The sequence below is a fragment of the Gadus chalcogrammus genome, chromosome 16 (genome assembly GCF_026213295.1).
Source record: "Gadus chalcogrammus isolate NIFS_2021 chromosome 16, NIFS_Gcha_1.0, whole genome shotgun sequence".
NCBI lineage: Eukaryota > Metazoa > Chordata > Actinopteri > Gadiformes > Gadidae > Gadus > Gadus chalcogrammus.
Genome location: NC_079427.1, coordinates 53,252 through 191,349, shown reverse-complemented (window position 1 = coordinate 191,349; position 138,098 = coordinate 53,252). Strand labels below are relative to the sequence as shown.

Below are 138,098 nucleotides of genomic sequence, written 5' to 3'. Positions count from 1 at the left end.
CCGTCGACGATTTTCGTGGACAATGGACAACAACACAGAGAACACAGTTCGCACTTTGCTGAGTCTGTTGCTTATTTGGATATATGTTTACCGTTTAATGGGAAAGCAGGCTCGTCGCCTTTATTATGTCCGTGGTCGTCGCATGGACTATACGTCATCCAGCTCAGGTTGCGTAGCCGTGCATGTGTGCGACTGCGCGTGTCGGCTCATTAGCATCTGTACCGTAGCGGCCCGTACCGTAGCAGCACACTTCTCCCAAGTGGCCAAATTGGCCTGGCCTGGCCAGACTGGCCACACTCACACTGGCAGATTTGAGCACGGCTGGCCTTTCATTTCGTATCACAGTGAAACTATTTTATTTTGTGTAAAGCAGAAGGTTTTTTGCTGTGCAAAACTGTTGTTAAATAAAGTATATTATTAAGAATTTGTTGGTATTTATTTGAGATACATTATGGTTTTTATTAATCGAGCAACAGAAATAGATAACCATCCAATTAGTCATTAGATTAGTCGACTAATCGATGAAATAATCGCCCGATTAATCGTTTAATAAATAATCGTTTACCCCCAGCCCTACGATACAAGCATTGTATAACAATCCTACGGCCAGAATTAAAGTCAACGGATATCTGTCTAACAGTTTTACCCTCGAAAGAGGCACCAGACAGGGCTGTGCATGGTCACCTTTACTTTTCGCTCTATATTTAGAACCACTGGCTCAACATATTAGACAAAACAAAGATATAAGGGGAATTTCTATTAAAGAGACAGAGTATAAATTGGCCTGTTATGCGGATGATATTTTGTGTTTTTTGGGGCAGCCGACAAACACTTTACCTAAATTGATGGAATCATTTGAAAAATATGGTAAATTGCCGGGATACAAGGTTAACATAAGTAAGACCCAATTACTTTCATATAATTACAGCCCACCTGAAGATATTAAGAAGAAATACCCATTGATATGGCAAACAAAATCCATCAGATATTTGGGGATTAAAGGGGTAGTTCGGAATTTTGGACATAGGGCCTGATTCCGAAGTGAGCATTGGTATTCTATATCACTGGAGACAGTTTACAACACATTTCATTCAGTCTTTCTAGTTGCAGAGTTCGCTCGTGCTAGGCTAGCGCAATGCTAGCCTGCTATTAAAAACAGTCTTACCCACTCCACAGTACACCCGAGGTAAATCAATTATAACGCCAGACTATAGATTGAAATGTCTGTGTTGATAGAATAATGTTAGAAATAAAACTAACCTTGCATCGCATGAATCATCGAGGGACTACTTTCTCAGCAGAAGCGGAATTCTACTATGCGCTGGTTAGGTTTGTAACCGAATCACGACAGAAGAACGTAAACAGAGAAGCGTGGGACAGAAGCGCAATTGAACGACTAGGCAACATGATGGTTCAGTGTGCTTTTAGAAATTGTAGAAATAAACGGTACAGATGGGCACCACAAAGTTTCCACCAATTTCCAGTGCGAGATCCAGAAAGGATTTAACTGTGGCTTGTTGCTGTTGGCTTTGACATCAAAACACCGGCTCGTACATGTAGCCTACGGTTCGTTGGATACAACAAATTCCTCATAAGCGTCTTCAAAAGCAGATGCATCTCTAACTCCTCCAAACGTGGCCATATCTTGTTAATTGAATACGCTTGTAGAATTCCTTCGTTCACTTTACTCTGCGTTTGTAGCAATGACAGCGGCAGGTAACCTAGGTATCATTCCGCCGCTGCCGTAGCCTACGTACAGGAATATAAACACTGCTGCTGAGACCCCGCAATTCCCTCAAAATGCAATGCAATGCAAGGTTGGTTTTATTTCTAACATTATTCTATAAACAGACATTTAGATGTATAGTCTGTTGTTATAATTGATTTACCTCGGGTGTACTGTGGAGTGGGTAAGACTGTTTTCAATAGCAGGCTAGCATTGCCCGTTGACGTGCGCTAGCCTAGCACGAGCGAACTCTGCAACTAGAAGGACTGAATGAAATGTCTTGTAAACTGTCTCCAGTGATATAGAATACCAATGCTCACTTCGGAATCAGGCCCTATGTCCAAAATTCCGAACTACCCCTTTAACATACCCATAGATCTTACAAAATTATTAGAACGTAATTACCTACCAGTACAGAAAAAAATTAAGGAAGATATAGCAAGATGGAACCTAATCCCTTTCTTTGGCCTATCTTCAAGAATTTAATCTATTAAAATGAGTATATTACCTCGATTATTGTACCTTTTTCAGACCCTACCAATTGAGATCAATAAAAGCCAATTCAATGAGTGGGAAAAAATGCTGTCAAGATATATATGGCAAAGCAAAAGACCAAGGGTCCGTCTCAAAACTCTACAACTGACAAAAGACAAAGGGGGATGGGGTCTGCCCTCTCTCAGAGACTATTACCTGGCAACACAGATAAGAACTATAATATATTGGTGCAACCCAAAATATAATGCTCAATGGAAATCTATTGAAGAGAAAATGTGTTCCACCCCAATACAAGCAATTATAGCAGACAATAATCTACAAAATTACATTAACAGTATTGAGAATCCATGGGTGAAATGTACACTAAAAATGTGGAAAATTATCATAAAATAATATAAATTAGAAGGAGATATTATGTTTCTTAAATGGTGTGCATATGACTCAGACTTCATTCCTAACCAATTAGACAGTAGATTTAAGGACTGGACTGTGAAACAAGATTACATCACATGAAACACTAAGATTTACATTTGATAAGACCCTGCAGAATAGCAAAATGGCAAGACAATACACGGAACAGAATGTGAAACCAGATTACATCACACAAAACACTAAGATTTACATTTTAGACAACCCTGCAGAATAACAGGGTGGCAAGATCATACACGTAATAGTATACAAACCCTAAGTTCATAAAGAAAAACGTGACATGTAGATTTTCCAACACAGTGGCGCATGTGGTTTCTGAAACTGCAAGATAGCACCAGGGAACGTTTGCGCCAGAACACGGCTCCTCCTTTTGCCGAGCCGCCCCTTGGGGCGAAAGATCATTCCCTAATTTACCGACGCGTGGTGCAGGAGGGAAAAGAACGCTCTGCGCCAGTTGCAAACTAGCAACGACACAAGCGCCAGTGAATTGCGCCCGATGCAAGATAGGGCCCTATAAGTTAAGGCGTTAAAAATCTATCAGTTCTCTGAGTACTCAATTATCATTATTTTTTTATAATCCTGAATCCATGATCGTTTTCGTTGTTTACATCTTACCGATGCTAAATTGTTGCGTTGACATTTCCAGGTAAGCACAACATTTCTCTTCTACAGCTCTACTCGGGTAAAAGTGTGTGAATTTACCATATATAGCATAGATATACCATATATATACTATACATATATTTATGGATATCACAGTGATTAACACTGCCAGCAATGGCAGACGTTCTCATCCAAAGTGACTGTTGCGCAATAAGCACAAAGGGATATTAAGCGCCCATTAGACGTTTGTTTCTAAAGAGATGAGACGGATCCCTCTCCCCTCCTTTCACTCCTCTCTTCTCTCCCCTCATCTGGGATTGTAGCAGAGAAGCTCAAATCTCAGTAGTGCTGCTGCTGAAAGCATGTAGGGGAAACACTCTTCACTATGATTGTTACTGTCAGACAAATCTGAGAAATGTGTAGAAATAACAAAATAGTCACGAACATTCTCATATGTAACTTGCAGTAGTTATCACAACCGACTTCTCTGACCAGAAGAAACAAATCCACTAAATATCATGGAAGTTGATAATTTAACAAGAAATATTGACCTGTTTCCGATGATGTCACCATCCATTAACTGATTCCATCTTCTTTTTTTTTCATTTAGGATCTGCTGATGTTGATTGTCAAAAAAAAAAAAAGTCTCACCTGAAGAAGAAGTTCAGTTTCGTGTTGGAGGGAATCGCCAAAGCAGGACAGCGGACAGATCAGAATGACTTCTACACTGAACTCTTCATCACAGAGGGAGGCAGTGGAGAGGTCAACATGGAACATGAGGTCAGACTGATTGAAACAGCGTCCATGAAACCATTCAAGGAGGAAACACAAATCTGATGTGAGGACATCTTCAAATTCTTACGTGGACAAGGTATACCAAACCAGACGATAATGACAACTGGAGTGGCTGGCATTGGTAAACCATGTTAACATGCAAGTTCACTCTGGACTGGGCTGAAGGCAAAGCCAACCAAGACATACACTTCACATTTCTCTTCACTTTCAGAGAGCTGAATTTACTTAAAGGGAAAGAGTTTAGCTTGGTGGAACTGCTTCATCACTTCTTTATTGAGACCAAAGAAGCAGGAATCTGCAGATTCCACCAGTTCCAAGTTGTCTTCATCTTGGATGGTCTGGATGAGTGTCGACTTCCTCTGGACTTCCAGAAAAACAAGATCTGGACTGATGTCACAAAGTCCACCTCAGTGGACGTGCTGCTGACAAACCTCATCAGGGGCAACCTGCTTCCCTCCGCTCTCATCTGGATTACCACACGCCCTGCGGCAGCCAATCAGATCCCTGCTGAGTGTGTTGACATGGTGACAGAGGTGAGTACTTAAAAAAAACAACTTCACAATCATCTGCCACATCAAAAATTCACGAAGCCTCCACATCATGTGTCACATCCCAGTCTTCTGTTGGATCACTGCTACAGTTCTGGAGGACCTCTTCAAGCCATCCCCGATAAGAAAAGAGACGCCCAAGACAGTGACTCAGATGTACATCCACTTCCTGAGGGTGCAGTCCATACAGGTTCAGAGAGCAGGGAGATCATTGTTTCCCTGGGAAAACTGGCTTTTAACCAGTTTGAAAAAGGCAACCTGATTTTCTACGAGACAGACCTGGCTGAGTGTTAAATCAATATCATAGAAGCCTCAGTGTACTCAGGAGTGTTCACCCAGATCTTTAAAGAGTGTGGGCTGAACCAGGACAAGGTGTTCTGCTTTGTCCATCTGAGCATCCAGGAATTTCTGGCTGCCATTTATGTCTTTCTATCCTTCATCGACACTGGGGTCATTCTGCTCTCAAAATAACAACCAACCTCCTCTGAAGATAAACTCCTCCTCTACAAGAGTGCTGTGGACAAGGCCTTACAGAATGAGAACGGCCACCTGGACTTGTTCCTCCGCTTCCTCCTGGGCCTCTCTCTGGAGACCAATCAGATTGTCCTTGGAGGTCTGCTGGGACGGACAAACTGTAGCTCACAGACCAATAAGGAAACAGTGTCTTACATCAAGAAGAAGATAAATGGACATCTCTCTCCAGAGAGAAGCATCAATCTGTTCCACTGTCTGAATGAGCTGAACGACGGTTCTCTAGTGGAGGAGATCCAACGGTTCCTGACATCAGGAAGTCTCTCCACAGGATCGCTCTCTCCTGCTCAGTGGTCAGCTCTGGTCTTCATCTTACTGTCATCAGAAGAGGAGCTGGACGTGTTTGACCTGAAGAAATACAAAGCTACAAAGGAGGGTCTTCTGAAGCTGCTGCCAGTGTTCAAAGCCTCCAAAACATATCTGTATGTCCACTAATAATTAACACAATACACAAAATACAATATATCTAATAGAAGAATGTCAAAGTTAAATAAAATACAAAACATCTCTGTAGATGTACTTATACAAATGTTTACAATAGTAAATATAGATAATGCTACCATAGAAGTAATATTAATGTACAAGGCCTCAGATGGGAGTTTGCCCATGGACTCTCTATTAGCTTCGCAAGGAGAAGTCCAATGCATGGCAAGGACTTCTTATACAGTGACAGACGGGTGTCTCAGACACTCAGGTTGCTGAGAGCAGCTCTGCTCCCCGATAATTCTATAGTATTGGTTAATCAGATGGTCGTAAATAATAGAATGAACTCGTCACGTGTGTATCAGAGGGATACTTAGGGTGCACTCACACTAGGCCGTCTGGCCGTGGCCGTTTTCACACCTAACCGTGCTAAAATCTGCCAGTGTAAGTGTGGCCAGTCTGGCCAAGCTGGGAGATCCACTCCCAGCTTGGCCCCCCCCCCTTCTGGTTCTAGTGGTGGAGTACCGAGGGCCCGAGTCCCTCCCCTTCTGGTTCTAGTGCTAGTGGTGGAATGCTGAACGCTGGCTACAGAGGACCTCAGGCCTCAGAAAAGAGGGACAAACTATCTGATCCCGTTTGAATTGTGCCGTGACTTGAATGAATGACTGAATTTGAAATACAAATGTTCCAGTCAAGAAAGTCACTGTTTTCAAACAGTTACGTAGCATTCAGCTTCATGTGAAACAGCTCAATGAACCGCAACGTTGGCACATTTCATCTTTGTTTCAGAACGAGGGGAAAGTGTTAAGAGAGGTGACACAGGCGTCACAGAACTTATTTTCTTTAACCCGAACCCTCTTACCCTTTAACCTGAACCCTTTCACACTTTTCAGTTAGCTAATTAAGTTCAGTGACCGTTCTGTGAGTCTCGGTCTTCTGTACTTTCCTTAATTGCTGTTCGAGTGGGGACTCAAACCCGGGTATATAGAGTGTAAGCCCAACACTCTTACCACTGAACCAAGGTAATGAATGGAGACTTTTTTGAAGTTATAATTGACTATACAATTCACATGTGAAAGTTAGGTTTAGACTCATTGAAGTCAGTGACTACGTTTAATAGCGTCACTCTTCCGGGTGGCGGTGTGAGTGGGGAATTAAAGGGTCTACAGCAGGCATCTCCAAACGGCGGAGTCACTGACTGAATGAACCAAAACATATTCAACTGCTACTAGACCGGCTATAACCCCCTCAAACGTGGATAGCGAAAGCAGCTATAGTGCAAGTGCATTTCCGCACCGAGCATTGAGTCAAGTGAACGAGTTAAAATGCAGATAGAGGTTGATTTGGTAATTGGTCCCAATGAGACGAATCACGAGGATCCAGCCTGACCTCATCTCAACCTGTCCAGCACCAGCTCCATAAATAGTACAGAGGGCCAGGAAGAGCCCGATAAGAGGGCCCGGAAGAGCCCCATCAGAGGGCCAGGAACAGCCTGATCAGAGGGCCAGGAACCAACAAGAACCCTCCAGAGTTGAGGATGGACCAGTCCGCCGACAGCACTCCTCTCCGGGACCATTTATTCGTTGAGCAGATGTATTGTAATTTATGAAACGTTTGGAGGAATCTCGGAATGGTATCAGAGGGCCAGGAACAGCCTGATCAGGGAGGCACGCAGGCAATACTGACTGGACACTTGTCCAAACCTCTCAGGTCTATGGCAGCACAGCCGTTACCAATTCCATAATGAAAATGCTACACTTGGTTTAGAACTACTTTTAAATAGCAAAACAAGGCAATAATTCAAAGTATAAAAGGTAAAGTTGTCAACTTAACAGATTGAATTGGAGCATGTGAATGCCATTTAACTTAACGGACAAACACCCACTAACAATTGAAAGAATTTAGCAGACCCAGAGAAGAGTTGCGACACTCGTTGAACTTTCTAGCGGGATGGTCACGTAAACCCGTGTTCAACAATACGCCGCACTGTTATGTAGGCAACCGAACGCAGCGATTGCGATGTTTAGGGTAAAGATAAATTAAAACACATACCCAAGAACTTGTTTGACTCATTGCATACATGTTAATGTCAGTTTTACATTAACATATCAATTGCACTGCACAAATAAAGATACGTAGATTCATCATAAATTTGAAAAGGTAGAGTTAGCTATTTAAGCAATAACCTCAGAAGTTACTCGAAGGCCAGCAGTGGAAATGAATCATGTCCAAAGCTGTAGAAGGGATTTTTGGAACTAAGCAGCAAAAAAAAAAATTCAGGAAGCAGTAGTCTTCCATTTTCAGTTAAATAAATAGTGACCCAAATACCATAACTGACAAATGAGTACATGCTACTAAACTAAACGTTAGTAAAGGGAACAATTAAATACACATTGACATTACAACAAGACACTGGCAAGAGTAGGTTTTCTGTTGTAAATAAAATTTATTAAAGTTTACAACAAAAAGGAGGAAATACAAGTGCAGGTTTAAAACAAGACAACTTTAAAATGTACACTAAAAGAGGAACGGGTCAGGGCAACAAGAGAGAAGGGTTAGGGGCCAACAGTAACCCTAACAGAGGGAAGGGTTAGGGCCCAACAGAGGGAAGGGTTAGGAGCCTAACCATAACTCTACAAGTGGAAACGGTCAGAGAACTTTGGAGACTGTGGCACGGTGAGCGCAGTGTCGCACTTCCTCACCTCCACCGGTTTGTATTTCCTGACAGGCTGAGCCTTGTGCACCTGGACAGCAGAGGGGGAGGAGTTAGGAACACAACAGAACACTTCAAAGCCTTTTGTCCCGTTGCAATATACAGTCCAGTGCCCAGGCCGAGCGGTAGTATGAAGGTGCAGACATTCTGGTTATTTACAAGATAAACCAGAAAATAAATTAAAAACAAGCATCAAGTAAACTATTGAGGGTCACATGCCCAAGACCAAGTGGCCAAACACACAGGGGTCCAGAGCATCCACTACAAGCCCCAACACGAATCACAAGCAGCCCGAGTCTGCCCGCCTCCTCATGCTCCTCTTTACCTGCTCGTGGCGCATCCTGGCCACCTCCTCCACCTCGCGCACCTCCTCCAGCCGCCGCTGCTCCTCCTCCATGCGGGCTCGGAGCGCCTCCTTCTCCGCGGCCGCGCGCTCAAACTCCTGCCGCTCCACGGCGCGGCGCTCCGTAGACAGCTGGAAGGCCTCTGGAACTGCGGAATGGTTAGTGTCGTCTACAGGGAGAGGAGGAAGGGGGTGAGGTACAGGTGGTGGGGGGGGGACACTGCCTGTTTGAGCTAGGGTAGTTAAACAATGGTTCTGATGCATCGAAGAACGGCCCGTTAGGCTGAAGTGAGGGTGCATTAGTGATGCCTCCTGGTAGTGCCTCCTGGTAGTGCCACAGCATCCCGCCACTCTGCCCACTTACCCGCAGCACAGCGGTTCTCCTTCTTGGGCTGGAAGGGTTCCTTGTGGATCACCGTGTTGGGCCGGGCCTTGAAGGTGGTGGCCTCCACCTGGCGCTTCTGCTCCTCCTTCACCTGAAGAACAAGAACCCTCCAGAGTTAAGGCTGGACCAGTCCACCGACAGCACTCCTCTCCGGGACCATTTATTCGTTGAGCAGATGTATTGTAATTTATGAAACGTTTGGAGGAATCTCGGAATGGTATCATTGCGGTACTTGTAAATCCCACTGAGCTGTGCTCGCTATACCTCCAGCCTGAGGGTGCACTGGCTGAAATGTTTGTACATTAACTGACTTTTATATTTTTGTATTGTACTTGTGCTATTTATGGACTTGAGTCTGAAATAAAGTTTTCCTATCATATTGACAGGCCACCCACCATTTTGTCCCAGCGGTCGGTCTTCACCCCGCCCCTCTCGTCCACCCTCAGCCTGAAGGGCTCGGGCTTGGTGGAGAGCAGAACCTTCCTCTCAGGGAGGTTCACCTCGTGGAAGTCAGGCAGGGGCTGCGCCTTGAACTTTGGTACCTGGAGGATCCAGGAGTAAAAAATACATTCAACCAAAGATGAAGAGTCAAAATGGTATGCAATCTTATGTTTGTATTGGTGCACGAAAAGCATGTGTAAATGAAGCTTTGACCACTCATTAACCAATTTATTATTCAATTAACACAGATGACCATCTCCCCAGGTGACGATAATGGTGTGCAGTATGAACATAGTGCTTCCACTTCAAAGGCGTCACCAGGAGCCCCCTCTCGTTAAAGTAGCAGACTGCCGGGGGAGTCCTACCTCCTCGTTTCTCAACATCTCCAACTTCTTCTCCTTCAGCACCCTGCTCTCCTGCTCCCGCACGTCGAAGGAGAAGGGACACGACCCCACCTGGCTCTTCTCAGGCAGCCGCGGCTGGAAGGGGAGGCCGAAGTGGGGCGCAGGGTGGGCTCTGAGCGGTGACGGGGGCTTCACCTGGAGGGGGAGCAGAGCGGGAGGCGGACAGATCCTTCATCAACAGACGGCAGTGGAGCAGAGATATTCAAACATCTCAGCCAAAACAACGCCGACATAAAGCCGATGACGATGAAGTGTACCTCCTCTGCTTTAGGTTCCAAGCGGACCCTCTTCTTCAGGGCGAAGGCGGGGGACTCTGGGACTGTGGGGTGGGCCACCTTCTTATCTGGGACTCCCTGCGGAGGAACAAAGGGATTTCAAAGATTGTCTACAACTAAAATGTTTGGATTTGTGATATTTACACCCCATCCGTTTGGGAGCTGAAACGTGGCCTCGACGCCATTTTGACTGTGGGCTCATGATGCTCCAAGGTCCTAGCGGCAGCAGGTTCAGAGCATGGTGCGGCAACAGCCTGGTTGCATCTTGTTCAGCACGATACTGGTCATTCACGATGACTTTATGCTTTTCCTTCTCCTATTGTGCCTTACATTTATTTTTGGGTATGTAAATAGTTGGCAAATATACAATACCACAAAGCGCTCACAAGAGGGAGTCAATTAATACCGCAAATCCATTACCTCGGCAGCTCGGCAAATCCGAGCTGCCTAGAATGGGCTTGTTGTGAGTACCTCCGGTACGAGGTTACGCGAGGTTGTACTTTAGCTGGGAGTCAATGGGAGAGCGTCAGATGAGAAGGACAGTTTGATTTTGCTTCTCTCAGCGAGTAAAGTCTTGGTTAACAATAATATTTTTTATTTATAACGCAATGTCAAGCTAATTATCTCAAAGTGCTAACAAATAATCTCAAAGTTAGAAGTCGTTTTTGTTGTGAAGGGACATTCTCCCTTGCATGCTTTTCCAAAGGCAGAGCCCTCACATAGCCATCTAACTCTAACTGCCTCAGCAACTGGGTGCGTCACATAGGGAATGCAATACTCAAAGGTAGAACAAATAATGTGCTAAACAACCCTTTATTTTTAATTTGTTTCATCTGGTAGAATTGATTTAGAAATAAAGAGTAAAAAGGGCCCCAATAGGACCCCTTTAAGTCACTCACCACCACCTCCGCCAGGAGGCGTGTGGGCAGCGGCCGGGGGTGGAACACGACGGGCCTCTCCTCTTCCTCGGGCTGGCGGCCCGCCTGCCGCTGCTGCAGTCGCTGCTCCACCTGCAGCTCGAAGCCCTGGGTCCGCGTGGGCTCCTTGGCCGCCGGCTTCTTGGGGTTCAGCGCGCCCTCCAGGATCTTCCTGTTCAGCTCCAGGGCCTTGAACTGGAACCTGGAGGAGCAGATGGAATTCTGCCTTTAGATCTTCCCCTGTGGTGCCGTAGTCCCGACCTGAACGCCCTAGAGGCACCGAGGAGTGACAGGCTGATGTTACTGGGGCATGGGTCAGCGGGGTCCAGGGCCGAGCCAACCCCGGGGGGGGGGGGGGTGGACCCTCAGCCCAGCAACAGTCCGGTGCGCTCACTACGCCAGACTAGAGTGCAGCAGTCACCGCTCTGCCCTTCCTGCACATCAAGCCGGCGTTTCCTGCCCCTCAAAGGCGTCGCCCCAGGGGAGGAGTACAAAAACTACCAATTGCTACTTAGAAAGAGCGGATGGATTTTTGCTCCGACGTACTTCTGCATCCTCTCGACCTCTTCGTCCTCCAGCTCGGTGTGGCTCTTCATCAGGGTGGGCCTGCTGCGCTGGCGGGTCATCAGCTGGGGGGTGTGGGGCTGGGTGATCTTCAGATGCTCCCCCTTCACTTGGGACGGCCCTGGGAGGCAGCAGACACAACAAAACCATGAGCTCCACTACCAGGAAAAACCGGCGTTTTTATCCAAGCCAACACGACGTAGAGTGGGGCTGAGGTCAAAGCGTACAACGACTGTTGTATTCAATACATTAAAACAAATGGCAGCCGGCCAGGGCACAGAAGGGCTATAGCAATGGGACCAGGGGGAGGAGCTTGTTCATGAGCGGTAGTCCAGTGCGAGTGCTGACCTCACAACACGCCATGACTCAACAATAAACCCCATCACCAGGTGCATCACATTGGCTACGTCTTAAAGTAAACGGGATCATCCACCCACGACTCCAGCACGCCACGCGTAGTGTTGATCCACCCACCTCTCCCTTGCATCTGGCGGCTGCGCAGGTGGTAGCGGTCGGGGGTGCGTCTCTGGAAGGCGGCGATCTGCTCGGCGATGGGGACGTAGGGCTGGGTGGTGGCGTCCTCCGCCCGGCGCTTGCTACCCACGGAGAGGTTGAAGGGCCTGGGCACCGTGGCTCCCTTCGGCCCCTTGGACTGCAAAACGGAATACAAGTCCCGTCATCACAACAGCTCATAGTGGGGGGCAGCGGGACCTCCCAAGGTCCCACAGGCTGCCAGATTGAAGACCATGAGTGGACAAGGGCAGATATTATTTTGCCAATGACGAGACCGTAAAACTTGCTCCTCATTTTCCAATCTAAATCCAAGATCAAGTTTGCTTCGAAGAGTCGAAGGGGCGCTTTGACTACCATCTAAATATTGTGGATTGTGGAAAATGATAGAAAACCTAAATATCCAACTTTCTATCGTTAACAATGGCGTTTAGGCCCTAGCACAAGAAAGCCCAGGGCTCTTACCGGAGAGGACGGGTGTTTTCGGAGCTGGGCCTGGAAGTTGCCTTGGTCGCTAGCGGTGCTGGAGCTGGGCCTGACACGCGAGTCAGTCGAGAAGTGGAACTCCTTGGGAATGGTGGTGGACAGAACCAGCCTCTTTGGTAGGTGATCTGAAGGAGTTGGGGGGGGGGGGGGGGTCATTTCAAGCCTAACTATATTACAACAAGATGTAGTAGCCCACTCCAAATGAGGTTCAATATATTGAACTAAGAGCAAGGATATTTAGACTAGTGATTTTGAAATCATAATATAATGACACTTTTTGCCATCTCGCCCAGCCCTTGCTTCTGCCATCAAATGACACCAATAAAGCCCAAGTTCCTCCCGAGGGTCGATCAGACGCCACATGGGCCGAGGGATCCCTCTCATCCCAGACCAGAGGTTCCAGCCCCAGGGACGCCTACCTCCAGCGAGCGCTGCCTTGTAGCTGGCCTCATTGTGGCGCCGGTGCGCTGCCACCTCACTCTGCAGAGTCTTGATGCGCTCCAGCTCGAGGGCCTCGGTGCTGTTGGGCCTTCAGGGGAACACAGAGCAGAGGTCAGAGCTAGGGGTGTGCACTGGTACACGGGTACCCGGTTAGTAAATCATAACCCTTTAGGAAAATCAGTAAACGAAAACCGTAAAAAAATAATAATCACCGTGCCATTGTTTCAATGGGGATCGCGACGGTCTATACTTTCAACATAAAGTTCACATATTTATAATTCGAAATTCAGCCCAGCCTTTATACCACGGATACTATAGGGTCTATAGCATATAACCGCGTTTTCTGATTACAGTTTAATGAAACAGTAAGCTGACAACATCCTAATTAACACCACATCTGCAAATGAACCACACGGAGATAACCATGGCAACCGGTCAAACAAATAATCCCCCTATAGCTCGACTGCGGTCCACTTTAAAAAGAAAAAAAATCATTAATTAATAATAAACCGGTTAGCCGTGTACACGAAAAAAGACGTTGTGTAACCCTTTACAATTTTTTGCAAGCCCACTGCAAACCTAACCCCTCTGGCGGTCAAGGAACATCGCATTTACACCATTTCAGCAGACATTCTGTGTCTCTTGACTACACCGTTGTGGTGCGTTTAGTGACTGGTTTAAGTAGCTTCAGCCCGAGTCAAGTCGGATGATGAGGCAGCACACCTGTGTGGCGCATTGGGCACGCACACGTCCAGATGACTGATCTTCCTGTTCCATGTCACAACTCGCTGATGACCCGGGTCTCAGCAGAGGAGCCCCGCAAAGACAGTTAGGTGGGGGTCTGCTACCACAACACTTATAGGGACGGATAAGTTAGGTCCCACCGAGCCCCATCCTGTGAGCCCGAACCAACAGGGGCAGCCACACCCAAACATGGCACGCGTTCAACCCTGAAGGGGACATCCTGGGAGTCACATTGAAGAAGGCTGACTCACAGTGGGCTGCTGGTGGCTGCAGTCGGCCGCCGACAGCTTCTACGGAGGCTACCGCTCAGCCTAGGAGCCGGGCGGCCCGCGGAGCTCCTGGAGGAGGAAGCACAACAGAGCTGAATGCAATTGGAAATGGAACTTTAACAATGAATATCTAGCTATTGGAGTGTAACAATCTCTTTCAAATATAAATGTGTTGAATTATTATCACCACCATTCCCATAGTTTGGGTTGTACACCCAGTGCACACAGACAACCAACACAGTAAACAGACCAAAGTGTGCTTCCCAAAAGGTGCAGAGGGACGAAGGTTTTATGCAGGTGGACATCAGTCCTTAGGGATGCAGAGATTGGTCTTTCACCAGAGAATAGTCACAAGTGGTACAGTCCAATACCCCCGTAGGAATTTGATACAAATAAAACCGTTGTCATGACCGTTACATGAACCGGAACATGATGTTCGGTATAATAAAAAGAGTCTCAGTGCATCCTCGTCGTGTCAAAAGAATAAGACTTGCCTTCTTCGTAGAGTCTGCTGCCTTACAAACTCAGTGGACAACATGCTGCAAATGGTGGTTAACAGAGGCAAACGGGAATCAGGATTGCAAGTTCAAGTTGTTCAAATCTCTAAGCATACACAAGTACTACTAAACGGCAATCGTTGGTACAATACTGCAAGTCTTGGTTGCACCAAGATGCCCGCACGTGTAAACCTAATGGCAATAAAGAGTATTCTGATTGAAAGATGACCCTACCCTGGTAGAAGTCATGCATCTTTCTGAGATGTATTTTAAAGCTACCCACCTTTTTTGTTTTTTCACAGGGGGAACGACCACAGCGCTGGTGGACTCCACTGGAGCGCTGCTGGTTTCAGCTGGAGCGCTGGCCTCTTTCCTCTTAGACACCCTTCATGGGGAGAGGAGAGAACCACTCACTGGACATCCGCATGTTTAAGATAACAGATTTTACTGTAGTTAGTAGGGTAGAATAATGTTTGTGTGGCCCAGTGGAGCACGGCATTCTATACGGGTAGATGCGTAGTCTCGCAGGCTAAAATAATCAGCCTGATTCATTGTCAAGATCCGAAGCTCACCTCCATGATGGTGTTGCGTTGTCAATAGTGTTGTGAAGTGTGGATGAAATGTGAACAAATCCTGACCACTTTGGCCACAAGAATGTACGGAAAATGGTTTTGATCAACGACGTCTACCAGATTGAAGCCATTTACATCTCTGCTGGCTAACCTGTTACTTTATACAACCAGAACCGCAACAAACCTGCGTGGCTGAGCAGACGGATTGGTCCGGGTCCGTGCGGCGGGCCCACGGGCTGCGTTCCGATTGGGAGCTTGTCTCGGACCCCAGGAAGTGATTATGTTAGACGGAGGTGCGACGTCGGCGCTGGGTTCTAGACCAGGAATGCATCCAGACATTGGTTGGGTTAACCCTAACCATGACCTTTATCGTCATGCAACGACATTGGGCGTGACTTAGCGACAGGTGAATTGTCCCTCCCGATGCCGGAACTTGGGTAACGGCTGATTGGGATATACCTTTATTAAATTGAAAAGCTATGTCCTACCAACCCTCTATGGAATTTATAGGATTGCCATCAAATACATATAGCATGCAACTACTAATAGCACTAGGTCTAATTGCAGGGTCCTCAAGATGACAGGAATGTACAGAGAAGGAATACTCATACATCTACAATCACAACTTGGTTGGGGATCACAACGTACCTGGGTCGACTTCCGCTTCCACATAGGGGCAGACGATGGCTTTAGGAAGGTTTCCTTTACTGGCTCCACCGAAGTGCTGGCCGCTGCTGAGCGGAGTGGCCAGCTGAGCCTCAGACCCACTGGCCCGTTGTTCTGAGACAGAAATGAGGATTGATAAGCTTAAGATAAGATGGTTTCACCTTCAAATGACAGTCAAATATTCAAATTCAGCTGTGAATTAACAAACACAGTACACAATACTTTGCTCAAACAAAGGGTGGGAGACTCAAAAACAATTAAAAAAAAGCGACCAAAGGAATGTCTGAAATGTAGGTAGTGGGTCGGAGACATGGGAGACAGGAGGCGATGGACGCCTTTTGACACAAGAATTGGTTAGAACAGCTTATGCATCACAGTTAATAAATAAAATATAAATACAAACGACCCAAAGTAACGTTTGGCAGCGGGTTAAAGTTGCACGAAACAAGACTTGAAACACACGCCACAAAACACACCGATAAACCCTTCTCTGCGCGGCCTCCGCTGCTTCGAAGACACTAAAGTGATTAAAGTGGACTCACCGAACCAGTGGCTGCTTTGAAGACCACTCAAGTTAAATAAGTGAATACATTGGACTCACCGAACCAGTGGTCGGAGGTGTCCGCTCCGTCAAGATCCTTGAAGTCCACGACGTGCGACGGGGCGTCGTATTCCCAGCTGTGGTCCTGCTCCATGTTCCGTTTTAACCGTCCTATATGAAAACGACGCTGATTGAGTTGGAGACATGCTTTGGACATGTTTAACACACCTTTACAATACAACTCTTTGTAGCCAACTGATGCTATTCGATTTCTGTATTAGCTTTAGATGAGGCAATATCATGGACCTGGTCTAAACTAGGAATTTTAGAAAGCACTACTGAAATTAACCCCCAACGATAACATTTTGAATCAAAAACAACGTTTAAACCATACCTAAAACGACTAATCCAGCGAATGTTGGGTACCGAGGCAGTACAAGTCTTGTCTCAAAATGAGGACATTAACGTTTACGTTCAAATTACCCCCTTTTTAAACCGCCCAATCAGTAACGTCTCACCCGTGTTGCTCTCACTTCTATTGGCTGGTTTGAGGCGCAGCGACAGGAAGTATAATGTCACGTGACAGTGAAACGTGAAGACGAGGAGGACGTGACGTCGTCCTCGGATATTTCTTGCTGTAGATCATAAACATTAATAAGATAAGATAAGATAAGATAGTCCTTTATTAATCCCCCTTGGGAGAAATTCACAGGTGACCAGCAGTACAGTGGGAAAAGAGAAGTGCGAAAAAACAGTATATATACAATACATTTACTAATTGAAAATAAATTATAGTACAAAACTATTTTAATACGATTAAGATAAAACAAACATACTATATACATGTAACTCTCCGTTTGTAGGTGACCTGTGTGTTAAGTAAATAAATAAGTACGATGAAATATGAGGTATAATATAAAAAAGTATAAATATAAATATAAATGTGCCAAATGTGTAGGGACCCTGAAGTAATCGAAAAATTACTTCAGTGGACGTTTAGTTGATAAATAAATTAATGTGCTTATGATTAGTTGATACCTTCCCATTTCATGTTATATTTTCCCACAATTTCAACATAATATGGAAGCCAATTACTGCCAGTCAAAGACAAAAGGTAGATGAAAACAGCCTCGATAAAAGAAATTATATTTATTCATCCTACAAATTATCTAATATTGACACGTTAAAACGTCCAAATGTTATGTAAAAAGAAAAAAGTTGTGGGAAGAATGTTAAATATCTGATTACAGAGGTAGGCCAATCCACCGAAAAATAAATGTTGTGTGGGTGATCTAGGAAATTATTTAAAATAGTGTTGGTTCCTACTTAATCATACAGAGGTTCACTCATAATCATGAGTGCTTGTACATATCCTTAAACTTTTTCTAAATAAAAAAGAGTTCAGGGCAGGCCACAATGTGGGGAACATCTGGCTCCAGCTGTGATCTCTTTGGAGCACCACACCACGAGCCTTTTACTATTAAAACGTCCATCATTTAAACTTACCTCCTTTTCACAGTTTCAGCAGGAAACTAATGCAAAGATCCATGTATATATTTAAATATTGCATTGATAATAAAACATAAGAAATTTAGTATGTTACGGATCCAGGTCGGCAAAAAACAGAATTGGTACAACGTGAATTATTTTGTATTCGTTTTCAAGCTAATATATTTGCACTTTTTTGGGCCCTGTTTTATTTTATTTTCGTCGACTAGATGTTGGTTGTTGCATATTTAAGAAACTGCCACGTTTGGCTCATTAATGTCATTTCAACAATCGACACCTGTGCATGTTATGCTAAATAGCCCCCATTGACGCTGTGACAACGTGTAAAAACAAATATATGTGCAACGAGACAAATACATATTATTCTTGCGTGGCCTACAATATAAGTACACCATGTAGATAACGGTATTAATTGACTGCATACTCTAGAAACACAGATGAAAGAAACAATAAAGAAACAGACGATACTGAACCGTTAGCGCAATGAGCCTTTTGGCAGTACCAAGTAGAGGCACTAGAGGGCCCCAATGTGCGTTTCTGTACTGCTCAGTACGCAGTGGCGTTTCTACATTGAATTACACCACGGGCGGGACCCCCTCCGAGCGCCCCCGGGGGGGGAGGCACAAACAGCCATGTTTTATCATAACAATATGAGTGCAAGAGAAACGTCAATTTTTCAATTGCAAGTAATTTGAGGTGTGACTGACTTTATCCCACTAATCCCATTAAAGTATTGCTCTATACCAGGCGCATGCCGTCCATATGGGCAGGTGGGGCTGCGAACTCATTGCAAAAGCATGATCCCAAAAAGATAGTTTGTAAATCTTTGCTCCGAGTCTATTTTCAATAATGTGATTGTCACATTAACTATCTATAGTTCTGCAGGCTTTACGAATATTTTTGGTCGCAATGGCGGAGCCAAAGGGGTGGTCGGGGTGGCACTGGACACCCCTGAAATCTGATTCAAATGGCAAAACATTCGCTACCGGCGGCGCCTTATTCAAACCGGCGAGGAAGAGAGAATATTTCCCCCAGCTCACGAGTCATGCGAGAGACTGACTGCGGCGATTGGCGAAAGCACCATATTGAAGTAAGTTTTAAGGTTTAGCATCGGGTTTGGGTTTCCTTAACAACTTTTACGAAAGTTGTATCGCTGTGTAGATGCATATTGGCAAATTGGCTCCATAACAGACAGTTAATCAAATAAGAGAGATTGGTTCTCAATTTAAGTAAGTAAGTTACAGTGTTTAGTGTGTTTAGCTAATGTGGGGTAACTAGTACAGATGTCAGTGTAGGACAATTGGCCTGTCTCGGGCAGGGTTCGAGTTAGGATTCCACCTCTGTGGGGGTGTCTTAAAGTTGTTGACGGGGGGGGGGGTGGGGGGAGAGAAGACCTTGCCGGCCTTGCGCTCAGTTGTTGACGACGACGACGACGGGGGGGGGGGGAGACCATACCGGCCTTGCGCTGAGTTGTTGACGGGGGGGGGGTGGGGGAATATAGAACGTAAATATGGGCTATTATGACACAACGCTCTGTTCACTTGCATGGGCCCTTCACAACAACACCACCGTACTTGGTTGCTAAGCGAGGTCAACGTCAAAACGGTCAAAGACACCTTGTGAAGTTATTTTTTCATTTGGCAAGTAGCCGCTCATTATTGTTGATTGTTGACGGGGAGACGTGGCCAATAAGTTATTTTTTATTTATTTTTTCGGGCGCATTTTATATTTTGCGCTCCCCCTCTAGATGGCGCTCTAGGCGGCCGCCTGACCCGCCTGTAGGGAAGGCCGCCCCTGACTGTAATGCACATTGTTCAAACTTGGTTCTTGTCGATGCTGTACAATCAGTGCCTGAGGCAGTTCACTTTTTTGCTCTCCTGCAGAAGCTTTATAACTTTGTATCTGGCTCGTACGTTCATCCAAGTGGCTTGCAGTTCAGAAAGAGCTGTATCCACAGCAGCAGCCCAGGGAACTACAGAGACTTACGGATGTAAGGTGGGCATGCAGATATATGGCATGCCGTAATCTGAGGGACAGGCTTCCAGCAGTTCTGAGACTGCGACAGGATATCGCACTTGGAACAGGGGCGATAGATCAGGGGAGGCAAAGGGCCTTCTTCCTCAGATAGATTTACACTGCATAGGGCTTTTGGTTACCTTTTGTAAGGTGCTTGGTGATGCCAAATGTCTTTCGGACATGCTCCAATCCAGCTCTTTTGACCTAGCAAGGGCTGTGGATCTAGTAGGTGCCCTTACAGACACATAACAGGAATACAGAAGTGAGGGTTCCTTTGGAGAACTATGGGAAGAGGTTGAAGAGATTGTAGGGCAATGCAAAATAAGTTTACAAACAATGTGTAAAAGACAGTCTAAAACAAGCTCAAGATTTCCTGTAATGTGTCTTCATGACTCATTAATGATGAGCACTGTAGGACAGAGAAATGGTGACCAAAGTGATTGTGAGAGCTTCCAAAGAGCTATCTTTTATCAGGTGCTTGACTGTCTCACAGCAGAGCTGCAGAGGCATTTTTCCAATAAGAATTGTGAGATAATGCAAGGGGTCCAGTCTCTCAACCCAAAGAGTACAACATTCTTGAATGAGGAGCCTCTAGCCTTTGCTCAGACCTTTGAGTCCCATTTAGAGGACCTCAAACATGAGGTTAATCAAACCAAGCGGCTTCTTGTTAGTAGAGAGAAAAGTGGAATGGACCTACGGTCTACTCTCCTTGACTTGTTGTGTTTCTGGAACCTTATAAAGAAGTCTTCCATGAGCTATTTCGACTTTGTACGATTTCTGTTGTTACACCAGTCAGCAGTGCTTCTTGCGAGAGAAGCTTCTCAGCTTCAAAACTGATTAAAACCCACCTTAGGGCAACAATTTAGAGTTCAGATTCTCTGCCCGAGCCCGAACCCGACCCGACCCGGGCCGATATTTCCAACCACTATCCTCGGGCCGGGTCGGGCCGGGCCTTTGATTGAACTTTTGTGTTTTTTTTTTAATCATTGCTTTATTGGCCTAATCTGAGGAAAAGTCTTTGCCGTAAAAAGAAATATTATAAGCCTATATATATTTAGCAGAGTTGACCTAAGTATCAAATGTGTACAATGTTACACAAAGTAAAAAATAAATAAAAAACAGCACACACGTGTCTCCTCCTCCACTCGCACGCATCACAACGGGCTGTGCTGTGCAGCTAAAGTGCAACATGGAGCGTCGAGATGTTAAGGATAAAATAAAAACAGGGGAATTAACTTAGAGAAAGCCTGGAGGAAAGTCTGAGGCATGGAACCATTTCGAACAAGTCGTGGACAGTGACCTCATATGTGTCGCTTTGTCGAGTGTATTAAGTGCAGCATGCTGCTAGCCTATGACTGCAAAAAAACGGGGACGTCGTCGCTGAACAGACACATAAAGCAGGCTTGCATTGCCAGAAAGGAGGATAGTCAGCCTTCAATGTCCTCTTTTGTTACTTCACCAAGTATACGCATGAGGGCGAGGCAAGCCCTCACAATCTCTCTTATCAGCCGTACAGAAGGATTTCCTGTCTAGATCATCTGATAAATACGGTCCTTCGCCATGGTCTACAAACAGACGCACTTGCCGACAGCGCGCATGATAGGTGAGACTATATCGGCTGCCAAAGGACTAGTCAGATAGTTAAAACAATCTGGGCTGTTTGCGGAATTGTCAAAGACGGTGCTACAGATGGGGGAGACACGATTTAGCACAGTTTATCTCACGCTCAAGTCAGTGCAAGACATATACCCAGAGCTACGGGAGAAGCTGGAGACCCGTGGTGAGATTGCGCACATCGAGAATATTGATCCTGATGCATTGAGCTTTCTGGTCACCTTTTTGGAGCCATTCTATAATGCCCAGAGAGAGTTGGAGGCGACAAATATGCAACCACAAACCTGGTCAGCCTCTGGTTTGAGAATCTGAAGAGACATTGCCAGCCCTCTCCCACGACTCTCCTCAGCAAGCCTTTGTGCGCCAGAGACATGCCGAGTATTTAGTGCAAAAAATCCAGGTGAACATGACGCACAAGGTTGCTCTTTTCCTCTGGCCCAACTTCAATAAACTGAGGATGATGTCCCCTGTAGATATATCTGAAGTACATGCCCACGTTCGCACCCTACTCTTGTCTGTGGAGGAAGATGCTGCAGCGGCTGGCAATACTGGCTTTGAACCACCATCAGCGAGGCCCAGGAGAGAGCCAGACTTTGCAGAGTGGGAGAACCAGGATGATAACGAACCAGCTGCCGTCGTGGATGAAGTGGCCATGTACATTTCACAGAGGCATGCCATGGATGACGACAGGGAGCTACTGAAATGGTGGAAAGTCAATGGATTGGTGTACCCAAAACTAGCCAGGCTGGCAAGATCCGTCCTCTGCATTCCAGCAAGCAGCAGCGAGCGGGTGTGCAGCGCAGCTGGCCGAATGATAGAGCGGAGGAGGTCCGCTCTGAAACCAGCAACTGTGGACGCAATCTTGTTCTTGCATGACAACATGTCGAACGTTGTAAGTAGGCTATTGCTTTGTGATTAATATGCTATTAGTGTAGCCTGCTACTAAATCCAAGGATAAAGAACAATGCGACAAACAAAGAGAAACAATGTGGGACGTACAATGTAGGACACAAGCTTAGTCATTTAACAGTATTGAGATGTACTTTGTGACATACGAATATATATATCTCCCTGTCACAAGGAAGGGACGATTCTGTCGACCAATCAACTAACGGCGTGTGTAGCTTGAAATTGCCGGCATCCTTTCAGGCGTCTCAGGCCCCGTCCACACGAAGCCGATTTCATGGCGAAACCGCAAAGGTCTTGTACGGTTCGGCCTTCCGTCCACACGAAGCCGGCGAATCCGCTGACCGAAACCGCAAACTTCTGAAACCACCCTCAGAGGTGGTTTCAAATCTACCCGGTTTCGTTTTGGATTCGTGTGGACGCCTGAAACCGACTGAAACCGTAAACCATGACGTCATCGCCCCACCCCTTGACCCTCTAGCCAATGACTGTTAAGCCCGCGGAGTCTCAGAACTCACAACAACAAGGATTTCTGTAGCAGAAGCAGCGCCCCTTATGGGCCTGGAATGTGTACTACAGCGTTTCTACAGATCTACCCGGTTTCGCTTGACTCCGTCTTAACGGAGATACTGCGAAACCGGATAGATCGAAACCGTAACGGTTTTGCCTGTTTCGGCTTCGTGTGGACGGGGCCTCAGTAGCCCAACGGAGGAGTACTGCAAGACAAGTATGGCTCAATATGGCTCTTTCCGGATCACGCCCCCCTTTGGTGGTGGAAACGCGAACCGTGCCACACCTTTGCATACTGAACCGACCTGTACCCTCTGGTGGGAAATAACCTGGGCTACACCGCACCTTCACTACTGAGCTGAGGCGTGCTGATCTCCCGGCCCGTGTCGTGTTCTCCCTGCAAAACAGGTCTGTGAGAGGCGGTCTGTGGAACGTTACAACAAACTACCAGAGGGGTTTCTGGGACAGCGAGGGCTAGATGTTCCTTAATTCAACCATCAACAGAGGAAAGAAGAAACCAAATAAGTTGCAATGAAGTCAATATCTTCATGTTACTCATAAATGTATTTTATTATGAAAAAGAAGCACCAAGTCAATGATACATATTATGCATGCCGTGCTATAAATCTTAGCAATAGACAATTATGTCAAAATCACTCCTGTTCACAACAGGTATATCCCCTTCATAAAGGGCATCGCCTTTTCACGCTTTTCACCCCTACTCCATTAATATGAAATTCAACCCTATATAAAAGGTTAACCTTCTTAGATTGGCTTTCAGCCCTTTATAAATGATGCAACCCTTTTTCTTTATTATCCACTTCGTCATAAAGGGTTTACCCTTTCATAATGGAACTCACTCCTTCATAAAGGGTTTACCCCTTCATAAAGGAAATCACCCTTTCATAAAGGGTTTAACCCTTTATAAAAGGTGCCAGACTTTCATAATGCTATTCCCGCCTTCGTAAAGGGTTCAACATTTAGTAAAGTTTTCACCCTTCATAATGTGGTTCTCGGGGTGACCTGGGAACCCTCCATGTGATGAAAGACCCGGCACGGTAGAGCTGCCCACCTTCGGTCTCTTTTTCCTGCTGCATTCCTTTAGCCCCTAACTGAGTTAGCAGCCTGTATCAGCCGGGTCACGGTTTACATTCAACGAACATCAGACTACATGTGTCAACATGTCTTCAAGCACATGCATACAAGGCAAATCATGTATAGGAAGCACAAATCCAAAACAAAACGTTTCTGAAACTAGTTTTGAAGAAACTACAATTCATTGGATTACTTTGTAGAAAATAGTTTGGCACACAATAGTTTAATAGTTTATAGTTTCATGTGATGTAAACAAATGGGGAACTCAACGGAAAATCCCTACTATTCACTGTGATCAAATCCTGTGATATTGACCATTTTAACAATGAAGGGATGGATTAGACCTTTGTATGTCACCAATACTGATCCACACCAGTAAACACAGTGTGTTGTTAGTTGACATCAAAAGTATGATGATACCTTCAATGAGCTAATTAGTTTATCTAGAGGAGCTGTTTACTCTCACCTGAGCCATTTCTGAACACAGAATGATTTAATAAGCATTTTAACACTGTATAACCTTTAATGGTCAGAGTTTCACAAGTTGTTTATTATGCTCTGCCTAATCACGGTGCAAAACAAGTAGAGATGTAGGTTTAAAGTAATTTACTGTTTGATACAGTTTTATACGTCACATATTGGCACTAAAGTTGACCTGTGGATTTGAAGGCTTTCGCTGTTTGGCCTAACATTTAATTTAACATGATAAAATCGTATCGACATTCAAAATAGACATATGCTGTTTTCAAGCGATGTTATATTATATAACAAAAACTCATAAAAACCATGATGATTTTCTTTTCATTGTTGATATAAAAAAAATGAAGGACCAATAAGCCCCCAATTAAAGTTATATAAACTTAAAATAAAGTATACTAGTTCTCCTTTGGTAACAGTCATAATAATGACCAAATGCGAAATGCAATTTGAACTTAAATTCTTCTTGAGCATATTCCTCCCTGCAATCGTTTGAATTGTTTTTTAACCGAATCCAACTCCTCTGCATTGGAGACAGCGTCCAACGTTAACTGTCTGTGCTTCCCTCTGTCCTAACTCTAGCCTAGGGAGCCAGTTTACTTTGGTTTGTCTTTAGCAGGCAGCGTGGCCGTGATTCCTTAGTACAATGTAGAGGTAGTAACTCATCTTATCCGCAGCGCGCCCCACACCAGGGGGAGCCTCCTGGACTCCCTAACCCTGGCTTCAGCGGCGACAACTAAATGAATCAGGAAAAAACAAGTGGCTGGGGGGGGGGGGGGGGGGGGGGAATTGTCTTACCAAAATATAACAACAAATCTAAACTCCAGCGCGGTGGGGCTAGCCTTCAAACGGCAGCAGATTGCATCTAGGTGGAGGGCGACGGGCGACGTGCGCTGTCCTGCTATTGGCTGGTAGTGTCGGGCCACTCCCCGCGGGGAGGGGCCGCTTAATGGCCGCCGGCGCTCCGCTTCTCCCCAGACATCCAGTCGATCCCGATGAACGTCAGACTCATGACCATGAAGACGAAGCCCAGCGCAGTGAAGCACGCAGCCTGAGGGAGGCGGACAAAGAGGTTGGGGTTAGCCTAACCCAAACCTACAGACCCTACTAACCCTAACCTACAGACCCTAACCCTAACCTACAGACCCTACTAACCCTAACCTACAGACCCTAACCCAAACCTACAGACCCTACTAACCCTAACCTACAGACCCTAACCCTAACCTACAGACCCTACTAACCCTAACCTACAGACCCTAACCCAAACCTACAGACCCTACTAACCCTAACCTACAGACCCTAACCCTAACCTACAGACCCTAACCCTAACCTACAGACCCTACTAACCCTAACCTACAGACCCTAACCCAAACCTACAGACCCTACTAACCCTAACCTACAGACCCTACTAACCCTAACCTACAGACCCTAACCCTAACCTACAGACCCTACTAACCCTAACCTACAGACCCTAACCCTAACCTACAGACCCTACTAACCCTAACCTACAGACCCTAACCCTAACCTACAGACCCTACTAACCCTAACCTACAGACCCTAACCCTAACCTACAGACCCTACTAACCCTAACCTACAGACCCTACTAACCCTAACCTACAGACCCTAACCCTAACCCACAGACCCTAACCCAAACCTACAGACCCTAACCCTAACCTACAGACCCTAACCCTAACCTACAGACCCTACTAACCCTAACCTACAGACCCTAACCCAAACCTACAGACCCTACTAACCCTAACCTACAGACCCTAACCCAAACCTACAGACCCTACTAACCCTAACCTACAGACCCTAACCCTAACCCACAGACCCTAACCCAAACCTACAGACCCTAACCCTAACCTACAGACCCTAACCCTAACCTACAGACCCTACTAACCCTAACCTACAGACCCTAACCCTAACCTACAGACCCTACTAACCCTAACCTACAGACCCTAACCCTAACCCACAGACCCTACTAACCCTAACCTACAGACCCTAACCCTAACCTACAGACCCTAACCCAAACCTACAGACCCTACTAACCCTAACCTACAGACCCTACTAACCCTAACCCACAGACCCTAACCCAAACCTACAGACCCTAACCCTAACCCACAGACCCTAACCCAAACCTACAGACCCTAACCCAAACCTACAGACCCTACTAACCCTAACCTACAGACCCTAACCCTAACCTACAGACCCTACTAACCCTAACCTACAGACCCTAACCCTAACCTACAGACCCTACTAACCCTAACCTAGAGAACCTACAGACCCTAACCCTAACCTACAGACCCTAACCTAGAGAACCTACAGACCCTAACCTACAGACCCTCACCCTAACCTACAGACCCTAACCTACAGACCCTACAGACCCTAACCTAGAGAACCTACAGACCCTAACCCTAACCTACAGACCCTAACCTAGAGAACCTACAGACCCTAACCTACAGACCCTACTAACCCTAACCTAGAGAACCTACAGACCCTAACCCGCAGACGTTAGGGTTAGCCTCACCCTAACCTACAGTCCCTACAGACCCTAACTCTAATCCTACAGATCTTAGGGTTAGCCATCCCTAACCCTACAGATGTTAGGGTTAGGGTCAAAATTCAGAGTAACCAAAGGAATCCAGAAACGGATCCAAGGTATTTCGACCCATCACGACAAGGTGTTGAGTGAGACATTACAATCCTTGATTGCAATGTTTGGCGCCAGTATTTTATTTCACCAAAATCTCAGAAAACTCTTTCATTTCAGGAAAGTGTTGGGATCAAAGTGTGGGGGGGGGGCTCATTAGATGTACCTGGATCTTTGGTCTGGACGACATGGGCTCCTGCTCTATGGGCACGATGCGAATGTAGAAGAGCCCTGGGAGGATGAAGATCAGACAGGGGGCGGTGGTGGCTCCTGGATGAGAGTATAGAAACAGTTTATTAGGTGCAGTGACGGGGACACTGTGCTGTGGAAGGCGCCGTCCTTCGGAGGAGACGTAAAACCGAGGTCCTGACTCACTGAGGTCATCAAAGATCCCAGGGCACTCATCAAAGAGTAGGGGTTTCCCCGGTGTCCTGGCCCAGCCAGGCTCATTCAATCTGGCCCCCTAATCAGCCTCCTGTATAATTGGCTGACTCATTAATTCCCTCACTCTCCACCTCAAGCTGGTGTGTGGTGAGCGTTCTGGCGCAGATTGGCTGCCGTGCATCACCCCAGTGGGGGCTACACACTGGTGGGGGTTTGTGAGGTCCCCCCTTCATTGTAAAGCGTTTTTGAGTGTCTAGAAAAGCGCTATATAAATTCAATCCATTATTATTATTATGTGCATGTTATAACGTGCACAATATACATCATACATTCTTTCATGAACTGCAGTATCTTAAATGCTGAGAATGCAATATCCCCATATGAGCAATACATGTTCTTTCTTATATCTCAGCTATCCTTAAATATACTATATATATAATACTATAAGAGTACTGATAAGAATCAACCATCAAACACAGACCCTGACCATTGACCTCCTGCTTCTGACCCGGACTAATGGCTAAAGGAATAACCACACATATGAAGCGGTACCCTTAGAAAATGTGAATGTGAAATGTGTGGTCCCCCATAAGGAATGTCTACTTTGCTACTTCTTTCTGGTGGCTTGGGTTTGTTCCTGTGTCTCCCTCGCTCTCCTTACAGTGTGACATCGGTTCCCCCTGCCCTTCTGCCACAGTGAGTCCCGTAGGGATAGGGTTAGGGTTAGGGTTAGGGTTACGCCGTACCGATGATGCCGAAGATGTCGCGGATGTTGGGGACCAGGATGACCAGCAGGTTGACGCAGAAGAGGAGACACACGGCGATGGCCACGTGACGCACCCAGTGGAACGGCTTCTCAGGGAACAGCAGCTGGAGCAGGGCCCGTCGGATCTGGACACACAAACACACACACATACACACACACACAAGAGCACACGCACACACAAGAGCACAACACACACAAACAAGGACACGCACACAAACATACACACACAAGAGCACACGCACACACACACAAGAGCAAAGGCACACACGCACACACACACACAAACACACCCAGATCCTGTTAATCAGCAAGGCTTGAGTAATGTAGGAGTGTGTTCGGTCCAAAGGGAACATGTGTGCGTTTCATTTTGTGATCATAACTTTGTGTCGATGTTGGTTTTTGATTTAGATTTGTTCAAATATGGGGTTCTAACTATATGGAAGTTTGTGAAAAGTTTAAGCTTCTGAAACAATAAACAGATCTGCACATAAGCAAACATTTCTGCCTCAAACATGTACTTGAATATCAACAGCAGAACCAAAACGGTATTCTGCCAGTACTGGTTTATCTTTTACTTTGCTTGCTCAATCAAACTATTCGATTAGCCCTATGGAGTCAAGTGACATAACTGGGTACCAATTTGGACCAATAAGAAGCGATGATTGTGGGACCGCTGTTTGTGGTCCCCCTGTAGTCTGGTAACAGTCCCACAGACTCTAGGGTTAGAGGGTCCCTAACCCTAACCCTAACCTCACATCCAACGCCTGAGGGAAGAGGCTAGGGTTAGGGTTAGCTAAGGTTAAGGTAACCTCAGATCTGGGGGATAGGACTTACTCTTTCTTTCGCTTCATAGTTGTTTTGACCAAACATGTTGCCGGAGGGACTGAGTGAGTGCATGTGTGTGCTAAGTGTGTGTGTGTGTGTGTGTGCGTGTCCTTACAGGGAACAGCACCACGGGCACCGTCAGGGTGACTGCCACCAGGACGGCCACTCGCACACACAGGATCAGCGTGTCCAGAGGGTCCACCTTACTGTAGGTGTGGAGGAGCTCCGACTCCGTGTTGACTGTGGACACACACACACACTCACACGCACACACACACACACACAAACGCACACACACACACACACGAACACGCACGCACACGCACACACACACAAACACACACACACACACACAAACGCGCGCGCGCGCGCACACACACAAACACACGTACACATACACAGACCCACACACAAACACACACACACACACACACACACGCACATACACACGAACCAACACACACAGACTCACGCATACACACACACACGCACACACACACGAACACACGTACACACATGCGCACAAACGCACCCAAGCACACACGCATGGGCACACACACACACACATGCACACAAGCACATGCACACACACGCATGTACATACACGTAAACACACACACATGTACCCAGATACACACAGAAAACTCAAATTACATACATATACAGAAGCAGAGCTACATAAAGAAAATATATAAATATAATGGTGATAAAATAGTGTCTGCATCATATAGTAGTTGGTACCGTAGAAGGTGAGGTAACCGAAGATGGCAGTGAGGAGGTACATCACAAACATGCCCAGGATGGACACGTTGGCGATCCCCTGCATCCTCCGCTTGGTAGGGCTTCAGGTCGGAGAACACAGAAACAGACACGTTCTCAAATACGGATTGATACGGATAACATGGAATAGATGGAATAGAAGAATATTGAACATGAAAATATGATATGTGATTATCATTTATAACAATAATAGCAATAATATTTGCATTCATATTTATCTGTAATTATATTATTGATATAACTGTTCCTATCATATATACACACTTATGTATATGCATTCACAATGTCTCTTGAAGAGCACATCTGAATGGAGACGTCTCTCCCGTCCTGGCTTTAGGGTTAGGGTTAGGGTTAGGGTTATTCCACGTCTTACTTGCGTAGCTCGGTGTAAATGGGCAGCACCTCAGGGTGGCACACGAAGGCAAACGCCAAGATGGGAATGGCATACGCCGTCTGAAACAATCACAAACAGCAACGTGGTCATTGCAGAAAGAAACTGGCCAGCATTCAGGGGGGGGGAGTCTATCATACGCAAGCAAATGGGCTCAGCTAGCCCTCTAAACTGTACTGCAGCTAACCTACCTTCAAGCGGGGGAGGGGGGGGGGGGTGGTGGTGGTTTGTATCGTGGACCTACGGACTTCAGTGGGGGTTTCATTCCGTCTGCACACGGCGTCTTCTCAACAATAATCAATATTATCTTCCTCCCACTCAGGGTGAAAATGGTAGGTCTTAACTCGTTTCCCCTCAGCCATGCCAACGTTTAGGACTGCGTAACTACTGTTGACAGCGCATGCGCTACCGCGCGTATATGTCCCGCGCAAGTTTTTTTTACTGGTAGACCGTGATCGACTGGTTGGGCACCCCTGCTCTAAACTGTACTGCAGCTTTAACCCAGGCAGCTAGCCCTCTAAACTGTACTGCAGCTTTAAACCAGGCAGCTAACCCTCTAAACTGTACTGCAGCTTTAAACCAGGCAACTAGCCATCTAAACTGTACTGCAGCTTTAAACCAGGCAGCTAGCCCCCTAAACTGTACTGCAGCTTTAAACCAGGCAGCTGGCCCTCTAAACTGTACTGCAGCTTTAAACCAGGCAGCTGGCCCTCTAAACTGTACTGCAGCTTTAAACCAGGCAGCTAGCCCTCTAAACTGTACTGCAGCTTTAAACCAGGCAGCTGGCTGGGAGTAATAGATACCTATGGGTGGTTGGGCTGGACAGTTCAATGACGGACGCCCCCCCACCAACCCACAAATAGCTTGTGACCATATGCGGCCAGAGGCATTACCCTTTCAAATGTCCAGTTTTTGACATCTAGGGCTTTCCGTTAGAGACCCTCAATGCTGCCTGTTAAAGGACGTGTGTTAAATAGGGTCAGAGTTAGGGTTAGGTTAAAGGACGCTTGTCATGTACGGACGACTCGAATGTGACTAGCGTCAGACAAACACAAAAAATATGCAAATAGGTTACTTCAATAGTGAACCATGATAGTATATTCTGCATTTATCAAATATCAGTGAGGCAGGACATACTTGTGAATTTATAAAATGGAGTCCAACGCCCTAACCACTATACCCTCCTAAATCCCAACTGTTTGGGAGCCCCCTGATTCTACCACTGCATTGTGCTAAGTCCCCCAGAAACCCTCAAAGTGGACAGTTTGTGTGGGTTTGTGGGGATTGGGCTGGGATGTTTCTCCTGTGATCTGACCTCTCTGTTGACGGTGAACAGCTTGGCGGTGCAGGTGTCCTCAGGGATGGTGGCGTTGGCGGAGAAGTTACCGAAAGCTTCCAGCGGGCAGGGGATGTTAAACCTCTTGTAGATGACCTGTAAGACAGAGGGTGAGAGAGGTTTGAACAGAGAGAGATATTAGAGTGAGAGACAGAGAGAGAGATGTAGGTAAGGATTTCCTATCAGGGGATTTGTGGATACATGTAGTTAAGGAGCAGGTTATGTGTGAGTGGATGTTGCTCTTGAAGGCCGAAATGTTGGGCTGCGGACATTGGGGCACACACACACACACACACACACACACACCCACATGCGCACAAACACACACAAGCACACACGCAAGGGCACACACACACACACACGCACACATATGGACGTTCGGAGATCAAACCCAAGCCCACCCTCCATTACCAGACTATACAGAATGATAGCATCCAATAATAATACCTCACCGAGGAGAGGAAGAAGACCATACAGGTGAGGGAGAATCCACTGGTGTAACCCAGGTAACCTGTAAAATGACATCATATAATCCAGGTCAATCCTCCGGCCAATCAGTACGCTTCAGACATTGATTGACACAGTTTATTGATCTCAGGAGAAAATTCAGGTTTCCACAGCAACTTAAGAAATTATTACCCTACAAATTAGGGTAAATATAGAAATGGTTTATCATGAAATAAGAAATTATTGAATAAATGAAGCAAATAATGAAAAATGAAATAATTAATATAATCATGAAATAATTACACAAGCACATGGATAAATGATAGTAGAAATGCCCACCGAGGTGTTTCATCAAAGCCAGCGGGAGGATGATTAACACACTGACGATGACAATCAGGTAGTTCCCGTTCATGTACCATTCCCTAGATACACACACACACACACACACACACACACACACACACACACACACACACACACACACACACACACACACACACACACACACACACACACACACACACACACACACACACACACACACACACACACACACACACACACACACACACACACACAAAAGTGAATATTTACATGTCTCAAATAGTCAAACTCTACCCATCGACTCTGGATATATGTGAACACACTGGTTTGAACTTGGTTTACAAATTTGTTCATTCAAATACAAAATATATTCTACTGTCTACAAAAAACATTTATGACAATATTACGACAATGACATGAAATATCATCACCAGTCTTGGGTAGGGTTGCAAGGCAATATAAATAAATGTTTGCTTTAAGAATAGGTTCCATACAGAAACGATGAGGCTGGTAGTTGCATACTTGAGACAGATGTGTGATCCACTTTCCCAGGTACTCACTCAGAGCTCGATGTCTGTCCAAGGAATGCCTGGATGACCAGGGGAAGTTCAAATTTCACGATGAAAAGGTAACTGGACATAGCTGAGGAGCACAGAGAACCATTCAGAATGTTCAAAAGAACTGAACAAACATCAATATTTCATCATCAACCCTCTTGTTTAATACATCTTATGTACCACAATGTGGTGTATGCATATAATCAATGCAATCAGAAAACATTCATTTTATTTACGGCGTAATTTTCAGGAGACGAAGAGTGGAAGGAGGTGGAAACAAACACAGAAGCCAGGCTCAAGTTACCACGATTCTCTGAATTCCTGCACCATGAATGGGTGACAACATGGAAAAACCAAACACATGTTCTCTCTCTCTCTCTCTCTCTCTCTCCTCTCTCTCTCTCTCTCTCTCTTTCGCTTTCTTCTCTTCTCTCGCTTTCTCCTCCTTCTCCCTTTTTCTCCCTTGTTTCTGGTGCTTCGGCGGCTCTCTCCCCTCACTTCCCCGCCCCCTCTACTCTATCTCTCTCTTCTCTCTTGCTTCCTAACTCTTCCACCCCCCCCCTTTCTTCCCTCCTCTTATCCCTTCCTTTTCCCCTTCCTCCACCGTCCCCCGTTCTTGCCCCTCCCAACCTCTATACCCCCCCTCTCTCCCTCTACTCCTCTTCTCCATCTCACCTCTCTCTCCCCCTCGCTCTCCTCTTCTCCTCTATACCACCTCTTTCTCTCTCACTCTCTCTCTCTCTTTCGCTCTCTCCTACCTCTCTCTCCCTCTCTCCTCTCTCCCTTCTCTCCCCCCCTCTCTCTCTCTCTCTCTCTCTCTCTCTCTCTCTCTCTCTCTCGCTCTCTCTCTTCTCCTCTCTCTCTCCTCTCTCTCTCTCTCTCTCTCTCTCTCTCTCTCTCCAGGCAAAGCCAGAATCTGTTGTCTTGGAAAAGTGATCAACTCCATCCAATATGTAGGCTACGATATCACAGTGGGTTTGGACTTCTGGACTTTCGATGCCCTTTGATGACGTCAACCATTATGGCGAGGTCAGCCAATAGCAGCCCCCCGTCCCCCGGATCCTCCTCCCAGCAGCTCTTTAACAGCAGCTTCAACAATGCAACAAATATAATTGTGGCACTTTAATACTCCATTTTGTGTTCTCCATTCAACTCAATTCGGTATTCCCTATGTGCCTTGAGCGCCTGTCTGGGTCCCTGGTGTCTGTAGCCCCGTACGCGTTTGGAGCCAATAGTGTGGCCGGCAGCCCTCCCCCCACCACCACCCCAGCCTCACCTCCCATGTTGTGCAGGGTTATGATCACAGCCGCCATTAGGGTTAGCGTTAGGGTTAGGGTTAGGGTTAGCAACCACCGCAGCCTCACCTCCGATGTTGTGCAGGGTTATGATCACAGCCGCCATAGGGTTAGCGTTAGGGTTAGGGTTAGGGTTAGCAACCACCGCAGCCTCACCTCCCATGTTGTGCAGGGTTATGATCACAGCCGCCATTAGGGTTAGCGTTAGGGTTAGGGTTAGGGTTAGCAACCACCGCAGCCTCACCTCCGATGTTGTGCAGGGTTATGATGACAGCCGCAATTATTTTCCCAACTTGCCCGAAGGCACGAAGACCAAGTTGCTCGTAGGCACGAATACCTGAACAAACATAGAGGATCAATATTTGCTAAGATTGGCATCAGAAGGTCATATACACACACACACACACACACACACACACACACACACACACACACACACACACACACAACACACACACACACACACACACACACACACACACACACACACACACCCATAGCACAAGAGTATACATTTTCGAGTTTCATTTAATAGTTAATAGTTAGTGATTCATCCAAAGAGTCTTCTGTGAATTGTCATTAAGGAGCAGGTAAGGGCTACGCATCTTGCTCAGGGAGGCCCAACAAATCTGCCGACGTTCGGGTCTAAAAGAGAAGCTTTGGGCCGGGCTGGCTCCATCAATGTCCTCAATGTCTACCTGTGAGGGAGTGTGGCCGGCATGTGACCTCAGCTTCACTGGGGAATAGGGGGACTCACCCACTACACCCGCACTCTGCAGGAGGAGGTGGACGGAGTAGCTGGACAGGCAGGCGATGGCGGTCAGAAGGATCCTGCATTGGGCAGAGAGGAGGCCGATAGACAGTCCATACTTCACATCGGGGAAATGTTAACAAGACAAATGACCAGCAGTGTTTACATGTTACAGCGTAATTCTGTGCCTTGCTAAAGACCATCACAATAGGGTTAGGGTCAGGGGCTAGAGAGTGAGGCTAGAGGTAGCTTTACCGCTAAACGCTGTGAAGGCCTCCCATGAGCAATCATCCTGGAACTTTATTCATTATCTCACTGGGACCATGTTCCTTTAAACCTGAATCTAGCCTGCCCAGCTGAGACACTTTTACACACAGAGACTTGAACAATGAATTCCTAAACATGCCGGTAGGGGTCCGGTATCCTGCCAAGCCTGCTGTCCTGTGGACGTAGGGAACCTTCCGTTAGTGGGGGGCTACATGTGAACCCCCACTAACATTATGCTGCGGCCAACTGCTGGTAAACCGACACCGCCTCATCCACGCCCGCTCAGGCCACAAATAAAGCACGGCCCTCGGCCAATCAGCTACCAGCATTGCACGGCCCTCGGCCAATGAGCTACCAGCGTTGCGGTGTATTGCTGACATTTATGTCTCCATATTTTGTCTCAATCGTTAAAATGTATGTGGACAACTATCTCCATATTTTGCCTATCATGGAGGTGTTTCGGGGACCATCTTTAACATCTCTATCATGGAGATGATTGTGGAGATCTCCATGTTTTAGATTTCATTGATGGCATTGAGATGAATGTAGACGATTAGTTCCATATTCTGTGTGAGTGAGTGAGTGAGTGAGTGAGTGAGTGAGTGAGTGAGTGAGTGAGTGAGTGAGTGAGTGAGTGAGTGAGTGAGTGAGTGAGTGAGTGAGTGAGTGAGTGAGTGAGTGAGTGAGTGAGTGAGTGAGTGAGTGAGTGAGTGAGTGAGTGAGTGAGTGAATATTCTACCTGTACGCTACATCTCTGAACGGAATAGAATCAAAAGAGATCCGATCCAAGCCGATCGTAACTCACCCTCTCATCAGCTAAAGAAAGTTGTGGGTGTATCCAATGTGGAGCCATGTGCTGTTCGACCAATCAGCTTGACGGGTTCAGTGGCTCCATAAGCTGTGTTCCTTTACCTCTAGTGGAGGCTTTGGTTTCCTCACTCATGAGTGGCGGCACACGTCTTTTAGCTTTGGTTGTGGGTGAGTGCAGTAGACCTATTATCTGTTCTTTGGCTGGGGTTGGGGTTAGGGAGTGTAGTAGACCTATAAATCTGTTCTCTGTGATGCAGGCCCTGTTTTTAACCTCCTTGGTTTCCATACCAACAAGTCAATTCCAGTGTAATGTCAATAAGTGACTAAGAATATCACAATGGGATTGATTATTGAAGGATGCTAAAAAGGAGATTGATGATATATTTAAAAGGCGAGTGTCAACGAAAATTGCACAATATTTAACTCTCCAGCACAGCACTTCTCTTGGTTCTATTTTGGTCAATTCTTTGGTCTCATTGGTAAACACACACACATGCATGTGTCTGTGTGTTTGTGTGTATTGGTATGTTTGCATCCATGTTGGCGTTTATGTTAGATTTCTGCATGTGTCTTTCTGTTTTGCAGGGGGGCATGTTTTGCCCCTGTCGCTCCGTCTCTGAGGTGAGCTTAGAACTCTAACCCTAACCCTAACCCTAACCCTGAGCCTAACCCTAACCCTAACCCTAACCCTGACCCAAACCCCTAACCCAAACCCAAACCCTACTCACGGGAAGAGGACGATGCCGGTGTTGGACATGGCGTAGGACAGGCCCAGGATCCCGCTGCCCATGATGGCATTACTCAGGTTGAAGGCGGACATGCCGAACGACGTTTTGCCTTCAAACTGTCAAACATACATAAAGGAATTGATCAACAAGTGAAAGTAATTTGTGGAATTATAGCTTACAAATTAGACAAACCCCCCAAAAAGTTAAATTAACTTTTTTTTATGTTGAATGATATGCAATATGTGATTTTATGTGTATTTTTTATGTTGTTCCTTAAACATCTACATCAAAACTTGATATAAGTTTTATATTTTTTAACTGTAAATGAAATAAAATCCTATGAAATCAAACTAGGTTGGGGTTTGACCAATCGTCTGACTCACGTCGGTGAACTGCTGTTTCTTAAAGCCATCGCTCTTCTCTGGAAGGAAGGCCTCCTCCTCTGGTTGTATTCTGAACAACAACAACAACAACAACAACAACACGTTTAATAACCAGATCCCTCCAAACTCCAAGAACCAGATCCCTTTATCAATCATTTAGCGATTTCTAATCAAACACTGAAACAAACCATAGCATTCAGCCTAAATACACAATAATTACGCAACATGTATGTCTGATGGTCGCTGGCCATTTGCCAATAACATTGCCGGCCTCCAGCATAAGCCAATCAGAGCAAAGCATTGTTGTTTACTAACAGTGTGTTATTCTAGAAATTGTGCTGAGTGAGATTGTATGTAGCTTTTTGCTTACTTTTTAACAACTGTGGTGTTAAAGTAATAGTCTGTAAGATTGAGCCACTCTCAGTTAATAGGCGGGAAACTCAATAATAGTTTTCTGTCCCATCTACGTGGACGTGCAACTGTAGGCATTTGGACACTGCCAAGCAGGTACAGTTGCTGCTTGGCAAATGTTACAATATGAGCATCTTGCCTGTGTAGAACCGAGGGGGTATATTCCCCCTAGGTCAAGGAGCCGGCTACCTGGGTTCATTAGAGTAGGCAGGACAACACAAGGAGAACACTTTAGAATAATTTGAAAACTCTGATTATATTTATTTTTTCCAAGGCTACAAGAATGGGTAGACTACATCTGAGTGTAGTCTACAAACGCGATGAACAATTAACAAGTGCAGAAACGCCAAAATATTCTATATATTGATGACCACTTGTTTTTTATCCAGACTCCAGCTTCGTAAGGAAAGTTCCTCTGCTGCTGTCTCGTAGATCGCACCGTCTTTCACCGTCTTTCACCGTCTTCGTTAAATGCGACTGCCTCTCCTTTCTCCCGTGATGGTTAGGGATGTGTTAGATATTTGAAGTCCTGTGAGTGTAGATATGTGGCGTTGAAGAAACGCTTTGTGTTACGCGAACTGGCGTGGTGCCGGTGTGGCGTTTGGGAGTGTTGATAGTATATGGGCAGATATGGGCAGGCCGGCATGTTGTCTTGGTAGAATACATCAGTTATGCATCTGTTAGGATTATATTTAATTAATAAAAAACCTTTAAACACTATCGATCAGCTCGGATACAGATATGTCCGTTATTTTATGTAGGGCGCTAGTTGAAATGTTAAATTTCAAAAAACTTTAAAGTTAATGTTTTATGTTTCACAATCATTCCATTTTGTTGCAAAAATCGTTCTAAGTTGGATGGGTAGGGTGGGTTAGATAGATTAATTTGTTGAAATTATATGATGACATTTGCATTACAATTGTTGTTTTACCTTTAACCCCAGTCTTACCTTTGCTACTTCTTGATGTTCTCATCATCACTATTGTGTGATTGAACGTTGTTTTGTTGAGGTATGTGAGGACCCCTGCCTTGTCACAACATTTCCAAGGTGACCGTGTTGTGCAACACATCTGTAATTTAAATACTTTGACTTGAATGTGAACATACCCTTTGTCCAATGTTTCATATTCATGTCCATTGGACACCTTCTGCAGCTCCATGCTGGCTGAGGCCGGGTTATTCTGGGCGGGGGACAAGGTACAGTGTGAGGTACAGTACGGGCCCACAACGTTTCTGTTTTCAGTCAATTAATGAAGAATAGAAACAATTCATTGCAGATGGACAATTTTCCAGTGTCAGTCGCAAACACAAAGAAGAAAAAGATTAGAGGATAAGCCTTTTTTTTTTTTATACTTCAGGCTACCAGTGTTGGCAACATCGGTTGGTTAATGGTAGCCTTGAGTCCATCTGACATTCCCTGTGGTTCTGGAGAAACCACAGAGTTCCCCTAAAGCCCTGGTCAACTTTAAATAGCCAGAAAATGGACTGCTATTCAAATAAAATGTGCTTATTGGTTGTTATTTTTACTGTATATTTTTGCTATAAAATGAAGCAATTAAAACAAAGCACATAAAACCATAAAAATATTGTTATTTGTAAACATGTTGATGTTAAAACCAAAAGTACTCTTACCATATCTTTTTACAACCGTTTAACTTTCAAATCTATTATTATACTGTATAAATGTATTTCTGACCCTGGATTCATTTCATCTCGGTAGATCATAGAGCTGGGGAGGACGCTTTGTACAAGTTCAGTTTGGTCCTCATTGGCCAAACACACACACACACACACACACACACACACACACACACACACACACACACACACACACACACACACACACACACACACACACACACACACACACACACGCACACACAGAAACAAACAGACACCCGACACATACCCATACAAACAAACAAACATGCCCACACTAACACACATAGGCCTACAAAGATACAAACTGAGGATTGACACTGGCTACTAACTATGCCGGGAGCCCCCTGTGGTGCACAGTTTGTGAGCTGGGTTAGGGTTAGGGTTAGGGTCTGATGGTTCGAGATCCTGCACTATCGTTGAATGGTAGTGTTGTCTTAACAGGCAAACCTGTGTGTGAAAGTGTAAAAAAAACAAAACTTCTTGCTAAAGGGTCAGGACATTAGGGATCGACCCCAGTACCTTTCAGCTAGGAGTCGTACACCAAATAACCAATGCGCTACCCTGTAGTATAGTTGTGCTCTTTGTTCAACAATGCTGGGAGCCAGCAGTTATATCCACAGTGTTCTGGGAAGAGGCCATCGTCGGGAGGAAATCTGAATTTACTCCAATAAAAATAAGCTCTCACTAATTTCCATGTCAGCCTTCAAAAAATGTCAATGGACTTCGACTGGGGGAGAGGAGCTTCTCACCAACAATTTACGGGGGATTCTTCCGACACAGAACACCAAAGGACCAGGATTGCGTTGTGTCGGCAATCTTTCTTTCTTGAAATGTGGATTGAACCTATCCTCGATGCAACATGAGTAGGATACAATAACAGTGTGTTTCTACTGTTGGTGAAGTGTCATCCGTACCCTCACTTCCCACAGAGACCGCTCACATCCTGTCTCGAGAGTATTCTACGAGCCGCACACAGCGCTAAGCGGTCTGGGAATAAGGGAGGACCTCTGGGGGGAATACAGCGGCAACTGAGACACATACCATTGTTGTTTTTTCTAACTTAACAGCCTCTCTCTCTCTTCCTCCCTATAAATGCGGTTGGTAGGAAGTTCTCCGCACGCTGATCCTGTGGATGTCCAGCGAAGAGGAACCGTTGTTCAGACCCTGATTAAAGAACCCTACGGCGGTTGGGGTCGGGGTTAGTGTCAAACATGAGGCCACTTCTGACTGCAGACGTTAACACACTGTGGAACTACTGCTATGGTTCCCTCCCCGGATTGCCTTTTTCCAAAATAGTTTGATATTTCTTTAATATTCCTAAAAAATAACTCAAAACTTCAAAGAAATAGTGTGGGGGGGAAAAACATACAACAGGATATCTGAATGAACCGTGTTAACTTGGCTCCGTCTCACCAGAGGTATCCGGGTGAAAGTGTGCTCCACAGGGTGTTTGGGTGTCTGTGAAACTCAGCAGCTCTGACTGCTCGCGTAAGAATAGCACCGGTCAGACCAAACTGCCTGGAATGTGTCAGGGATTGGATGTGCCAGAGACTTCTGTCTTAGGGTAGAGTGATTGATGTTATGGGAGGGTGACTGGCCCTTTGTAACCTAGGTTCATCCCTACTAAATACCCCCCCACACACACACACACACACACACACACACACACACACACACACACACACACACACACACACACACACACACACACACACACACACACACACACACACTGTTGGCGTAGAGGAAATGACCACTTTAATCAGAAGGGACACACTATGGTCAGTATATACCAGGTCCAACTTGATAACTCCAACTTTCTATTCCAGGCTGGCCAACTCAACATTTAAAATAACCTCCTCCTCTCCCTGGAATAGTCGATCATGTATATCAAGTTGCTACACAAGCCAGAGTTAAGGGCCACCACTGTTGTGTTCAAGGACACCGCTGAAAACACAAACCTCTGCTTTTGGACAGTGGTGTTTTTTGTACTTGAGCAAACCAGATCCATGTTGATTGTTCCAAAGGACACGAGCAGTAGCAGAGGATATGTAGGTTTTGTCTGTGGTTAGGTCTACCGACATGGGTGAGGGGAGTTGGCGGGGGGAGGGAGACACACACATATGCATTACTGTGTACAGGAAGGGTATGGGGGTTTCCAGGGCTGTTCAGAGTAGCAGACCCCGACCCCTTCTGCAGGCAGGCACAGAGGGAGTGTAGAGTTACGCCTTACGTAATATTGTCCGTTTCCTAGGGTTAGGGTTAGGGTTAGCTGCTGCGACCGGCGCTCGCAGATTGGAGCGGCAGTTATAATCTTGGCATCGTCAACTCGTGTGGATGTGTGGCCACAGAAAACAGTTTATGCTATCTGATGCTTGCTTCTTTCTACCTTGCTTCCCTTGTTTATTTCTTTCTTTCCTTCATTTTTCTATTTTTTGGGGGGAAATTGATAGATGTAGCAGGGAAGTAATTACACAAATGTTTATGAAGCTTTCTCTGCTCAGTCCACTACTAAAGATATTCCTTCTAATAACTTGGACTATGACTGCCATTAAATGGGGTAAAAAAATAAGCAATTATGGTAACTCCAAGAGCATACCATAGTTTTACTAAAAAACAAAAGACTGTATTTTCCCTGTTTCAGCTCCAATATATTAGGTATATTTATTGTCATTTTCTCACATATTGAAGGATCAGTGATAAGGATAGGAAAACTCAATAAATACCCATAAACATTTTGGGAGCACATTCTCAAATCTCCAATGTAAGGATCCTACCCCTAACCCAGCCCAAGCAAGCTAAGAATGCCAAAATACAAAGCAATACATCAGATTAAAAAGATCACACAATTCTTTAGGACAAACTCCTCAAACTAATAGAACAGATAACCAAAGTTGAACACCGAAAGACAGATTAGTATTTTGACATGGTCCACACACACAAACACACCCACACCCACACACACACACACACGCACACGCACACGCACACACACACACACACACGCACACACACACGCACACGCACACGCACACGCACACACACACACACACACACACACACACACACACACACACAGATCTCCACCTCCCCGCTGGAGATATTCTCCGTAGGGAAAACCACGTGGCAGAGGAACCCAAAGAGAGTGAAGCCACCGACCTGCGGCCGCTGAGGGAGCTCTGGAACAGCAGACGGCCGCTCGGTGCTGCTGGGACGGTCAGCCAGGTAGGGGGGAGAGGGAGAAGACAGGTGAGGGGTTAGCTCCAGAGGTACAGCTGGCTCAGGGGGGGTTGGAAAAGCCAGCAAGGGGGAGAGGACCTAGACAGAAAGAGAGTCTCCGCATACAGGGGAAGAGGGTGGGAGGCAGGGTACAGGGGGAGGAGGACGAAGAGGAGGCGGGCATATATGGAGAAGGAGAAATAAAGGGCGGCTTCTCATTGGTCTCAAGTTACTTGCCATGTCACAGGAACACGCCCCTCTGTAAAAAAGAAAAAGAAACACACACACACACACACACACACACACACACACACACACACACAGTAGACATGGCTGATGGCCACAGGGGAGCTCTCTGGTGGCTCATGGAAGTGTTTCCATGCAGAGTGGACCCTCGGATCCCAAATCACACACACACATGCATAGGTGCATGTCCAGGCGAGCAGCAGAGTGAACCCACCAGCAGGGCTAGCAGGCAGAGGGAGGGCTAGCGTGAACCCTAACCGTCACCTCCTGCTGCACCAAGCAGCACTGAGTCAACACCAGATGGTAACAGACAGGGGCATTCCCATGCCCATTGGACAGTTTGCACACAGACATCAGCATTACCTTTTTACCACATAATTACCTCTCTTTTGCTTTGGTGAACATTAGTGGAGGGGTCTTCAACGGTTTGGTCTCAGCACATGAGAAATCTCCTCCCTATGTTGATGTATTGTAACGGTGTGTGACATAGATGTTTCCATTGCTAGCCTACAGCGTTCACACGCTATAACTGCTTAACAGTCTGCTGCTAACTTAAAATAACAGTAACTGTTCCAGGCTACAAACATATGAAATGATTTATAGGTCTATCTCACAATAAATGTAATAATAAACATAATAAAAATCCAAATATTAATGTTTTTCCACCATATATTTTGAAGAAGAACCATGAGTTTCCACCATGTACATGACGGGCTGCTGTCAGGTGATTGGTTGAATGCTCCTTGTTACACCCTGTTAAGGGTTAGCCCGTTATGTAGGCCTACTTCTCTGCAGCCCGTTATGTAGGCCTACTTCTCTGCAGCCCGTTATGTAGGCCTACTTCTCTGCAGCCCTGTATGTAGGCCTATCTCTGCAGCCCGTTAGTTGGGTTAGGCCTACTTCTCTGCAGCCCGTTATGTAGGCCTACTTCTCTGCAGCCCGTTATGTGCAAGGGCCGCCTTTATGGGAATACAAATACTACAAAAGGCCTATTACATAGGTTTACAGAATATCTATGTTTGATTAACTAAATAATAATAAAACATTGCATTTAAAGGGGAACTAGGGGAACTTGCTTTACGGCACTACAGACCCACAAACACAGAACCGGCTCACCCAAGTAGCGAAGGGATTGTTACATTCATCATGGATCAGCCGGTTAAAAAGAGACAGAGAAACCCATTGTCGGAGAGAGAAAAGGGAGACTGACCGACAGAGAGGCCAGACACGAGTAAACATTGGCGAGCTTCTCAGGAATAGCGTGAACTGGAAGAAAAAGACTGCAAATCGGATGCCGACTTGCACTTACACGCATTGCCGTGATCCTATTCATAGTTTTCAGGCACGTGACTCACGCTGACCCCTGGAGGGCAAAAAGCCGGTTCCAAGATGGCGGCTAACACTGGAAACGCTGGAGAACAACAACGCAAACCTGTACATTTCCAAACGGATTCAAGCAAGAATATTAGGATCATCTCTCCAAAGAAGAAAAGACCAGATATGTTTAAACTGCAAGTTTTGGGCACTTGCGACCCAAACACGGCACCCGCCACCGTGTAGGGGTCAGGGGGACCCCTACACGGTGGCGGGGGCCGTGTAGGGGTCCCCCTGACCCCTACATCGGCACCCGCCACCGTGACCCCTACACGCCCCCACCGCCCACAGGTAGTGGGTCCCCCTGACCCCTACACGGCCCCCGCCACCGTGACCCCTACACGGACCCCCCCGCCGTGTAGGGGTACCCCTGACCACTACAAGGCACTGCCCCCCCCGCCGTCTGTCAGCCGCTGATAACTGCAAAGTCCGCCCAAGACCTGATGAGAGAGGATAACAAAAAACAGAACAATCTGAACAAAATGTAAGTGTATTATTCAACACAGGTGTATACATATGTATATATATATATATATATATAGAGACAGATAGATAGATATATAGTACACCCTGTTTGTATATAGATGTTATAGTTACATATATACACATACACACACAGTAGTTTTGTATATAGATGTTATAGTTACATATATACACATACACACACAGTAGTTTTGTGTATAGATGTATGTAGTTACGAATGGTAATGAGTCTGCTTGAGACTGGCCGGCAGCCCATGGACAGTGTCCTTAATGTTTTGTGAACAAGGAAGCCAACACCATGCTGGTGTTTATTTTCCTTGCCGCTGAAATAGAGCTTGTGGCCTGCATCAGTTGATTGTTTCACCGAATCCTTTCCAGCGTAGCTCGCTGATGCCCAATATATTCCAGCGGTATTGATCCATTTCATGGGTTAGCTCTTTGAGTTTCCCATCAGCAGTTAGTGTTCTTACATTCCAGGTTCCAACAACTATATTGTCTCTAGTGCTGAATCTGCAGAGTTTCCCAGTAGTACATTTTTCACCTCCGTCCTGGTAGCCAATGGTAGGCGCGGTCCTTGGTGACCCGGGCGACGACCGAGCCGGTATGGGTAAAGCTGTGGTTGTCATCATGTGGTGTGTCTTGGGCGATTTAACCTGGCGGCGCCGATCCCTCTCCAGGTTGAATAAGATGGGAAGATAACATCAGAGAATGGACTCACTTCACTCAAATCAGTGAGGCAATGAGAGCTGCTGAGGACAGAGAGGGATGGAGAGCTGATCAACAGATCGTCTGTGGTGCCCCAACGACCCTCCGGGGTAATGGGATAGGTGAAGGTATATAGTTACATATACACACACACACAGTACAGTTTTGTGTATAGATGTATATAGTTACATATACACACACACACACAGTACAGTTTTGTATATAGTAAATATAGTTACATATATACATACACACACAGTACAGTTTTGTATATAGATGCATATAGTTACATATATACATACACACAGTACAGTTTTGTATATAGATGCATATAGTTACATATATACATACACACAGTACAGTTTTGTATATAGATGTATATAGTTACATATATACATACACACAGTACCGTTTTGTGTATAGATGCATATAGTTACATATATACATACACACAGTACAGTTTTGTATATAGTTACATATATACATACACACAGTACAGTTTTGTGTATAGATGTATATAGTTACATATATACATACACACACAGTACAGTTTTGTATATAGTTACATATATACATACACAGTACAGTTTTGTGTATAGATGTATATAGTTACATATATACATACACACAGTAGCCTACAGTTTTGTGTATAGGTGCTACCCTTAATGGCGTTCGATAAAAAAAACGAAAAATGTCACCATAAGGGGGCGCGATAAACAACGACATTGTGTATCTTGGACCCCTGCATAACTGCTTGCAGTTCTAATTACATATATACATACACACACAGTACAGTTTTGTATATAGATGTATATAGTTATTTACAGGGTTGCCACTTTTTTCTAATGTTACATTTCAAGGATTTTTCAATCACTTTATGAAAAACAAATTATTTATTATTTCAATTTAAGGAACAATAATTCATAGAATTTTTTTGTGAAAAGGTAATAAAACACTAAAATATTAAAAGTAGGAATTCATTTTTGTCACTGTCCTTATTTCATTGATGGAAATAACAGTGACTTCCCTGTTATTAACAGTTTTTTCTCATGTTCAACCCAAACGAATAATTGAAGGAGCCAAATTTGTCAGTGCACAGCACACACAGACTATTTTATCTAGGTGTAGACCTTCAGAATGCTCAGCTTCACACATTTGAATCCCAATTGTACTTTGAAGTATGGTGTATCGATTCCTAGCCTCACCGATAACTCTTTCTAGTCGAAAGGGTTTATAATATAATTATTATATAATATAATTATTATAATTATTAATATTCTAATAAATTATTATAATTATTAATAATTATAATTAATATTTATATCTATGGTCAGTCCTGTGTGTGCAAAGTTCGCTACGTCACAGCTGTTTCGAAAAGTGTGTTTCCATCTCCCATTTTGCGAATTTACTCTCTTTCGCATTTCTCAAAAACTAACTCAAGCGAGCGGATAAACTTTTTCTGCGAATTAAAGGATTTTTATGCGAAATTTGGTGTTTCCATCACCGTTTAATGATTCTATACTTCAAAGTTCGCATAAAATCGGGGGGATGGAAACGCACCTAATGACGTGACAAAATCACAACGACGAAGGGGAACAATGGACCTATTAAAGAACGCTAGGGTAATGCTATAAATGCTACGAGACATGTAATGACGTCACGATTGCAACTCGGAAGGCTGGTGTCCGAGGCATCCGGAACACACCATAACCCCCACCTGGGAATGACAGGGTTAACCGTTTTATTTGGTCATGCGACTCGTAAACCCAATCACTCGCGAAGCACCCTGGGAGTCCGAGTTTTACTGGGTTTCATAGCTTTGCGTCAGTATATATATCTATGGCTCTGACATCCATTTAAAACTCCACCTCCCACAACACCCCGCGGCACAAGCGCTCTGTGACTTCCTCTGTGAACCCGAATGGTCACTGAGAGAAATGTCTGTGTGGAGTGTAGCTGCTATACTAAACTAGCTAGGGACTTATATTGCTCAATGCAAATATACCTGGCAAGTCGGAAGAAATGCCCTGTTAAAAAGCACATCGGTTCGAGTCTGTAGCGATCGGGCAATGGGCGCCAGCGCTCCTTATTAGCTGCTGGCTACTGGGCTAGCATGGTTTTATCAAATGTTAAACACATCATTCAGCCGTTTGACATCAGCTGAGCTGCTCTTTGCCGCTGTCATTTCGTATCGCAGATCGGCAGTAAACGTGAACAATGGAGGAAGTTGATAAGATTTTGATCCACGCACTCCGACAAAGCGGCACGTACGTATTCAACCGAGTGTCCATCCAACAGTAGCATTAGCCCGGCTGTAGCCTGGTGCTGAATGCATTGGAGAGGTGAATGGGCAACAGTACGGGATATAGTTATGAACATACGTGTGTGCCAGTCTTGACAACACCATCCACTCCCACCTATCGTTCATTCCCATGCCATTAACAAATGATTATGGTGTAACGTTATAGTCATGTGCTGAGGTCTCAAGCAATACCGTGTGTGTGTGTGTGCGCGCGTGTGCGCAGGCAGGCTAGGGGGTCACTTATTGTACTGTGTTTTCAGACACCTTATGATCTAGTTGTACCTTTCCGCCTTGCGTCCACAGAGAGGTGGCTGAAGACATTCAGAGTGTGAAACAGTTCACCAGCGAGCTGATCGTGGAGGCGGTGGTGCGATGTGTCCGGGTCATCAACCCCGCCCTGGGAGGGGGGCTGTCGCCGTCGCTGCCCCCCGGCATGTCTGCCCGTTTCCGGGTAGGGATGGGCTTGGCACAGGCCTGTCAGGTAAGAGTTCCAACGCTTAGAACTGGAACATTGGGCTTGACATTGGATTCTCTGATGTGGTCACGATATGGTGGTTTTACGTGAAGTCAGTGAGTAGATATTAATGCACGGGATGCATTATAATTTTGTTATAATCACATCGTGTTTGAGTGCAGTGTGAACAGATGCAAACGCATGAAGTCCAGTTTCTTTCTATAATCCCATCGTTAAAGTCCAGTGTTAGAACAGATGTGAACGTATGAGGTCCAGTCTCTTGCTATAATTAGATCTGGGCCCTCCAGAATGTGGAAGTGACTCATTATAACAACGGTCATGTGGTCAGTAATCTGCATGCTTTGTCATCTATATTTTAACCTTTAATTGCGTCAGCTATGTTCAATGAATACTTGAAGCAGTCACAACTATTTTATTGAAATCCCTTTCTTTGAATTCTGTGAGTCGGCTGAAACGGGTGTTAACTCGTGGTGTGTGTAGATCATTGAACCCCCTTGGGGGTTGGATGAATGGGTTTGGGATGAGTCTGTTGTAAACGTGGGATGGTTAAGGTTATGGTCTGATAGCAGTAGCTCCGGCTAGCATGAAGTCACGGTAGGCAGCATGTGGCGTTCTCCTCACGGTACTTTTATTATACTCATTGACCATATCAAGCCAGGTCTCAACGGCGCCATATTTATGATTGAGCATACATGCGTTCTAGAACATAGTTTTCGAGATTCCTGCCTACACCTAAAGTGGCAAATATCAAGGTGTAGAAAAGTAAAAAGCCCAATAAAACCCCCTGGCTTATGGGTTGTACAGTAGTCTCCATGCACGGCCCAGGTCCTCTGTGTTTTAGATCATGTGTTGGTCACATGCTGCTGCAGTGACTGTCAGGCTCATTAGTGACGAGTGACTACGGTCGGTTTGGACTAAACACGATTTACCAGTAGCAACACCAAACTCATTATGAAAGAAGTGCTCTCAAAAACGGTTCCTTTCCTGCTGCCACTGGTGGGAATTCAGACCTGTAGGTGGATTATAAAATATCTCTATCAGGCTCTTTACAATGGCCAACTATGCATTTTACGGATCTTTGGTTCCATTATACAGGAATACAAATTGTCGCTCTGTGGTTAACAAGGGTGAGCCATGTGAGTTATGTGCTTCATACTAAAGGGAAGGTGGACCGGTTAACCTGGACTAGGTTAACCTGGACTAGGTAATCCTCGACTAGGTAATCCTCGACTAGGTTAACCTGGACTAGGTACCTGGACTAGGTAATCCTTGACTAGGTTAACCTGGACTAGGTAATCCTCGACTAGGTTAACCTGGACTAGGTAATCCTCGACTAGGTTAACCTGGACTAGGTAATCCTCGACTAGGTTAACCTGGACTAGGTTAACCTGGACTAGGCAATCCTCGACTAGGTTAACCTGGACTAGGTAAACCTGGACTAGGAGCCCCAAAGTGGGGCATTGACAGTGCACAGCTGTAAAATGTCTACAAGACATCCTGTGTCACTGAGAAGAAACAGAGGAAGCAGCAGCAGCCTCACACACTCAACACACACTAAAACTTCACCAACACACGGATATATGAAGACCTATAATATTCCTACTTAAAAAGACGCCTATGTATTGCCTGTTCAGTCCGTTTGACTATTAATCACAACTTATTTTTTTTGCTGTCAAGCGATTAAAATATTTAATCGCGAATTAATGCCATAGTTAACTCGCGATTAATCGCTAGCAATCGCGAATAATCGCAATTCTTTTTTCTATGCTAAATATCCCTTGATTTCTTTGTCCCATTAATTGTTCTCATCTTAATGCTCTTATCAACATGGAGAAGTGCATCGGCTTGCCTTGTGCAAATGTTTTTTTATTGATAACAACAATGGCATATACTGATCAAAACAGGCGATACAAAAAAATGCCTATAGTGCAATTAAACGATGAACATACAAACATACTGCCTTGAACATAGCAGTCAGGCTATATACTGCTTCTTTTTTTTCTTTTTAAGAAAAGAATTGTGTTAATCGAGCGATAAAAAAATAAACGCCGTTAAAATTGGTTTGCGTTAACGGCGTTAATAACGCGTTTAACTGACAGCACTACTTAAAATGCATCGCAAGGAAGACATAGAAAGAATTGGTTCAATCCAAAGGAAGTGGCTCCGAGGTGTTCCGCAGGCCTTCAGTGTGCTGCTCTTCCAGGACCTGGGCTACAAGGGCGAGATCGGCTACCAGACCTTCCTGTACAGCAACGAGCCGGAGATCCGCGCCCTGCTCATGTTCCTGGTGGAGAAGCTGCCCAGAGAGAGTGCCGAGGCGTCGGATCAACCCGCAGGCCAGTCCAATACGCTGCATAGGACCCTCTTCATCACATCATACAGACCCTCTTCATCACAATACACAGACCCTCTTCATCACAATACAGACCCTCTTCATCACAGCTCACAGACCCTCTTCATCACATTACAGACCCTCTTCATCACATTACAGACCCTCTTCATCACAATACACAGACCCTCTTCATCACAATACAGACCCTCTTCATCACAGCTCACAGACCCTCTTCATCACATTACAGACCCTCTTCATCACAGCATACAGACCCTCTTCATCACAATACACAGACCCTCTTCATCACAATACAAAACCTCTTCATCGAAGCAAACAGACCCTCTTCATCATAGCTCACAGACCCTCTTCATCACAATACAGACCCTCTTCATCACAGCTCACAGACCCTCTTCATCACATTACAGACCCTCTTCATCACATTACAGACCCGCTTCATCACAATACAGACCCTCTTCATCACCACAAAGACCGTCTTCATCACATTACAGACCATCTTCATCACAACACAGTGTTTGTTATTGTAGTGTGGACATGTGACATGTTGTAATTTGTCCTTGTTTGGTGGACATGTATAAGAAGGAAGGACCACCTGGGCCAAAGTATCTTAAAGTTAGAACCGTGAATTAGCTTAATTTCTCCTGTGACCCTTCCAGGTAAATCAGTGGTGCTCCAGAGAGCTATTGCCGCTAAAATCAAAGCCCAACTCGCCCTCCCTTGGCTGCCCCACAACTGCAGGCTGCCTCTCCTTTGTAAAACACAGGTAACACTCCTTAATCAACAGCAGTATCGATCCCCAAAGAAAGGCATCGGAATAACTATCAAAATGACTGAAAGCAACAACTCATAGCTATTAGTATAACAGAAGTAACTGGTATTATCTTGGTGACATCTGCTTTAGACTCTGAGCTCCGATTGGTTGCTGTTGTTTTCAGAGTGCTGGACCGTCCCTGAGTCTCCGAACTCAGCCGCTGAGTTTACCGTACAGCAACAAATCTACAGGGAGGGCGTCATCCAAAGGTAGGCCGCCATGGCTGTTTGACCACATAAAGAGAAAGAGGTGTGGGGTCATGAAGTTTGGAGGGGGGTGGACTCCCAGCTGCAAGGGTCCCAGATTACTTGTTGGCATCCTAAAGGAGGATGCTTCACCATTATATTTATTAGGGATGCACCATAATGTAAATTCTTGGCCGAAACCAAAACCGAATATACTGAAACAGTTGGCCGAAAGCGAATACCGAATACCGAATGTGGCTTTTGCTGTTTTTCATTCATTTTGCTTAATCTTTCACCATTGCATAAATCAACAATTAAATGGTCCTTTATAACTTTTTTGTCTTGCTTTTTAATAAAAAAAATCTATTTGCAAATTTGATACAAAATATTTATTTAATACTGAACGTTTTCTAACATTCCAGCAGACCTTATAGCAAGAATTTAAGAACAATGTACCTTTAAATAAATGAGCAAAACATTATTATTTTATTTTTATATATTCGGTGCATCCCTAATATTTATAGTTTCAGACTGACCACTTTTCCATTCTTCCTGTTCCTGTTTGCTGCTGTGTTGTTACGGTCTAGTTACTTAAAACAGAAAGGCCTTCCATTTTCTGCTGGTGTTTTCTCTCAAAATAATATCAACCTTTTTCCTGTTCTCCCGTTCCCGCCAATCAGCATCGAGGGAGTACCAGAGGGACGTGCTCCTGCCCGTCACAGCTCAGGCCCCCCACCGGGGGGCGCTGGTGGCGTCCCTGCTGGAGCAGCACACGGCCGAGCTCAGCGCTGCCCAGGAGTGGGACAGCGAGTGGAACAGCCAGGGGCTGCTGTCACGCCTCACGCCGGAGGTACGACCCCCCCAAACCCTCACAGCCAGCCCCCCCCCAACCCTAACAGCCAGCCCCCCCCCAAACCCTCACAGCCAGCCCCCCCCCCGAACCCTCACAGCCAGCCCCCCCCCAAACCCTCACAGCCAGCCCCCCCCAACCCTAACAGCCAGCCCCTCACAGCCAGCCCCCCCCCAAACCCTCACAGCCAGCCCCCCCCAACCCTAACAGCCAGCCCCTCACAGCCAGCCCCCCCCCAAACCCTCACAGCCAGCCCCCCCCCCGAACCCTCACAGCCAGCCCCCCCCCCAACCCTCACTGCCAGCCCCCCCCCCCCAACCCTCCACTGCCAGCCCCCCCCCCAAACCCTCACAGCCAGCCCCCCCCCCCAACCCTCCAGCCAGCCCCCCCCCCCCAACCCTCACAGCCAGCCCCCCCCCCCCCAACCCTCACAGCCAGCCCCCCCAAACCCTCACTGCCAGCCCCCCCCAAACCCTCACTGCCAGCCCCCCCCAACCCTCACAGCCAGCCCCCAACCCTCACAGCCAGCCCCCCCCCCCAACCCTCACAGCCAGCCCCCCCCCCAAACCCTCACTGCAGCCCCCCCCCAAACCCTCACTGCCAGCCCCCCCCCCAACCCTCACAGCCAGCCCCCCCCCAAACCCTCACAGCCAGCCCCCCCCCAAACCCTCACAGCCAGCCCCCCCCCCAAACCCTAACAGCCCCCCCCCCCCCCCCCAACCCTCACAGCCAGCCCCCCCCAACCCTCACAGCCAGCCCCCCCCAACCCTCACAGCCAGCCCCCCCCCAACCCTCACAGCCAGCCCCCCCCCAACCCTCACAGCCAGCCCCCCCCAACCCTAACAGCCAGCCCCCCCAACCCTCACAGCCAGCCCCCCCAACCCTAACAGCCAGCCCCCCCAACCCTCACAGCCAGCCCCCCCCAACCCTAACAGCCCCCCCCCAACCCTAACAGCCAGCCCCCCCAACCCTCACAGCCAGCCCCCCCCCAACCCTCACAGCCAGCCCCCCCCCCCAACCCTCACTGCCAGCCCCCCCCAAACCCTCACTGCCAGCCCCCCCCCCCAAACCCTCACTGCCAGCCCCCCCCCAAACCCTCACTGCCAGCCCCCCCCCCCCCAACCCTCACAGCCAGCCCCCCCCCAACCCTCACTGCCAGCCCCCCCCCCCCAAACCCTCACAGCCCCCCCCCAAAACCTCACAGCCCCCCCCCAAACCCTCACAGCCCCCCCCCAAACCCTCACAGCCCCCCCCCCAACCCTAACAGCCAGCCCCCCCCAACCCTAACAGCCCCCTCCCCCCCCAAACCTAACAGCCCCCCTCCCCCCCCAAACCCTAACAGCCCCCCTCCCCCCCCCCAACCCTAACAGCCAGCCCCCCCCCAACCCTAACAGCCCCCTCCCCCCCCCAAACCCCAACAGCCCCCCCCCCCAACCTTAACAGCCAGCCCCCCCCCAACCTTAACAGCCAGCCCCCCCCCAACCCTAACAGCCCCCCCCCCCAACCCTAACAGCCCCCTCCCCCCCCCAAACCCCAACAGCCCCCCCCCCCCAACCTTAACAGCCAGCCCCCCCCCAACCTTAACAGCCAGCCCCCCCCCCAACCCTAACAGCCCCCCCCCCCCAACCCTAACAGCCCCCCCCCCCAACCCTAACAGCCAGCCCTAACGTAACATTCCGTTCGCTACGGACGCCGGGTCTGCGCTTCATATCCAGGACCATTCACACGCCTGATTAAAGCATAAAGACGGAGAGGAACTTCCATATAGTTGGAAATAAATTGGCCGATTCAGAGTTTGTGGTTCAATAGATCATCAGTGAAACATCGTTGCGTCACAATTGAGTGTAGTAACCTAGAGAACCAGCTACAACATTGTTTTCATCCAAACGAGCCGTCTTTAGCGAACCGCGAATGCATTGGCTTCTATGAGCTGTCGGCTTTCAGACGCGAGCTTAGGGACCGTCTCCAAAGTGCAAAACTGAAAACGACCACAATGGTCAAATAAATTTCAATAGCGTCGCCACTATTGACTCTAGAGCCCCAAAACTTGTTCCATAGAGGCATGGCCTCTTTATGGTCCTACTGCAACCTTTTGTTTCGAAAAATATATCTCTTCTTATTTTTGAGGATTTTGTATTTAGGAACAATTTCAATAGCGTTGCCATTGTTGACTAGAGCCCCAAAACGTTTTCCATATAGGCATGGGCTCTTTATGGTCTTACTGCAACCTTTTAGTTTAGAAAAATATATCTCTACTTATTTTTCACAAAAATATCAATATACTTTTTTTTTTAGCAAAAAATTCGGTCGCGTCGCAATATTGACTCTAGAGCCCCAAAACTGGTTCAATAGAAGCATGGCTTCTTTATGGTCCTACTACAACATTTGTGATGGGGAGAGGGGGAAGATGCATTGGTATGAGGCACCGACCTTTTCGATTGTTGTAGTATTTGTGTTATGTGTTTTTACTGTGGTTGTTGGTATAATATATTTTTTGTAAAATAATTGTTTTAAAGATGATACTTATTATGTTCAATCCCTCCATATTTCCCCTGCTCATTACTGAGCACAAATGTACTGTATGTACTAGGGATGCACCGATATGAAAATTTTGACCGATACCAATATCCGATATTAAAATTGCTGTTACGGCCGATAACCGATATTTACCGATATTGGTATAAAAACAAGTTTCTATGATGATTTTGTATAAGAACATGTAAACACTGTGAATATGAAAGTTATTTCTTTCTTTATTTTCCAAAGCTTCGAAATACATTGTTTCTTCAACAAGTTACAGGGCGTCCATAACAAACAGAAGTTACTAACAGTGTTAGTTTTAGGCTACTTTTACAACTTGCATCTATGAAAAAGTTTGGATCATAAATCACAATAACGATCACAAATCAACTTATCTTGACAAGGTTTTATAACTTAAATCAAATTTGCCAATATTCATGGCAACCAGACACTTCAGACAAGTCAATTTCAACTCAAATCTGTGAAATAGGTTAAATCAAATATATCAAGGGAGGTTGGTTGTAGTCTTTTCACTCGGTTCTAGCCCTACTGTTGATCTGGAGAACCGAGCAAAAAAGACTACAACCAAATATAAACATGTCCGGTTCCGGTTTCAATGGGATTTACGGAACGCCAAATAAAACACAACAGAAACTGTATTTCGCTACGATACTTGGTGATGATGTAAATACCGGAATTGTCCTTTAAACATGCGCTGATCACGTGAACGCACAACTTTTTTTTTATCAGCCGATCCGCGGATCACTTGCGTCCCGAACCGTGAGGGTTGATCCGTACGGATCACGGGAAACCCGTGAACCGTTGCACCACTAGTGGTGTTTAATGATTTGACACGGCATCCTCCGCATTACTTCGGCTTTGCAAGTACTGCATATTGCAATTCGAGTACCTTCATTTGAGACCGTAAAAAAGGGTTAGGGTTAGGGTTATTCCCTAACCTCTCTGTCGGGGTTAGGGTGAGGGTTATTCCCTAACCTCTCTGTCAGGGTTAGGGTGAGGGTTATTCCGTAACCTCTCTGTCAGGGTTAGGGTGAGGGTTAGGGTTATTCCCTAACCTCTCTGTCGGGGTTAGGGTTATTCCCTAACCTCTCTGTCAGGGTTAGGGTGAGGGTTAGGGTTATTCCCTAACCTCTCTGTCGGGGTTAGGGTGAGGGTTATTCCCTAACCTCTCTGTCGGGGTTAGGGTTAGGGTTATTCCCTAACCTCTCTGTCGGGGTTAGGGTTAGAGTTATTCCCTAACCTCTCTGTCGGGGTTAGGGTTATTCCCTAACCTCTCTGTCGGGGTTAGGGTGAGGGTTATTCCCTGACCTCTCTGTCAGGGTTAGGGTGAGGGTTATTCCCTAACCTCTCTGTCGGGGTTAGGGTGAGGGTTATTCCCTAACCTCTCTGTCAGGGTTAGGGTGAGGGTTAGGGTTATTCCCTAACCTCTCTGTCGGGGTTAGGGTGAGGGTTAGGGTTATTCCCTAACCTCTCTGTCAGGGTTAGGGTGAGGGTTATTCCCTAACCTCTCTGTCGGGGTTAGGGTGAGGGTTAGGGTTATTCCCTAACCTCTCTGTCAGGGTTAGGGTGAGGGTTATTCCCTAACCTCTCTGTCGGGGTTAGGGTGAGGGTTAGGGTTATTCCCTAACCTCTCTGTCAGGGTTAGGGTGAGGGTTAGGGTTATTCCCTAACCTCTCTGTCGGGGGTTAGGGTTATTCCCTAACCTCTGTCAGGGTTAGGGTGAGGGTTAGGGTTATTCCCTAACCTCTCTGTCTGGGTTAGGGTTAGGGTTATTCCCTAACCTCTCTGTCAGGGTGAGGGTTATTCCCTAACCTCTCTGTCAGGGTTAGGGTGAGGGTTATTCCCTAACCTCTCTGTCAGGGTTAGGGTTAGGGTTATTCCCTAACCTCTCTTGTCAGGGTTAGGGTGTGGGTTATTCCCTAACCTCTCTGTCGGGGTTAGGGTGAGGGTTAGGGTTATTCCCTAACCTCTCTGTCGGGGTGAGGGTGAGGGTTATTCCCTAACCTCTCTGTCAGGGTTAGGGTGAGGGTTATTCCCTAACCTCTCTGTCGGGGTTAGGGTGAGGGTTAGGGTTATTCCCTAACCTCTCTGTCAGGGTTAGGGTGAGGGTTATTCCCTAACCTCTCTGTCGGGGTTAGGGTGAGGGTTAGGGTTATTCCCTAACCTCTCTGTCGGGGTTAGGGTGAGGGTTAGGGTTATTCCCTAACCTCTGTCAGGGTTAGGGTGAGGGTTAGGGTTATTCCCTAACCTCTCTGTCAGGGTTAGGGTGAGGGTTATTCCCTAACCTCTCTGTCGGGGTTAGGGTGAGGGTTAGGGTTATTCCCTAACCTCTGTCAGGGTTAGGGTGAGGGTGAGGGTTATTCCCTAACCTCTGTCAGGGTTAGGGTGAGGGTTATTCCCTAACCTCTTTCGGGGTTAGGGTGAGGGTTAGGGTTATTCCCTAACCTCTCTGTCAGGGTGAGGGTGAGGGTTATTCCCTAACCTCTGTCGGGGTTAGGGTGAGGGTTAGGGTTATTCCCTAACCTCTCTGTCAGGGTGAGGGTGAGGGTTATTCCCTAACCTCTCTGTCGGCGCTCCCTCCAGGAGTACCGCTCCAGAAAGGCGGCCCGCCTGCAGAAGCGGATCCAGGAGCAGCTGAGCTCGGCGCCCGGCACGCCGTCCCCGGGCTCCGGGGGGGCGGCCTCCGGGGGGCCGGGCTCCGACCTGGCCCAGCTGCTGCTCTCCTTCCAGGGCGCGGGCCCCGGGGACCTGCTGCCTAAGGGGACCCACTTCACCCACACCCAGAAGTTCACCTTCACACAGGTGAGTCCCACACACGGGTGAGTCCCACACACGGGTGAGTCCCACACACGGGTGAGTCCCACACACGGGTGAGTCCCACACACGGGTGAGTCCCACACACGGGTGAGTCCCACACACGGGTGAGTCCCACACACAGGTGAGTCCCACACACAGGAAGCACACACGCACAGTCAACTCAACGAACCTGAACCTACATACGGAATGCAGTAACCTAGCATCAAGCAGCCCTGAGGTGTGGAGTGAGCTATAGCAACGATACCGGCATGAATTCTTCTTTACTGGGCTACTTTTGTACGAAGAACCCATTTTTGAATTGAACACGTTGCTGGAAAATATATGCATGGATACTGGACCTGGTTGGTTTTGCAGGCGTTTTTTATGTCTTTATTCTGCTTTAAACGAGCTTCTGGTTACCCAGAGCATGCATATTCAGTTTGTTGAGGCCGTGTACTGTTCGACAGTCGTGCATCCAATATGATCAAGTCAAAGTTCAGTCAGATCAGTTAAATAAAGACATAAGAATATAATATAACGTAAGCAGGGCTCCCGGTTGGAGTGAAGAATAATGCAATTTCTCTTCAGCCATTAAGGATCGACAGAATCCTGGAGTTGAACAAGATTAAAAAGGGTTAGGGTTAGGAGGGGGGGGGGGGGTGTGTGTGTGTGTGTGACGTAGACTCTACTGCGTGGAGCCAGCCCCCCCCCCTGTGACGTAGACTCTACTGCGTGTAGCCAGCCCCCCCCTGTGACGTAGACTCTACTGCGTGGAGCCAGCCCCCCCCCCTGTGACGTAGACTCTACTGCGTGTAGCCAGCCCCCCCCCCTGTGACGTAGACTCTACTGCGTGTAGCCAGCCCCCCGCTGTGACGTAGACTCTACTGCGTGTAGCCAGCCCCCCGCTGTGACGTAGACTCTACTGCGTGTAGCCAGCCCCCCGCTGTGACGTAGACTCTACTGCGTGTAGCCAGCCCCCCGCTGTGACGTAGACTCTACTGCGTGTAGCCAGCCCCCCGCTGTGACGTAGACTCTACTGCGTGTAGCCAGCCCCCCGCTGTGACGTAGACTCTACTGCGTGTAGCCAGCCCCCCGCTGTGACGTAGACTCTACTGCGTGTAGCCAGCCCCCCGCTGTGACGCTGGACTAATCCCGGTCTGCAACGCGGCGCTCTAGGACCCGGGGCTGCTGGTGGAGCAGATGGCGGCGGTGGCCAGCTCCATGCCCCTGGGGGGCCAGTCGGAGGGAGAGCTGCGGGCCCGCCAGCAGGCGGAGCTGGGGGAGCTGGAGGAGCGGCTCCAGCAGGTGGCGCTGGGCAGCGAGCGTCTCAGCGACCGCATGAAGCAGATGAACCTCGGCGTGACCCAGGTGAGACCTCCCCTCAAGGACCTCCCCTCAAGGACCTCCCCTCCAGGACCTCCCCTCCAGGACCTCCCCTCCAGGACCTCCCCTCTAGGACCTCCCCCGACCTCCACTGACCTCAACGACCACCCCTCCAGGACCTCCCCTCCACGACCTCCACCGAGCGCCCCTCCCCGACCTCCACTGACCTCCCCCGACCTCCCCTCCACCGACCTCCCCTCCAGGACCCTAGCCCTAGCCCTCATGACCCTAACCCTAACCCAGGTGACCCTAACCCAGGTGACCCTAACCCAGGTGACCCCTAACCCTCATGACCCTAACCCTAACCCAGGTGACCCCTAACCCAGGTGACCCCTAACCCTAACCCAGGTGACCCCTAACCCTAACCCAGGTGACCCCTAACCCAGGTGACCCTAACCCTAACCCAGGTGACCCTAACCCAGGTGACCCTAACCCAGGTGACCCCTAACCCAGGTGACCCCTAACCCTCATGACCCTAACCCTAACCCAGGTGACCCCTAACCCAGGTGACCCCTAACCCAGGTGACCCCTAACCCTAACCCAGGTGACCCCTAACCCAGGTGACCCCTAACCCAGGTGACCCTAACCCAGGTGACCCCTAACCCAGGTGACCCCTAACCCAGGTGACCCCTAGCCCTCATGACCCTAACCCAGGTGACCCCTAGCCCTCATGACCCTAACCCTAACCCAGGTGACCCCTAACCCTCATGACCCTAACCAAGGTGACCCCTAACCCTCATGACACTAACCCTAACCCAGGTGACCCCTAACCCAGGTGACCCCTAGCCCTCATGACCCTAACCCTAACCCAGGTGACCCCTAACCCAGGTGACCCCTAGCCCTCATGACCCTAACCCTAACCCAGGTGACCCCTAGCCCTCATGACCCTAACCCTAACCCAGGTGACCCCTAGCCCTCATGACCCTAACCCTAACCCAGGTGACCCATGAGCTGAAGGAGCGGGAGCGGGCCAACCAGGAGAAGGAGGACAGCCTGCAGGTGAAGAGGCAGACGGTGGAGCTGCTGCCAGACGCCCACAACAACCTGGCAAAGCTCCAGGTGAGACGGCGGGTTTTCCCCTTCTCCGTCACCCTTACTGGGTTTCCATGGGTACTGGGGCTTTTGGACACCATTACCTGGGTTTCACTTCCGAAACGGAATCTATCTTTAGTGTTTTCACCCTGATGATAAACATTGTTTGCCCTTCCAAACCAAACATAGCTTTGATCAGGTTTTCTGAGAGTGTCCAATGAGTTTGTTGAGATACATACAAACTGAGCTGGGATGGCCCCAATGTATTATATATGAATACTAATGTTGTATTTGAATTAAAGTACTATTAAATACGAAGACTCATGTCAATGTGTTACTAATTATGAACCAGTCACCCATCCTTGTGTCTGGCCCCCAGACGCTGGTGGAGGCGAGTGCTAAGCGTCTGGTGGGCCTGGCCGCCCAGTGGGAGAAGCACCGCGACCCACTCATCCAGGAGCACCGCCGACTCAAGGAGCTCTGCACCAATCAGGATGTGAGTCACCCTCCCGTCTGCATAGAGGACCTCTTATCGACGTCGCTAATGTTATGCACTGGGTTAGGGTTATGTACTGTACTGGGACCCAGTGCATAATTGGGTCTCCCCAAAACCCGACGTCTATAGTCTAACCTGTACTGGGTTCAATCCCCGACGTCTATAGTCTCACCTGTACTGGGTTCAATCCCCGACGTCAATAGTCTCACCTGTACTGGGTTCAATCCCCGACGTCAATAGTCTCACCTGTACTGGCTTCAATCCACAATGTCTATAGTCTAACCTGTACTGGGTTCAATCCCCGGCGTCTATAGTCTAACCTGTTAGCCTATTCCTGAGCAGGAGGGAGATCTATACTCCTACCCCTTACATTCAATGTCAGTTGCTTTGGATAGAAGCGTCCGCTGTTAGTAGGTGGTTTTTGTAACTAGGCCATGATTCATTCCAGCCGGATCCGTTTCAGGCTTTATTCCACCCACTGGTGGTGTCCTCGGATCCGTTTCAGGCTTTATTTCCACTCACTGGTGGAGTCCTCGGATCCGTTTCATGCTCTATTCCACCCACAGGTGGAGTCCTCGAGGCAGCTCTCTGAGATCAAGGACCTTCACGAGAAGATCAGGGAGACTGCAGAGAAGGCCAAGAAGAAGGAGTCCGTCTACAAGCAGCTGGTGAGGTTCAGAGCTATTTGTAGCATTTAGGAAGCTAGGAAGGTGCTAGGAAGGAACAGATATTGTGGCAGTATGGACGCTAGGAAGGAACAGATATTGCGGCCCTTAGGACGCTAGGAAGGAACAGATATTGTGGCCCTTAGGACGCTAGAAAGGAACAGATATTGTGCCAGTAAGGAAGCTAGGAAGGAACAGAGCTAGTAGCCGTTAGGAAGCTAGGAAGGAACAGAGCTAGTAGCCGCTAGGAAGCTAGGAAGGAACAGAGCTAGTTGCCGCTAGGAAGGAACAGAGCTAATAGTCGTTAGGAAGCTAGGAAGGAACAGAGCTAGTAGCCGCTAGGAAGCTAGGAAGGAACAGCTTCCCCAGGAGTTCTAAAAGAAGGTGTCAACCTAATTGCTTGCCAAGAAAACATGGCTTTGAGTTCCCCTTTGGTTAGAAAAGAAGAGTCACTAATACTGAAGTGGTAGTAAACCTAAGGAGCTCTGGCTCACCTGTCTGTGGCTCACCTGTCTGTGGCTCACCTGTCTGTGGTCTACCTGTATATGGTCAAACTGTCTGTGGTTTACCTGTCTGTGGCTCACCTGTCTGTGGCTCACTCTGTCTTTGGCTCACCCTGTCTGATCTACCTGTCTGTGGCTCACCTTGTCTGATCTACCTGTCTGTGGCTCACCTCTTTGTATTCCCCACCAGATCTCTGAGCTGGAGAACCTTCCCAAGGACGTCTCCCGCTCGGCCTACACGCTGAGGATCCTGGAGATCGTTGGCAACATCAAGAAGCAGAAGGAGGAGATCACCAAGGTGAGGCTGAGGGGCCGAACCACGAGGCCAAGAGCCTCAGGATAGGTTCAAGGGTTACCTTCAACAGGTAGGGTGGCACGATGCGTCCCAGGCCGTCGTCAGGGCCGTTATGCGTGCGTGCGTGCGCGCGCGCGTGTGTGTGTGTGTGTGTGTGTGTGTGTGTGTGTGTGTGTGTGTGTGTGTGTGTGTGTGTGTGTGTGTGTGTGTGTGTGTGTGTGTGTGTGTGTGTGTGTGTGTGTGTGTGTGTGTGTGTGTGTGTGGTAACGATGACCAACAGCCTTTGAGACCTGTGCCAAGGTGCAGCACTGCGTGTATGAGTGATGGAGTGGGGGTTATTAGGCCCTCTGTTATTAGGAGCTCTGGAGAGGAGCTGGTCACTTTTTATTAAGATCTTGATGAACACTGTTCTTTTGGATAATTAGTGAAGGGTAAGTCAACAGCTTTTATATTGTTCTTTCCTCAAAGTGCTTTACAGCTAATGCCTCACATTCACCCATTCCTACACCCATTCATAAGTCACCCATTCCTACACCCATTCATAAGTCACCCATTCCTACACCCATTCATAAGTCACCCATTCATAAGTCACCCATTCCTACACCCATTCATAAGTCACCCATTCATAAGTCACCCATTCATAAACCAACGGTGGTTCCGGCCACGCCCCGGAACAGGCAGATGGGTGGGAGCAGTTTGGTCTTTGGTGTCCTGCTCGGGGGGGGGGGGGGGGAGACACGCTACGCTAGGGTTGGGGTTAGGCTGTCGGCCCGGGGGGGCAGCCAGCCCGCCCCAGGGCCTGAGTCACTGCGCTCCATTGATCGGTGTCTCTCTGGTTAATGTAGACGGGGAAGTGGTCACTAATATACGGTTCTTTGTATCTGGTCGAGGATAGATTTTGTCGGACACCAAGGAGTTGCAGAAGGAGATCAACAATCTGACGGGAAAACTGGACAGGACGTTCGCTGTCACCGATGAGCTGGTCTTCAAGGTGAGAAGATCAGTGCCTAACCGTGGCAGTGAGCCATTAACACTGACGGGCGTTGGCGGGTTGGTTCCCACTGGGACCACCACGCTAAGGATCTATGCTCATAGGGGTATTGTTTGCTCTGGCTCTTTAGTTGTTGACGGCAACAAGGAGATCTTCATCGAATAGTATTGTGGCCCAAATGCAAATAATGCTGATATTTTCTAGAGATCATTCCAGTCCCTCTCTGGTTTGTTTTCAGATCATAAGGTTGAACGATGCATCAGTTTGTCCGGTTGCTGAGGTCCAAAGACCCTGAAGCCTAATCCAGCCTAATTTACCAGACCTTACTTAGAACGCTCCAATATCAAACTCCACTTCGGGACGCAGAACCATGAATGAAATCATGGGTAGAGTAGACGCAAGCTGTCTGTTCAATGGGAATGTGTAACTGAACCGTAGCCCAGTGCAGCGTTGGGTTATGTGAATGTGTAACTGAACCGTAGCACAGTGCAGCGTTGGGTTATGTGAATGTGTAACTGAACCGTAGCCCAGTGCAGCGTTGGGTTATGTGAATGTGTAACTGAACCGTAGCACAGTGCAGCGTTGCGTTATGTGAATGTGTAACTGAACCGTAGCCCAGTGCAGCGTTGGGTTATGTGAATGTGTAACTGAACCGTAGCCCAGTGCAGCGTTGGATTATGTGAATGTGTAACTGAACCGTAGCCCAGTGCAGCGTTGCGTTATGTGAATGTGTAACTGAACCGTAGCACAGTGCAGCGTTGGGTTATGTGAATGTGTAACTGAACCGTAGCCCAGTGCAGCGTTGGGTTATGTGAATGTGTAACTGAACCGTAGCCCAGTGCAGCGTTGGATTATGTGAATGTGTAACTGAACCGTAGCCCAGTGCAGCGTTGGGTTATGTGAATGTGTAACTGAACCGTAGCACAGTGCAGCGTTGCGTTATGTGAATGTGTAACTGAACCGTAGCCCAGTGCAGCGTTGGGTTATGTGAATGTGTAACTGAACCGTAGCCCAGTGCAGCGTTGGATTATGTGAATGTGTGATTGAACCGTAGCCCAGTGCAGCGTTGGGTTATGTGAATGTGTGATTGAACCGTAGCCCAGTGCAGCGTTGGGTTATGTGAATGTGTAACTGAACCGTAGCCCAGTGCAGCGTTGGGTTATGTGAATGTGTGATTGAACCGTAGCCCAGTGCAGCGTTGGGTTATGTGTTCTTATACAGCCCGGCTCCACTGGGACTGAAGGAGCTCCCTTCCGATGTTCGGACCGCAGAGTCGCTCACCAGCTTCAGCAAAAGACTCAAAGCTCACCTGTTCAGAGTTCTAAGGGACTCTGCATAGCCACCCTAACTCAAAGCTCACCTGTTCAGAGCTCACCTGTTCAGAGCTCACCTGTTCAGAGCTCACCTGTTCAGAGCTCACCTGTTCAGAGCTCACCTGTTCAGAGCTCACCTGTTCGTCATATGTATGTCATACTTAGTTATAGTACTTAGTTGTGTAGCAACTTATCCTAGCTATCTGTGTTGTATACAGGGAATGGGATAACCTAGTGATTGTTAGTACTTGTTTCTATGAACATCCTTACTGTACCGACAGGGATGTATTGTTTCACTTTCTTATGACTAATGTACTTATTGTAAGTCCCTTTGGATAAAAGCGTCTGACTGTAAATGGTCAGGGACTTATCTAGTCCCACACCCAGACCGTGTGACGTCCTGCAGCCCTGATAACCTCAGGTCCAGCAGATGTCGACCAGAGTAGAAGTGGGGAAGGAGAGAACCGTTTCAGATCCTTTTAGGGAACTAACCCTTGACCCCAACAAAAGGTTTTTGTTTATATTTCCAGCTATGGTTGGGGAGGTTTGTCCATCAGCACTTTAAAGGTGCCTTTTATTGTAGAGGTTAGAGGCATCGGTCCTTCTGCAGCTTTAATGGGTGTTTGATTATGATAGACCCTGCTAGAGGTGGGGCCGAGTGCCAATGTTCGTTGGCTTGACTATTGATCCCTTAATGACGAAAAGCTAATTAGAGTCAAGCCTTTAAACCAGGTGTAGGATGTGAATGCCAGGAGAACGACATTCCTTTACTCTGATAAATTGGTTACGTTTTTTAATCCAATTCATGTCTAAATGATGAACTACTAATGATGAACTCCTAATGATGAACTAATACACATTTTGCTCCCAAATTTCCCCAGGATGCCAAAAAAGATGAATCCGTCCGAAAATCCTACAAGTACCTGGCTGCACTGCACGAAGTAAGACTGATTCTCCTTCCATGCTTTTCTAAAACACGTCCACACTAAGCTGGACTCAGAACCCTGTCCCCCCCCACAGAACTGCAGCCAGCTGATACAGACCATTGAAGACACCGGGACAATACTGAGGGAGATCCGGGATCTAGAAGAGCAGGTAACGCTCCACAACACTCGCTCTTCCCTCCCAAAGCACTAGAGATTCTAGAATCCAATAGTAACCAATGGGATTACATCGCGCCTAAACCCTACTAGGATACTAGAACTCAACAATGACCAATGCCATTACTTCCCGCCTAAATCCTACATCTAGAACACAAAAATGACGGATATAATGATTTGGTTTCATCCGACTAAATGGAAACCTTCCCTGTTCAGATTGAGACGGAGAGCGGCAACAAGACGGTGGCCAACCTGGAGAGGATCCTGGCGGACTACAAGGCCGTCCGAGAGGAGAACTCTGCTCTGGCGTCCAAAGTGAGAGAAGGTTGACGGTTCACTGCTCCCCTTGCTCCCGGCCGACCCTACAGGTTAACCCCAAGCTGTGCCCACGGTAGAGATGAGACAGAGCTACCGCCCCGTTGTGGACTCAGCCAGGACGGGTTGGGGTTAACTCAACCAGGACGGGTTGGGGTTAGGGTTAACTCAACCAGGACGGGTTGGGGTTAAGGTTAACTCAACCAGGACGGGTTGGGGCTAGGGTTAACTCAACCAGGACGGGTTGGGGTTAGGGTTAACTCAACCAGGACGGGTTGGGGTTAGGGTTAACTCAACCAGGACGGGTTGGGGTTAGGGTTAACTCAACCAGGACGGGTTGGGGTTAGGGTTAACTCAACCAGGACGGTAGCTCGACCTCGCAGCACTAAAGGCATTTTTTCTGGAGAAGCAAGATACTTTTTTTTTTTTTTTGGTATTCTGGAAAATGAGACTTTATATTTTCAAATGCACATCCCCACGGTCGTGGTCAGAGACAACGACCACGACTTTGGTGTTTCCACACGGATGTCATGTGGATTGCCGCAGTACTTCTCCGGGAAGGGTCGGCACGACCAGGTTTTTTATTTCCATACCTTCTTGCGAGACGCCGGGCAACACGCAGATACCCTGTGAGGTTTTTTCTACTTCTAAGAGTTTCTACTTTCACTCGATTCTGTGGGCTGCGCTCTTCTGTAGTGACCCTGGGTGGTGGAACATTTCTTCTGATCTTGAGCTATTTACAGCAATCATTCCCACTAATCTACATTAAGCACTAATGAGAATCATGTTGCAGTTTTTGTGTTTTCATTTTGCACCGGTAAAGTGTGACATTTTGATTTGAGTCATTCATACCTTTAATATATATTGCTTGACTTAAATCATCAAACTGCTTCTCATATGGTATGTCATATACTATTAAAAAGCCTTAAAAATGTTTGTTGCCAATAATTTAAAAAAATATGAAATTCTAGGAATTCATAGACTTAATGTCCAATGCATTCTATGTATTTTTCTTCTACATTGATGCATTTTATTTTATTCACTGCAGTGGTCTTACACATGGTAATGTAACCCTTCATTTAGTTTAGTTTGTTTAGTTTGTTTGTCATAGAACTAACAAGAATGTATTGCTTTTATTTGCAGTCTTTTATTCAGTAATGGAACCCATTTGTAGTTTATTTTATATAGTTCATGCTGCCTTGAAAGCAAAACGCTGCTTAAAGTATTTCGTCTTTGGAACCATGCTCTGACTTCTCCTTGTCCTATATGCTGGAGAAGAGATCGTCTGTCCTCAGATTCAAGGTGGACTAATGTCCATCAAATGATTTATATGAATAAAACTGATAGAAATCAATGGCTGAAGTGACTGAATTACCCTTTAAACGTGTGTGACTTGGCATAAAAATAATCATTCATATGCCAAGTTCCAATATTGTCTCAAAAGTTTCTGTTTTGAAAATGAAGATCTTGCATCATCACTAGCTAGAATGTGTCTTTTGCTTTTCAATCCGAAATAGGCTATTAATGGAAAGATGCCAAAATCTTGTAATAGCATAGAACAAAGGATAATACATTTTGTTATTCTGAATGTCACTGCGTTTATTCAATTAATCAGAATATTTTTTATAAAATATTTAGTAGCCTCCAAGTGTTCCACATCTATTTAGTGAACAAATACTGTGAACTGTCCATTGTAAACCGCCTAACCACATTATTTTGTCACCTTCCAATTTAAATACTTAGGATTGTCAAATCAATAAAGATATGAAGGCTATCAATTATCCGCCATTTATATCAGTAGTTACACCTTTAAGTTAATGGCAAAAGTGGGGAACATTTGTATACAAGTGCATATTGGATACTGCTTAATAAATGTAGCTCTTAACATATGCATCAAACCCTTTCTTTCCACAGCCTCTTCTCACGTCTCCCAATGACGTAATGCTCTTTTACGTACTCAGCGTGCAGTTGGGAACGCTCCACACGTGATAACAGGAAGTAAAAGTCCCTCCCAATATTGTCCCATCTAAGGAGAAGATGATAAAAATCGCAGCTTGTGTTACTACTCTTTAATCAATTTATTTTATACTTAAATATTGCTATCTCAGTCATTAATAGGCGTTTCTGATCGCCACCAGAAGGAGAAACAACCGGAGAGCTTTTAATATGAAATCAACCCAACGACCGTAACAGGATGCAGACAAGACCGACCCTCGTCCTGAAAATATGATCTGCCGCATCCTTTCGTGTTGTTGATCACAATGTCGCCTTAATTACAAAAAACATTCAACACAGCGACTGTATTCAGAAGCGGGGACTCTGACAATGGAGGGCGAGGAAGAACGAGGGGTGGTGCGGGTGAAAGTCAAGGTAAAATATACGATATTGGGTTGTGTGTCAAGTTGCTGAGGGTAGTTCGACCGTCTGACGTCACCCAATGTTAACGTCGGCCTCTTTCTCGCCAGCTGTTTAGGAGGGAGGGGGGTGTCATGTCAAACTACTTTGATATAATAATTTCACTTAACCTTTCACAGCATTCATTCATTCATAAAGGCAGTCCGGTGTCTACTCCGCCAAAACGTTTGATCAGACCCTGATACTGTTCCAAATTGTACTAATTCGATATTTGCTATTCTGTGATCAGACCATATTGGCTTTAGATCCCAAACCAATGTACAATGGAAAGTAGCGGCCTCGCAATCGCACCATAGTGATGTCCATGTTGAAAGCTGCTTCAAATGCAATCAGATATAGAGTAGAAACGTGATAGTTGCTGCCTCTGATCGTTGCTCAGGCTTTGTTGTGAGCCTGGTTCGATGCAGCAGCAGTTCATTGGGTTTAAACCTTTCCCTGCCACGTAAATTCTGTGTTTTATTTATAAGTTTGGCCAAGGCGTTTCCTAACTTATTATTTGTTCAGAAGGAAGCCCCAAGTATATGACCAATACCGGTTCGCCAGGTATCATACAAACAATATAGATCACCAGGGGACCACAGAAAATATGTCCCTGCGAAATCGTGTTATTGTTGCGATTAGAGTTTATTATTATGATTTTGAACATCAGTAACGAATGCAAGGTTTATTGCCACTTGTTCTATTCAGAAATGTGACGGAGGACTTCCGGCGGAGTTTCGCACGTTCGCGGTGGATCCTCAAATTACATCACTGGAAGTGCTCCAGCACATCCTCATCCGAGCTTTCGACCTCAACGGGTGAGGGGTGGTGTGCGTGTGTGCTGTGCTGTGTGGGGGGGAGTATCTCTTTGTTTGTGGTTAACCAAAGTTTTGGCATTCCCCAATTACCAGAATATCTGTTCACAAATACTGAAGATGAACATTAAAAAAAAGAATCTCCAATAGCGATACTTTTTTCCCTCTAAATGTCAACGTGTTGTTGTTTTTTCAAACAGGAAGCAGAACTTTGGGATGAGTTACGTATCTCGGGATCGGAGCGGGGCGGAGATGCATCAGTGTCTGCTTTCCGACGGGGATTTAGACGCTGCCTTCGCCAGCGCAGCCAAACCCTACTTAGAGCTCAAGATCGACCTCAAGCCTTCAGAGGACAGTGAGTGGACCCCTCTGGTTACACTGACCTGGGTGGACTGACATTTACAAGCATTGTACAATGATGGATAAAAGCATCCACAAAATTCTATCATTTCTATCATCTATCATTTTTATATCATTGCACTGATGCACTTAATTACATTTTTACATTGAACAATGTGAAACCTACATATTGAATACATCTTTTAGTTTTATATATTTTGTTGTATTTAAGACTTTAAATGCACATTGTACATTTTATTCTCTCATTGTGAACCAAGTGCTGCTTTGTGAACGATGCATTCTTCTTCTTTTACCTTATCCTGACTATCTTACTGTGGGGGAGTTGATCTTAATGAAGCACAGGGAGGAGGCTTCGGGAGCGTCTCCCCCGGTTGTGCTGAACCTGACTGCCTCTCCTCAGGTCCTGTGATGGAGGAGTGGGACATCATCAGCCCTAAAGACGTGATTGGCTCAGAGCAGCTGATGGGGGACAGGGCGCGGGCCCTGGCCGCCACCGCCCTCCCCTTCACCCAGTCCCTTCTGGCCCAGGTGGTGGACGAGGTCCCGCACCCCGTCGGACACCTCTTCTACCAGCCGCTGTCGGCCGCGCTGACCCAGGTCGACACTCATGACTCTACTGAGCTGTTTAAAACCAACCCTTTGACCATCCATCCCCCTACGATCGGACCCTGTGTCGACGGGGAGTCGTGTTTATCCAGAGTGACTTACAGTGAACTCCCCCCGCTCTACCAACTGGTGGGGGTCCTGGGGGGGGCAGGGCCTCTGGCTCTAGGGGGGCCTCTAGGGGGGCTCTAGGGGGGCCTCTGGCTCTAGGGGGGCCTCTAGGGGGGGCTCTAGGGGGCCCTCTGGCTCTAGGGGGGCTCTGGCCTTAGGGGGGCCTCTGGCTCTAGGGGGGCCTCTAGGGGCCTCTGGCTCTAGGGGGCCTCTGGCTCTAGGGGCCTCTGGCTCTGGGGGCCTCTAGGGGGGCCCCTGGCTCTAGGGGGGCCTCTGGCTCTAGGGGGGCCTCTGGCTCTGGGGGCCTCTAGGGGGGCCCCTGGCTCTGGGGGCCTCCTGCAGGCCGTGGACCCTGTCCCGGGTGTTGTGTGTCCCTTGCGTTGTGCGTTGTGTGTCTCAGATGGGCAGGACCCTCTCCCGGGTGTTGTGTGTCCCTTACGTTGTGCGTTGTGTGTCTCAGATGGGCAGGACCCTCTCCCGGGTGTTGTGTGTCCCTTACGTTGTGCGTTGTGTGTCTCAGATGGGCAGGACCCTCTCCCGGGTGCAGCAGGCGCTGAGCTGGTCGTACGGCGAGGAGGTGAAGCCCTTCAAGCCGCCGCTGAGCGACGGCGAGTTCCACTGCTATCTCAACGGCCAGGGCCAGCTGACGCGCCCCGAAGACCTGCGGCTCCGCATCTACCACGGCGGCCTGGAGCCGTCGCTACGCAAGGTACGCCGCACCAGCAAAGGCACGCCGCAAGGCACGCCGCAAGGCACGCCTCAAGGCACGCCTCCAGGTCCACCGCAAGGCACGCCTCAAGGCACGCCTCCAGGTCCACCGCAAGGCACGCCGCAAGGCACGCCTCAAGGCACGCCTCCAGGTCCACCGCAAGCAGGGCTCCAGAGTGCGCCTAATTTGGGCGCACATGCGCCTAGAATTCGGGGTAGTGCGACCAAATATTTTATGTATCTGCTTTAATTATTATTATACATTTTTTTTACAGAGCAGTCTATTCATAATATTGTAATGACCATGGAAGAGGCAGTGAATGAAGTATTGATTAGACAGCGATTTATTAGATACCTAAAATAAACCGTTGGAACACGCAAGACCGGTAACAATAGCAACGCCGGTAAACAAACCCGTGAAGCCCAATCCAGGGGCCTGTACTACGAAGCTCGATTAGAGGGTTAGCGAGGTATGTTGAGCTGAAAGCCTGGGATAGCTGTACCATGAAAGTCGATCTCTTTAAGCGTCGCTGTGGCGACGCTCAATGGCGTAAATATCGACGGTGCAACCGGTGCAGCTGCCCGGTTGCCCCCCCCCGTCAACAACTCAGCGCAAGGCAGGCACGGTCCCCCCCCCCCCCCCCCACCAGTGCACCCAAGTAAAAAATTAGTCTGGAGCCCTGACCGCAAGGCATGCCTCAAGGCACGCCTCAAGGCACGCCTCAAGGCACGCCTCAAGGTCCACCACAAGGCACGCCTCAAGGCACGCCTCAAGGCACGCCTCTAGGCACGCCTCCAGGTCCACCGCAAGGAACGCCTCAAGGCACGCCACGAGGAACGCCTCGAGGTACGCCTCAAGGCCTGCCTCAAGGCACGCCTCCAGGTCCACCGCAAGGCACGCCTCAAGGCACCAGCGAGGTACGCCTCAAGGCATGCCTCAACGCCTGCCTCGAGGCACGCCTCGAGGTACGCCCGACCGGAGAGTCCAACCTCGAGTCAACGGGAACGCCGCCCGCCTTCCCAAAAGTACTTTCAGGAAATAAGGGTTCTATAATTGGATAATAATCTTTAATAATTCTTAGATTGTTGCTCACTGGTAACAAGGGGACAGTTCTGTAGCGCGTTAAGGTTGAACTGCCTAGAGTAGAACGGTTGTACAGAACATACAACGGATGTCCTGAGCCAGACCTGAACCGTCGGCCGCTCGGTGCTTCTCCGTTACCTCCCCTCTAGAAGCAGAAAGCAGACACTGTGATGCTTCAGAACACAGGCTGCAGACAGACCTGCACCCACCCTCATCCAGACTAGCTCCTAATCTTCTGGCGGTATCCGTTCTGAAAGAGGCGCTCTCCTTGTCAATCCCGTCTGCTCCAGCTCAGCTATACAGCTGATGGCTTCTCCTCAAACCCCTAAGAACAGGGTTACTGGTCTGGAGGTGGCTGCTCAACGTGTACCCCTAACCCCCCCAGGCGGTGAGGCGGTACCCCCTCAACGTGTACCCCTAACCCCCCCAGGTGGTGTGGCGGTACCTCCTCAACGTGTACCCCTAACCCCCCCCGGTGGTGTGGCGGTACCTCCTCAACGTGTACCCCTAACCCCCCCAGGTGGTGTAGCGGTACCCCCTCAACGTGTACCCCTAACCCCCCCCAGGTGGTGTGGCGGTACCTCCTCAACGTGTACCCCTAACCCCCCCAGGTGGTGTGGCGGTACCTCCTCAACGTGTACCCCTAACCCCCCCCCAGGTGGTGTGGCGGTACCCCCTCAACGTGTACCCCTAACCCCCCAGGTGGTGTGGCGGTACCTCCTCAACGTGTACCCCTAACCCCCCCCCAGGTGGTGTGGCGGTACCCCCTCAACGTGTACCCCTAACCCCCCCAGGTGGTGTGGCGGTACCTCCTCAACGTGTACCCCTAACCCCCCCCCCCCAGGTGGTGTGGCGATACCTCCTCAACGTGTACCCCTAACCCCCCCCCAGGTGGTGTGGCGGTACCTCCTCAACGTGTACCCCTAACCCCCCCAGGTGGTGTGGCGGTACCTCCTCAACGTGTACCCCTAACCCCCCCAGGTGGTGTGGAGGTACCTCCTCAACGTGTACCCCTAACCCCCCCCCAGGTGGTGTGGCGGTACCCCCTCAACGTGTACCCCTAACCCCCCCCCAGGTGGTGTGGCGGTACCTCCTTAACGTGTACCCCGACGGACTCAGCGGCCAGGAGCGGATGGACTACATGAAGCGTAAGACGCGGGAGTACGAGCAGCTGAAGGCGCAGTGGGGCGCGCGCCGGCGCTCAGAGGAGCTGGACTTCGTGCGCGGCAGCGTGCTGAAGGACGTGCTGCGCACGGACCGCACCCACCCCTACTACGCCGGCTCGGAGGACAGCCCCCACCTCACCGCGCTCACCGACCTGCTCACCACCTTCGCCATCACACACCCGCAGGTGGGGGGGGGGGGTCAGGGGGCGTGCTCAGGAGTGTGATAGTGTTGTGGTGTGATAGTGTTGTGGTGTGATAGTGTTGTGGTGTGATAGTGTTGTGGTGTGATAGTGTTGTGGTGTGATGGTGTTGTGGTGTGATGGTGTTGTGGTGTGATAGTGTTGTGGTGTGATGGTGTTGTGGTGTGATGGTGTGATGGTGTTGTGGTGTGATGGTGTGATGGTGTTGTGGTGTGATGGTGTTGTGGTGTGATGGTGTTGTGGTGTGATGGTGTTGTGGTGTGATAGTGTTGTGGTGTGATGGTGTTGTGGTGTGATGGTGTTGTGGTGTGATGGTGTTGTGGTGTGATGGTGTTGTGGTGTGATGGTGTTGTGGTGTGATGGTGTTGTGGTGTGATGGTGTTGTGGTGTGATGGTGTTGTGGTGTGATAGTGTTGTGGTGTGATAGTGTTGTGGTGTGATGGTGTTGTGGTGTGATGGTGTTGTGGTGTGATGGTGTTGTGGTGTGATGGTGGTGTGGTGTGATGGTGCTGTGGTGTGATAGTGTTGTGGTGTTGTGGTGTGATGGTGTTGTGGTGTGATGGTGTTGTGGTGTGATACTGTTGTGGTGTGATGGTGTTGTGGTGTGATAGTGTTGTGGTGTTGTGGTGTGATGGTGTTGTGGTGTGATGGTGTTGTGGTGTGATAGTGTTGTGGTGTGATAGTGTTGTGGTGTGATAGTGTTGTGGTGTGATAGTGTTGTGGTGTGATAGTGTTGTGGTGTGATGGTGTTGTGGTGTGATAGTGGTGTGATAGTGTTGTGGTGTGATAGTGTTGTGGTGTGATAGTGTTGTGGTGTGATAGTGTTGTGGTGTGATGGTGTTGTGGTGTGATGGTGTTGTGGTGGGATAGTGTTGTGGTGTGATGGTGTTGTGGTGTGATGGTGTTGTGGTGTGATGGTGTTGTGGTGTGATAGTGGTGTGATAGTGTTGTGGTGTGATGGTGTGATGGTGTTGTGGTGTGATGGTGTTGTGGTGTGATGGTGTTGTGGTGTGATGGTGTTGTGTGGTTGTGTTGTGCTCCCCTCTCTTTCTCCTGGTGTCACCCCGTTGTAACCCTGGTAACCTGGTTCCCCTCTCCTCCTCCTCCTGGTCCCATCCCGTTGTAACCCTGGTAACCTGGTTCCCCTCTCCTCATCCTGGTGTCACCCCGTTGTAACCCTGGTAACCTGGTTCCTCTCACCTCCTCCTCCTGGTGTCACCCCGTTGTAACCCTGGTAACCTGGTTCCCATCTCCTCATCCTGGTGTCACCCCGTTGTAACCCTGGTAACCTGGTTCCTCTCACCTCCTCCTCCTGGTTCCATCCCGTTGTAACCCTGGTAACCTGGTTCCCCTCTCCTCCTCATCCTGGTGTCACCCCGTTGTAACCCTGGTAACCTGGTTCCCCTCTCTTCATCCTCCTGGTCCCATCCCGTTGTAACCCTGGTAACCTGGTTCCCCTCTCCTCATCCTGGTGTCACCCCGTTGTAACCCTGGTAACCTGGTTCCCCTCTCCTCCTCCTCCTGGTTCCATCCCGTTGTAACCCTGGTAACCTGGTTCCCCTCTCCTCCTCATCCTGGTTCCATCCCGTTGTAACCCTGGTAACCTGGTTCCCCTCTCCTCCTCCGGGTCAGATCTCATACTGCCAGGGCATGAGCGACATCGCCTCGCCCATCCTGGCCGTCATGGACAACGAGGCGCACGCCTTCATCTGCTTCTGCGGCATCATGAAGCGGCTGGAGGGGAACTTCCGGCCCGACGGCCAGCTCATGTCCGTCAAGTTCCAGCACCTGAAGCTGCTGCTGCAGTACTCGGACCCCGAGTTCTACGCCTACCTGGTGTCGCGTGGCGCCGACGACCTCTTCTTCTGCTACCGCTGGCTGCTGCTGGAGCTGAAGCGGGAGTTCGCCTTCGACGACGCCCTCCGCATGCTGGAGGTCACCTGGAGCTCGCTGCCCCCTGACCCCCCCGAGACGGAGGCGGAGCTGGTCGGCCCGCCGCTGGAGCCGGAGGAGGCGGGCGAGGCGTGCGGCGAGGCGTGCGGCGAGGCGTGCGGCGAGGCGGGCGTGTCTCCCTCCTCCCCCCCCAGCCCCCGTCTCGGGGAGACGACGGGGCAGCGGCGGCGACACATGCTCCGCCCCTCCAGGGAGGAGCCGGAGGGCGGGAGGATGGAGTTTGAGGGAAAGCGACCCGGCGTGTGCGCGGGCGGGGTACAGGGCGGGGAGGGGGCGGGGGCGGGGGGGGGCGGGGCTTTGGAGGGGACCCCGTCCGCCCCTCCTCTTGAGAAGCAGCTGAGCTTCGGGGAGTTTAAGTACTACTGCGCTCGCAAACGGGACAGCTTCGACATGGAAGGCACCTCCATGATGGGGGACCGGCCCCTCGACCCCCTGACCTCTGACCCCGCGCCGGGCGCGCCCAGACGCCAGTCCACCCTGGACAGCGAGGACGACCCGGGGGAGAGGTCTCCGCTCATACAGAGCCTCGACCCCGACGCCAAGACGTCCAACAAGCGGACGGTGTCCTCCCACCGGCCGGCCCCCGGCGGCCCGTCTGGCAGGGAGCCCAGTGGTGGCCCGCCCGCGTCCGGGTCCCCGGACTCCCCCCCGCCCAAGTACACCTGCTCGGCTGACAGCGGAGGCTCCTCGCAAAGAACTCTAGCCTCCCCCGCCGGCGCCCCCCCCCCGCCCGCGGCCGCCACGCAGGCCTCTGCGTCGTCGCCGCCGCCCGGCCGCTCACTGCTCTCGTCGCCCATCCTGTCCTTCGCCAGGGGCCCCTCTTCACCGGGCGGCCGTCCCTTCGCCGGCACCCTGCCGCTGGCCGGCAGCCAGTCGCCCCCGTCCTGCAGGGGCCCGGCCCCCAGGCCCTGCTCGCTGCCCCCGCCCCAGGAGTTCGGTAAGGGCAACCCCTTCATGCTGTTCCTGTGCCTGTCCATCCTGCTGGAGCACCGCGACCACATCGTGAAGAACAGCCTGGACTACAACGAGCTGGCCATGCACTTTGACCGGCTGGTCCGGCGCCACCACCTGGGCCGCGTGCTGCAGCGCGCCAAGGCCCTGTTCGCCGACTACCTGCAGAGCGAGGTGTGGGACTCGGAGGAGGGCGACGAGGCCAGCTCTGACTCCCCCGTCACGGCCCACCCCCTCCGCTCCCCCTCCCCCTCCAGGCCCGTCAGCACCCCCCTGGCCACCCCCCCCGCCTCGTCCCCCAACTCCACCTACAACCTCTCCACCACCATCCCCTCCCCCCCCGCGGCCCCCTCCCCCACCGGGGCCGCCTCCCCCCTGCCCTCGTCCTGATCGTGCGGGGCCGGGACATTGGCATGGGATGCCTGGGATGGACCGGTTCAGACCGCCCCAGACCGCCTCAGAACGCTTCAGACCGTCTCAGACTGCTTCAGATCCCTCTGACTGTGTCAGACCGTCTCAGACTGCTTCAGACCGCTTCAGACCGCCTCAGACCGCTTCAGACCGCTTCAGACCGCCTCAGACTGCTTCTGATCCCTCAGACTGCTTCAGATCCCTCAGACTGCTTCAGACCGCCTCAGACTGCTTCAGACCGCCTCAGACTGCTTCAGACCGCCTCAGACTGCTTCAGACTGCTTCAGACCGCCTCAGACTGCTCGGACGGATCATCCTCTTTTCTACGGCTGGCCCTACTTCATCGGGCAGTTACTAGTTCACTTTGTTCAGTACAGACACTAGAGCTGATTTTATATGTGTTTAAGACGCTACTCATTGCATATTCATGTAGTCACGATTAATCCTTAGCATTTAAAAAGTTGTTCATTTTATTCTTTTTTTTCGCCGGAGGGAACTTAAGCGAGCTTTGATTGAAATTATGATTTAACGAACGCAAGCAGAAATTCAGAGGTGAGCCCTGTCACAGTGTGTGTGTGCGCGTGCGTGTGCGTGTGTGTATAAGGGGGTACATGGAGGATGTGCCCTGCCTGGGAGGACCTGATCAGACTAATTGGCAGATCATTTTTGTGAAGGCCTTTCATGCCGGTCTCTGCTGACGACCGGCAAATAGTTATGTCAATTCTGCACTTTCCTCTTTGTTTACAAGTTATGTTTTCCGAAAAGTGTCTTTACCAAATAACTTTAGTTATGCGATGGGACATAGGCTAGTAAGGTAAGGTACAGGTTAGGTGAACCCTATTGGATCTGCAACGGAACAAAGTGTCGGCCTAGTTCATTTCACGGACCTAGTTGTCAGCCTCAGTCATTATTTCTCTTCTATTTTCTGAAACTGTGGCCGGTGAGATCAGTGTTAAATCTGACTGTTGATCAATCTGTTGATCCATCCTCCACGGCGATATATCACAGTACCGAAAGTCCCCATTTGGTCAACTGAACAGAGGAGCTTTTTATTTTAAAGGGTTTCAGTTATTGTTTTATTATGTTACGCCGTTCATTTAACTTGACATGGACATGAGTCACAATGACCGTCATCAGAAAGTGTGGGCTGGGCAGTTTTTTCTTCAGTTTTAACTATTTTTAAACTTCTAGATATATAGATTACGTGACTTCACCTGATCAATGTGAAGGTGAAGGCTGGGGTGAAATCCTGGAAAAGCCAAGAGCAAGGAGGGCTTTCCTCCTGGCTTTGGTTTGATCTCGTATTCAACAACACAAACCAAACCATGCGGCCACACCCAACTCTGCTCGTGTTTATTGCTGTCAACAGCAGTCCTTCGTGTTCGGCTGGATTTGTACTTTATATTTAGGCAATTTGAATTGGTCCTCTTGTTTTGGGAATGTGCTTGTGATTGAAAATAACGAGCTAGCTTTGTGGTACTGAAGAACGCTGATTGGATTATGGTCTTCTCCAAGAGCTTTAGAACTTCCTATATCACTCACAGCCAACTGAACAGACGATCTTAGGTGCAGAAAGACATTGTCTAGTAGTTTTTGAAGGTCCATTGTGGGGAACGGATTACCTGAGCAAAGAACTAAAACTATAAGATAGATCTGCTGGTTTTGTGTTTCTTCTGTTTCCAGCAGTCTTGGAGAGATGGGTCGAACAACTTGCCTTTCCTAATATTTGCTTTAATTCACCATGTTTACGCTTTATTCCTGGAGACGGAAGAGGGGTTTGTTAGCGTTATCCAAACTCCCTTCGACTTCGTCAATGTCTGTGTGTTATTTTCCGAGCAATGTTGCTTGTTTTTTTTTTTCAACCAAAGAAAACCGAAAGCATCCACTCAACAAAGCGAACAAAGGAGTAATCCTTATGACCGCTTCACGCCCGCCGCGCAAATGCGTCATTTCCAACTTCCCTAAACCCTCAGCCTTTTGATGGTTTTCTTATACTGTATGTGTGGCCTTATTATTTATTTGTGTTATTCCTGCTGCTACCGAGCGCCCATCCAGGCCATCCAGGCCCTGATGATCAAACAGCCGAGGCAGGCTTCTCTTGGTAAATGAAGAAGTGAAGAGGTTTTTTTACATGCTTTCCAGAATCATCATGCTGTCATGTTTGTTTGACCTAAATGCTGAGGAGACAGCTCCCCACAAGCCCCCCCCCCCCCCCCATTTTTATTATTTTTTTATTAAGTAAAATAGCTTTTATTACAGACTAATTTACAACTATTGGTAACAATTGACTATTCCAATTAGTTTCCTTGTGTTGTTCAGTATAACATTTTGTAATAGGGCATATTTAAATATTTATAGCCAATTGATGAATCTTGTTGGATTGATATAATGTGTGCATTTCTACAAAATCGGACTTTATTATCTCATTAAATTATAAATGTGCACAAAGGTGAACTTTTTATTCATACATATTATGTACCCATGATTGTATATTGTCCAAAAATAAATACCTATTTAATGCAAACGGCTTGCCAAAGCAAGAGCTGTTGGTTTCTATAAAATGAATAATTGTACTGACATTTCATCTGAAATCATAGGGAACTGGAAACTGCTGATTAAATCTTGGGAGTTTGGGTAAATGATGCCTTTAATTACAACCCTGGCATGTATAAATATGGTATTATGATGGCAATAAAGAGTTTTCTTTAAAGACTTAACGTTCTCCTTGAGCAATATCATTTGTGGTTGTGAGGATGTTAATAGTTTAAATAATTGCAAATTAAAATTTGCCGAGCTTCCTCAGTTGAAAGAATTGACTTGCGATAAAAGGCTAAAATGACTGCCGAAACCCGGGATCGAACCAGGGACATTTAGATCTTCAGTCTAACGCTCTCCCAACTGAGCTATTTCGGCATGCTTCACTTTCCACCTATAGTATATACAATTCTTTATTTTTAAGGTTCGATGCAAAAACATAATTCTTTATTTAATAAACCCCCGGTATGAATCAATTGTTAAACTTCTGCTTAAGGGTGATATATAATATGGATGCAAACATTATTGTGCTAGAAACCTGTAGTACTCTTTTTGAGAAGCACATTTATTTGTCTTCTCCTATTCCCAAAATATTTAGTTCATTTTTAATTCGATTTTAAGAACAAGACCAGCACAGTGAATATGTAATGGAAGCTAAGCGGAAATATGAAAGACTCTTCATATTATAGCGAGACTCTAGCGCCAACTAGTGGAATTAAGGGGAACAGAAGTCGACCGTTCGCTTAACGCAGTAGTCACCAATTCAGCTCTTTCAGTGTCTGGATTTTATAGGGTGGGAATTTAACGAACAAATTTCCTTTGTTACAACCCAACTACAAAATGGATGCATATGTGCGATTGCACTGTAGACAGTAGCATATCTGATGGAGTGAAGCCTGGTTCATGCCATGACAGGTTTAAGATGGTCTTACAACTGTCTTTGAAACTCTCTTTGAAAATGCAATTAAAAAGGTCTGGAGCCAGACCATCTAATAACATCCCATTACTGGCATAGTTTGTTCAGTTGACCAGCAGGTGGCGCCGTTGTAGCGTTTTTACAACCGACAATCTAAATCTTCCACTACTACTTCCGGGTCGACGGTAGTGTCTATCCTGTGTGTTGGTGCTGGGGTGACAACCGAAGCGGACAAAATGCTATCCCGATTTACCCGGTTAGGGACACCCTTGCCCCGTATTCTCGCCAACAGTGGGGTTCGTTTCGTTTCGCAGTCCCAGAAGTCAGCCTCCGCCGGGTCGGCCACCCTGTCGGAGCTCCTGCCTCCCCAGGACAGCCATGACCATGGCGAGGTCAACCACTATGTGAAGGTGAGTTATCCGACCCAGCAGACCGTATGGATCCGCTGGCGTCAACATCGACTTGCAGTGGATGTTTATTTGTGATATTTTACCTCTGCACCTCTCTGTGTTTTGTGGAACTCAACATTCACGTAGAACATCAACATAGCCCCCACTGATCACTGTTTAGGCTTCCATTATCCAGTCCCAGCATCGTACAGTGTCTCTGGATGTCGTGTAATCATATCCAACATCACGTTACCTCTTTATCAAATGTCTGCTGTTTGCTAACATTTCACGACGGTTAAGTGCATACATTTACAATACTGCAGAAAATATTACAATGTGAATGATCTGGAATGGATATGTAAACTAGTACCACGAGGTCTATTAGTTTGAGCCCACTGTCATACTGCTTTTTCCAGAATCCCGACTACCATGGCTTCTCCACCGATCCAGTGGTAGATCAATGGAACATGAGGCTGGCCTTCTTCTTTGGGGTCTCTGTGGTGCTGGTGATCGGAGGAACCTTTATCCACTACTTGCCTGACTACGGGTAACCCTCTTATTATTATTTGTGTGGGTGGGTAGGCATACACTACTGTAGTTCAAAAGCACCCTTTCACGTATAGGTTTGCATTACTGTTTAGTTGCATTTGTAAGTCATTTTAAGTAAGGCTATGTCATTAATGAGCAGGTAGGGGTTAGGGCTTCTTGCTCAAAGAGGCAGACATTCAAACAAAGATCCTTTTAACTAGGAAGCAGTTGCTGTTTATTATGCATGCATGTATGCATACACACACGTGTGTATGTATGTATATATATATATATATATATATATAATATATATATATATATATATATATATATATATATATAAGTTGTTTATGTTGGCTATGTCAAGCAAACAACTTTGGCCCTTTTACTACTATTGTTGTTTCAAAGTTAACATGTTTGCGTGAATGTCTCAGGTTTTGCAGCCCTTTCCATTACAAACTGTATTGTTAATGTAATATTCAACATTCGGCTTTAACAGAAATGCAGTCCCTGCTTTGAGTTCTGCCTTTGGTGTTCTGCTCTGCAAGTCTATTTATCTCTCACCCACCCACCCATGAACCTCCTCCCTCCCTCCCTCCCTCCCTCCCTAGCCAGCCACCACCCTAAGCCCCTCGCTGCCTTTCCTGCCCAGCCACCCACTCCCACAGCTCCATATCAGCCCTTAATGTGTAGCTGCTCCCCCTGACCCCTACTCTGCCTCTCTCCATATCAGCCCTTAATGTGTAGCTGCTCCCCCTGACCCTACTCTGCCTCTCTCCATATCAGCCCTTAATGTGTAGCTGCTCCCCTGACCCCTACTCTGCCTCTCTCCATATCAGCCCTTAATGTGTAGCTGCTCCCCCTGACCCCTACTCTGCCTCTCTCCATATCAGCCCTTAATGTGTAGCTGCTCCCCCTGACCCCTACTCTGCCTCTCTCCATATCAGCCCTTGATGTGTAGCTGCTCCCCCTGACCCCTACTCTGCCTCTCTCCATATCAGCCCTTGATGTGTAGCTGCTCCCCCTGACCCCTACTCTGCCTCTCTCCATATCAGCCCTTGATGTGTAGCTGCTCCCCCTGACCCCTACTCTGCCTCTCTCCATATCAGCCCTTGATGTGTAGCTAATCCCCCTGACCCCGACTCTGCCTCTCTCCGGTGCGTAGCATGCGGCAGTGGGCTAGGAGGGAGGCCGAGCGCCTGCTGAAGCACAGAGAGGCCAAGGCTCTGCCGCTGATCGCCGAGGACTACTACGACTCCAGCAAGATCGTGCTGGCTGCTGCCGGAGAGGACTAGTCTGTGGGTCCGAGCCCCACACCTTCAACTGTACATTGTATTTCAATATTACGTTAATAAATGTCGTCTGGGATTGTTGCAGTTGTGTCTTCTTATTGTTATTGTTGGGAAATGCACTTGATGAAAATATTTGAGGTATATTTCTAGCACTAAACGTTTAAGTGTTTGTTAATTGATTGGGCTATTTAACTCAACCGTGTCAGAGAATACTTGGCAATAGATGTATAAAGTCATGGTACTGACGCAAACAAAACTTGTTTAATTAACGTATCAACTGAAAAACAGATGTTAGATATCAGTCTAATCAATGCAATAGCCTATTGACTGTCATTCAAAAACAAAAACAAAAGCGTTTTGTAGGGCAGATGGATACCTTAATGATCCAGTTCTATGTATTGTAATAAAATAAACAAGCTATTCCATGCGCAACCGTGAATTACCGTTTACTGTGTTAGAAGTTCCTTTGCCAGCTCCTATTTTTGATTGGCCGTGTCTTAATTGAGAGGGTTGGTCTCAATTAATGTGACAGTGACGGGGGGCGGAGCGAGGGTCGGGCAGGAAAAGAAGAGAAGAATGGTAGGAATACAAAACACTTTCCTAAAGCATCCTTGCTCTGTTCAAAGCCCAAACAACGATCTTTGACGCACGGAATAAAAGCAGGAATTGTCATAAACGGAGTTGAATGGTTTACAACGGCTGACCTGAAGACCTAAGCAGATGAGCTAACGCGAGCTAAGGTTTCCCAGGGACGGGAGAGGCTCGACCCGGAGACAACGAGCCCCCGAAGAGACTCGCACACCGCATGAACTCGACAACTAACCCACTAATAGAGTAGGAGGACCGCGTAAAGATCAGCCTTTACTACGAGCCTCCCTGGAGCCTCTTGCCATGATGATGTATTACTTTAGTAGATTTGTAAACACGTCCTCCTGGCTGCAGATCGACAGAGACCTGCCTGGAGGAAGGGCACAACTCGTGGAAATAACTCTTCATTTTCATTTTCTATAGATCGTGAAGTCTATGCCCTTAAACAATGATTATTTCCCTATATCTCAGTCGTTCAGCTCAGTCTGTGCGCACACGGCAGGCAAACTTCTTGTGTGGCGTTGAAAAGGTAATGCTGAGAAAAATAACAATACTTTAAAGCCTCTTTAAAAACAAAAGGTGAGGAAGCCCTTTAATATACACCATAAAAAGTGCGACTTGGTGTTGTCCGCCAGGTGGCTGGTATCCTTAAGAAGCTGTTCCCGGAGGTGTTCGTGCCCACCGTGTTTGAAGGCTGGGTCGGTGTTTTCGAAGTGGACTCGAAGCAGGTGAGGTGGTCTACGCATAGTTACAAGTATTGCGGATTTCATTTTTATTTTTTTGCGCATTTTTCTGCAGATAGACAATAGACATCGTGGTTAGAACAGGCCCCTAGCCACTTATACCTACAACTTAGCAATAGCCGTTGTGTGTTTATTTCAGGTGGAGCTCGCTCTGTGGGACACAGTTGGCCAGGAGGACTATGATCGCGTGAGGCCCCTGGCCTACCCAGACACAGACGTCATTTTCATGTGCTTCTCCATCGATAGCCTGGACAGCTTAGGTTGTGAATCCAAAATACACCTTGTGTTGGCGATCTATCATTGAAAATGATTTTAGTTATCCAAATCTAGAAATTTGCAAAATGCGACCACGAAGGGACTCGAACCCTCAATCTTCTGATTCGAAGTCAGACGCCTTATCCATTAGGCCACGCGGTCATATAGATTACTGCACTGTTTGTTCCTTACTTGTTTGAGTGGTGATCGATTACTTAATTCGATTTTGCTTTGGTTACGATTGTTCTCGGCAGCACTTAATACACTGTGGATAGAAATGCCGGCTAAATGTAAATAATGCGGTAAATCCTAACTATTGGCTAACTGACGTTGGCGTACCTTCCGGTCGGCTCTCAGAGAACATCCCTGAGAAGTGGACCCCAGAGGTGAAACACTTCTGCCCCAACGTTCCCATCATCCTGGTCGGCAACAAGAAGGACCTGCACAACGACGACCACACCCGACGGGAGCTGGCCAAGAGGAAGCAGGTAGGTGACGGACGCGGGACTCGGGTTCACTCTGGCAACTCCTGGTCGGCAGGGGGGGCGGGGGGCAGGAGAATCTGGTGTAGTGTCCCGGTGGTTCGAGGGCAGTCCGGCCTCCCCATTCACTTCAACACATTATCCATAGTGGGTTCGATCACTGGGCCCCTACCAGCTCCTTAACGACGACCCGTGTCTAGTGCCTTTATATATATATATAACCCGAAGTGTATATATAACATATAACCCTAAGTGTCAATTATATAACTCAATGGTCGGGATAGCAGCAGGGAGTACAGTCCGATTAATTGGTCCTATTTGAGTTATAATTCATTTAAAAAAAAGTTTGTTTATCGTTGACTTTCAACATATGTATGACATAGATTCAACATATGTATGACATAGATAAAAGCTTAATGTTTTTATTTGACTTGAACCATAAATATATATATAAGTGCATACTCTGGATAATGAGACTAACAGATTCTGTGTTTTTTCTATAACCTTTTCATGTAATTCATTGGTTTGCCTGGTTCTAGTTGACTAATGGCTGACTTGGCTCAAACATAATGCCCGGGATATTTTACATTTAGGTTTAAATATTACAGCTCTATAAACATTGGATAGTGTATTCAGATTGGCAGTGATTTCAATAAAAGGACTGCCTGTTTGTTCAATGTATGTTTACGTCCTGAACTTTTCGTTTTAGACCTTTCCTTTGAGAATATCTTTCATGCACTTTAATCTCTTTGGAAATGACACTGCCATGCCCTTCTGTATTAATTGCACATATTTTGCACACTGCTTAAATGGTTAAAAACTTAAATGCTGAAAATCTTTAAAGCATCAACCTCGCCTAAATACAAAATCCAGAAACTAGCAAGCTGTTATTTTTTTGTCCAGCTTCCAAAGACAGTCAGGAAAAGTCTTATGCACACATGTGGTCCTTTCATTTCTTCCCCTTCATTGAAGATTTGGAAATATTGAGGTCAACTGTAATGGAGACTTCAAGCAAAGGTCACAAGGTTATATATAATTTAAAAGAAAGGACAACAATATTTATTTCACAGTATTTACTTAGGAGTAATGGGTAAAATTAATGTTTTCTATTCAGGACAGGGTGAAATATATTTGACAGCATCAAGAGTATATGGTGTTCCAGATCTTAATCCTATAAGGTTTGATGAAGCCCCGTCACAAACTCCTGATAGTAAGGCTCTGCAAAAGAAGACATTAAAAAAGGTCATTAAAAAGTTGCCTTAAACTCTTGAAAATCTGATGGACAGTGGTTCCCAAACTTTGAGGGACTAATGCACCCCAGGCCTGGATGGGGAGGTCCTACCTGTATCTGGCTCTATACAGGAGTGTCTTATGAGAAAGTCCAGCACCACCATGGCACAGTTTGGTTTGAAGTCTCCACCGACCAGCATCTCTTTCACCTGAAGACAGACCTTTAGTGATGCTCCAAAGTAATACGATAATATAACATGAGGCATGATGGGGTTTGGACTTCCAGCTGAAGGTACTTGGTGTGTTTCTCCATTTCCACAACCTACCTGAAGCCATGAGAGAAAGCTACCAAACCCCTCACTGCAAGTCATTTTGGATAAAAGCGTATGCTAAAATAGTAACATAAAAAAGAAAAATGGCAAGGACGCTGACTCATTTTTTATTACCCACCTTATCCATCGGCAGAAAGTAGAATTCCTGCACTTCTCCGTCACCAACTCTGGGCTGGAAATCAGCAGGAAGTTCGAGGTCGAAGACAAACTGGCTCTCTGGAAAAATTCCTTCCTCTTCCTCGTAGGTGTAGCTTCAAACGCACAAGGTTTTGTCATTCATCAACTCATGAAGCAAACTCAATGTTGTCATTTGATTCCAAAGAGCTCTTCTTAATATGTGCCCTTATAGATAATTTATGTAAATAAATGGGTTAACGAATAGCATTATGACATGACATATTGATGATACGTGTCAAAATGCTATTTTTAACGAATTTATTACACACACTAGTGATCCAATACCCAATGACAAATAGTTTAATATGTACATTTTGACGTGCAATTTAGATTTACAATGAGTGTGCAGTGGTCAAGTCTGAAAATACATTCCTCATTAATAGCCAGATATTCAATGAAATTCCAGTCTGCATACCTTATGCAGACTGGAGGTCAGCCCCCTTGTGCTTAGACGAACGGTACCCTATTGGACCAGAACATGACGAACACATGGCCTACAGCGATGGTACCTGATTGGACCAGTACTTGACGAACACATGGCCTATAGCGATGGTACCTGATTGGACCAGTACTTGACAAACACGTGGCCTACAGCGATGGTACCTGATTGGACCAGTACTTGACGAACACATGGCCTACAGCGATGGTACCTGATTGGACCAGTACTTGACGAACACATGGCCTATAGCGATGGTACCTGATTGGACCAGTACTTGACGAACACATGGCCTATAGCGATGGTACCTGATTGGACCAGTACTTGACGAACACAAGGCCTACAGCGATGGTACCTGATTGGACCAGTACATGACGAACACATGGCCTATAGCGATGGTACCTGATTGGACCAGTACTTGACGAACACATGGCCTACAGCGATGGTACCTGATTGGACCAGTACATGACCACTCACCTCACCGTGGTGACCGATCTAGCCTTCACAGCAATGGCTGCTGGGATGCAGGCCTCCTCTTCACACTCCTTTAGCGCGGTGTCTCCGATGCCCATCCCTGCAGCCAGGCCGCCGGCCGCCTGAGGAGAGGTGCAGCGGGGCTTTAACCTCCTCCTTCATACCGTGTCTTATGGGAATTCTTCTCTTTATCCAATGACAAACCTGGAAAAGCTTAGCTAGTGTTGATGCATATGCAGGAAAACGCTTTGCAATGACCATCGTACTGACACAGTACTACTACTAACATTGACCGTCGTACTGACACAGTACTACTAATACTAACATTGACCGTCGTACTGACACAGTACTACTAATACTAACATTGACCGTCGTACTGACACAGTACTACTAATACTAACATTGACCGTCGTACTGACACAGTACTACTAATACTAACATTGACCGTCGTACTGACACAGTACTACTAATACTAACATTGACCGTCGTACTGACACAGTACTACTAATACTAACAGTGACCGTCGTACTGACACAGTACTACTAATACTAACATTGACCGTCGTACTGACACAGTACTACTAATACTAACATTGACCGTCGTACTGACACAGTACTACTAATACTAACGGCTAGTTGCAAGTTTAATGATCGTACGCCCATCAACTATACAAGCAGCAGTCATGAACCTCCTTATCAGTGAAAACAAATAAATATAAATTAATACAAAGAGCTTATTTTGATGCATAAAAGGCCTATATCACATATGTGTTATCTATAGGATCCTTCTAGCGGGCCTCACTCACCAGGTTGGGTTAGGGTTAGGGTTATGCCGCGTTTCCACTGCAGGGTGCGGTACGGTTCGGTTCGCCTCAGTCCGGTAGGGAGGGCGGTATAGCCCAGCTCAGTTCCGTGGTCGCGTTTCCACTGCCGACAGTACCCTTTATGGTAGGCCGGATGTCGATCGCCGCGGCAGCTACGTAAACATCGTAAACAACGTCTTCCTCCCTAAGAATGCAGAGGAACGTCTCCACCTCCTTGTTCGCCCAAGCAAGCGTTTTACGCGACATGTTCATTGTAAAGAATAATACCTCGAGGCTACTGTTTGTTTGTTTTTATCCCCACGTCGCCCGGAAGTGACGATTCTTTCGACCAATCAACGGAGGGGGTGTGTAGCTCAAATTTTCCGGCACCCTTTCAGGCGTCTCAGTACCCCAACGGAGGAGTACTGAAGACGAGGAAAAAACGAGTACCGCTCAGTCAGGGTCACGGCCAATTTTGGCGGTGGAAACGCAATCCGTACCGCCCCCTGCAGTGAAAACGCGCCATTAGCTAACCCTAAACCTAACCCTAACCCTAGCCTCACTCACCAGGTTGGGTTAGGGTTAGGGTTAGGGTTAACTAACCCTAACCCTAGCCTCACTCACCAGGTTGGGTTAGGGTTATGGTTAGGGTTAACTAACCCTAACCCTAGCCTCACTCACCAGGTTGGGTTAGGGTTATGGTTAGGGTTAACTAACCCTAACCCTAGCCTCACTCACCAGGTTGGGTTAGGGTTATGGTGAGGGTTAACTAACCCTAACCCTAGCCTCACTCACCAGGTTGGGTTAGGGTTATGGTTAGGGATAACTAACCCTAACCCTAGCCTCACTCACCAGGTTGTCCAGGCGGCCGGCGTACGTCTGCTTGGTGGCGGAGCGGCGGGCCAGCCACATCCTGAGCCCCCCGTCGGCGCTCCGGCAGAACCCGTTGATGTGGACGCCGTACCTCCTCACCCCAAACAGGCCTGCTCAGAACCAGGGCCGGGATCAGAACCAGGGCTGGGATCAGAACCCAGCTCAGAACCAGGGCTGGGATCAGAACCCAGCTCAGAACCAGGGCTGGGATCAGAACCCAGCTCAGAACCAGGGCTGGGATCAGAACCAGGGCCGGGATCAGAACCAGGGCTGGGATCAGAACCCAGCTCAGAACCAGGGCTGGGATCAGAACCCAGCTCAGAACCAGGGCTGGGATCAGAACCAGGGCCGGGATCAGAACCCAGCTCAGAACCCCAGCAGGCTCAGACTGGATAACGCTGGGCTGGGATCAGGGTAGATGAGGTGATCACCATCACCTCATCTACACACTGCCCTGCCCGTTCTAAACTTTCTCAGGAGTCTAATTGTTCAAATTTCAACTGGACTTACTGGTTGCTGATCGCTCCATAGACATCAGTGGGGCGTCGCAGTATCTGGCCATGACGTCATACCTCTGACGGGGGTTAGACATTAAGTTATGTTGAATGCCTCCATAACTGCGTCAATATGATTGCATGAGGCTGTGGAGGAAGCGTGTCTAGTTAGTCACTCACCTCATCCCTCCATCCCTTCAAGCATGTCAGCGCGTCGCTGCGTCTCAGGCTCTGCAGGACGCGGTCCACTTCCTCTGACCTCTTGGAGTGAGTGTCCAGCCTCGAGCTGAGGGAAAGGGCGCCGTCGCTGGGCGGATCGAAGACGTCTGGGAAGTTCCTCAAAATGGCGGCCATTTGAGGGAGGATCCAACCGACCTGTTGGTCCGCCACCATGAAGCGCAGACATCTGGCGCGGCAGGACCCTGGCAGGACCGGGACTAGTAATTAGCTGATTTATCGCCAATTATTTACAATCAAGACAATGAAATAACCACAGTATACCAGCATGGTACAAAATAGTGGAAATAAAAGCATAAAAACCTCAAGTATGCATGTTCAATCTATGTATTTATTCTATGCGCAAATCAAACAGGGTTTCAGATGCAAACCAAATAAAGACATACTGTAAACTGTATAACGTTAATCAGTTGGACAATGTCCACATTAATAATCTCAAAAGAACCCATCTGGGTTAGGCGTGTCTAATTTTTAAATATGTTAATTCGATAATTTGCCAAAAGAACATCAGGCGCTGCAAACAATCGTTTGAAGTCAGTAGACACACAATTGGTTGATTGACGAACCAATCGAACCAACGGAACTAAATAAAGCATAGAGTAACGCCTTTCATTATGTTTGTTTAATAGCCTTCAACATTGATGGGTGTACGAGACATTGATTGGTGTACAAGCGGACTAAATAGTCGACAACTCAACACTAAACAAGAAAGAATACAAGTGGGCAAGTCCTATACAAAACGCAAATCACGTTCGACAGTGTACCTGGTGAATGGAAGTTATTCATTTTACGGAGCAATTGTAGCATTTTCTCTGACCAGACAGTGGCCATTTCGACTGCTTGTGAAGACACTACTCGTAAGCGACGAACAATAGATGACAGCAAGTAGGGCCTATGTCGTTTATGATATTTGACCCCTATAAATCTAGAATATACATTCACTATTTTACCCGAACGCATCGGTACATGAGAAGACTTCCGTATTCTCCCGACCAATGGTGCAGCGAGGCTGTGTTCAAGACCGTGAACTGGTCATTTACAGCTTCCCCGTGTAGCTCTCTCTATCTGTGTATTGTGTATATATATATCAATATAGATATATCGATGTGTGTAAATAAATACCGTAATAATAAGCGATTCTATACCAATGCTAAATAAAAAAAATAGTACCGACGTCCGATACGTTATTTTACCGTTATTTAGTAAGGAAGGTATATAAAAAGTCCTTCGAGCCGGATTTGAACCAGCGACCTAAGGATTCCAGACGTAAGCCACTACAGTCCTCCGCTCTACCAACTGAGCTATCGAAGGCCGATTTACGGTTGCGGTTTTCCCGTTTATGTTTCCATCCTTACCGTAGTAGCTATAGTCATGGACTGAACCACATTAATTAGAAAAACAAAAACGCTGGTCGTGTATGATATTGTTTAAAGGTTTTGTAGAAAATACAATTTAGTATTTAAAACAGCATCGAACCGTCCTAAACACCCCTCATTTAAAATAGTGCTGGATTATTTACAATTTGAAACACACTGTTGGGATGGAATTTGTATTAGTAGCGGCGACAGCAGCCACCAGGGAGCGCGGTTGTCCTTTCCGTAACAAAATGGAAAAGGTGACCGGAGCTCTATCAATGTAGTTCATGTTGCTAACGTTATCTATCATAAATATGTAGGAAAACGACAATATGTTGCAAATGAGTTCAATTCATAATAGTGTTCACGAGGTTGGTTTCACACCCCAAAACTAAAAACATATCTACAATGAAGTCCACATTAAGCCTTTGTGGGGGCTATTAACTGTGTAATAACTGTGTTAAAGAATAACCATACTAAAACTTTTTGCCAATAATTTCAACTGAACAATGTATGTACCACACACAAACATATGCTTACCTGTTAAGTCACGTCATGAGCACTCAGTAATTGTTCATGTGTCAATTACAATTACAATTAGGGCATTTAGCAGACGCTTTTATCCAAAGCGATTTACATCGCTTTGACACACCTAACACACTTAACACACATTGACACACCGACGGCAGAGTCAACCATGCAAGGCGACATCCAAATATGTCGACCAAATATAATATAATAATAATAATAATTCAACAAGCAATAATATGTATATTGTTTTACATTACAATTGATTAAAAAACGCACAGAAAAGACACAAAGCAGCAATACTGAAAATCCCTTTATTGAAAATACATTGTTTTCTGCTATAATGTATTCTTTTTTCGTCTTGGTGGATGTGTGGTCAAATAAGTTTAGAAAATATATTCTTACATTTTCTTGAGAAATGTGCCATGTACCTTTATGGGCGTAATAACTTTGAATTGACTCACTTCACAACAAACGAATCTCATTTATATTTAAAACATAATAATAATGTTTAGAAGGTTCTATGTGTTTGTATTTGAAATTTAAGATTTGTAAAAGTAGGCCTATTCAATTAACAACTTGTATACAAAGGACAGGAAACACGAGAGGGAATGACATCATTGAGCTTTGAGGAGTCGTTCAGGTATTTTAAGATGGATCCATGTTGTAGTTCAGAAATCTTCTATTCTACACCCTTCATAAACTCCAGGAACTCTGGAAGAAAGATAAAAGAACAAAAACCATTATGCTGCTTGTAAAAATCTAAAATTATATTATCATACGGGATATGTTAATAATTCAGAATCATGCCTATTGCAGAAAATGCTCCATGGTTTTATAGACTTATAGAAAACACAATATGTATGCTAAAACCTACGCCCTTTGAACCTATGCCTTGTCTTTCTTCTGCCAGAATCTTTGTAATTTAACTAGTCATTTAAAGTCCTTTAAGCCCCGCCCCCGCTCCTTCCCTGCATACCGTCGTAGTCGATTCTGCCATCGTTGTTCTTGTCGCCGTCCTTCATCAGCTCCTCGATGTCATCCTCTGTGATGCACTCTCCTGTGGACTCCAACATGGCCTTCAGCTCCTCCAGGTCGATGTAGCCATCTCCGTTCCTTAACACAGGATCATATGCCCCTTATCGTTGGGACTGCTTGCTAACCCACCTGCTAGGGACCACTTGACGTGATCCAGGATCCAGCCGACAGATCCAGGATGTGAAAGTCCTTCTCACTAGTTTGAGACGACCACCTGGATTTGCTAATGAGCTAATTATCCTGATAGCACAGTTTAACTAATGAGGGAATACAGCTATTTTATGGCAGTAGGGGTTTGACATTACAATATATATCTCTTCGTTATCTAGCAACCATTTTCTTCATTATGCAAGTTATGATCATAGCTGGTTTCAGTTGAGCATGACAAAGCTGGCTCAATAATACCTCACTGGAACAAAATTATCCTTCAACAAACACTTTGTTTGCTGTCCTACAGGCCTATAGTGTAAGCGTACACTTCACTGTGTCTTCAAGTGAAACTTTGTAATGGAGATACTCAGAGGAGAAACTCACTTGTCGAACATGCGGAACAGTTCAGCGAGCTCCTCTTCTGACTTCCCCTTGCTCTCCTCCTTCATGCAGCGTACCATCATCACCAGGAACTCGTCAAAGTCTACGGTTCCACTGGCTGGAAGAACATGGCCAATAGCTTAGAACCATGCACCGGGTCACTTGGAGCTTCTGAATATAACATGTCTGCCATCTGCATTTCTGCTTGGTAAACCCATTGATGAAAGAAACAGTTTAACTAAACTGGTTAGCGAGGATGGCTTTTGTTTTCTGAACGTGATTTTTTTCCGCATGAACTGGAGTACTCTAAAAAATACTATATTGATCTTGATGGGGAATACCTGTACAGGAATGGGAGATTATATATGTATAAATAACTTATAAAAGGTTTGCTATGTGCGACTGAGTTAGCGATGTGGCTGGAGGACGATGAAGACTAAAAATGGTTTATTAGTTAGCAGAGATGGACAGTAATGTGGCTATGTTAGCCATGGCTGTTTGTACTTTGGCTGGGATTGAAACAATGGCAAGTTGTTTGGCTAGGTGAGCAATGGCAGCTAGCAGTCTGGCTAGGTTAGCAACGATGGCTAGCTGCTGACGTACCATCTTCATCCACTTCGTCGATCATCTCCTGGAGCTCCTCTGGGGTGGGGTTCTGTCCAAGCATCCTCATAACCTTCCCTAGCTCCTTGGTGCTGATGCAGCCATCCTCTGCGTCCTGAATGAAGACATCAAACGCGGCCTTGAACTCTAAAGAGGGCCAGAAACACAGGCGGCTTTGAGAAGTAACAGAAATCAAAAAGATGTGAAGAACGTCTCAAATATTGTTGTTAGTAATTAGCATCGTCATGCTATATGTAGCTAGACTAGAGGTAGAGACACTTGTATTGGGTTGTAGGATTTTACAGCTTTGGTATTAGTAGTAGCCTCATAAGGATTCACGCTAGGCTTTTATAGTGATACAAGAATTAGTGGTACTTGCTACATGCTAAAGCTAATGTTGATTCCTCAACAAGATTCTTACCATTTTTCTGCTCCTCTGTCAAGTTCTCAACCTAAAGAAAGAGAAAGACGTATTGTTAGTTGCGACATATTCAAATAATTTTATTATTTTAAGTACACTACTTACAAACCCATATTTTCCGATGCATATGAAAAAGGGCATTCGATTTATGCAAAGTGAGGAAAGCAGAAGCTTGTCATCTCCTGACCATACGTATATTTTTATACGCACTGCATCCCACCCCATGATGCATATCGTATCACCGGGTTTTTGCCAAGACCACTGGCACCCCCGCCCTCCTCACGATTCGTCCTTGAACCCTCACCAGCCAGTCCCTGGCCCGACCAACGGCTCCATGTAGGCACCCCCGCCCTCCTCACGATTCGTCCTTGAACCCTCACCACCCATCCCTGGCCCGACCAACGGCTCCATGTAGGCACCCCCGCCCTCCTCACGATTCGTCCTTGAACCCTCACCACCCAGTCCCTGGCCCGACCAACGGCTCCATGTAGGCACCCCCCCCTCCTCACGATTCGTCCTTGAACCCTCACCACCCAGTCCCTGGCCCGACCAACGGCTCCATGTAGGCACCCAGGCCTTCTCAGCCCCCCCCACCGTATGACTGAAATGTCATGGCACTTTCTTCACCTGCTATTCTGGTCCCACGGGGCCACAGTTGGATGCGTGGGCCAGCGGAGGCTATTGGGGGAGGCGGGTGGGGTGGTGGGGTTAGGGGAGGCGGTGGGTTGGTGGGGTTAGGGGAGGTATTGGAAGGGTTGGTCGCAGCAGGCAGTTGGCAGCCGCCGGTCCGATCCGTGGTAGCAGTCCTCACTTTCGATGGCTAGGGCCAGCAGCTGTCATGTCCTCTCCTCGTTTGTCCTACCTGACCGTCCCAACTGTCGCTTTGTTCTATTGTTGTCACGCTGAAAGATGTCAGAAATGCTTGCTAGCTGAGGCAGGCATCTCTTGGACTGGGACCAGGGGATAAGAACCAAGGGTCGACCGTCTCAACCGTCCAGCCAATACCCTGCCAAACTAGGCTGTGGCGGTTCGCCTTTAATACGCTGACAGAAATAAATATACTTGTGTAACAAGTGTGTGTAGACAAAGAGTTATTGTGGGAGCGATGAGCAACCACAGCGCTATGAAATGCTTCTGAAATGTTCCTATGGGATTGGCCAATGTTCACGTGAGGTCCAGTGGTAATGGGCTTCTTAGCTTGATCTCTGACAACTGTGAAGGCAGTTGGTCTTGACCTTCCATAAGAACACACTATGTGTATATACCGTTCGAAAAACCTAGCACGCAAGCTGGCATGGAAAATGGCTAAAAGTCTCTATTCATATTCAGATTTGCTAATGTGCGTAAACAAAGTTTTGTATACACATATGCAAAACTTTTTTATCCAGAGCTTTCAAACTTGTTTCTGTTCTTATTCTTAATGGCAACAGGCTGGATTTCAGCCCGTCTCCAAGACGCATGACGTAGCAGCGCTCAGAGCCAGGGAGCCCAGAGCGGGTCCCTCTGATACCCTTGTCCCCAATGTCATGCCACTGCTGTCCTCTTAAACACACTCCACACAGACAAGTTAATACCATTTCTAAAAGTGACTTTATAAAACGTCACAATTTGCAATTTCACTTCTTGTAACTTGTCGATTGTAGCAATATTATTATTTTTTTTGCGATATATGATAGCATATATATATATATTTCTTCTTAATGTAATTGATAAATCCATTACTAAAATGATCATACCATGATTAAATAATAATGCTGCTTGTCCACTCACCGCTGCCTTATATACATCATCCATGGTTCCTGGTCTGTCTTTGTTTTATCCACACACTCACACTCACAGTGCTGCTCTCACTGAGATAGACAAAGACTTGAAGCACTACCTGCCTCTCTCTTTTGTTGGGTGGGGGGGGCGGCTTTGGTCACTCAAAACCCACCGTTGACGTACACACGTCACCCAACTTGATGAGGTGTGTGTGTGTGTGTGTGTGTGTGTGTGTGTGTGTGTGTGTGTGTGTGTGTGTGTGTGTGTGTGTGTGTGTGTGTGTGTGTGTGTGTGTGTGTGTGTGTGTGTGTGTGTGTGTGTGTGTGTGTGTGTGTGGTTGTGTACGCACATGTATGTGTGTGTGTGTGTGTGTGTGTGTGTGTGTGTGTGTGTGTGTGTGTGTGTGTTCTTATGGGAGAGAGAGATCTATAAATAGAGACAGAAGGGTGATTTTCCAACAATAGCAGCGCATTGGCGGCAGCGCCTAAATTGGAGACATTGTCTGTTTGTCCCGGCCTACTTAGCTAATAGAAGAGCCACCATTGGTTCTGGGAAACAAGCTCTACTTTTGGTTCTGCCTTTATTCTCCTGTTGGATGTGCAAGCACTGGACATCATAACCATCCTTATCAATTTGTTTTTGATGCAATGATATTGTGTGACCTGACCTTTATCGGCCTTGATCACATCACAGATGGCTGCCACCATGACCCCCAGGCCAACCGACCAGGCCTGGGGGTCATGGTGGCAACGACCTGCAGTGGGATCTCATTGAGGAGCAATCAGACAGGAAGAGAGAGAGAGGGAGAGAGCTTGCAAGGACAAATGCTGGTATATGTATACATAGTGGAAGGTCCTTCTGCTGTACCAAATGGCTTCCACTTCCAACTGTGATCACCGAGTCCTACAAATAGAATAAAATACATTTCCCAAAGTGCATCTCGGAAAAGGAGCTAATAGGTCAGGCATATCAATTTCCTCATAAACAGGAACGCTCTTCTAAATTCCGTACATACTGAGGGTGGACATCTGCCCCCCCCCCGCCCCCCCCCACACACACACACACATATACAAAACCCTGTCAATCAGGCACTAGAAGCATATAAAGTCTGTCCATCAGGCCCCAGTATAATCCCGAGGTACTGTTGGCCGATGGTCATTGTGAGAAGTGGCAAACCACAGAAGAAGAACATGTTTTATGACAATAGAGTCGAGGTGAAGATCTAAAATGGCATGTGTCCTTGACTAGAAATAGTGTTGCAATTCAGGGGGTGGTGTGTGTGTGTGTGTGTGTGTGTGTGTGCGTGTGTGTGTGTGGGTGTTTGTGTGTGTGTGTGTGTGTGTGCGTGCTTATTTGAATGTGCATGTGTGTATCTGTGTGTTTATTTAGGTGGATGTGTGCATGTGTGTTTATTGGAATGCACGTATGAATGTGTGTTATTTAAATGTGTCTTTGTGCATGTGCATGTCTGTTTATTTATGCTGGTGTGCATGTGTGTTTATTTGAATGGTTGTGTATTCTCTTATTAAGGTGTGTGTGTGTGTATGTGTGTGTGTGTGTGTGTGTGTGTGTGTGTGTGTGTGTGTGTGTGTGTGTGTGTGTGTGTGTGTGTGTGTGTGTGTGTGTGTGTTTGTGTGTGCATGATTTTATCAGTGTGTGTGTATACGTGCAACGCGTGTGCTTGGAAGAGGCATCAGGGTAATGAGGGGTAATAGAGGGGTACATGGGGTACCGTAGCCCGCCCCCTCTCTGCTGGAGGAACCGTTCTCTGGCCCAGCAGCACCTGCTGTCGGTCGGCAGCTGTAACTGGGGTCAGGGGTCAGGGGTCAGACTGCAGGGTTTGGACCCGGTTATGTGCGGACACCGAACGGCTTTAGATGCAATTAAGACCAGACGGGACCTAAAGGCCGTGCTTACCTTAGCTGCTTCCCCCAGGGCGGTCCCTAACCCTAACCCTAACCCGGTTTTATGGGGTCGTGAAATGACCATGCTGAGATGTTACGATGAAACCGAATGTAAAGATGGCAAGTCTGAATAGTCTGAATTATTTACAGGCATTGTCCGTTTCCTTTCTGCAGTTTACATTTGTGATGAGGTGACCACCACTACCACTATATCACTTTTTAAATCCCTAATTTCTCTCGGATTAATTTAACACTTGTGTTGTTGTAGTACCCTGTATAACCATGGTGTTACACTATATATCGATTGTATGTATTAATGTCCTCGATTAAAGTGTGTTTGTAGTTTTGGGGGACTTTCGTTGACATGACAAATATCGATGTAGCGAATCAGAAAGCAGCAGGCCTGACAGGTAGGGGCCTTGGTAAGGTTGTTTACGTTCTAAAGCCCACATATTTATTTTAAATGCCCAAGGTCAAACGAGGGATGACCTCTGGGATAACGCGTTGGGATAACAGCCGTCACAACACTGCTACACCACTAGCTGTTCGAGAGAGTTAAAAATATCACCAATGTCACCAAGATATATTATTTCAAACTCACATGTTGGGGCCAAAGTTGACAACCTCTCCTGAGAACAGGAAGTTGCTTGACAAAAGGTCTGGTGTATTATATTATATAGTATATATAATATAATGTTCAACCTCTCGGGGGAGAATGTGTGGATCACTGAGTTTTGGGAAGATTTAAACACTTTGAACACAGAGACAGCCCCTTGTGAAAAGTCCATGGTGTAAACTCTTCACAAATAGCCTTGTCATGGTTTATATTTTTAACCTTTTACAAGGCTACAGGGCTGGATATTGGTCCAGTTGACCTTAATCATTCAGACTATACACAGCAGACAAAGGCTTGTTGAACTTACGACATCAAAGTTGAACCCTGCCTTCTCCCTTGTTGTTCAACATGTCTCTACTTGGAAAGACTCATAAACCTTAGTGTCAACACTGCAACACTTCCCCCTATGGAAGCAGAGGGTTAGGGTTAGGGCTAACACGACAGAGGAGCAGGAGGCAGAAGGCTGCTTGGTTCACATGTCCTGGAAGGAATTTCTCATATGTGTGGTTTGCAACGTAAGGAAGAAAAGTAGGAGAGAACCTGGTTGACTCTCTGGTGGTTCTACAGAGCGGTCATTCTCTCATGTCCTGCAGCCTGCACTGCTATTGGTCGGCTCTCCAGGAAGTTGTCTTTATCCCTCAGCCACACGGAGACAGCTTCCTACCGTTGGACCTGGGTCTGGGGGTTGGACCGGAGCCATAGAGGGGGCCTGTAGCGCTGGGTTGGGCTCCAGGAGAGGGGAGAGAGGTAGGGCTCCAAGCAGGAGACCCAGGGCTGGAACCTTGTGGCAGATCATCATGTTCTGCCAAGATATACTTTTTTCAAGTATTTACATATATATGTGTAATATTTTTTTTCTTCTGTTACTATTTATGCAGCAAATGTGTGTTTGCATGTTTGTGTGCAATGTGTAAGAGCGTTTTGCCATCAGTGTGCTGAAACGTTTGTTGCGGTTTTAGTTGGTCGACTCATGCATGGCCGTGCACCGTGTGTGTTGACTGGGGCCCTTGTGCACACATGCACATTTCTCTTGGCTGGAGGGGGATAATGGCAGCGAGGGGGGTTTGATATCCTGAGAAACGTATGAATGAGGGCATTTATCTCCCTCGAACCTGAAAACACCCCCCCCCCACATCTCCTGGTCGGCTCTCCTCCTCCCTGCCCCCCTCTGCAGGCTATAAGAGGGTCCTACTGGGTGTGGAGACCATTCACCATGAGGGGAGCCGGGCTGCTGTGTCTGCTGTGCGTCTGCGCCGCGGCCCCCGCGGCCCCCGCGGCCCCCGCGGCCCTGGGCCGAGCCGGGGGAGCGGGCCCGGGGCTGGGGGCCGGAGCGAGGCTCAGTGCTCGGACCGCCACCGGGAGGGCGCCCCCCCTCCCTGAGGGTGAGACAAAGACACCGGAGCGTTGGGTTGATTCATCGTTTGGGTTCCTGGTTGGCATTATCCTTCGTACCAATTTATTATGATTAGTTGTGTTATCCTATATTATAGGATAACACAACTATTTATTCTCATACACATGAGAATATATACATTTTTATAATTGTTTTTATTTTAACAATGATCGTATGTTGAGTTCTAATGTAATGTTTTAATGAATTGTGATTAGTGATGAGTGACTGATAATCATTACTGATTACTGAATCTTGACAACGTGCGAGTTGTGTGTGGCCTTCCTGTGCGTGTGCTCAGTGTTTGGGCCGTGTGCGCGCTGCAGGTCGGTGTGTGGTGTACGGGATGACCATGTTTGAGGGGGCCATGTGGTCTCCGGAGCCGTGCACTGTCTGCCAGTGTCAGGGAGACATGGTGAAGTGCAAACCCAGCGCATGTGACCCAGGTGAGACACGCCAACCTTTCAGAGTCGGTTCAGTCTCAATCTTCTCCTCTAACCGCAGAATGCACCGAGCCGATCTCTCATCCCCTCATTCCACAGCCTTACCTCAGATCATATCATTCCACTAACTAACCCATAGTATACCATCTCATATACTAAACCTTATAGTACCTATCCAAACCCAGAGTTGATCCTCCCTCTATCCAATCCCCATTCATATCCTTCCACTATCTAACCCCAGATCGTGTCCTTCCACCATCTAACCCCAGACTCTATCCTTCCACTATCTAACCCCAGACTCTATCCTTCCACTATCTAACCCCAGACTCTATCCTTCCACTATCTAACCCCAGACTCTATCCTTCCACTATCTAACCCCAGACTCTATCCTTCCACTAACCCCAGACTCTATCCTTCCACTATCTAACCCCAGACTCTATCCTTCCACTATCTAACCCCAGACTCTATCCTTCCACTATCTAACCCCAGACTCTATCCTTCCACTATCTAACCCCAGACTATCCTTCCACTATCTAACCCCAGACTCTATCCTTCCACTATCTAACCCCAGACTCTATCCTTCCACTATCTAACCCCAGACTCTATCCTTCCACTATCTAACCCCAGACTCTATCCTTCCACTATCTACCCCAGACTCTATCCTTCCACTATCTAACCCCAGACTCTATCCTTCCACTATCTAACCCCAGACTCTATCCTTCCACTATCTAACCCCAGACTCTATCCTTCCACTATCTAACCCCAGATCGTGTCCTTCCACTATCTAACACCAGACTCTATCCTTCCACTATCTAACCCCAGACTCTATCCTTCCACTATCTAACCCCAGACTCTATCCTTCCACTATCTAACCCCAGACTATCCTTCCACTATCTAACCCCAGACTCTATCCTTCCACTATCTAACCCCAGACTATCCTTCCACTATCTAACCCCAGACTCTATCCTTCCACTATCTAACCCCAGACTCTATCCTTCCACTATCTAACCCCAGACTCTATCCTTCCACTATCTAACCCCAGACTCTATCCTTCCACTATCTAACCCCAGACTCTATCCTTCCACTATCAAACCCCAGACTCTATCCTTCCACTATCTAACCCCAGACTCTATCCTTCCACTATCTAACCCCAGACTCTATCCTTCCACTATCAAACCCCAGAGTGTGTCCTTCCACACGTCAGTGTTATCTATCATCTGAATGCACCTAAGCTTTTTTCTTACAGGATGTATTACGACACAAATGTATTTAGTTATTGTCCATATCAAAAGTGATAATCAAAACTGTTATGATCGTACAATTTAAAAACCTTTCACAGGCATGACATCTCTCCTTCTGGTTAGACTCGGGTTTTTCCCTCAAGAAGTGGCACATTTGACTTTTAAATCTGCTATTCAACCAATTATAATCTCTCCCTTTCTTTCTATATATATATTTAAAGAACATTAATAACACATGTTGCACATCACATCAAATAAATGTACACAACGATCAAAGTTTATCTTTTGAATGAATGATGCGGTTGTGGTTTGGGTTATGCTAAGTACCGGTTCAGGACATCTTAAAGGTACTTCTGTATCAGTCCTCCCCACCTCGAACACTGGGAGCATTGTCTACAGATAGACTCTGGAATTATGATGAAGACATTGGTTGTGTGAAGGTCATTTGCGGAGCAGGAGGATGAAGACCACAAGTCAGACATGTTCTGGGGACTGAATGCGGCCATTGATGCCTGCTAGGGGTTAGCATTAGCGATGTACCGCCTTGACGTTTAGCTGATATTTGTTTTGGATGCTCGCCCTACTTCCTCCGTTCCCGATCCTTACGTTAATGAAGCCACTTCTGGGGGATCTTCTGAGAATGGTGGTGTTGTTGGGATTTCCAGGACCAGCAGCGGGAAAAGTTCAGGTGGTGAAGAAGACCTCGGAGCATCAGGGAGTGGGTGGAGGAGCAAGGAGGAGCAGCAGTAAGACCTCCACCTCTAGAGGACAGGAGGTGAAGGAGACCTCGGAGCATCAGGGAGTGGGTGGAGGAGCAAGGAGGAGCAGCAGTAAGACCTCCACCTCTAGAGGAGGACAGGAGGTCAGAACCAAGGGACAAACCGTGAGTCCATCACCTTTAAAACTACCGCTGCTACTGGTGTTACTGGTGATATAACTGCTAGTACGACTGCTGCTACTGGTGTTACTGGTAATAGAACTGCTAGTACGACTGCTGCTACTGGTGTTACTGGTAATAGAACTGCTAGTACGACTGCTGCTACTGGTGTTACTGGTAATAGAACTGCTAGTACGACTGCTGCTACTGGTGTTACTGGTAATAGAACTGCTAGTACGACTGCTGCTACTGGTGTTACTGGTAATAGAACTGCTAGTACGACTGCTGCTACTGGTGTTACTGGTAATAGAACTGCTAGTACGACTGCTGCTACTGGTGTTACTGGTAATAGAACTGCTAGTACGACTGCTGCTACTGGTGTTACTGGTAATAGAACTGCTAGTACGACTGCTGCTACTGGTGTTACTGGTAATAGAACTGCTAGTACGACTGCTGCTACTGGTGTTACTGGTAATAGAACTGCTAGTACGACTGCTGCTACTGGTGTTACTGGTAATAGAACTGCTAGTACGACTGCTGCTACTGGTGTTACTGGTAATAGAACTGCTAGTACGACTGCTGCTACTGTGTTACTGGTAATAGAACTGCTAGTACGACTGCTGCTACTGGTGTTACTGGTAATAGAACTGCTAGTACGACTGCTGCTACTGGTGTTACTGGTAATAGAACTGCTAGTACGACTGCTGCTACTGGTGTTACTGGTAATAGAACTGCTAGTACGACTGCTGCTACTGGTGTTACTGGTAATAGAACTGCTAGTACGACTGCTGCTACTGGTGTTACTGGTAATAGAACTGCTAGTACGACTGCTGCTACTGGTGTTACTGGTAATAGAACTGCTAGTACGACTGCTGCTACTGGTGTTACTGGTAATAGAACTGCTAGTACGACTGCTGCTACTGGTGTTACTGGTAATAGAACTGCTAGTACGACTGCTGCTACTGGTGTTACTGGTAATAGAACTGCTAGTACGACTGCTGCTACTGGTGTTACTGGTAATAGAACTGCTAGTACGACTGCTGCTACTGGTGTTACTGGTAATAGAACTGCTAGTACGACTGCTGCTACTGGTGTTACTGGTAATAGAACTGCTAGTACGACTGCTGCTAGGATTTAGTTTTCTGTAATACCTGAAGGCCTACTGTTCTGATTCCCAGCGTCCCGCCGGGGGCCCAGAGCAGCGTCCCGCCGGGGGCCCAGAGCAGCGCCCCGCCGGGGGCCCCCTCAGCCCAGAGCAGCGCCCCGCCGGGGGCCCAGAGCAGCGCCCCGCCGGGGGCCCAGAGCAGCGCCCCGCCGGGGGCCCAGAGCAGCGCCCCGCCGGGGGCCCACAGCAGCGCCCCGCCGGGGGCCCCCTCAGCCCAGAGCAGCGCCCCGCCGGGGGCCCCCCCAGCCCGGCAGCCGTCCCTCCAGCGGTTAAATCACCGGCGGCGCCCAGGAGCCGCAGGCCCCACAACTCCTCAGACGAAGAGGACCGCGACTCTTCCGACGAAGACGAGGACGCGGAGGACGAAGACGTCGTCGGCCCCCCACCTCCACCGCCGGCAAAAGCGAAGGTCGATCCCCCAACCCCGTCGCCGTCTGTGCTCCGGACCGCCCCCCCGAGACCACCTGCGCGGGGGGCGGGGGAGCGGCCCGTGGTAGCGTTCCCCCAGAAGCCCCCCTTCATGGCGTCCCTGCCGTGGGGTTGCCTGCTGGCCGACACGCTGGTGGCGTGCGGCAGCACCGGCCTGAGCCGCATGCCGCTGATCTCCGACCGGGGGGTGAGGACCCTCTACCTGGCAGGTAGGGGGCGCTGGCGGAACACACTTTAGATCAGAGGCTTTTCTGGTCACGACTTTAACATTCTTAGCATGGGGGCCTCAGTTGGAGTCAACCCCTCACCTCTTCAGCTGGACAGGGAATCAAACCCCAACGCGCCGCATGATGTGTCCGCCAGTGGAGTTACACGGGTCGGCTGTCTGTGAGACCGAAAACTTGTTTGAGCAATTTTATAGTCATTTGAAAGACATTTAAAATGACAAATGACATCGATAGACCATAACCAAGGCATGGAGTCGAACAAGATTCTCAAACTCAAGTGTAATGTTGTTCTATTGATTGGTAAAAATGAGACCCTTTACAGTATCCAATCCTAACTGTGTTGCGTTTCTTTTTGTGTCCAGACAACAAGATCAGCCGGATCCCGGCCAAGGCTCTGGCCGGTCTGCCCAACCTGGAGTGGCTGGATCTGAGCAAGAACAAGCTGGACGACGCCTCCTTCGCCCCCCTGCTGTTCCAGGTGCCCCCCCCACGCCAGCACCACCGCAGGGCCGTCCGAGTAGCATACGTACACGACGCTTCCTCCATGCTCTGTAACCGAAGGCTCTTCCTCATATCCTCGGTGCCTCCATTCTGCCCCTGTTCGACCCAAACGTTTCCTATCATGACGTCCCGAGTATAGAGAGGGTAGGTCAGCCATCCAGATGGCCAGACCTCTGGGTAGGCTGTTGGGTTCAGCTGTGACCTTCTGTTATGTAAACTCTTCCTCACTTCACCGAGTCTCCAGTGGGTTTAGGTGCGTCAGCCAACCACCAGCCAGGCTTGAAGGAAAAGCTCTCCAACTCGTGGTACTAAAAACAGGAAAAAAACCGCCTCACACTGTGAACCGCTCTGTTATGCTACGTTACCGTTCTAACTCAGCTCTATCCCCATGGCAACGCAGAGTTTATTGACCGACTCTTCGGTGGTTGATCGACACACACCTTTTTTCTACCAGCCGGTCGACCGTATTTCACAGACACATCCATAAAAAAAAGACTTAGAGCCCTTACAGGTATGGCGCGGGGACAAAGCGCACATGCTCCTTGTTGAATCAGGACCACAGGCAGAATGTTGCACCCTCGCAATGAATTCCACCAGATGCTCCGCCGGTCGGGTGCAGTTGGTCGCAGTCAACAGTGGAAAACCTCAACTAAGAGGGAGACAATGGTTTGTGCCTCCGGGCGTCTCCCAGCACAGCTCCTGGACTCCCAGCTCCTACGGTCCGTCACAGGGGTGACAGAATGTCTTCAGTCTGTCTGGGGGCAGCTGTGTTGTTCCGTGGCTCGTACATATAACACTGGTCTAGTGCGATTGGTACTCTTGTGCTCAAACAGCGAAGAAAATAAGAGAAGAGAAAATAAATCGTGTATATGTCCACGAGTCGGATGAGGAATCCACATTAATTCCGACCGGACCACATTTAATTAACGTGGCAGGAGCTTAGTCCTCTAAGGACATCTGGCCTCATAGAGCAGCTCATCCTGAAGCCCGACCCTGAAGCAGGTTAATGTCCAGTGCTTCAGAAACAACATGCAGTGGAGACTCATAGTGTTGGACCTCTCTCTCAGCGGGGACAGACCGTGTATACAGTAGGGGGGCAGGCCAGGGGTTCTCTCAGCAGGGAACAGGGCATGTATGTATACAGTAGGGGGGCAGGCCAGGGGTTCTCTCAGGGGAACAGGGCATGTATACAGTAGGGGGGCAGGCCAGGGGTTCTCTCAGCAGGGAACAGGGCATGTATACAGTAGGGGGGCAGGCCAGGGGTTCTCTCAGGGGAACAGACCGTGTATACAGTAGGGGGGCAGGCCAGGGGTTCTCTCAGCAGGGAACAGGGCATGTATACAGTAGGGGGGCGGGGGGAGGTGTGGGGGGGTGCGGGGCGGTGCGGGGGGGAGCGGGGCGGGGGGTGCGGGGCGGTGCGGGGGGGTGCGGGGCGGTGCGGGGCGGTGCGGGGCGGTGCGGGGGGGTGCGGGGGGATCCACACTAAGGCCTGGATGCTTTCCGCTGCAGAACCTGACCCGGCTGCGGCGGCTGATCCTGGACGGGAACAACCTGACCCGCGTGCCCGCCTTCCTGCCGCCCTCGCTGCTGGAGCTCAAGATCAACGACAACCAGCTCAGCGGCCTGACGCCGCGCAGCTTCAAAGGTCACACACACACACACACACACACACACACACACACACACACACACACACACACACACACACACACACACACACACACACACACACACACACACACACACATCCTCCTCCATGTCGAGAGAGAGAGAGAGAGAGAGAGAGAGAGAGAGAGAGAGAGAGAGAGAGAGAGAGAGAGAGAGAGAGAGAGAGAGAGAGAGAGAGAGAGAGAGAGAGAGAGAGAGAGAGAGAGAGAGGGAAAGAGAGAGGGAAAGAGAGAGATGGATGGATGGATGGATAGATCTATAGATATACTTTATATTTGCTTAGATTCTAGGCATGGTTGTGTGAGAGTGCTCTTGTGAAACTGAAATGACAGTTGAAAGAACACTGTAACAGTTTGTTCTCCCTTGATTAGCAGTCCGCTGGATTTAAACGTGCATTAATAAAATGAAACGTTAAAGAGCACCTATTATGCTTTTTCGACTTTCATGACCTATAAACGTTGTTATAATGATTTATAGTCATGTTTAACCATACTAAAGTGTACATGCATTTAGACATATTCCCTGCTGACGTCTGGGGTGGCTGTGCAGAGCGCTAAACACTAGGGACGCCGGTCGCCATTCACTTTTCCGGGATTTATCTACGTGTGTGTACGTGTGTGTTGACAGAGAATGCTGAAAGCGCCCAGATGAGAGGAAAAGGTTCCCGAAAATCTACATCGTTTTTTGTGCTTTGATTCGTGTCAGGTTGCTCTATAGGAGTCCTTCATAAGAAATTAAGACCGGAAAAGTACTATAATAGGAGATCTTTAAAGACAAACGTCTCTATCATACAATCCCGCATTGTTCCTTTTCTTTTACTGTTCCCTATTGGAGGAATCCCAGCAGAGAGTTTAACTAACTTCATCCCGTCAGGTTTGTCCAAACTCCTGACGCTAGAACTGGAAGACAACCACTTCCACGACGGGAACGTTTCACCGTTGACCTTCCGACCACTAAGGAAGCTGGCCTACCTTCGTCTGGATGACAACCGGTTCCGGGGCGTTCCCTCGGGTCTCCCCGTCTCCCTTCAGGTACGTCCGACCCGGAGGTCTGCGCTCCAGACTACCTTGTGATTTCCTCCTCCTTGTATGACCGGCTGTTCCGTGGCTGTTGGTCATTCTGACTTCCATTTTATTTATTTGTTTTATTTTCTCTGCTTGCTAGGAGCTCCACCTCTCAGACAACAAGATAGAGGTGGTGCAAGCCGGGATCCTGAACAAAACTGTTAACCTGAGGGCTCTGGACCTGAGCCACAACCGCATCCGAGAGGACCGCATCGCCCCCCACGCCTTGCTACACCTGCTGTAAGGGTACACACCTGTAGACTAGCCCCCCGCAACAGACCCTGAAGTACATTCCCCCGTTCACTCATGTTCCACCGCGTCGATGAAAGCCATGAATATACATGGCTTTGATGAAACATGAAAGTAGCTGTTGTATCTGAAACTCATATTTATTATTGTATACTATTAAGGGTACAGTGCCAAAGGAGTGGCAAACCGGGGTGGTGGTTCCCCTGTTCAAAAAGGGGGACCAGAGAGTGTGTGCCAATTACCGGGGTATCACACTTCTCAGCCTCCCTGGTAAAGTCTACTCCAAGGTGCTGGAAAGGAGGGTTCGGCCGATCGTCGAACCTCAGATTGAAGAGGAACAATGCGGTTTTCGCCCCGGACGTGGAACTACGGACCAGCTATTCACTCTCGCAAGGATCCTGGAGGGGGCCTGGGAGTATGCCAATCCGGTCTACATGTGTTTTGTGGATCTGGAGAAGACGTATGACGGGTCCCCCGGGAGAAACTGTGGGAGGTGCTGCGGGAGTATGGGGTAAGGGGGTCTCTCCTCAGGGCCATCCAATCCCTGTACTCCCAAAGCGAGAGCTGTGTTCACGTCCTCGGCAGCCAGTCAGTTTCGTTCTCAGTGGGTGCTGGTCTCCGCCAGGGCTGCGCCTTGTCACCAATCCTGTTTGTGATATACATGGACAGGATATCGAGGCGTAGTCGTGGTGGGGAGGGGTTGCAGTTCGGTGGTCTGAGGATCTCGTCACTGCTTTTTGCAGATGATGTGGTCCTCATTGGATCATCGGCCTGTGACCTTCAGCACTCACTGGATCGGCTGGCGGCCGAGTGTGAATCGGCTGGGATGAGGATCAGCACCGCTAAATCTGAGGCCATGACTCTTAGCAGGAAACCGATGGATTGCTTACTCCGGGTAGGAAATTAGTCCTTAGCCCAAGTGAAGGAGTTCAAGTACCTCGGGGTCTTGTTCGCGAGTGAGGGTACTATGGAGCGTGAGATTGGCCTGAGAATCGGAGCAGCGGGGCGGTATTGCGTTCGCTTTACCGCACCGTTGTAACGAAAAGAGAGCTGAGCCGCAAGGCAAAGCTCTCGATCTACCGGTCGATCTTCGTTCCTATCTTCACCTATGGTCATGAGGGTTGGGTGATGACCGAAAGGACGAGATCGCGGGTACAAGCGGCCGAGATGAGTTTTCTCAGAAGGGTGGCTGGCGTCTCCCTTAGGGATAGGGTGAGAAGCTCAGCCATCCGTGAGGAACTCGGATTAGAGCCGCTGCTCCTTTACTTAGAAAGGAGTCAGCTGAGGTGGTTCGGGCATCTGGCAAGGATGCCCACTGGGCGCCTCCCTTGGGAGGTGTTTCAGGCACGTCCAGTGGGGAGGAGACCTCGGGGAAGACCCAGGACTAGGTGGAGAGATTATATCTCAACACTGGCCTGGGAACGCCTCGGGATCCCCCCGTCAGAGCTGGTCAATGTGGCCCGGGAAAGGGAAGTCTGGGGCCCCCTGCTTGAGCTGCTCCCCCCGCGACCCGACCCCGGATAAGCGGACGAAGATGAGATGAGATGAGATGATGAGACTATTAAGTAAAGCTGATACTGATTAGGATTATCTTCTCTTTTATCTATTTTCTAGCTTCTTTAATTGTCCTGTAGACTTCTAACAACCTTCAATAAGTGTCCTAACCGAGTTTTCGGATTGGTCCTAACTGAGTGTTCTGATTGGTCCTCCTGTGTTTGGTGCTAACCTCGTGTTCGGATTGGTCCTCCTGTGTTGTCCATCCAGGAAGTTGGAGTCTCTGGACCTATCCCACAACCGGCTGGTCCACGTCCCGTCCTTCCTGCCCCCGGGCGTCCGCCAGCTCGTCCTGCACCACAACCTCATCCAGCGGATCCCGGCCTTCGTGTTCGGGCACCTGGCCCCGGGCCTGGACTCCCTGCACCTGTCCCACAACCGCCTGCAGGACGGTGGCCTGGCCCCGGCCTCCTTCAGGGGGCTGAGCTCCTCGCTGGCCGAGCTGCTGCTGGACCACAATCTGCTGCACTCGGTGCCCCGGGGCCTGCTGCAGCTCAGGAACCTGCAGCACCTCCGGCTCAACCACAACCTCATCAGGTGGGCGGGTTAGGGTTTCTTCTATCTTTCTTTTTCAGCGTAATGTTCATTTGACATTTAGTACAAGAATATTCACATTTCTCAATGTCCAAGAAGGCCTCTGTTGTCCGTCCTTGCATTGATTTCTTGTGAATTTTGATACATTTTCCTTCATATGAAATGAAACAGTACCAATTAATTTTGATAAAGTGTACCATGCAAAATACTTTCTTACCTACAGGGGGCAGCAAGCTCAATGAAAACCAAAACGCCTATTCTGTAGGACACTTTATATTAAATCAATTCAGCTTTTTGTGACTGGTTAACTTGGCTCCACCATACTAATGTGAAATATTACCTCCAGACCCAACCAAGTATAAACATTACCAAGACTTAGCACTTAGGAGCCAAGATACCTCCCTGGCTCGAAGAACAACCGACCTTCCGTCTTCACAAGAGAAAATAAACCCCTGGGCTACAGTGGTGGGGCCACCGCCACATGCCCGTCCTTCTTCTAAACATTCCACCATCTCCTTCCTCTCCTCCTTCCTGCCCCCCCCCCCCCTCCTCCCCGTGCGACGGCAGCGACGTCCCGCTGGGCGCCCTGTGCGACCCGGGGGCGCGCGAGGACTCCCCCCTGCTGAGCGTCCACCTGGAGAACAACCTGATCCAGCGCCACCTCGTCCCCCCCAGCAGCTTCTCCTGCATCCGCAGTTACCACAGCGTGCTGCTGCGGCCGCAGAGGGACGAGGAGTAGGGGCGCCCAATCACAGGAGGAGGAGGGAGGGGGGAGGGAGGGGCCGCCCAATCACAGGAGGTGGGGGAGGAGGGGGGACCGCCCAATCACAGGAGGAGGAGGGAGGGACCGCCCAATCACAGGAGAAGGAGGGAGGGGAGAGGGAGGGACCGCCCAATCACAGGAGGGGAGGGAGGGGCCGCCCAATCACAGGAGGAGGGGGAGGAGGGAGGGACCGCCCAATCACAGGAGGAGGAGGGAGGGACCGCCCAATCATAGGAGGAGGAGGGAGAGGGAGGGGCCGCCCAATCACAGGAGGAGGGGAGGAGGGAGGGACCGCCCAATCACAGGAGGAGGAGGGAGGGACCGCCCAATCACAGGAGAAGGAGGAGGGGGAGGGAGGGACCGCCCAATCACAGGAGGAGAGGGAGGGGGGAGGGAGGGACCGCCCAATCACAGGAGGAGGAGGGGGTGCCCAATCACTGGAGGAGGGGGTGGAGGAGGGAGGGACCGCCCAATCACAGGAGGAGGAGGGAGGGACCGCCCAATCACAGGAGGAGGAGGGAGGGGGGAGGGAGGGACCGCCCAATCACAGGAGGAGGAGGGAGGGACCGCCCAATCACAGGAGGAGGGGGAGGAGGAGGGAGGGACCGCCCAATCACAGGAGGAGGGGGAGGGGGAAGGGAGGGACCGCCTAATCACAGGAGGAGGGGGAGGGGAGAGGGAGGGACCGCCCAATCACAGGAGGAGGAGGAGGGAGGGACCGCCCAATCACAGGAGGAGGGGGAGGAGGGAGGGAGGGACCGCCCAATCACAGCCGGAGGGAGGGAGGGACCGCCCAATCACAGGAGGAGAGGGAGGAGGGAGGGAGGGACCGCCCAATCACAGCCGGAGGGAGGGTGGAGCCGCCCAATCACAGCCCAACAGTCCGTTGGGTTCTGCTCCGTCTGATCGCTCGCCGACTGGACTCGTCTCTTGAAGGAAATCGTGAATACTTGGGAAATTAATGATAGTGACAATAATTGCTGCATTTATTTAGTGCTTTGTCAGGCACTCAAAGCGTTTGACATGTCAAACTATGAAGATAAACAGATACAAGATTCAGTAAAATTAGTAAACTAAAGGGGAATTTTGATTATCCAAGTTCTCACCAAAAACCATGATTCTAACAAAGTGATTCACTTCTTGTGGGAGACCAAAATAAAAGGATGCAGGAAGAAAGCCATTCGAGGTTAATGGTCTTGCCTTTTGTGTTCTAACAGTTGCCATAAATTCATGCTTAAAATAAAGAAATACGTGCATTTTCCATTCTGAATCCATGTGTTCAGGGCATATAATTATGAATAAATAGCATCTTATGATTCTCCTGGAGAAGCTGGTGGTCGTGGTCTTAATGTCACACGCATCCTGTGTTATTTAAACTGCTATTTTTTCGATCCTTGTATGTTAGAAGGCTGGTTTATAATTGTCTTTTCACCTATTTTGAGTTCTATAAAAATAAAAAATATTTTTGGTTTGAAATCTCTCTGTATTTTCAAGTGTAAACATCCACTGATTGGCTGAGAAGCATGCTATTATCATCCCCTATGGATTATTAAAAACCCTATCCGACCGTCTCTCTCTCTCTCTCTCTCTGTGTCTCTCTCTCTCTCTGTGTCTCTCTCTGTCTCTCTCTCTCTCTCTCTCTCTCTCTCTCTACTCTCTCTGTGTCTCTCCTCTCTCTGTGTCTCTCTCTCTCTCTGTGTCTCTCTCTTCTCTCTCTCTCTCCGCTCTCTCTCCCTCTCTCTCTCTCTCTCCTCTCTCTTCTCTCTCTCTCTCTCTCTCTCTCTCTCTCTCTCTCTCTCTCTCTCTCTCTCTCTCTCTCTCTCTGGCTCCAACCACTTGAAGCTAGATTTCTGTGCCAGTAATTTTTTTCTTTCCTTTTTTCTTAATCTATCTTTCACCCTCTCTGTTTCTTTGTCCCAGTGTTTCTCTTTCAGAACTCTCTCTCTGGTCTCTCCGTCAGGACTCTGAGCGTTAGTCTGTCCTCTGCCCCTTCCCAGAGTGTTTGTCCAGTGAGTCCCCAGTGAATTCAGCTGAGCCAATAGGAGCCGGGGAAACAGAGCTGCTCAGGCTGTGGAGTTCTCCCTCCTAAACTAACTTATGGACGGTTGAGATTTCATTCAGTTTGTCTTCACATTGAGAGGTATGTGTTTTTCCGTTTTTCTTTATATAACCTTACTGAATGATGCTAAATTGCATGTTGCTTAAAAATGACCAAATTCGATTAAATATATAAAATAAATAATCTTGCATGTTAGAATCATTATGTATATTTAAATATACATACATATACATATATGTGCATACATATACCGTGTATATATAAATATACACATTTATAGACAGTATATATACACATATACACGCAAAACGTTTTATAATATGTTATACTCATTACAGTGTGTGTTATATGGAAGAATCGGGCCACACACTCATCATGGTGACACCAGTCACCATGATGAGGCTTCTGACTTGCAGCTTCGAGGCTTGTGAATTGTTCAGGTGGCAAAAAAAACAAAGCAATGGGAGAGAGACTCTTGCATAGCATCCATGGGAATAAGAACCAATGAATTGTGAATGAATTAATGAATGAATCATAAGCAGCGTCACCGTCGCCCACATACTGTCCCTTCATCCAGGTGTGCGCCTCCGGCAGCCCGCCCATCCAGGGAGCGTATTGTTGAGCCGGGAGCCACATGTGTTTAAACAGGAGAGAGCCGTCTGCTGCTTGAGAACGGAGACTAAATATAAAGCATGGTCTTTGGTCCTCTGGGTCTGTGGCGTCTCCTGCTGCTGTGGTTCAGGGTGTGGGAGGCTCCCCTTGGGAACCAGGCCTCTACCGCATGCGGCCCTGTGGAGCGCGGCCAGACAGCCCGGCCCGCTGGGAAGCCCATTGTTTGGTTCAATATATATCTATATATATAAAGAACGCCGCCGAGAAATGCTTTTTGGGTTTTCGGTTTACTGCAAGTTCTGTGTGTTTTATCAAAACTAGGAGCAAAAAGGTAGAAACGGATCAAATCCTTATTGGTTGTGCATCCCACCAATCATGTCCTATTTAATGCTGTCTGCAAAAATACATGTTTTAGGACTTTTGTGACTCCAAAGGTTTGAGAGTAAACGTCCCCATCTTCCTGCGACCGCATCTCCTCGAGGCTCCGTCATTTCACAGCGGTGGACTTCTGACCACGTAATAGAAGGGGGAGGAAGACGAAATGTGAACTAAAACAAGGCTCGGTCATGCAGGATCTATCATTTCACGAGTCTTCATGTGTGTAACTGTATACAGGTCTTCTCCGATGAACCAGTGCATTACCAGTGTTTGTGAATGGGCCTCTGGGATAACACTTAGCTTTGGTGCGGAGTCCTGAAGTTAAAATATGTATCTTAAAGGTGGCATGGGCCTCCTTGGCTTCCATGAGTCCTACCTGCTCCTTAACAACTTGTGTGTCTTAGAAAAAAGCGGAAAGACCCTCTTGATAAAAGTGTCTGCTATATAGTAGAGGGTTAGGGTTAGGGTTAGTTAATAGGGTTAGAGTGTCTGCTATATAGTAGAGGGTTAGGGTTAGTTAATAGGGTTAGAGTGTCTGCTATATAGTAGAGGGTTAGGGTTAGGGTTAGTTAATAGGGTTAAAGTTATAGACTGCATTGCCGATGCCGAGCTTTGTCTTAAGAAATGTCTTCCTTTTGTTGCTGTGTTATAAATCTGCTGCATGATGCCTTTAAGGTGATTCCTCACCCTCTTCTCCTCTTCCATGTGATCCGTCTCCGGCCACACCACCAGAGAACACCCAGACCTGCGGTGAAGCCATGCATCTCTGTATGATAATCCTCCTCCTGGGGGGCCTAGCAGCCACCTCCCAGGCCTCCCCCTTCAGCCCGAGGGGACTCTCGCCGCTGGGCAAGACGGTGGACGTCCGGAGCTTGATGTTGTTGATGATGAACGACCAGGAGGACGGCTCCGGCTTCGTGGACTTTGAGATGCCAGCGTCCCCCAGCTGCCCGTTTGGGTGCCAGTGCAACAGGAAGGTGGTCCAGTGCTCCGACCTCGGTGAGCGGCCCCCACGGCCGGACGGACGCCATGTCGGGTGTATAGCAGCTATACCTTATTGCCCCGTAGGGGGGATGCACACTGCATACTTCTTGAGTTTTAATACAACACAGAAAATAAAAAGATAAGATATCTGTTGTAATCAGTGAGTGCCCTCCACATGGCTTGACTCACAGGGCCAGTATCCAGTACGTTGCATTCAGGGTAGCTAAAGCACATCTTCCCCGTGTGCAACGTGGAGACGTGGCCGTAGTTCTGCAGTAAATGACATATACTTACACACAACAACCAAGTGAAAGCAATGCTCACTTTAACCCTGAACCACACAGCGTGGCCTTCTCTGTGATTATCCAATCACAGTGGGGTTACAGATGTCGCGCGCTGACTCACAACGGTTGCAGAGAGGAATTTCTTTTATGAGGAGTAATTGCTGATCTATGGAGAAATGTCCCGTTTGTGAGAAAACGTTTGTAGTATGTCTGTTTACCGGAGGCATCTCTACTAGCAAGCTGTCTTTGTTGTTTAAACTGTTTGAAAAGTTGTCTTATCGTGGTTTTCATTTTTCTGTTTTTGTTGAGTGTGATCACGAGCTGAAGGAACATGTCTGTATGGCTGCTTATGGACAATAACCTTTTGAAACGTTCCCCAACAGGTTTACCTAGCGTTCCATATGACATTCCTGCTGATACAAGACTGTTGGACCTCCAGGGAAACTTCATCACAGAGATCAGAGAAAATGACTTCAAGGGTCTCAAGGATCTTTACGTAAGCCAAATCCTGTAGCTCAATGGTATTGCCTCCTTCATTCAGCACCTCTCTATATGCTAGTTTGTAACTGGTTTCTGAACTAATGTAAGTTGCTTTGGATAAGAGTGTCTGCTAAATGCTACATTGTAGAAAAATAAAGTAGGAAGACAACTTCAAATCCGCTAATTTCAGTCAAAAATAAACCGTTTTATATTGCTCTTTAAGGGAGCAGTACTGCCCTGATTCTGGAGGGATTATGATGTCAGCCAATCAGATACTGCGACTGCAATAACTGCTGTATGATCACAGGGCGTGCTGTTGCTGAGGTTTAAATTTGGTATTAACTCTTAAAGAAGGCAACACTGCCTTGTTTCTGGGTTTAGGATGGAGATAATCGGCCTGTTGTGTTCTGACTGGTCTGGTTCTGGTTCTGACTGGTCTGGTCCTGGTTCAGACTGGTCTGGGCCTGGTTCTGACTGGTCTGGTCCTGGTTCTGACTGGTCTGGTCCTGGTTCTGACTGGTCTGGTTCTGGTTCAGACTGGTCTGGTCCTGGTTCTGACTGGTCTGGTCCTGGTTCTGACTGGTCTGGTTCTGGTTCAGACTGGTCTGGTCCTGGTTCTGACTTGTCTGGTTCTGGTTCTGACAGGCTCTGGTTCTGACTGGTCTGGTTCTGACTGGTCTGGTCCTGGTTCTGAATGGTCTGGTCCTGACTGGTCCTGGTTCTGACTGGTCTGGTCCTGGTTCTGACTGGTCTGGTTCTGGTTCTGACTGGTCTGGTTCTGGTTCTGACTGGTCTGGTTCTGGTTCTGGTTCTGACAGGCTCTGGTCCTGGTTCTGACTGGTCTGGTTCTGACTGGTCTGGTCCTGGTTCTGACTGGTCTGGTTCTGGTTCTGACTGGTCTGGTTCTGGTTCTGACAGGCTCTGGTTCTGGTTCTGACTTGTCTGGTTCTGGTTCTGACAGGCTCTGGTTCTGACTGGTCTGGTTCTGACTGGTCTGGTCCTGGTTCTGAATGGTCTGGTTCTGACTGGTCCTGGTTCTGACTGGTCTGGTCCTGGTTCTGACTGGTCTGGTTCTGGTTCTGACTGGTCTGGTTCTGACAGGCTCTGGTCCTGGTTCTGACTGGTCTGGTTCTGACTGGTCTGGTCCTGGTTCTGACTGGTCTGGTTCTGGTTCTGACTGGTCTGGTTCTGGTTCTGACAGGCTATGGTTCTGGTTCTGACTGGTCTGGTTCTGGTTCTGACAGGCTCTGGTCCTGGTTCTGACTGGTCTGGTTCTGACTGGTCTGGTCCTGGTTCTGACTGGTCTGGTTCTGACTGGTCTGGTTCTGGTTCTGACAGGCTCTGGTTCTGGTTCTGACTGGTCTGGTTCTGGTTCTGACAGGCTCTGGTCCTGGTGAACAACCTCATCTCCAAGGTGCATCCGCGGGCCTTCCTTCCCCTGGTGGGCCTGCAGAAGCTCTACCTGTCCCACAACCGGCTGACCACAGTGCCCAGGAACCTCCCCTCCTCATTGGTGGAGCTCCGTATCCACGACAACAACATTAAGAAGATAGAATCCAGAACATTCGCCGGCCTTCACAAAATGAACTGTATTGGTAAACATTTTGCAGTGTATTTCATTGAAGTGAAGGTTTTTTTTATGTTATTATATAGAAATGGGCCAACATGATGTGGACCATGTTGGCTTAAATCATTCCGCCAGAATATAATTCTGTGAATGGATTATCCCTTGGCCTACATTAAAATCCAACATTCAGTATTATCACTGAGGATGTTATTATTGGACCTTCTCATTTTGAAGGTACAAAAATTGTAAAGGTAACATCTTTAATATACAGCTATTGCAAGATAAATATCATACAAATAATTCCCATTAAAATGCATTTGAATATGATGGCAGAACTGGGTCGTAACCCCATCAGGAACAGCGGCCTGGAGGCCGGGGCGTTCGACGGCCTGAATCTGAACTTCTTGAGGATTTCAGAGGCTAAACTCACCGCTATTCCCAAAGGTAAAAACAGAACTTAAAACGATCACCATGATGATAAAAGGATGATTTACATTTTCTATGTAAATTTGGGGGAGACTCGCAAAATGGTTGACGGTTGTTATTTGGAGTTACTTCAAAATAATTGTTCCCAAGTCAGTCTTTGTTTTTCTGCGCCCGTCACAAGACCTCCCGGACAGTCTTCGTGAGTTACACCTGGACCACAATCAGATCCACACCATCGGGCAGGAAGACCTCACGCATTATGGCGAACTGTACAGGTAAAAGATCTCTGCAAACATTATTCTAGCAAAATACAATTGTTAGAAATTATGAGTTATAATGACTTGTTGTTGCCTTCCCCTAAAATGTCACACATTTTGTGAATAGTATTCACTATTGAAATTACAAGACAATAAAATTATACAAATTTTAAAAATATCAATTCATCAATCAATTTGTTTTCTTTCTTCATGGCCAAACGGCCCAGGTTCTTTGGGTGTTTCTTACTCTTCAGGGAGTGTTGGAGCACACTCCTCTTCACCTATCATGTGTGTTCTCTGACAGGCTGGGCCTGGGCCACAACAGGCTTCGTGGTATCGAGTATGGGGGGCTGTACTACGTCCAGAGCCTGAGGGAGCTCCACCTCCACCACAACCTGCTCTCCTCCGTCCCCGCGGGGCTCCCAGAGATGAAGCACCTGCAGGTACCTCAGCCAAGTCCCTGCCAGCCCCGATGTTCGAAGCACGCGCTCCTTAGAATTACTTTTTTAAATACTATTTGAAATCCAGGACCACTCTGAAACGATGTCATTCCTGTTATCCTGTGAGTGACAACGTGTTGTGGTCATCATGTCCCTCCTCCTTCAGGTGGTGTACCTGCACTCCAACAACATCAGCAAGGTGGAGGTGGATGCCTTCTGCCCTTCCTCCTTCAGTGTGAAGAAGACCTTCTACAACAGCATCAGTCTCTATGACAACCCAGTGCGCTACTGGGAGGTGCAGCCTGCCACGTTCCGCTGCGTCAGCGACAGACAGGCCGTGCAGCTCGGCAACTACAAGAAGTAGCTTCCTGCTGTGGGGGAAGTGGGCGGAGTCAGCGGAGAGCAGGGCGTGGAGCAGATGGACGTCACCACGCACCACCTTATATTATCCTCAATACATTACCTTACATTACAACATGGCAAGTCATTATTTTACAATAGATTTAATTGCTTTACAATACTTAAAGTTTAATGGCAATTATTTAAAATGTACGGGGCAACACATGTCATCCTGCCAAAAAAAACATTACAACACTTTTCTTTGGGGTTCAGCTTATGTCTTGCTGATGCCAACTCTAGCTTTGTGTATTTTATTCTACATTTATTTTACAATTGATTGCCAACCAGAGACTAAATAAACTTCTTATTTTCGTGTCTTTGAAGCTGGTTGGCCATATGACAGTTTCCCATTTCTTTACACAGTCCTTTGTGTTTTAATTGAACAGTGCCAGATCCTTTGAGCTGCACTGGTTGGGTAGTAGGAGGCAGAGAAGGCAGTGCTGCATTTTATGGTCCTCTTCCCCACATTCAAAGGTGGTTTGGCCAGCTTCAGAGCCCCCTCTGGCCATGGCAGCGTTGGATGGCCCTGTTCCTGTTCTACCCGTGTCAATGGGGGGGGGGGGGTCGTCCCCAAGCCTTTTCGTCCATAGTTGGACTCTGGTTTCTTCCCGTGATACTATTAGGGGCTGGACATGGCTGGGGATGCTTCTCCTGGACTTCAGCCGTTGGGCCGGGGGTCCGTCCGTAGAGGAGGTGGCGCTCATCAACGGGGGCCTTGGTGATCACAGGGGGCATTGGTCATCACCGGGGGCCGTGGTGATCACCGGGGGCCGTGGTGATCACCGGGGGGGGGCCGTGGTGATCACAGGGGGCCTTGGTCATCACAGGGGGCCTTGGTCATCACCGGGGGCCGTGGTCATCACCGGGGGCCGTGGTGATCGCCGGGGGCCGTGGTGATCGCCGGGGGCCGTGGTCATCACCGGAGGCCGTGGTCATCACCGGGGGCCGTGGTCATCACCGGGGGCCGTGGTGATCACCGGGGGCCGTGGTGATCACCGGGGGCCGTGGTCATCACCGGGGGCCGTGGTCATCACCGGGGGCCGTGGTCATCACCGGGGGCCGTGGTGATCACCGGGGGCCGTGGTGATCACCGGGGGCCGTGGTGATCACCGGAGGCCGTGGTCATCACCGGGGGCCGTGGTCATCACCGGGGGCCGTGGTGATCACCGGGGGCCGTGGTGATCACCGGGGGCCGTGGTGATCACCGGGGGCCGTGGTCATCACCGGGGGCCGTGGTGATCACCGGGGGCCGTGGTCCTCTCTACTTGGCTGGCGACGTCCCGTCTCACATCAGCTGGGTCAAAGCCAGCGAGGAGGTGCAGGCAGTTTATGTTGGTGGGCTTCAAGCAGCCAGTGATTGAGCGGCAGGTGTTATTCAACGCTGGGTCTACTAAATAAACTAAAACTCTATGAAACAAGCACGATTGTTTCTACGATTTTAAATGGTCATAATATCCCTGTAATCAAGAAACAGCCCTAACTCATTAAATTAATAATGAGTGTGGTCGCAAAGAAAGCCACACTATTTTTTATCATGTTTATTTTTATTATTATAGTTCTTCCGCCTAATTTTCGGTAATTATCTACTACAGTTTTAGATGTCTCAAAGCCAAACCACAGATATATGTAATATTCTTTTTAAATATTTTTTTTACCTTATTATCTAATATGGAAAGTGAATGGGGCAAAAACGCTTAAATCATACACTCCAAACCTGAACACCATGGAGTAAATATGATTATCTAGACCGGTAAAGAAGAAAATGGTACGGATGTTACCACAGTGGGTGCTATACTCGCGGTCAAGCCTTAACGGCCCCGCCCCCCGCCCCGTGTGCTAACATTTTCTGAAACTTGGAATCTGGCAGAGCTATGGTGTATGGCCCCGCCCCCTGAACCTTGAAAATTTGGGAAAACCTTGAAAAAACACCCATACCCCCGAATCACCCAACATTTGTTACACATGCTCCTTAATCATGGCCGACCTGAAGTTATTTAAAATTGTTTGAATCTGTTAAAAATGGCCTAGGTATGGCAAATACGATTATGCAATTTGGCTCCATTATTCAATCAACCACAAGACCGCTAGCGAGTACCCAGGGACCTTAATTGGCGCGCAGATGATGGACACGCCCCTTAACTAATGGGGATCGTTTTGTGTGGATTACTGTGGACTTCTGTGGGCATTGTGGACATTGTCCATCTAACTGTTGCAGTCAATGGGGGAAAAAACACAAACTATAACCATTCCAACGGTGAACAACTCCGAGTTCTCAAAGTTGGTACCGATAGGCCTATAGAAACCGCTCGAATGCAGGTCTCAAAAGAGTAAGTAGCCTACCTCTTTGGCGCCAGGGGGGGCTATCTCACGCATCAAACAAACGCGATCACGGAGCCGCTTTGAAGCTGATTTGTGATTGATTAAATTGCTAGCATTAGGATGTTAGCATGCTCAGGGAATATTGCTCATAGAATGAGTAAGCTCATGCAACCACACGCATTTCTTCTTACCTCAGTAGAAAACTAGTTTGGTCGCGGAAACTCGTTTGGTAAGGGACCCGCCCTTTATAGAAGATTACCATAAGAGTTGGCAAAAACAAGCACTTGACAGAAGAGTCTACAATGGACCATCAGTCGCAGGTAAGAATCTAACTTTACAAGACACCTGTTTGATCATTACCTGCACCAACCATTGAGTGTGACAGATCTACTTGATGGGTTGGATTAGTCTATGTTAAATTAGATTAATTTACATGTGTCTCATTAAGTTGCATATGGGAAGTTAAATTGTAGTTAACAATCAATTTGAACAGAGGACAAAGTAAGGTAAATTTAGTAAAATGCCAATGGGTTCATAACCAAATGATAGGCCTAAAATTATAGGCGATTCAGATTGAGTAATTAGTATGAACTTCGTGGATGGCATGGCAAAATATAGATTGATGCAAAACATCTCGGTAAATCGCTTCAAATCTATTTTTATCTCATCTATCTCAGTTGTAACGATTGGCACTCTCTAAAATGAGACTGCAATTAAATTAAATTTCTTCTTATTGGTGTTCAAAAATCTTTAGGACTACCATTAAAATACAAGTAGCCTACAACTATTGAAGGAGAGTGAAACGCATTCTATGAGTGTCAAGCATGGGCTGCGGTATGCAGCTGAACCTGCTGGACAGTGGATAGGCGCGGTGCAGGGTGGAGCTTTGAGGGATATCGGTTGCTTTTTATTGTTTACATCCATTAGTTACACACATTTGTTTTTCTTTATGAACACAGATCGAAGAGATTGTGTCCACAGCCCATTTTGGAGATTTGATAGAATTTGTATATCCCATTGGATATTCACACTGGGGAGTTTATGTTGAAGACGGATTTGTCATTCATTTCGCTGTCGCAGGTGAGAATTGCTTACAGTAGGTAACACCATACTGATAAACTGTAATTAATTACGTACAATTTACTTATCTGGTGTTTTTGAACAATGACTTTCTCCCATTTAGATGTGCAGGCGTGAATAGAAAGACATAACATTGTTTGAGTTTGCTGCCATCTGCTGGTTGAAATCCATCGATGATCGTGTAGCGCCATTATTCATTGTTGCCACTGTAAATTGGTCAATTTGTATTCAGTTTTTAGTTGTATTTATATTCCTTACACTTTAGTTATTTGTAACATAGCTGAATAATTAAACCCAAACATAAAAGTGCAACTGTTTTATAGTCTTTTGGATCTCTACTCCTTCTTAAATGTGACATTATTTTAGTTTAAAACCGAAGCATCTTCACATATGCCGATACATCAATATAGCCCTCCAAGCTTTGCTATTTATTTTAACCTTGGCATTTATTTATTTATTGCATGTTTTTTATTCTTTCTATTGTTACCTGAGTTGTGTTCATTCATTAGACCAAAGCAAACGTTCTGTTGTTACCTGAGTTGTGTTCGTTCATTAGACCAAAGCCAACGTTCTATTGTTACCTGAGTTGTGTTCGTTCATTAGACCAAAGCAAACGTTCTATTGTTACCTGAGTTGTGTTCGTTCATTAGACCAAAGCAAACGTTCTATTGTTACCTGAGTTGTGTTCGTTCATTAGACCAAAGCCAACTGATGACCAAAGTCAGCGGCTATTTGCAAGCGGCCTTCCCCGTGTGCGGGGACCTGCTCCTGGGAGCAACGAAGATCCGCAGGGTACCGCTGGCCCAGGTGACGGTGCCGAAGGGAGCGCGCATCACCATCGGCAACAACGTCCACGCCGGCAAGCCGTCCTCCGTAAAGAAGATGAGAGAGCGCCTCGACGTGCTGCTGGACAAACAGTTTGGTTACGATCTGTTCACCTTCAACTGTGAACACTTCGCCACCTATGTGCGCTATGGACAGGCTGTGTGTAACCAGGTAGGCATACTAGCGATTATGTTATGGAATTCATTAAGTATAGACAAAATCTTAATTTTTCAAGATTTCAGAATTTCAATTTCTAAATGTGTTTATTTGTATATTTTGATCATTATAATAAAATATATAATAGACACCATCTACATGGTATGTAGACTACTTTTGTCTATATCTGTACAACATCTTGTGTTATTCTTTCTACTTTATTATTTATTTATGTTCCCGGACAGCTTCCTGGACGTGCCAAGGACAAAGAGTGTGAGGTAGCAACGGAACAATTTGATGACATCGTCATGTCCGCCGATATTTCGCGAGAACTATTCAAATTCTGACTGTCGAATAACGAAACAAACGGAATAACATCTGCATTTGAATTCGAAGAAAACAATCAACATTCCGAAGGACTAAAGACACAATGTTATAAAGATTAAAGCAGTATACTATTCTAATTTGGGTAAATGTGTAGCTTTCCAGAATAGGATGAAGTTATTCAGATGTACCTTTTTTATTTACTTTGCATTCATAAAGTAACAGGACAACTACAATTAATCGTTCACTTTCAACTTGGGCCTACTTGAAAATCAAAACGTGACATTTGTAATAAATTATTTTATGTAATGCCAATAAATACTTCCCAAAATATGTGTTTTTAGCTTTTTCTTGTAGTAGGACTCAGTCTACGGAGAGATTAATCCTATGTTACGAATTACCAAGACAATTTAGTGTAACGTTAGTGTCGGGACATAGCCAAACCATGTTTGTTTCGTTCTTTAAAGCAGTTAATGGCTGGGGTTTGGGTTCGATGTGCGGTGGTGATAGTCGAAATCCCAACCAAGTAGCCTACACCGGGGGGATATGACCCGGCGTGGCTCTGACTGCCGGTCTCCTGCGAGGCGTTTTCAGTCCCTGGCCAGAGAGCTGACTCTCGACAATCTGCATGTGACCACTGACCAAATGCCACGGCAAGTGAACAACCAGGATCTGTCTGTAACAGACGTTTCTTCATTTCAAAGTCGCATTGATTTTGAATTGATAGAAAATATATCTTTACGTTGCCCTCTGTCGGTTAAACGCCGAACATCTTCCGGATATGGACTGCACCATGACCCTGGAAGTTCTTTCATTTTAGCTGAATAACGAAAATGGGCATGTTACTCCCGACCCCCGTATCATGAACCACATCCCCGTTAAACAGGACCATTCTTCTAGGACGGGGACAGCTTTGCGACACGGGACCGCAACAGAGCTCCTCCGATGTCTGGTTCCCTGAGCCGTTTTGGAGAGTAGACGGAGACCCGAGGTAACGAGGACACGGAGCAGCTTCTCTTCCGAATGGTCTTAGCTCTCGGCTAGCGGAGGCTAACGGAGCCACAACAAACCATCACGCAGCCCACAGGAATCCGACGATAGTGTAGTCGCAGTATCCTCCAGGAAAGCCGGACAGGGGTGTTTGTAAAGGGACCCTCACCAAATCACATTTTCGGCGACTGTTACGTCCACCAAGCGACGAGCGTTACTGGTAACCCGTCTCTCATTAGTGGTAACTCGTCTCGTTACTGGTAACCCATCTCTCGGTGTGTCTCTGATGCTAGCTTTTAGCTAGTGATGGTAGCCGTGAGCGTTAGCTGTGTATACTGGCTAGCTTTGTGTACGCAGCATTGCTCATTATTCTCACTGTGTCATGTGAATGTCAGTGCTAATGCCAGGTGCTGTGGGATAACGCCGTAAGAGTCGAAGATCCGGGTTTCTAATGGAAAACCTAAACCAAATGTCAGATATGCGTCTAATTTGACCTGCTTTTGCTGCTACTGCTGTTAATGTGTGTTAATCGCTGTGTTTAATGAATTAATGGTTAACAGCTATACAAATGCAGGCTAGTCATGGATTCCCGTGTCGTATTTGTATCACGTTACTTACTGAAACACGTTTAGGAACATTTGTGTGTAACAAAACTATAGCATCAGCAGTTATGTTCACCAAGTGCAAAAAATGCCTGACTATTTTATCGCGAGTGTATGAATAAAAAATAGGTCTCTTATGGTACTACATGACAAGTGCAATTGATGTATTTATCTGTTCAGCCTCTTATGTATTTTTCTGGCACGCAGTGGCTCTTTTGCAGGAGTGGACCGGTCCGCTAGCGACAGGGGCTCCAGCGTCCCTCGCCTTCAGCTCCCCCTGCGATGACATCACAGCAGCCTCCCCTCCCCAACGCCAACGTCAGCGCCGCCCCCATCGCCCCGCACTGCTCCAACGCCCCCAACCTCCACCACGCCCTCCCCCTGGACTCCAGCCCCGCCCCCCAGCCCCTCCCCCAGCGGCCGCCGACGGACAGACGCACGGGCTCCGACAGACTCGCCCCCCCCGCCCCCTCCTGCTCGCACACTGGCTCCGCCTCTTCGCGGCGGCCGGTGGCTGGCACCTTGGAGCCGTGGCCGGAGGAGGCGGCGGACGGCTCCTACGGGCTGTACTCACTGCACCGCATGTTCGACATCGTGGGCGCGCAGCTCACGCACCGCGACGTGCGCGTGCTGAGCTTCCTGTTCGTGGACGTCATCGACGAGTACGAGCGCGGCGGCATCCGCAGCGGGCGGGACTTCCTGTTGGCCCTGGAGCGCCAGGGCCGCTGCGACGAGACCAACTTCCGGCACGTTCTGCAGCTGCTGCGGATCATCACACGGCACGACCTGCTGCCGTACGTCACGCTACGCAAGCGGCAGGCCGGTGAGTGACCCCTGAACCCTGCCTGGGACCCCGAACCCTGCCTGGGACCCCTGAACCCTGCCTGTGACCCCTGAACCCTGACTGTGACCCCTGAACCCTGACTGTGACCCCTGAACCCTGCCTGGGACCCCTGAACCCTGCCTGGGACCCCTGAACCCTGACTGTGACCCCTGAACCCTGACTGTGACCCCTGAACCCTGACTGGGACCCCAGAACCCTGACTGGGACCCCAGAACCCTGACTGGGACCCCAGAACCCTGACTGGGACCCCAGAACCCTGACTGGGACCCCTGAACCCTGACTGGCCCCTGACCACTGACTGGGACCCCTGACTGTGACCCCTGACAACTGACTGTGACCCAGTTAGTCTCAAGGTGCTCCAGTTAGTCTCAAGGTGCTCCAGTTAGTCTCAAGGTGCTCCAGTTACAGTCTCGAGGTGCTCCAGTTAGTCTCAAGGTGCTCCAGTTACAGTCTCGAGGTGCTCCAGTTAGTCTCGAGGTGCTCCAGTTAGTCTCAAGGTGCTCCAGTTAGTCTCAAGGTGCTCCAGTTAGTCTCAAGGGGCTCCAGTTAGTCTCAAGGTGCTCCAGTTAGTCTCAAGGTGCTCCAGTTCGTCTCAAGGTGCTCCAGTTAGTCTCAAGGTGCTCCAGTTAGTCTCAAGGTTCTCCAGTTAGTCTCAAGATGCTCCAGTTAGTCTCAAGGTGCTCCAGTTAGTCTCAAGGTGCTCCAGTTAGTCTCAAGGTGCTCCAGTTACAGTCTCAAGGTGCTCCAGTTACAGGCTCAAGGTGCTCCAGTTACAGTCTCAAGGTGCTCCAGTTACAGTCTCAAGGTGCTCCAGTTAGTCTCAAGGTGCTCCAGTTACAGGCTCAAGGTGCTCCAGTTACAGGCTCAAGGTGCTCCAGTTACAGGCTCAAGGTGCTCCAGTTACAGTCTCAAGGTGCTCCAGTTACAGTCTCAAGGTGCTCCAGTTAGTCTCAAGGTGCTCCAGTTAGTCTCAAGGTGCTCCAGTTAGTCTCAAGGTGCTCCAGTTAGTCTCAAGGTGCTCCAGTTAGTCTCAAGGTGCTCCAGTTACAGGCTCAAGGTGCTCCAGTTAGTCTCAAGGTGCTCCAGTTACAGGCTCAAGGTGCTCCAGTTAGTCTCAAGGGGCTCCAGTTACAGGCTCAAGGTGCTCCAGTTAGTCTCAAGGTGCTCCAGTTACAGTCTTGAGGTGCTCCAGTTAGTCTCAAGGTGCTCCAGTTAGTCTCAAGGTGCTCCAGTTAGTCTCAAGGTGCTCCAGTTAGTCTCAAGGTGCTCCAGTTACAGGCTCAAGGTGCTCCAGTTAGACTCAAGGTGCTCCAGTTACAGTCTCAAGGGGCTCCAGTTACAGTCTCAAGGGGCTCCAGTTACAGGCTCAAGGTGCTCCAGTTACAGTCTCAAGGGGCTCCAGTTACAGGCTCAAGGTGCTCCAGTTACAGTCTCAAGGGGCTCCAGTTACAGGCTCAAGGTGCTCCAGTTACAGGCTCAAGGTGCTCCAGTTACAGGCTCAAGGTGCTCCAGTTACAGTCTCGAGGGGCTCCAGTTACAGGCTCAAGGTGCTCCAGTTACAGTCTCGAGGGGCTTTGAGGCCATTCAATGACACCAGCCTCTCCCCTCTAAAGGGACAGAGACATCAGATTGTGGTAGATGCTGAATGGGCAAACAGTGGTGGTAAAAGCTGACGCAAACTAGAAATAATGGTCATTTATTATTGCAAAACGCTTTTAGCCAACAGTGAAAGGAACTGTTCTTCTGTTTACATGATCCATGGTTCCTGTTTTTCGACGCTTGGTCTCGTTTTGTATCAGGAGACATCCCACCCATCATTGGATTCACGTAAAGACCAGATCAATAGCTACTCTCACTATAGCTAGATGAGTAATGGAGTGATCGTCTGTAGCGCAGAACCGTAACTCTGACCTTCATAGGATAGAGAAGCAGCATCTAGGTATGCCTGTGAATGTCAAAATGGATTCCAACGATTGCAGATTATATAATAGGGTGTACACTATTGTGGGTCACCCTGATTGTAACATGACGTCAAAGTATTTTATCATGCAAACTGTCAGATATGTAAACGTCATTCAGTGTTATGTACAAGTCTTTATACTAACAACAACAACAACTATATTTAAACATGAATCCGTATTATTATAACCAAATAAAAATGACGCGCTGAAAACAGGTAGTTAAGCAGCTATGCTGCTCACGTTTATACTTGCGTGCATGGCAGGGTTCAAAACATTACTGCCACAGTTCTATTGAGTAATCTAACAAAGGTGCACAAGGCAGACAAAGGAGACCCCAACAGAAAATAGTTTTCAACTGCTCGGTACCGGCCCATATTAATTCCCAAGTTTTGAAAAGAAAAGGAAGTATTTGAAGCGAATAAGTGACCCGAAATGTCCAGGCTGTTTTCAGCAGGACTTTGCTGCCACAGACAACCTTCCAGTGTCACTTAGTTACGAGGGTGGGAAACATCAATCAGGCTTTTTAACATGTGACATGGTCAAAAAGCTGTGAGGATTCATCCGAGACTCCCTAAAGTCTGGCACGGCATGTAGGAATCCTTGACCGATCTCACATTGTCAGACAACTTGTCAACTTCAACTTGTAAACTGATGCCAATGCTTCCAACTGCATGGTTGATCGTGTCTCAAACTCCGTCCCCTATCTCCCTGATCCCAGGTGAACTTCAACGACGCTTGCATGGGAAAATGACAAAATATGTTATCAGATGTGCCTTTCGTTTAGACGGCGACAGCGTTTTAGGGGCTTAAAAACGCAAAAAAGTGAAACAACCCTCCAGAGTGAAAAACTTACCCTAGGTCAGGTAAACTGAATGGCTCAAGGCCAAACGTGTAATGTGCCTTGTCTCAAGGCCAAGATACGGGCACCTTTCACGCTGCAATGATCGGCTAACGTGACATGGCAACAAAGACAAAGACCAAAATGATATGTAGTCGGATGCTGGCATAACGCCTTCCTGCTCCTGGATGACATGCATCTGAATCCACGCCCTGGATGAGGGCGCCTGCTGGATGCCTGGAGGGTGGTTTGGACAGCCCTAACCAGCCTGCCTCCCCTTGTGTCCCCAGTGTGTCCGGACCCGGTGGATAAGTACCTGGAGGAGACCTCTGTGCGTTACGTCTCCCCTCGGGGCGCGGCCCAGGGACTGGGCCATCTGCCTCACAGAAGTACAGGTGGGTGTGCGTTACGTCTCCCCTCGGGGCGCGGCCCAGGGACTGGGCCATATGCCTCACAGAAGTACAGGTGGGTGTGCGGTTGGCATGTGCATACAATCATGTATTCCTTATGGAGACATGCAGGTGTGATTCCCAAGAGACGATGTTTTCACTCCTTTCCCCAATGCTGTGGCGGTCTAGCAGAGGCTAGCTTAGCATTGGTGGGGTGGACTACCATGGGGGAGTCACGGAGCGTTCCGCTTGCATCAATCTAGCCTTCATATTTATTCATCAGACCAACACATTGTTCCTCTGAACAAGGACCACCTTCAGCATGTCCTTCAAGGAGTCCTGTCTTTGGTTGAATTATAGGGAAGCTGATGTGAATCTTCTGTTTACCATTTGTTATTGTTGGGAGAAGGTCAACCTACTCTTCTCAAAGTCTTCCTCTCAAAGTTCAGTTTTGTGTAACATCAATATTAACGAGTTCCACATTGCCACTTCGCAATGTAGACCTCGTTAATATTGATGTTGAAGACAACAAAGGTAGCCTTCGTTAAATCAATATGGCAACCATTAATATTGTGGTTCTGGAGTAACATTACTCCATAGCGTATCTCCATCATAAAGCCCAGAAACCTCATTCTCATGTCCCGCCCCTTCCTCAGGAACTCAGCCCGTGATTTGCTGCTCCCCGTCGGGGCGACAGGTGGGCACGCCCCAGACCAAGCCAGCCCCGCCCACTTCTAGCCGCAAGAGGAAGAGGAGCCACTCTACGGCCGAGTGCCGAGAGAAGCAGACCTGTGGTGAGCAGAGCCTTCCCCTAGAAAGCACCAGACACTAAGGACTACTAGTCTGTTTACCTAACCCTAACACTAACCCTAACACTAAGGACTACTAGTCTGCTTACCAAACCCTAACACTAACCCTAACACCAAGGACTACTAGTCTGTTTACCTAACCCTAACACTAACCCTAACACCAAGGACTACTAGTCTGTTTACCTAACCCTAACACTAAGGACTGCTAGTCTGTTTACCTAACCCTAACACCAAGGACTACTAGTCTGTTTACCTAACCCTAACACTAACCCTAACACCAAGGACTACTAGTCTGTTTACCTAACCCTAACACTAAGGATTACTAGTCTGTTTACCAAACCCTAACACCAAGGACTACTAGTCTGTTTACCTAACCCTAACACTAAGGACTGCTAGTCTGTTTACCTAACCCTAACACCAAGGACTACTAGTCTGTTTACCTAACCCTAACACTAAGGACTACTAGTCTGTTTACCTAACCCTAACACCAAGGACTACTAGTCTGTTTACCTAACCCTAACACTAAGGACTACTAGTCTGTTTACCTAACCCTAACACTAAGGACTACTAGTCTGTTTACCTAACCCTAACACCAAGGACTACTAGTCTGTTTACCTAACCCTAACACCAAGGACTACTAGTCTGTTTACCTAACCCTAACACTAAGGACTACTAGTCTGTTTACCTAACCCTATCACTAACCCTAACACTAAGGACTACTAGTCTGTTTACCTAACACTAACCCTAACACTAAGGACTACTAGTCTGTTTACCTAACCCTAACACTAACCCTAACACTAAGGACTGCTAGTCTGTTTACCTAACCCTAACACTAACCCTAACACCAAGGACTACTAGTCTGTTTACCTAACCCTAACACTAAGGACTGCTAGTCTGTTTACCTAACCCTAACACCAAGGACTACTAGTCTGTTTACCTAACCCTAACACTAACCCTAACACCAAGGACTACTAGTCTGTTTACCTAACCCTAACACTAAGGATTACTAGTCTGTTTACCAAACCCTAACACCAAGGACTACTAGTCTGTTTACCTAACCCTAACACTAAGGACTGCTAGTCTGTTTACCTAACCCTAACACCAAGGACTACTAGTCTGTTTACCTAACCCTAACACTAAGGACTACTAGTCTGTTTACCTAACCCTATCACTAACCCTAACACTAAGGACTACTAGTCTGTTTACCTAACCCTAACACTAAGGACTACTAGTCTGTTTACCTAACCCTATCACTAACCCTAACACTAAGGACTACTAGTCTGTTTACCTAACACTAAGGACTACTAGTCTGTTTACCTAACCCTAACACTAAGGACTACTAGTCTGTTTACATATAAGTTAATAAAGCAAGTTAGACTAACATAACCTTTTGAAGGTTCTAAGGACCTATTGCACCGTTTGAGATCCTTACCACGGAGCTATCTACATGGGGAGTTTTAAAGGGCACCTCTTAAACGGTTCAAGTCGTTAGGCCGAGGGGAGCGGGGAACGTAGTCCAGAACCCTAACCCTAACCCTAGCCCTAGCCTAACCCGAGGCTGTCCTGTTGCAGATATCCGCCTGCGGGTACGCGCCGAGTACTGCCAGCACGAGTCTGCGCTGCAGGGCAACGTGTTCTCCAACAAGCAGGAGGCGCTGGAGCGGCAGTTCGAGCGCTTCAACCAGGCCAACACCATCCTGAAGTCCCGCGACCTCGGCTCCATCATCTGTGACATCAAGTTCTCGGAGCTCACCTATCTGGACGCCTTCTGGCGGGACTACATCAACGGCTCTCTGCTGGAGGCGCTAAAGGGCGTGTTCATCACGGACTCCCTCAAGCAGGCGGTGGGCCACGAGGCCATCAAGCTGCTGGTGAACGTGGACGAGGAGGACTACCAGGCCGGCCGCCGCAAGCTGCTGAGGAACCTGGTGGCCGGGGGGGGCGGGGCCGGGAAGGAGCCCTAGGCTGGAGGATGCTCGTCGCGGGACGCAGTAGTGTGGGTGAGCGGGGGGGGACCTCTGCGAGTGCCCGCCCCCTGACCCACCCGGGGGGGCTCCAGACCAGACGTTGGGCGGTGGAGCTCGATGACGGGGGCTAGGGAGGAGAGCGAGGGACTCCTTACGGACGGCGCTGTTGTGTTACGCCACACAGGACGACAATGCCACTCAGGCGAACAGCGCATCCAGGTTGACATCGTTCCGTTACCGCGGCAACCAGGACGGCCGATATAGAAACTTCGGTGTTGGAATACAAATGAAGGAAAAGAAAGCAAGTGTACGCTCCGTATTTATCACTGAGAACGACGGCCTACCGACGGCCTACCGACGGCCTACCGACGGCCTACCGACGGCCTACCGACGGCCCTTGCATACGGCGGCCGTCAGTGTCTACAAGTCACGTCTGGAGTAGTAGTACCTTCTTGTAAATACTACTGCCATCTTTTGTGGATCCTCTTCTTTGCGTTGTTGTATGAAGTGCAGTCAGGTTTGATTGGAGGTTTACTGTCTAGTCTGGAATGGAGTAGGCACTGCTTACCCGCTTATTCACATTGTTCTATTCCTGCCAAACGTGGAGCCGACTAGCACCACATTTTGTACTTTTCTTTCTCGTCTGTGTAGAACTCATTACCTTTTAGCTGATTTTATGGTTAGCTAATTTTTCGACGTCATCTGACCTAACTACTTGGTATCTCCTCCTCCCCATTCCCCCCCAAATAATGTGCTCACAAGTGGCCAAAATGTCAAATTTGGTGTGTGTGTGTGTGTGTGTGTGTGTGTGTGTGTGTGTGTGTGTGTGTGTGTGTGTGTGTGTGTGTGTGTGTGTGTGTGTGTGTGTGTGTGTGTGTGTGTGTGTGTGTCACTCAATGAGACATAACAGATACATCGAAGGAATTCTTGCATTGAGGATTGAAAAAAGCATGGAGCTTCACTATCAGTTTGTATTTCGTAGGCTTGCTTTGGACAACGGATTGATCACCTTAAATTGTAATATAACTCAAGCACGTAGCTACATTTTATTTTTAATCACAGAAATGCTGCCAACAAACTACTATCTTGATCCATCAGATGTAAGCTTTTCTCTCTTTCAATTGAACTATTTGTCCCCATTTAAATCTCGATTCGGAAATCCTGATATTTGGACGCTAACAGATGTTTTTTGTAATACCGAACAACGTACAATAGTAAACCCCGGGTCCACCTGCGGCTCATAGTCCCAGTCTGACCAGACAGATCTGTCCTTTATACCACATTTACAAATGTTTAAGCTCGCATCGATGCTAATGTACCAAAACAAAGATTTATTTTAATATTTTAGGAAGTGGATTTTCATTTAATGCAATGACAGTATTAGGGGGGTGTTCTGGTTTGGTATGTGTGCAGAATAAAACCATGTTGATCACCACCTGTTTGTCTCAGAGGTTTGACAACACTCAGCGTAACGATTGGAGCTCTGCTCTTCAATGACGGCGACACTCAACAGAGAAAGAAGGTTTTTGAGTTTGTTAACCAATGAGAATGGGCCAATACAGGCGTATGATTAATGCACAGATGGGGATTGGATGTGGTATAGCGATACTTGCCGATATCTACATTGATTTACTTGTAGATATAAAGGACCAAGCATTCAAATTAGACCATTCCTCCACAATCAGTCTTTTACAATGATCAAGTGGAATAAATTCATACCACATATTACTGTACACATATTTGCTGCATTAGCAAGCAAATTATATTCACAATCTGTGAATGATGAGTATGTTTCATGGGTGACGTATTTAGAATGTAATGGATGCTCTGAGTGTTGGTTTACCAGTTGAGGGAGATTCTGTATTGATCTGCATCTCTTCCTGTTCTTGATTTAATCTTACTGTTCTTTGTTCACTGGGCTTTCTTCACCTGGCGGCCATCAGTCACATCCCAGCTAGAGTTTAGAACAAGACTGAACTAAGATGGCTGCTGGGTGAATTTGGCCCTTGGCTGCAGGTTGTGACATGTCCTCAATAACCATAGCATGTATGTGCCATCCACCCCCACTGGTTTTGGCTCTTATCTCCTAATATCTCCTTGTTTTTGCACCCATCTAAATGGTCATAATTTCTCAAACAAAATTAATTTTATTTTTTTTGTATGATATGGCTCGCTCATCATTATCTAATAAGTGAATTATCAGAAGACGCCTTAAGATTACAAGGCCATTGTTACTGTGAATTGTTTAGGCCAAGGTTGATGCTTTTCCCAGTGGATTCTCCAAGGTTACGAACTAGTATCTATTATATAGGTGGCTTTATCTTCTGATTATGTCTTTTGTATAGTTTTACGCATCTTTCTTCTTTACACTTAACACTCGCATGCAAGACGTGCTGAGGTCCATAAGTCCTCCTGAGTGGCTGGCAATTTTGGCAGATCGAAAATGGATGAAGTGGATTTGGTCCTTGTTTTTAATTGGCCGCTGTTCCAATTGTTCTGTTCAGATGAAGGGTAGGGGGGGGGGGGGTACCACTCTAAAGTTACTGGCCAATTATGAACTGAAGGCATACAAAAAATAAATGTTTCCATTACTTTCAATTCCATGTAATATTAATTGAAAGCTCCCTCAACTGTAGAAAAACCCCTTGGTCTCCTTCAATAAGCCATGGAAGTGGTGCCCACTTCAACCTATGACATTCTCATTGTTTTCCTTTTATTTGTGTCTACCAAGAATCAGATATGTGCTAAAACGTGAATATTTACATGGTTATAGTTGACTGGTACATTTTGTCTGTACAAATCGATTTGTTAAAGATCAATAAAATAATGTATACTCAAACCTTGACGGCAGTAATTGATCAAGATTAACTCTGTTTTAATTTTCTTTTACCTGCCAGCAGTCTCAATAGAACTTTGCAACATGTAAAGAAGCCCGTCAGGAGAGCCCCCAGCACACACAGCAGGAACAACATGACGTCCAGGCTGTGGTACGAGTACCACGGCATCATATAGGACTCTGTGCGCAGGTGGGACGCGCCTTTATGCCTCATCACAAACTCTGACCAGAACACGGCCAGATCCAAGGGCTTGATGGGCTGGTCGTGGTGCAGGCCGGACATCTTCACCATATTCCTCTTGTAGTTCTGCTTCTCATCCAAAAGTTCTCGCAGAGCCTCGGCGAAGGAGTCGGCGTCCAATCGGGTGACGTCCAGCACCTTGGCCACGCCCCTGGCCTCCAGGCGCACCATGTTGTCGAACTGGTCGAAGATGAGCGGCAGGCCCAGCATGGGCACCCCGTGGTAGATGGCCTCGTACACGCCGTTGGTGCCCCCGTGCGTGACGAAGGCCCTGGTCCGGGGGTGTCCGAGCAGGTCGTTCTGCGGGAGCCAGTCCACGATCAGCGTGTTGTTGCCCAGCGTGGAGGGCCTCGGCCCCAGGTGCCTCCACACCACCTTCTGGGGAAGGCGGGCGAAGGCGGCGGCCACCACCTCGGACGTCTCCGGGAGAAGGCTGCCGAGTAGGCTGCCCAGAGACATGATGACCACGCCGTGGTCCCCGGAGCTCTGGACGAAGGCCTCCAGCTCCGCGCTCAAGGGGTTGGACGGCTTGCACTGGAACCCCCCGATGTAGACCACGTTGGGCATGGTCGGCCGGGGGAACTCAAACACGAAGTCCACCCTCATGAGCCACAGGTCGGCCCCCTGGATCAGGGAGTAGATGTTGGCGCTCGGATCCAGGAAGTCGTCGCACAAGCTGCGGTAGAGCGGCCTCACGGTGACGTGGTCGACGTACTGCGAGATGCCATAGTGCAAGGCGTTCTTCAGCTTGTCCACAAAGCTCATCCGGTCGGAGACCAGGGAGCCGAGAGTCGGCACGTAGGACAGAGGGGACGGCGCGATGGCGAAGTGACCTTCTCCGTTGGTGATCCAGCGCACGTTGAGCACCAGGGGGAGCCCCAGGTACCTCCCCACCACCACCCCTCCGGCGAAGCCCGGGTCGGTCAGCATCATGTCGAAGCGGGAGGCCTTCAGGCGGCCCACCAGCTCCTGGTCCTCCAGAACCCTGCGGGCCAGACGGGCGCTGGCCCGGTGGGCCCCGTCCAGCAGGGAGATGGCCTCCCGCTGGAGGGCGATGAAGGAGGCCAGGGAGCGCTGGTGGGTCCTCAGCTCCAGGTTCCTCTTCAGGAAGGAGGCCATGTACTGGGGGTCCTCGAGGCTGCAGGCCGTGCTGACGGGCACCGTGATGGAGGTGTAGTGGGGGGCGTCCTCTGAGATGTACCAGCTGGAGGAGGAGCGCACCACACTGATGGCGTGGCCCCTCTCGTGCAGCTCCTTCAACAGGATGTTCATGTTCAGCCAGTGACTGCCATCCAGTGGATACACCAGGATATTACCGCCCCGCGTTGGGGGGAGGCTCCACAGCGCGGTGGCCAGCAGGAGCGGCAGAACGCCGGCAGTAGCGCCCCTCGGTGTCATGTTATTCTGTGGACGAAAGAAGTAGTTTAGAAAGATTATCGGCTTAAATAAGTGAAATGCATTTCAATGCATTGAATGACGAATGCATTGAATGACGACGGGAAACGACTCACATGTTGAATAGTAGGTATATACTATAATTATTAAAATACCTAACCTTTATGTTGTGATGCTGGAATCACAAACCTTGTTATGACCATCAGTCATCACATCTTGCATTTTGGTAAACAATGAAAAACAACAAAACAATGCCGGTAGACGCAACCTGCAAACATTGCTGCAGCAGAAACATTGTGTACAGAAGGTTAGCAGAGCCTGTTGATTATAGATCTACTGCGAGCGTGCGGAGAAGAATAATGGTCTAAGCAGGTAAACCCACTGGTCGTCTCAGTTGAACATGCATCAATGCAAACGGTAACCTAATATGCCGTCTTTGAATGTTCCCTATTGGATCATATGATATTAACATGGATCGACGAATCAAAAAGTGCTAACGTTTTCGTAAATGTTTGACACAATCATTCCGTCTACATTGTACTAAGGTGTTTGTAGAACGACACTCGTTCATCTATATTGTTGAAGCGAGCAGTGAGAACATGCATATATTGAGGATTTACCTTAGGGTTGGCTCATAAGACGTGATACTAGTTCAACTCGAGTTGGAGGAGCCACTTCTGTGCTCCAGTGCGTCTGTAATGGCCGTGAGTGGGACCCCTACGTCTGCCTCGGCTGTGGTTAGTTGTGTTCTCTGGACCCTTTTCTTCGAAAGTTGATGGAAAACTCATGTGAACTTTGGCTTATATCTGACATAACGAAATAATCTGCAACACGTGTTCCAATATAATACCTGACCTTGGAAATGCCGTAAACAAAGTGGTCTACTTTATTTGGTATGGGCTATAGGCCTATAGGTTATTTCCATAATTGCTATACAGTAGTAGGCCTACTCTAGGCTACGTTATAGAGGCATTCCGGTTGCTTTACGATCTTAAATGGTGGAACGCTTGAATTCAAAAGAAACGAGGGGAAAATACGTGAATTAAAGCTCGAAAAAGTGATTTATTTGTAGGCGTATATAGTATGGTAGGCCTATAGCAAGGTTGAAAAATAAAACTTGGATTTTCTATTCACATAATAAACCACAGTATTGGCTAATAGGCTATTAACCTATTCAAACTAGACATAGCTCTGTAGTTCTCAAAGTCTTGGTTGGTTGTTTCGACACACGGGCTCTACCTTTGGACTTTTGACACATCTAATCACAATCCCAATATAAGGTACGCCATATCTTACATTCTACTATAGACCACAGGCGCAGGCGTGCATTGCCACACATTAGTACCTTGGCATGTGGAATGTAGTAAGGAAGAGGTTGTCTCTTATGGCGCATGCTGTCATATTATCATTTATTAATTTCCATCGGTCTGGTGAAAAGAAAAGAGTGATTTACACTAGGTGCATTCAACCCAAAAAGTGCATACAATTTATTAATTACCAAACTTCAAGTGCTGCATTCTGAGGGCCGAGGTGCAGTGTGAGCAGAGGATCCTTCAGTCCGTAGCGAAATGGGGGGGGGGGGGGGTGTATGCCATATCATCCCACTGCAGACACAAAAGGGCGTTCTCGTGTGGTGGGTGTAATAGAATTGTATGATCAAGTGTAAATGACGTAACCGATATACGTTGTTACGGAGCACGCATGCGCGGACGCGGACCGAAAGTAAAGACGTTGATTTAACTTGGACCGATGTGTGGACGTCTTTTATTATAAGTAACCGAATACTTTACAGTGGGGGTTCCCGTTTACGCAGACTGGAACGCCCCCTTCTTATTCTTCGTCGCCTTTCTAACTTAACTGTATTAAAATGTCAAAGTGTACTACTCCGAAACCATGTAAATAGTGTTGTAAATAAACTTCCAAAGCTTTTCAAATCGTATTTGGAAAATAACTTCACATGATGTGTCTTTTTACAATTTATTCGTTACCAGCATTCGTAGTGTTGATCAGCAGTGAAATAGTCTGCTATAAGACGTTGACGTCGCTTAAGGCCGATATATGCTCTGTTTTAGACGTAACGCGTAAGCACGTAAGATACATAACCCCCCCCTTGCGCGGTAAAATATCCCCCCTGAAGGCCGATATATGCTCTGTTTTAGACGTAACGCGTAAGCATGTAAGATACATAACCCCCCCTTGCGCGGTAAAATATCCCCCCTTACGCCTCGTGCCCACTGCACCGTCAGTCAACGGACGTGGGAAGGCGTGGCTGACGGATGGGGGAGTAGTCTTTGCAGAGGCATCCGTCAGCCAATCAAATCGCTTCGCCGGGTTCTTCCCGCTTCTTCCTGCTTGTTGCGAGGCAAGATGACCCGCTTTCCCGCTTTCAGTATCGTCAGAGCCCGAGTCGCGTCACAGTGCTTAAATTTGCATACGCGATCTGATTGGATGACGGAACCGTCGCTGCCGAAAAAAGTTGAAAATTTTTCAACTTTCTGACGGTGGCGAACGCTCCAACTGAACGGACGGATCCACAATGCATTGCGCGTCCGTCCCCATTCAAAGTCAATGGGCAACGGACAACTGACGGAGGT

The 138,098-nt window shown here is 47.8% G+C and overlaps 13 protein-coding genes and 3 non-coding genes across 23 annotated transcripts; 8 read left to right on the top strand and 8 right to left on the bottom strand.

Annotated features, from left to right (window-relative positions):
* Positions 1-7,980: 7,980 nt before the first annotated feature.
* Positions 7,981-16,821, bottom strand: tpx2 (TPX2 microtubule nucleation factor). Of its 3 annotated transcripts, none has more exons than XM_056612102.1 (18): positions 16,713-16,821; positions 16,379-16,489; positions 15,760-15,891; positions 15,296-15,425; positions 14,823-14,924; positions 14,537-14,581; positions 14,025-14,111; positions 13,008-13,117; positions 12,568-12,713; positions 12,067-12,244; positions 11,575-11,713; positions 11,011-11,230; positions 10,094-10,189; positions 9,798-9,971; positions 9,387-9,533; positions 8,971-9,082; positions 8,589-8,776; positions 7,981-8,294 (listed from the first exon to the last, which is right to left on the bottom strand). In XM_056612102.1, the coding sequence occupies exons 2-18, from the start codon at positions 16,470-16,472 to the stop codon at positions 8,184-8,186; spliced, it is 2,211 nt and encodes a 736-aa protein (XP_056468077.1). In that variant the 5' UTR covers positions 16,473-16,489; positions 16,713-16,821; the 3' UTR covers positions 7,981-8,183. The 3 variants fall into 3 exon arrangements, with proteins under 3 accessions (XP_056468077.1, XP_056468079.1, XP_056468080.1); XM_056612104.1 differs by having other exon boundaries at positions 8,589-8,755; XM_056612105.1 differs by lacking the exon at positions 14,537-14,581 and having other exon boundaries at positions 7,998-8,294.
* Positions 16,822-23,385: 6,564 nt separating this feature from the next.
* On the bottom strand, positions 23,386-42,574 carry slc38a5b (solute carrier family 38 member 5b). The gene is made up of 16 exons (XM_056611165.1): positions 42,372-42,574; positions 38,658-38,731; positions 37,140-37,209; positions 36,757-36,872; positions 34,958-35,031; positions 34,445-34,537; positions 32,909-32,990; positions 32,364-32,446; positions 32,030-32,088; positions 31,557-31,673; positions 30,224-30,303; positions 29,812-29,912; positions 29,186-29,310; positions 28,226-28,370; positions 27,262-27,365; positions 23,386-25,496 (listed from the first exon to the last, which is right to left on the bottom strand). The coding sequence occupies exons 2-16, from the start codon at positions 38,708-38,710 to the stop codon at positions 25,392-25,394; spliced, it is 1,407 nt and encodes a 468-aa protein (XP_056467140.1). The 5' UTR covers positions 38,711-38,731; positions 42,372-42,574; the 3' UTR covers positions 23,386-25,391.
* A 4,547-nt stretch (positions 42,575-47,121) lies between these two features.
* ccdc22 (coiled-coil domain containing 22) lies at positions 47,122-67,016 on the top strand. Its single transcript, XM_056611084.1, has 16 exons — positions 47,122-47,505; positions 47,844-48,021; positions 50,219-50,351; positions 51,022-51,128; positions 51,301-51,385; positions 52,042-52,211; positions 57,336-57,554; positions 58,725-58,916; positions 59,871-59,990; positions 60,343-60,459; positions 61,026-61,127; positions 61,818-61,925; positions 62,818-62,913; positions 65,108-65,167; positions 65,247-65,321; positions 65,543-67,016. Exons 1-16 carry the CDS (start codon positions 47,456-47,458, stop codon positions 65,654-65,656), a joined length of 1,926 nt encoding a protein of 641 aa, XP_056467059.1. The 5' UTR covers positions 47,122-47,455; the 3' UTR covers positions 65,657-67,016.
* Positions 67,017-67,155: 139 nt separating this feature from the next.
* tbc1d25 (TBC1 domain family, member 25) lies at positions 67,156-76,376 on the top strand. Its single transcript, XM_056612291.1, has 7 exons — positions 67,156-68,011; positions 68,744-68,853; positions 69,051-69,205; positions 69,611-69,807; positions 70,445-70,633; positions 72,792-73,067; positions 74,715-76,376. Exons 1-7 carry the CDS (start codon positions 67,967-67,969, stop codon positions 76,374-76,376), a joined length of 2,634 nt encoding a protein of 877 aa, XP_056468266.1. The 5' UTR covers positions 67,156-67,966.
* A 2,861-nt stretch (positions 76,377-79,237) lies between these two features.
* trnaf-gaa (transfer RNA phenylalanine (anticodon GAA)) lies at positions 79,238-79,310 on the bottom strand. The gene has a single exon. It is a non-coding gene; the product is annotated as a tRNA-Phe (tRNA).
* Positions 79,311-80,008: 698 nt separating this feature from the next.
* Positions 80,009-82,163, top strand: ndufb11 (NADH:ubiquinone oxidoreductase subunit B11). Its single transcript, XM_056611295.1, has 3 exons — positions 80,009-80,258; positions 80,654-80,784; positions 81,931-82,163. The coding sequence occupies exons 1-3, from the start codon at positions 80,085-80,087 to the stop codon at positions 82,058-82,060; spliced, it is 435 nt and encodes a 144-aa protein (XP_056467270.1). The 5' UTR covers positions 80,009-80,084; the 3' UTR covers positions 82,061-82,163.
* Positions 82,164-82,558: 395 nt separating this feature from the next.
* On the top strand, positions 82,559-84,046 carry rhoaa (ras homolog gene family, member Aa). Its single transcript, XM_056611296.1, has 4 exons — positions 82,559-83,174; positions 83,281-83,373; positions 83,528-83,616; positions 84,001-84,046. Exons 1-4 carry the CDS (start codon positions 83,094-83,096, stop codon positions 84,011-84,013), a joined length of 276 nt encoding a protein of 91 aa, XP_056467271.1. The 5' UTR covers positions 82,559-83,093; the 3' UTR covers positions 84,014-84,046.
* On the bottom strand, positions 83,733-83,805 carry trnar-ucg (transfer RNA arginine (anticodon UCG)). Its single transcript has one exon. It is a non-coding gene; the product is annotated as a tRNA-Arg (tRNA).
* A 440-nt stretch (positions 84,047-84,486) lies between the features above and the next one.
* Positions 84,487-90,201, bottom strand: tpk2 (thiamin pyrophosphokinase 2). The gene is made up of 8 exons (XM_056611294.1): positions 89,945-90,201; positions 89,124-89,365; positions 88,960-89,023; positions 88,429-88,559; positions 86,778-86,896; positions 85,806-85,938; positions 85,468-85,564; positions 84,487-85,343 (listed from the first exon to the last, which is right to left on the bottom strand). Exons 1-8 carry the CDS (start codon positions 90,138-90,140, stop codon positions 85,297-85,299), a joined length of 1,029 nt encoding a protein of 342 aa, XP_056467269.1. The 5' UTR covers positions 90,141-90,201; the 3' UTR covers positions 84,487-85,296.
* Positions 90,202-90,403: 202 nt separating this feature from the next.
* trnay-gua (transfer RNA tyrosine (anticodon GUA)) lies at positions 90,404-90,491 on the bottom strand. The gene is given in 2 exon segments: positions 90,404-90,439; positions 90,455-90,491. It is a non-coding gene; the product is annotated as a tRNA-Tyr (tRNA).
* An 872-nt stretch (positions 90,492-91,363) lies between these two features.
* Positions 91,364-95,552, bottom strand: tnnc1b (troponin C type 1b (slow)). Its single transcript, XM_056612186.1, has 6 exons — positions 95,427-95,552; positions 93,657-93,687; positions 93,236-93,382; positions 92,636-92,750; positions 92,043-92,179; positions 91,364-91,777 (listed from the first exon to the last, which is right to left on the bottom strand). The coding sequence occupies exons 1-6, from the start codon at positions 95,448-95,450 to the stop codon at positions 91,746-91,748; spliced, it is 486 nt and encodes a 161-aa protein (XP_056468161.1). The 5' UTR covers positions 95,451-95,552; the 3' UTR covers positions 91,364-91,745.
* A 1,588-nt stretch (positions 95,553-97,140) lies between these two features.
* si:dkey-6n6.1 (uncharacterized protein LOC100170811 homolog) lies at positions 97,141-110,018 on the top strand. The gene is made up of 11 exons (XM_056612288.1): positions 97,141-97,242; positions 99,112-99,319; positions 99,654-99,773; positions 101,677-101,873; positions 103,067-103,691; positions 104,072-104,187; positions 105,720-105,855; positions 106,752-106,909; positions 107,043-107,182; positions 108,956-109,282; positions 109,847-110,018. The coding sequence occupies exons 1-11, from the start codon at positions 97,141-97,143 to the stop codon at positions 110,016-110,018; spliced, it is 2,301 nt and encodes a 766-aa protein (XP_056468263.1).
* Positions 110,019-111,977: 1,959 nt separating this feature from the next.
* Positions 111,978-118,239, top strand: bgna (biglycan a). Its single transcript, XM_056611340.1, has 8 exons — positions 111,978-112,182; positions 113,824-114,090; positions 114,743-114,855; positions 116,221-116,434; positions 116,740-116,850; positions 117,014-117,107; positions 117,394-117,532; positions 117,696-118,239. The coding sequence occupies exons 2-8, from the start codon at positions 113,850-113,852 to the stop codon at positions 117,891-117,893; spliced, it is 1,110 nt and encodes a 369-aa protein (XP_056467315.1). The 5' UTR covers positions 111,978-112,182; positions 113,824-113,849; the 3' UTR covers positions 117,894-118,239.
* A 1,800-nt stretch (positions 118,240-120,039) lies between these two features.
* LOC130405835 (phospholipase A and acyltransferase 4-like) lies at positions 120,040-122,980 on the top strand. Of its 3 annotated transcripts, none has more exons than XM_056611091.1 (5): positions 120,040-120,255; positions 120,444-120,567; positions 121,207-121,327; positions 122,025-122,323; positions 122,554-122,980. In XM_056611091.1, the coding sequence occupies exons 2-5, from the start codon at positions 120,550-120,552 to the stop codon at positions 122,653-122,655; spliced, it is 540 nt and encodes a 179-aa protein (XP_056467066.1). In that variant the 5' UTR covers positions 120,040-120,255; positions 120,444-120,549; the 3' UTR covers positions 122,656-122,980. The 3 variants fall into 3 exon arrangements, with proteins under 3 accessions (XP_056467066.1, XP_056467067.1, XP_056467065.1); XM_056611092.1 differs by having other exon boundaries at positions 120,048-120,255; positions 120,447-120,567; XM_056611090.1 differs by having other exon boundaries at positions 120,048-120,567.
* A 353-nt stretch (positions 122,981-123,333) lies between these two features.
* On the top strand, positions 123,334-134,093 carry dedd (death effector domain containing). 4 transcript variants are annotated; one of them, XM_056611089.1, is made up of 5 exons: positions 123,334-123,842; positions 124,432-125,047; positions 128,158-128,262; positions 128,913-129,050; positions 130,638-134,093. In XM_056611089.1, exons 2-5 carry the CDS (start codon positions 124,507-124,509, stop codon positions 131,027-131,029), a joined length of 1,176 nt encoding a protein of 391 aa, XP_056467064.1. In that variant the 5' UTR covers positions 123,334-123,842; positions 124,432-124,506; the 3' UTR covers positions 131,030-134,093. The 4 variants fall into 4 exon arrangements, with proteins under 4 accessions (XP_056467064.1, XP_056467063.1, XP_056467062.1 ...); XM_056611088.1 differs by having other exon boundaries at positions 123,334-123,863; XM_056611087.1 differs by having other exon boundaries at positions 123,334-124,093.
* ugt5e1 (UDP glucuronosyltransferase 5 family, polypeptide E1) lies at positions 133,659-136,407 on the bottom strand. Its single transcript, XM_056611085.1, has 2 exons — positions 136,125-136,407; positions 133,659-135,513 (listed from the first exon to the last, which is right to left on the bottom strand). Exon 2 carries the CDS (start codon positions 135,505-135,507, stop codon positions 133,897-133,899), a length of 1,611 nt encoding a protein of 536 aa, XP_056467060.1. The 5' UTR covers positions 135,508-135,513; positions 136,125-136,407; the 3' UTR covers positions 133,659-133,896.
* Positions 136,408-138,098: the final 1,691 nt, after the last annotated feature.

Excerpts from the sequence above, each read along its gene's own strand:
- LOC130405835 (XM_056611091.1), top strand. Across the intron at positions 121,328-122,024 it reads CATTCATTTCGCTGTCGCAG|ACCAAAGCCAACTGATGACC; the intron begins GTGAGAATTGCT and ends TTCGTTCATTAG. Across the intron at positions 122,324-122,553 it reads GACAGGCTGTGTGTAACCAG|CTTCCTGGACGTGCCAAGGA; the intron begins GTAGGCATACTA and ends GTTCCCGGACAG.
- ugt5e1 (XM_056611085.1), bottom strand. The coding sequence starts at position 135,507 with ATGACACCGAGGGGCGCTACTGCCGGCGTTCTGCCGCTCCTGCTGGCC.
- ndufb11 (XM_056611295.1), top strand. The coding sequence starts at position 80,085 with ATGCTATCCCGATTTACCCGGTTAGGGACACCCTTGCCCCGTATTCTC. Across the intron at positions 80,259-80,653 it reads AGGTCAACCACTATGTGAAG|AATCCCGACTACCATGGCTT; the intron begins GTGAGTTATCCG and ends TGCTTTTTCCAG. Across the intron at positions 80,785-81,930 it reads CACTACTTGCCTGACTACGG|CATGCGGCAGTGGGCTAGGA; the intron begins GTAACCCTCTTA and ends TCCGGTGCGTAG.
- si:dkey-6n6.1 (XM_056612288.1), top strand. The coding sequence starts at position 97,141 with ATGGGGTACCGTAGCCCGCCCCCTCTCTGCTGGAGGAACCGTTCTCTG. Across the intron at positions 105,856-106,751 it reads GACGCCGCGCAGCTTCAAAG|GTTTGTCCAAACTCCTGACG; the intron begins GTCACACACACA and ends TCATCCCGTCAG. Across the intron at positions 106,910-107,042 it reads GTCTCCCCGTCTCCCTTCAG|GAGCTCCACCTCTCAGACAA; the intron begins GTACGTCCGACC and ends TCTGCTTGCTAG.
- tnnc1b (XM_056612186.1), bottom strand. The coding sequence starts at position 95,450 with ATGGATGATGTATATAAGGCAGCG. Across the intron at positions 92,180-92,635 it reads CTGTTCCGCATGTTCGACAA|GAACGGAGATGGCTACATCG; the intron begins GTGAGTTTCTCC and ends TCCTGTGTTAAG. Across the intron at positions 91,778-92,042 it reads TGGCAGAATCGACTACGACG|AGTTCCTGGAGTTTATGAAG; the intron begins GTATGCAGGGAA and ends TCTTTCTTCCAG.
- bgna (XM_056611340.1), top strand. The coding sequence starts at position 113,850 with ATGCATCTCTGTATGATAATCCTCCTCCTGGGGGGCCTAGCAGCCACC. Across the intron at positions 114,091-114,742 it reads GGTCCAGTGCTCCGACCTCG|GTTTACCTAGCGTTCCATAT; the intron begins GTGAGCGGCCCC and ends GTTCCCCAACAG. Across the intron at positions 116,851-117,013 it reads ACTCACCGCTATTCCCAAAG|ACCTCCCGGACAGTCTTCGT; the intron begins GTAAAAACAGAA and ends GCCCGTCACAAG.
- slc38a5b (XM_056611165.1), bottom strand. The coding sequence starts at position 38,710 with ATGGAGCTGCAGAAGGTGTCCAATGGACATGAATATGAAACATTGGAC. Across the intron at positions 36,873-37,139 it reads AGAAACAGCAGTTCACCGAC|TTTGAAGGCAAAACGTCGTT; the intron begins GTGAGTCAGACG and ends TATGTTTGACAG. Across the intron at positions 29,311-29,811 it reads CGGTTACCTCACCTTCTACG|TCAACACGGAGTCGGAGCTC; the intron begins GTACCAACTACT and ends GTGTGTCCACAG.
- ccdc22 (XM_056611084.1), top strand. The coding sequence starts at position 47,456 with ATGGAGGAAGTTGATAAGATTTTGATCCACGCACTCCGACAAAGCGGC. Across the intron at positions 52,212-57,335 it reads TGTCACGCCTCACGCCGGAG|GAGTACCGCTCCAGAAAGGC; the intron begins GTACGACCCCCC and ends CGCTCCCTCCAG. Across the intron at positions 65,322-65,542 it reads TCCGGGATCTAGAAGAGCAG|ATTGAGACGGAGAGCGGCAA; the intron begins GTAACGCTCCAC and ends TTCCCTGTTCAG.
- dedd (XM_056611089.1), top strand. The coding sequence starts at position 124,507 with ATGACATCACAGCAGCCTCCCCTCCCCAACGCCAACGTCAGCGCCGCC. Across the intron at positions 125,048-128,157 it reads GCTACGCAAGCGGCAGGCCG|TGTGTCCGGACCCGGTGGAT; the intron begins GTGAGTGACCCC and ends TTGTGTCCCCAG. Across the intron at positions 128,263-128,912 it reads TCTGCCTCACAGAAGTACAG|GAACTCAGCCCGTGATTTGC; the intron begins GTGGGTGTGCGT and ends CCCCTTCCTCAG.
- tpk2 (XM_056611294.1), bottom strand. The coding sequence starts at position 90,140 with ATGCGTTCGGGTAAAATAGTGAATGTATATTCTAGATTTATAGGGGTC. Across the intron at positions 86,897-88,428 it reads CCGGCCGCCTGGACAACCTG|GCGGCCGGCGGCCTGGCTGC; the intron begins GTGAGTGAGGCT and ends ACCTCTCCTCAG. Across the intron at positions 85,939-86,777 it reads AGATCGGTCACCACGGTGAG|CTACACCTACGAGGAAGAGG; the intron begins GTGAGTGGTCAT and ends GTGCGTTTGAAG.
- tbc1d25 (XM_056612291.1), top strand. The coding sequence starts at position 67,967 with ATGGAGGGCGAGGAAGAACGAGGGGTGGTGCGGGTGAAAGTCAAG. Across the intron at positions 69,206-69,610 it reads CCTCAAGCCTTCAGAGGACA|GTCCTGTGATGGAGGAGTGG; the intron begins GTGAGTGGACCC and ends GCCTCTCCTCAG. Across the intron at positions 73,068-74,714 it reads TCGCCATCACACACCCGCAG|ATCTCATACTGCCAGGGCAT; the intron begins GTGGGGGGGGGG and ends CCTCCGGGTCAG.
- tpx2 (XM_056612102.1), bottom strand. The coding sequence starts at position 16,472 with ATGGAGCAGGACCACAGCTGGGAATACGACGCCCCGTCGCACGTCGTG. Across the intron at positions 10,190-11,010 it reads GCCTCCTGGCGGAGGTGGTG|GGAGTCCCAGATAAGAAGGT; the intron begins GTGAGTGACTTA and ends GTTCCTCCGCAG. Across the intron at positions 8,295-8,588 it reads CCAGGATGCGCCACGAGCAG|GTGCACAAGGCTCAGCCTGT; the intron begins GTAAAGAGGAGC and ends TCTGCTGTCCAG.
- rhoaa (XM_056611296.1), top strand. The coding sequence starts at position 83,094 with ATGATTATTTCCCTATATCTCAGTCGTTCAGCTCAGTCTGTGCGCACA. Across the intron at positions 83,175-83,280 it reads TCTTGTGTGGCGTTGAAAAG|GTGGCTGGTATCCTTAAGAA; the intron begins GTAATGCTGAGA and ends GTTGTCCGCCAG. Across the intron at positions 83,374-83,527 it reads TCGAAGTGGACTCGAAGCAG|GTGGAGCTCGCTCTGTGGGA; the intron begins GTGAGGTGGTCT and ends TGTTTATTTCAG.